The 120,080-nt window shown below is 50.9% G+C and overlaps 39 protein-coding genes across 42 annotated transcripts; 19 read left to right on the top strand and 20 right to left on the bottom strand.

Moving 5' to 3' along the window:
* Window positions 1-6,715: 6,715 nt before the first annotated feature.
* PV10_08332 (uncharacterized protein) lies at window positions 6,716-8,671 on the top strand (the record flags this gene model as incomplete). The annotated part of the gene is made up of 1 exon (XM_016373334.1): window positions 6,716-8,671. The coding sequence occupies one exon, from the start codon at window positions 6,716-6,718 to the stop codon at window positions 8,669-8,671; it is 1,956 nt and encodes a 651-aa protein (XP_016220245.1).
* Window positions 8,672-9,466: 795 nt separating this feature from the next.
* On the top strand, window positions 9,467-10,972 carry PV10_08333 (uncharacterized protein; the record flags this gene model as incomplete). Its single annotated transcript, XM_016373335.1, has 1 exon — window positions 9,467-10,972. One exon carries the CDS (start codon window positions 9,467-9,469, stop codon window positions 10,970-10,972), a length of 1,506 nt encoding a protein of 501 aa, XP_016220246.1.
* Window positions 10,973-11,413: 441 nt separating this feature from the next.
* PV10_08334 (uncharacterized protein) lies at window positions 11,414-14,875 on the bottom strand. Its single transcript, XM_016373336.1, has 2 exons — window positions 12,218-14,875; window positions 11,414-12,076 (listed from the first exon to the last, which is right to left on the bottom strand). The coding sequence occupies exon 1, from the start codon at window positions 14,656-14,658 to the stop codon at window positions 12,790-12,792; it is 1,869 nt and encodes a 622-aa protein (XP_016220247.1). The 5' UTR covers window positions 14,659-14,875; the 3' UTR covers window positions 11,414-12,076; window positions 12,218-12,789.
* A 225-nt stretch (window positions 14,876-15,100) lies between these two features.
* PV10_08335 (uncharacterized protein) lies at window positions 15,101-18,421 on the top strand. Its single transcript, XM_016373337.1, has 2 exons — window positions 15,101-15,369; window positions 15,427-18,421. The coding sequence occupies exon 2, from the start codon at window positions 16,135-16,137 to the stop codon at window positions 18,241-18,243; it is 2,109 nt and encodes a 702-aa protein (XP_016220248.1). The 5' UTR covers window positions 15,101-15,369; window positions 15,427-16,134; the 3' UTR covers window positions 18,244-18,421.
* A 137-nt stretch (window positions 18,422-18,558) lies between these two features.
* PV10_08336 (uncharacterized protein) lies at window positions 18,559-20,453 on the top strand. Its single transcript, XM_016373338.1, has 2 exons — window positions 18,559-19,607; window positions 19,692-20,453. Exons 1-2 carry the CDS (start codon window positions 18,752-18,754, stop codon window positions 19,907-19,909), a joined length of 1,074 nt encoding a protein of 357 aa, XP_016220249.1. The 5' UTR covers window positions 18,559-18,751; the 3' UTR covers window positions 19,910-20,453.
* A 990-nt stretch (window positions 20,454-21,443) lies between these two features.
* Window positions 21,444-23,145, top strand: PV10_08337 (uncharacterized protein). Its single transcript, XM_016373339.1, has one exon. The coding sequence runs from the start codon at window positions 21,969-21,971 to the stop codon at window positions 22,752-22,754; it is 786 nt and encodes a 261-aa protein (XP_016220250.1). The 5' UTR covers window positions 21,444-21,968; the 3' UTR covers window positions 22,755-23,145.
* A 387-nt stretch (window positions 23,146-23,532) lies between these two features.
* On the top strand, window positions 23,533-24,968 carry PV10_08338 (uncharacterized protein). The gene has a single exon (XM_016373340.1). The coding sequence runs from the start codon at window positions 23,743-23,745 to the stop codon at window positions 24,667-24,669; it is 927 nt and encodes a 308-aa protein (XP_016220251.1). The 5' UTR covers window positions 23,533-23,742; the 3' UTR covers window positions 24,670-24,968.
* Window positions 24,969-25,057: 89 nt separating this feature from the next.
* PV10_08339 (uncharacterized protein) lies at window positions 25,058-26,920 on the bottom strand. Its single transcript, XM_016373341.1, has 2 exons — window positions 26,526-26,920; window positions 25,058-26,465 (listed from the first exon to the last, which is right to left on the bottom strand). The coding sequence occupies exons 1-2, from the start codon at window positions 26,611-26,613 to the stop codon at window positions 25,279-25,281; spliced, it is 1,275 nt and encodes a 424-aa protein (XP_016220252.1). The 5' UTR covers window positions 26,614-26,920; the 3' UTR covers window positions 25,058-25,278.
* Window positions 26,921-27,161: 241 nt separating this feature from the next.
* Window positions 27,162-29,812, top strand: PV10_08340 (uncharacterized protein; the record flags this gene model as incomplete). Its single annotated transcript, XM_016373342.1, has 2 exons — window positions 27,162-27,197; window positions 27,249-29,812. 2 exons carry the CDS (start codon window positions 27,162-27,164, stop codon window positions 28,455-28,457), a joined length of 1,245 nt encoding a protein of 414 aa, XP_016220253.1. The 3' UTR covers window positions 28,458-29,812.
* On the bottom strand, window positions 28,073-29,870 carry PV10_08341. 2 transcript variants are annotated; one of them, XM_016373344.1, is made up of 9 exons: window positions 29,848-29,870; window positions 29,521-29,753; window positions 29,324-29,468; window positions 29,119-29,268; window positions 28,964-29,071; window positions 28,774-28,914; window positions 28,647-28,709; window positions 28,516-28,594; window positions 28,073-28,469 (listed from the first exon to the last, which is right to left on the bottom strand). In XM_016373344.1, exons 2-9 carry the CDS (start codon window positions 29,568-29,570, stop codon window positions 28,447-28,449), a joined length of 759 nt encoding a protein of 252 aa, XP_016220255.1. In that variant the 5' UTR covers window positions 29,571-29,753; window positions 29,848-29,870; the 3' UTR covers window positions 28,073-28,446. The 2 variants fall into 2 exon arrangements, with proteins under 2 accessions (XP_016220255.1, XP_016220254.1); XM_016373343.1 differs by having other exon boundaries at window positions 29,521-29,870.
* Window positions 29,871-30,702: 832 nt separating this feature from the next.
* Window positions 30,703-33,003, top strand: PV10_08342 (uncharacterized protein; the record flags this gene model as incomplete). Its single annotated transcript, XM_016373345.1, has 1 exon — window positions 30,703-33,003. The coding sequence occupies one exon, from the start codon at window positions 30,703-30,705 to the stop codon at window positions 33,001-33,003; it is 2,301 nt and encodes a 766-aa protein (XP_016220256.1).
* A 2,649-nt stretch (window positions 33,004-35,652) lies between these two features.
* Window positions 35,653-38,378, top strand: PV10_08343. Of its 2 annotated transcripts, XM_016373347.1 has the most exons (6): window positions 35,653-36,077; window positions 36,130-36,199; window positions 36,256-36,404; window positions 36,456-36,861; window positions 36,917-37,552; window positions 37,608-38,378. In XM_016373347.1, the coding sequence occupies exons 1-6, from the start codon at window positions 35,949-35,951 to the stop codon at window positions 37,610-37,612; spliced, it is 1,395 nt and encodes a 464-aa protein (XP_016220258.1). In that variant the 5' UTR covers window positions 35,653-35,948; the 3' UTR covers window positions 37,613-38,378. The 2 variants fall into 2 exon arrangements, with proteins under 2 accessions (XP_016220258.1, XP_016220257.1); XM_016373346.1 differs by having other exon boundaries at window positions 36,917-38,378.
* Window positions 38,379-40,038: 1,660 nt separating this feature from the next.
* On the top strand, window positions 40,039-43,701 carry PV10_08344 (uncharacterized protein). Its single transcript, XM_016373348.1, has 2 exons — window positions 40,039-42,165; window positions 42,223-43,701. The coding sequence occupies exons 1-2, from the start codon at window positions 41,040-41,042 to the stop codon at window positions 43,227-43,229; spliced, it is 2,133 nt and encodes a 710-aa protein (XP_016220259.1). The 5' UTR covers window positions 40,039-41,039; the 3' UTR covers window positions 43,230-43,701.
* A 403-nt stretch (window positions 43,702-44,104) lies between these two features.
* PV10_08345 (uncharacterized protein) lies at window positions 44,105-45,085 on the top strand (the record flags this gene model as incomplete). The annotated part of the gene is made up of 2 exons (XM_016373349.1): window positions 44,105-44,728; window positions 44,777-45,085. 2 exons carry the CDS (start codon window positions 44,105-44,107, stop codon window positions 45,083-45,085), a joined length of 933 nt encoding a protein of 310 aa, XP_016220260.1.
* Window positions 45,086-46,241: 1,156 nt separating this feature from the next.
* PV10_08346 (uncharacterized protein) lies at window positions 46,242-47,959 on the top strand. The gene has a single exon (XM_016373350.1). It carries the CDS (start codon window positions 46,256-46,258, stop codon window positions 47,840-47,842), a length of 1,587 nt encoding a protein of 528 aa, XP_016220261.1. The 5' UTR covers window positions 46,242-46,255; the 3' UTR covers window positions 47,843-47,959.
* A 2,743-nt stretch (window positions 47,960-50,702) lies between these two features.
* PV10_08347 (uncharacterized protein) lies at window positions 50,703-52,478 on the bottom strand. Its single transcript, XM_016373351.1, has one exon. The coding sequence runs from the start codon at window positions 52,241-52,243 to the stop codon at window positions 50,816-50,818; it is 1,428 nt and encodes a 475-aa protein (XP_016220262.1). The 5' UTR covers window positions 52,244-52,478; the 3' UTR covers window positions 50,703-50,815.
* Window positions 52,479-52,625: 147 nt separating this feature from the next.
* Window positions 52,626-55,406, bottom strand: PV10_08348. 2 transcript variants are annotated; one of them, XM_016373352.1, is made up of 3 exons: window positions 54,473-55,406; window positions 54,278-54,412; window positions 52,626-54,217 (listed from the first exon to the last, which is right to left on the bottom strand). In XM_016373352.1, exons 1-3 carry the CDS (start codon window positions 54,599-54,601, stop codon window positions 52,724-52,726), a joined length of 1,758 nt encoding a protein of 585 aa, XP_016220263.1. In that variant the 5' UTR covers window positions 54,602-55,406; the 3' UTR covers window positions 52,626-52,723. The 2 variants fall into 2 exon arrangements, with proteins under 2 accessions (XP_016220263.1, XP_016220264.1); XM_016373353.1 differs by having other exon boundaries at window positions 54,278-55,406.
* A 153-nt stretch (window positions 55,407-55,559) lies between these two features.
* Window positions 55,560-56,822, bottom strand: PV10_08349 (uncharacterized protein). Its single transcript, XM_016373354.1, has one exon. The coding sequence runs from the start codon at window positions 56,724-56,726 to the stop codon at window positions 55,674-55,676; it is 1,053 nt and encodes a 350-aa protein (XP_016220265.1). The 5' UTR covers window positions 56,727-56,822; the 3' UTR covers window positions 55,560-55,673.
* Window positions 56,823-57,633: 811 nt separating this feature from the next.
* On the bottom strand, window positions 57,634-59,705 carry PV10_08350 (uncharacterized protein). The gene is made up of 2 exons (XM_016373355.1): window positions 59,242-59,705; window positions 57,634-59,188 (listed from the first exon to the last, which is right to left on the bottom strand). The coding sequence occupies exons 1-2, from the start codon at window positions 59,526-59,528 to the stop codon at window positions 57,757-57,759; spliced, it is 1,719 nt and encodes a 572-aa protein (XP_016220266.1). The 5' UTR covers window positions 59,529-59,705; the 3' UTR covers window positions 57,634-57,756.
* Window positions 59,706-60,161: 456 nt separating this feature from the next.
* PV10_08351 (uncharacterized protein) lies at window positions 60,162-61,672 on the bottom strand. Its single transcript, XM_016373356.1, has one exon. The coding sequence runs from the start codon at window positions 61,173-61,175 to the stop codon at window positions 60,483-60,485; it is 693 nt and encodes a 230-aa protein (XP_016220267.1). The 5' UTR covers window positions 61,176-61,672; the 3' UTR covers window positions 60,162-60,482.
* Window positions 61,673-63,424: 1,752 nt separating this feature from the next.
* On the bottom strand, window positions 63,425-66,391 carry PV10_08352 (uncharacterized protein; the record flags this gene model as incomplete). Its single annotated transcript, XM_016373357.1, has 1 exon — window positions 63,425-66,391. One exon carries the CDS (start codon window positions 66,389-66,391, stop codon window positions 63,425-63,427), a length of 2,967 nt encoding a protein of 988 aa, XP_016220268.1.
* Window positions 66,392-67,328: 937 nt separating this feature from the next.
* PV10_08353 (uncharacterized protein) lies at window positions 67,329-68,129 on the top strand (the record flags this gene model as incomplete). The annotated part of the gene is made up of 2 exons (XM_016373358.1): window positions 67,329-67,396; window positions 67,838-68,129. The coding sequence occupies 2 exons, from the start codon at window positions 67,329-67,331 to the stop codon at window positions 68,127-68,129; spliced, it is 360 nt and encodes a 119-aa protein (XP_016220269.1).
* A 139-nt stretch (window positions 68,130-68,268) lies between these two features.
* On the bottom strand, window positions 68,269-68,746 carry PV10_08354 (uncharacterized protein; the record flags this gene model as incomplete). The annotated part of the gene is made up of 2 exons (XM_016373359.1): window positions 68,269-68,649; window positions 68,702-68,746. 2 exons carry the CDS (start codon window positions 68,744-68,746, stop codon window positions 68,269-68,271), a joined length of 426 nt encoding a protein of 141 aa, XP_016220270.1.
* Window positions 68,747-69,103: 357 nt separating this feature from the next.
* On the top strand, window positions 69,104-71,930 carry PV10_08355 (uncharacterized protein). The gene has a single exon (XM_016373360.1). The coding sequence runs from the start codon at window positions 70,496-70,498 to the stop codon at window positions 71,528-71,530; it is 1,035 nt and encodes a 344-aa protein (XP_016220271.1). The 5' UTR covers window positions 69,104-70,495; the 3' UTR covers window positions 71,531-71,930.
* Window positions 71,858-74,415, bottom strand: PV10_08356 (uncharacterized protein). The gene is made up of 5 exons (XM_016373361.1): window positions 73,747-74,415; window positions 73,061-73,689; window positions 72,733-72,996; window positions 72,570-72,682; window positions 71,858-72,509 (listed from the first exon to the last, which is right to left on the bottom strand). The coding sequence occupies exons 1-5, from the start codon at window positions 73,917-73,919 to the stop codon at window positions 72,474-72,476; spliced, it is 1,215 nt and encodes a 404-aa protein (XP_016220272.1). The 5' UTR covers window positions 73,920-74,415; the 3' UTR covers window positions 71,858-72,473.
* A 752-nt stretch (window positions 74,416-75,167) lies between these two features.
* Window positions 75,168-76,548, bottom strand: PV10_08357 (uncharacterized protein; the record flags this gene model as incomplete). Its single annotated transcript, XM_016373362.1, has 2 exons — window positions 75,168-75,477; window positions 75,524-76,548. 2 exons carry the CDS (start codon window positions 76,546-76,548, stop codon window positions 75,411-75,413), a joined length of 1,092 nt encoding a protein of 363 aa, XP_016220273.1. The 3' UTR covers window positions 75,168-75,410.
* A 1,936-nt stretch (window positions 76,549-78,484) lies between these two features.
* PV10_08358 (uncharacterized protein) lies at window positions 78,485-82,031 on the bottom strand. The gene has a single exon (XM_016373363.1). The coding sequence runs from the start codon at window positions 81,585-81,587 to the stop codon at window positions 78,738-78,740; it is 2,850 nt and encodes a 949-aa protein (XP_016220274.1). The 5' UTR covers window positions 81,588-82,031; the 3' UTR covers window positions 78,485-78,737.
* A 972-nt stretch (window positions 82,032-83,003) lies between these two features.
* Window positions 83,004-84,374, top strand: PV10_08359 (uncharacterized protein). Its single transcript, XM_016373364.1, has 2 exons — window positions 83,004-83,482; window positions 83,553-84,374. The coding sequence occupies exons 1-2, from the start codon at window positions 83,071-83,073 to the stop codon at window positions 83,795-83,797; spliced, it is 657 nt and encodes a 218-aa protein (XP_016220275.1). The 5' UTR covers window positions 83,004-83,070; the 3' UTR covers window positions 83,798-84,374.
* A 556-nt stretch (window positions 84,375-84,930) lies between these two features.
* PV10_08360 (uncharacterized protein) lies at window positions 84,931-85,491 on the top strand (the record flags this gene model as incomplete). Its single annotated transcript, XM_016373365.1, has 1 exon — window positions 84,931-85,491. The coding sequence occupies one exon, from the start codon at window positions 84,931-84,933 to the stop codon at window positions 85,489-85,491; it is 561 nt and encodes a 186-aa protein (XP_016220276.1).
* A 669-nt stretch (window positions 85,492-86,160) lies between these two features.
* PV10_08361 (uncharacterized protein) lies at window positions 86,161-87,662 on the top strand (the record flags this gene model as incomplete). Its single annotated transcript, XM_016373366.1, has 1 exon — window positions 86,161-87,662. One exon carries the CDS (start codon window positions 86,161-86,163, stop codon window positions 86,557-86,559), a length of 399 nt encoding a protein of 132 aa, XP_016220277.1. The 3' UTR covers window positions 86,560-87,662.
* On the bottom strand, window positions 86,554-88,163 carry PV10_08362 (uncharacterized protein). Its single transcript, XM_016373367.1, has 4 exons — window positions 87,660-88,163; window positions 87,219-87,550; window positions 86,876-87,097; window positions 86,554-86,795 (listed from the first exon to the last, which is right to left on the bottom strand). The coding sequence occupies exons 1-4, from the start codon at window positions 87,826-87,828 to the stop codon at window positions 86,643-86,645; spliced, it is 876 nt and encodes a 291-aa protein (XP_016220278.1). The 5' UTR covers window positions 87,829-88,163; the 3' UTR covers window positions 86,554-86,642.
* Window positions 88,164-88,647: 484 nt separating this feature from the next.
* PV10_08363 (E3 ubiquitin-protein ligase RSP5) lies at window positions 88,648-92,505 on the bottom strand. Its single transcript, XM_016373368.1, has 9 exons — window positions 92,069-92,505; window positions 91,986-92,008; window positions 91,885-91,923; window positions 91,727-91,832; window positions 91,540-91,673; window positions 90,319-91,492; window positions 89,839-90,270; window positions 89,395-89,790; window positions 88,648-89,340 (listed from the first exon to the last, which is right to left on the bottom strand). Exons 1-9 carry the CDS (start codon window positions 92,089-92,091, stop codon window positions 89,241-89,243), a joined length of 2,427 nt encoding a protein of 808 aa, XP_016220279.1. The 5' UTR covers window positions 92,092-92,505; the 3' UTR covers window positions 88,648-89,240.
* A 1,244-nt stretch (window positions 92,506-93,749) lies between these two features.
* On the bottom strand, window positions 93,750-95,482 carry PV10_08364 (uncharacterized protein). The gene is made up of 4 exons (XM_016373369.1): window positions 95,126-95,482; window positions 94,804-95,066; window positions 94,578-94,665; window positions 93,750-94,526 (listed from the first exon to the last, which is right to left on the bottom strand). The coding sequence occupies exons 1-4, from the start codon at window positions 95,189-95,191 to the stop codon at window positions 94,299-94,301; spliced, it is 645 nt and encodes a 214-aa protein (XP_016220280.1). The 5' UTR covers window positions 95,192-95,482; the 3' UTR covers window positions 93,750-94,298.
* A 623-nt stretch (window positions 95,483-96,105) lies between these two features.
* On the bottom strand, window positions 96,106-97,548 carry PV10_08365 (uncharacterized protein; the record flags this gene model as incomplete). The annotated part of the gene is made up of 1 exon (XM_016373370.1): window positions 96,106-97,548. The coding sequence occupies one exon, from the start codon at window positions 97,546-97,548 to the stop codon at window positions 96,106-96,108; it is 1,443 nt and encodes a 480-aa protein (XP_016220281.1).
* Window positions 97,549-98,189: 641 nt separating this feature from the next.
* On the bottom strand, window positions 98,190-99,902 carry PV10_08366 (uncharacterized protein; the record flags this gene model as incomplete). The annotated part of the gene is made up of 1 exon (XM_016373371.1): window positions 98,190-99,902. One exon carries the CDS (start codon window positions 99,900-99,902, stop codon window positions 98,190-98,192), a length of 1,713 nt encoding a protein of 570 aa, XP_016220282.1.
* A 375-nt stretch (window positions 99,903-100,277) lies between these two features.
* PV10_08367 (uncharacterized protein) lies at window positions 100,278-103,639 on the top strand. The gene is made up of 2 exons (XM_016373372.1): window positions 100,278-100,397; window positions 100,468-103,639. The coding sequence occupies exon 2, from the start codon at window positions 100,895-100,897 to the stop codon at window positions 103,118-103,120; it is 2,226 nt and encodes a 741-aa protein (XP_016220283.1). The 5' UTR covers window positions 100,278-100,397; window positions 100,468-100,894; the 3' UTR covers window positions 103,121-103,639.
* A 254-nt stretch (window positions 103,640-103,893) lies between these two features.
* PV10_08368 (uncharacterized protein) lies at window positions 103,894-110,684 on the top strand. The gene is made up of 2 exons (XM_016373373.1): window positions 103,894-104,859; window positions 104,907-110,684. Exons 1-2 carry the CDS (start codon window positions 104,496-104,498, stop codon window positions 107,963-107,965), a joined length of 3,423 nt encoding a protein of 1,140 aa, XP_016220284.1. The 5' UTR covers window positions 103,894-104,495; the 3' UTR covers window positions 107,966-110,684.
* On the bottom strand, window positions 108,005-110,291 carry PV10_08369 (uncharacterized protein). Its single transcript, XM_016373374.1, has 6 exons — window positions 110,048-110,291; window positions 109,760-109,956; window positions 109,335-109,693; window positions 109,138-109,263; window positions 108,576-109,056; window positions 108,005-108,482 (listed from the first exon to the last, which is right to left on the bottom strand). Exons 1-6 carry the CDS (start codon window positions 110,235-110,237, stop codon window positions 108,360-108,362), a joined length of 1,476 nt encoding a protein of 491 aa, XP_016220285.1. The 5' UTR covers window positions 110,238-110,291; the 3' UTR covers window positions 108,005-108,359.
* A 184-nt stretch (window positions 110,685-110,868) lies between the features above and the next one.
* Window positions 110,869-112,773, bottom strand: PV10_08370 (uncharacterized protein). Its single transcript, XM_016373375.1, has 12 exons — window positions 112,631-112,773; window positions 112,530-112,577; window positions 112,378-112,468; window positions 112,306-112,328; window positions 112,228-112,246; window positions 112,039-112,167; window positions 111,959-111,981; window positions 111,860-111,897; window positions 111,657-111,794; window positions 111,325-111,587; window positions 111,104-111,260; window positions 110,869-111,029 (listed from the first exon to the last, which is right to left on the bottom strand). Exons 1-12 carry the CDS (start codon window positions 112,679-112,681, stop codon window positions 110,996-110,998), a joined length of 1,014 nt encoding a protein of 337 aa, XP_016220286.1. The 5' UTR covers window positions 112,682-112,773; the 3' UTR covers window positions 110,869-110,995.
* Between the last annotated feature and the right edge of the window lie 7,307 nt (window positions 112,774-120,080).

The following is a 120,080-nucleotide window of genomic DNA, read 5'->3' on the forward strand; positions in this document are numbered from 1 at the left end:
ACTGGTGTCAGGATTGAAGCCAACCCTAGACGTAAGGCGAGTCAGTGGCCGAAGACAGATAACGCACTGCAAAATGGCTATCACGAGAGAACTTGACACAGAGTGTATTGGAGAGAACGTGGCCTCGCCAGGTCCGAATGTGGACGTGCGTTGTGCGTGGTCGGCGCTGGCGGCGATTACTACTAGTAGAGAGTTTGTGGCCTGTTGGGCGCTCTGGCTGGAAAAGAAAAGGATGAACACGATATGGCTGTTTTGGCTCCAATGACGATGCTTTGCTAGGCGGCCAACTTGCGATGGGGCAACAAAGAATGGTGTGCACAAGATGGACCATGCGCATCTGCCAGCTCACGCCGCCGACGCCCACAGCGTGTGAGCGTACAGTACGGAGTATGTTGAGCCCATTCTCAAAGGCCGCGGGGCTTGCACAAGAGGTGGCACAGGTGGAGATGCTAGGCTTAAACCAACTGGGAGTGCGGGCCGCCCTAGCCCAGCGAGTTGGGGTGAATTCTTATTTGCACCCTGGTCCGTGGTCACCAAAGATGGTATCCCTCACCCGATTCTGCCCTTGTCATGGCCAACGTCCAACACCGAGAAATGGCACAAAGCACAAAGCACAAAGCACAAAGCCTGGACTCAAATCGAATTGCTTGCGCCTTTCAAAGTTCTACGCTCGTTGGTGACGGCAACGGCAAGCCCTCGGGCTTCCAGCACCATCAAACTTGTAGAGGGTCGACATCCTGCGTGGCTCGACTAGTGGTTGAGCACACTTGACTTCGTTTGTATCTGACCGTTTACTCGTGCTACACTACGCATAAACCCCAACCCCTGGTGGGTTAAAAAGCAGGAAGGATGAGGGGAAATCAACGCTGGCGCCGCTTGATTGAGTTAGTAGTTGTCTGATCAGTGATCAGCCATGAAAAAAAAAGTGAACCCATTAACCCATCTTTATTGACTAGGTAGGCTCGACGAGCCACACGTTTTGAGCATTGGACCAGACCGCATGGGGCTGCATGAGGAGATGGTCTGAAGAAGCGCCCAATCTGTAAGTAAACAAATTAGGTCAGAGTCAGGGAGAAAGACAAAGATCCAAGGCTCCAGAGATATCGGATAATTCTATAGTCTAATAGGAACAATCACCATGTATCCAGGGTGCAGGTCAAGTTGTCTGATGATTGTACTGTTGGCTCCTGATAAGTCGAGATTGATGATACCTGGGACTTGGACTCCAAACTGGAAGGGGTCATGGTACGAATCATGTCTCGTTAAATTTCACGATCAACAGCCCTGGGGAAAGACATCCTACCCTGGTCCTGGTCAACATTGCGAATCTATGTGCATGCAGACTGTACGGAGTAGAATGACAGCTAGTGGCAAATCTTTACGCAGGAAATGCCCGACAACTTATTACTGTACGGAGTACACTTGGTGACCAGAGAATCAGTCCACTGGGAAAACGGTAAAATAATAGACCTTGGAGAAAGTGTGTCCTGTGCAGTAGTGGTAGAAGGTACATTGGAACTCTAAGTACAATAAAATGGTTGAGACTTGGTTGATAGAGTCCATTCGCTCATTGTTCTCCTACCTCAGGCGGTGCCTGCAGAATGTCATTTCAGCAGGGACTTGAGCAGGTGGGAATATGTAAGGAACGGTAGTTGCAGTCAAACACGAACCGCTCTTCTAGGCATTCATGCACACGAGCTCGTCGTGTTTCTACTTGTTGTCAGCGTTTGTTTTACACCTCTGTTTATCTGCAGTGATGCCCAAGTTTTATTGTTGAGGATTTTCACATGTCAACTGTGGCAACCAACAGAAATTGTTTGGTTGTGATCATCGTGATCGACCATTGATCAACTAGTCTCTCAGAAGGTGCCTGGGCTTCGGAGGACGGGGGACTGGGGCCACCAAGATTGACTCCCGTGATTTCTCAAGATGCTTGGTAGCCTGGCTCCGTGGGTTCCCATTTTCATCACATACTCGTAGATGATAGATGCATTTGCACATGAGTGATATTAATGGTATCTGCAGTCGACACAATCTCCGACGCACGGCCGCAGAATGCTGCCACTACCATTGATAATACTACGGAGTACTTTCACTATCATCAAGCTAAGTGGTCCACCAGCACGGAAAAATCATGAGAGCGCAAAGAAATCTCCTGTGTTGGCACTTCGAGACTACACCTATCAGACCTCTCCAGAAGCGATGGGGCGTGTCCACTCTCTACGCTACAACCTGCTGTCCGTCTCGCGAAACCATTTCAGAGGATGATCGGCATACCCATCCTCGTAGGTTCAGAGGCACGAGAGGCTAGAGCCTAAGGAGACCCACGAGACCTTAAATTTAGCATCTTGGGAGAGAATTTACAATGACGACAAGAAGCATGATCGGCTCCATGTGCGAATTTAGGCTCTTGGCCCCTAATGAGTCTCTTGCTAAAAGGCACGTTGAGGGGGCATCAGGGGTTGTCTAAGGCGCTGAGGAGCCCTAAACATCCAATGAGGGCCGCTGCGCATTTGACATTGGCCTGCCTCTGGGGCTCCAAGCCTTGGTTTGTAGGCATCGTGGGTACCTACTCCGTACCTAATACTTGTGTATTCGCAGCTAAGTGGGCCTCTTCAGTCGTTGGTCGACCCTCTTATCGTGGACCTCCGTGACTCTAGTGGAGAACCTTTTTTTGTCTTTCCATTGTTCTATTCAAATTGTCGAGTACTACAGTACGAGTAGGTATAATCACAGGTCTTGTGAACTGTTTGACGCCAGAGCTTCATGTAGGGGTGCCACGGCACCCTAACCAAGGCACTCCAATCACACCTGCTTAGCCATCTCCCATCTCTCATGTCTCTTGACCCAATTCGTTGTGGATTCTGATAGTTTACGAGGTTCAATCTTGGCACGGCCATGCGATGAAGCATGTACAGAACCTACAAGAATATGTCACGGCGAGTAGGCTTATTCGTGCAGTTGAGTATTCAACCCAGTCTGGCTCTCAACACGTCAAATTGGTGATGCAGGTTCATCAGGATGGAGAGCAGGCATGGCAGGGAACAGGCGGCGTTAACATTGCCACCAACCCGCCTGGACACGACAAGTCCAGGAGTCTACAGGGGTCCCCCGCAACAGTGGTGCGCCATAACCTGGAGCGACCTATAGCAGCTACAAGTAGGTCCTTGCCAGGTTCTCCTCAGTGCTCGCAAAGCCCACCACCAAGGAACCAGGGATTCTCAACACTCTCTGACTCGCGGACTTCGGCACGGTAATCTTTCCCGGATCGTTTTCACGGGCTGCTTGGAGGTGAAAATCCACCTGAGGTAGGAGACGTGTTTTCCCCATTTCTTTCATTGCAGCAGCGCAAAACTCGAGGTGTGGGAGAGCTCTCATGACCGAGGCACGCATGTCATCAACAAAGTGCTCAAGACCCAGGTGCATGGAATCGGCGAGTATGACTTGCATGACACACAACTCCTCTGAAAGTTCCTCTGACAGCTACATGAAACGAACACTGCCTGGCCAGGATCAGGGAACAGTAACAAGTCGAAAGTCACAAGCAAGAGCAACCAAATTGAGACAGGCATTACACACTCCGTCATCACGACCTCGAAAGGTCTTGGTTAACCAATAATTAATTCACTCGGAATCACCCACAGCATCGACGACATCCAGACCGGGCACGGGCTCCTGTAGAAAAGCGGTCACTGTCGCTTTGCCCTCCTCGCGACATCAATGCTGACTTCAGGTCTGCCAAGCTGAAAACTCAAAATCCTGACCTACGTGATTTATTCAGCCACTGCGGAAAGTGGTCCCGGGGTAACCGGCTGCTCAAGCTGTATTTCGCCTTGGATGATGTTGTGGGCCATCAAGGGTGTTTATGTAAACTTGTAAAGGAAACTGACTACGCGCATACGGATAGGCACGATCGTGATCGCATTGGGCAGGTAAGAATATAGATGATGACGAACTTGCATGTTGACTAAGGTCCCGGTTGTACGGTGGAGGGGACACGTGCCATGTCAATGCGCTGCACGTGTTTGTCGGGTCCAACTCGGAGCCCATTGAGGTTAGGACTTCTATGTAACCAAACATACGGACTTATGTAAGTACGGTACGCATGGTGGATTGTCTTCGCCTTGAGCCAGATGTCGCTTATCTCATACTGGTAGTCCTCGTCCCGCAACACCTTCCAAAAAGAGATAACTTTACAGACTCCTTATGTTACTGGCACAATACGCTCTGTCTCTATTGTTTCAGAACAGCACCGCCAGTTGAATGAGTCAGGTAGGTACCTAATGTATGTATTGTCGCATGGGTGGGTGCAGGTGCTTGTGGGAAACGACGGGGTTCACGTGATGCGTTTCAACAACCTTGAACATTCCTTGCATTTCGCACGAGTCATGTTTTAACCAGAGCACTCACTGCAGCAGTTTTTGCACGAGTCAAGACATATATCGCCCTACATGTACAAACAAAGTCCATTATACCAATATTTACATTGGACAAGACATCCAGAGTTGGCGATTGACATACAATTAGACCTAGTTATCGCAATGAAACTCTGTGAGATGTCCAACACGCTCTCAAAGCGTAGTCAAAATGCATAAGGCCAGTTTTGTCCCTTAAGTGTCTGCTTGGTCATGTGCATTATCTCCTCCTTCCACATCGTGACGCGACAAAACCATTGCGGATGATACTTCGTCAGCGTTGTACTGACGGTCGCAGGTTCCAATAATGATCTGCATTGCTCGAGTTCAAATGCACCATGGGGGCTAGAACTTCAGACGAGAAAACAACAGGCCAGAAGCTGGCATAGATGGACGGGCCAAGTCTGGCGACCATTTGAGAAAACGTTATCAAGTTGGGAAAAGTCATTGCCGTTTATTGCATTCAATCCTTGCGTGTGAGTTGGGGCTCAATCAAGCTTTACCTTACAGCACCAACGAGTCAAGTAAGCACCCAAAAAAGCTAGATTCTGGGGAGGGCGGAGGGCGATGCACAGATTCGCAACTTCATTACAGATTTAGTCAGGGATGACAAGCAGTTGGAAATCAAAATCCAGGATCCTTGGCAGTAATTAACTCACGTGCGAGTAATTACCGCCATTGACCGTTTGACCGCCGCGGGACCGTCCGCCGAGAGCAATGACATCACGCTTTTCAACGGATTTCAGACTTCCGCCCCGAGACTTCAAGTATGTATTTCCAATTGCTTAGAGATAAATGATCTTCGCAAAGAGAGTTTGACTTCGCCCAGAGATACTGTTGCACTCGCAAAAAGAGTTTGGTATACGATACATGACATTTGGATGGGACATGAGGTCCACCTCATATCCATAGACGAAAAATGCCCAGAAGACCTAGATGCTTGACCGTGGAAACCATGCACAGGAAGATACGGCAGATCACAAATTGGGCGTAGGGAAAATGAAGCCACCAGTGCTACCCTCGACTTTCTTCGACGGACAATCCCCCCCTCGCCACCACAAACCCCTACCTCGCTTCTGTCGACAGGAAACCGACGGAAAAGTGACGGAATTCATTTGCTGTGGTACTTATCACCACGCTTCACCCCTCTGATCTCTCGCTCTTCCGGTTCTCACATCTTGTCTGGGTCAAAAGAAAAGGACCGAACCTGTGCAATATCTCGTGTGATTACTTACGCAGGAAGGCAAGGCAAGGGTCTTGCTGTTGCGGAGCATGAGCATTCAAACTCTCCAACAAAGCAAACACAAGACGGAATTGCTGGCCCCAAAATGTTCCGTCGAGATGGAACCTAGGTCAAAGTTTACTGGTGATGTCCCAGGTTTCCAAAAGACTCGCTGACCTAAGCCTGCAAGTAAATACTGTAACCGCCAACACAAGAATGTCCATGACCTGTCAAGTTGTCATCAGCCTCGTCATGGTTAAGTCTACCATCGGGACGTCCAAGCCTGGGCATATCTAAGGTACTCATAACTTACGGAGTACTGGGTCGGGTGGGCTTGGGCGTCGCGCTAGTCACAAATCTCCTCTCCTCCTCCCGTCCCACGGCTTTCAAATCCCCTCGCCTGTGCCGTCACGGCCGCTTGGACGAACCGAGTCCTACTCAAGCACTACTGGAAGCCCGAGAGGCCCCCTCGGCCCCAGGCGCACCCAAACCATACCCTACGCAGTAATGACGGCTACTGTTCGCAGTAATTTCTACAACCCAAGCAACTCGACTTCCGCGCCGGGGTCCAAGAACGCTAAGCCCATATCGTGAGCCCTATGCGAAACATTCTACCCTTACGGCTAGGTGCACGGATGACGCTCCTGGTAGGCTCAATTCTCTTTTTTTCCCTTGTGCTTGTGCAAGCCCCCGCGCCATGTCTTTTTCGCACGAGACAATACCATTGTGTGTATTTCCAAGCTTAGTGTCAGCAAGCGATCTTGTTGTGAGGCCCATCTTTTACCCAACCTTGACCCATTCAAGTCCGCAAACAGCGGTACCGGTATTGACCGTTGGAAATCATGCCTTTGCATCCAATGATATTCGTCCAACGAATTTCAAAAACCGGTTAGACCACGGTCTTACCCTATAGTATTATCATGCATGGAACGCGATGGTTATGAAATCATTTCCATGGAAACTGTGGAAGCTGACCTAACCATATGGAAATCGATATAGAATCTGCCATCACCTTCTCGCCTTTGCAGCATGACTCAAATTCTCCATATAGTCACAGCTGTGGCGCCCCTTTGCCGACATGGTCACCCTCGAGCAGCATTGTCCTATTCCGGACTTGACAGAGATCCACCACTTTCAGCACTCAATGTCCAAAGACAAGAACGACACAGACCAGCCAGCACCCTTTCGCGGTGAGTTTTCATTCGTGAACAAGGACGCAGGCAACATCGACTCCAAAGAACACAATGCTGCCGTCTCATGGCATGTTATGAACCGTTATGAGAGGTGGAAGAAACAAGAGCTAGCCAAAAAGCTCCGCGCCTCTGCCAACGTCCCAATCGGAGCACTCTCTGAGCCCTCTCTAATCCCTCAGCAACAAGTCCAGTCCAAGCCTGGGTCATCACAGCCTCCGCCCACTAGTCGGCCACAGCAATCATCTGTACGTCGCTTTCCATCTAACGTTCGTCAAGCAGGATTGACCGACTATTCCCAGACCAGGACAATACCTACAACGCCTTCGTTTGGATTTGACCCATGGACCGCAGAACCAGTCCAATTGGGATATGCTGGCCTCAGCTCAGGGCAAGGTTCCAGCAGCGGAATCCAAACGTCTGCCGCTTCTACGCCGTCCACTCATTCCAGCTTGCTCAACGATGAGCCCTCGGCGGTCATTGCCCCGATGCCAGGCTTTCTAAATCTCACAGACACCAGCTTCGACGAATCAATCGGCTCCATCGGATCTTTAGTTAGCAACCTGATTTCCTTTGCCTATGAGGTTTTCATCCCACAACTGTGGCCCAAGGAGTCGGAGCGATCGAACCATACCTACGAGCTTGCCCGGAGTTGGGACGACGCTTCCTTTGTCAATCAGGATATGTGTTACTTCAATGCTTACCTCAGCCTACTCGCGGCTTCAATGGCTACAGCCAGTGACGATGAATCGCTTCTCTACCAAGTACGCTCTTTCCAGGGTCCGGCCATGACAGAGTTGCGCGCACGAGTAGCCCGTCAAGGAAGTCAAGATCTCATCACTCTAAAAGCAATCCTAAAGTTATTCTCTTCCGAGACCATTGTTGACAACACCTCGACCGCACGCATGCACCTCAAGATGCTTCGCAATCTAGTTAACGGAGCTGGGGGTATCATTTTACTTGACTCTTGGTTTCGAGAAGATCTTCTCTCTTGCGATGCATATTTTGCACTGAAATACGAGACGCGACCACTTTTCCCAGCGCAGGAATGGACTCCTGGACCACTCAGTCAGCCCTGGAAAGCTCGATTGATGTCGGCCGGAATCTTCGGCGATCATGCCGCTGGCATCGATCCATTGATCGACCATCCAGTATTGAAGGCCGTTATGACCGACCTGCGTGAACTTTTCAAAACCAACGAGTATACCCAATCACACGATGTCCCGGCTGACGATCAGCTCCTCCGATGGCAACGAATTCGCACTTTCGACTGCATCTCGAGGCTTGCTGATCACTATGTCAACTTGGCCATTTATCCCCATCTGTTTAGCCGGCCGCTCTGTCAAGCGTATGCATGCATTGCGACGGCCCTTGTTGCCAACATGGTCTTGGGATCGCCGGAACCCGTACGATTTGGATTGAAGCTGTTGAATGACCTCCGCAACAAATTGGTTCAGAGCGAGAGTGAGGAGGACCAAGGACAATTTCGACGACTTCGGTTGTGGGCCTTTTACGTAGGTTTCATGGCGGAAAAGGTGCACCCAGTTGATAAAAGTCAAGCTGGTTGGTTCGAGAGGAACTACCAAAGCCACGCCGCTGCCTTGGGCGCTTCAGCTTGGGAAGACACCAAACGTGTGGTGAGACAGTTCTTGTACTCGGACAACCTCCACCAGGAGATCACGGCGGGACGAAGTTATCGATCGGTGGACGCGAGGCAGGGATACTATGCTGCATCTGGCTGTAGCTGGCGAGAACCAATGCTTGATACTGGCCTCGTCGGTACAAATGAATCTGAGCTTGGAGGCAATGTGGGAAGTGGGAAGCAGCCAGCTGCGGGTATCTGAGGGCATTGAGAGCAGATGACTTCCAGCATACGAAGGCGTCGGACACACGTTTAGCCGTGCCAGCGTACCAGCGTACCAGACGCACGATGGGTCGGTTGCAGGCCTGGGGCATTTCGCTTTTAGGCACGGTACGCACCTATCAAAGACCCGAGGCCCCTCGGCCACATGTAAGTCAAAAAAGCCAACGGAGTTCGGGCATGATAGGTAGGCCAAGACCACCCTCTAGGATCGACATAACTATCACCCAGCCTTTATGTCGGGACGAACGACTGGCACTCGCAGAAAACTCCTCATGCATGCGTCATGAGGGTGCTGTATGAATTTTGAGGCATTTGTTGGAGTTCAATAGGAGATACCAGGCTGGGGAAAGTACCGCAATCAGGTGTGGACATTCAATTGACGGATCAAAACTCATAGATAACGTTCTCAAATTCCAACATGAACCTTACATCGAGCTACTGCCACTCCATCAAATCTGATCCATGCTTCATCTCCCTGTTTATCATGCTACGCCAACTGGCCAGCGACCAGATTCTGTGCTCCTTCCTCCTCCCCCTCCACCCTTTGAGAGGAGAGGCTAATCCTGAATAGGCAATATCAGGTCTCTCGGCAATGTTTCCTCAATGATACCTCACTTTTGTGTCATCAGCAACCACCATCGACATCAACAGATGTCTCACCAAAGTCTCTTTGGCTGAACGATATTTGACCCAAGTCATCCCTTGGGTGTGATCAGAGATTAGATCTCACGCTGTCCAGGTTAGCCGTTTCCGTTGCGGTCATTCTGCGCTTCAAATGCGAACGGCGCTTGGTCCACGACTGAGATCTCAAACTTGTCTGCGTCTCCGTCTCCCATCGCCCCGATCACCTCTCTTCCCACACCAATGTGTCACAGCTCAACAGGAGTCACTACCTAATGCTCCATCACTCCGCGCACACTGCTGCTACTCGACCAACACGTCAGCTGTGCAGAAATGGCCCCTCCGCGACCTTCGAGACATCTCTCGAAAGACTCCGCTAATCTTTCACCTGACCTCCGATAATCCCTACTATAACCTTTCAATTGAGCACTACATCCTCGTCAATTCCGATCCTGCATCGCAAATCCTGTTATTCTACACCAACCGACCATGCGTGGTTATCGGGCGCAATCAGAACCCGTGGTTGGAGACAGACTTGGGTAGGTTGAAGGCAGGCCGCAGGATATCCAAGACCGACAATGTAAACAAGGACAGTCTAGATGGCCCTCTCGATCTGGTGCGGCGACGCAGCGGTGGAGGAACTGTGTTTCACGACGACGGCAACCTGAACTATAGCGTCACCGTCCCCAACACGGCCAAATCCTTTACACGGTCGCTTCATGCCGAAATGGTCGTCCGGGCTTTATCACCTCTGGCGGCGCGTCTTGGATTCACCGATCTCAAGGTCAATGACCGCAACGACATTGTCATGCGCTCTAAAGAATCTTCCCCACAAACTTCGGCCTCGCCAACGTGGCTCAAGGTCAGTGGCAGCGCATACAAGCTCACCAAAGGCCGTGCTCTCCACCATGGCACGCTCCTGTTCTCAAGCCCAAACCTGTCCAAAATATCATCTCTCCTACGAGGTCCCGGCCACGATTATATTCAAGCCAAAGGCGTGGAGAGCGTGCGCAGCAAAGTCGGCAACCTTGCATGGACCGACAATCTCGATCAACGAGCTCAGACCAAACAAGTCATTACTGAAGCCATCTGCACCGAATTCTGGGACATGTACGGACTGGACTCCGACCAGACACGGATTCCACGCCAAGTAGGGTACAACGAAATCTATCTCGATGGAACTGAAGCCGACGAGCGACAGAATCCAGATATCGCAGCTGGAGTTGCCGAATTATCCACGCGGGAATGGACCTTTGACCAGACTCCAAAATTCGACTTCACCAGTCCTGTGGTCGACGGAGTCCAGATCATGTTCCACGCTGATCGAGGTGGACTGTTACATCGTATCTCGCTCCATCGCACCAATGGCGATGCTGACGTAATCGTGCGTGCTCTCGATAAGGATGAGTTGAAGCGACGTCTGACTGAACACCCTGGCCCTAGCCATGGCAATGGCAATAGTGACGCCACACTCGGTCATGTATCGCAATTCGTCCAAGAAGCTGGCCGTATTCGTACCGTCACTAATTGGAAGGGACTTCTCAATGCGTTGTTTGTCGACCCTGCTGTCGATAACGTCGACATCTATATTCCAGAGGCTTTGATACAACGTATCGAAGAGATCTTCCCATATATATCCGTCGGCTCTGAGATGAAATAGGGTAAAGAAGCATCATGAGAAAAGTATTGGCCCTCTTCAAGATCGTTGAGGGGGGGGGATTGGTTGCAAATTACAAGACTTAAAAAACAGGAAATCAGAAAACAGTACTGGCAAATAGATACAAACAATATGTAGATATGTAAATGTAAATGTATATATGTATACCCTTATGGTGTCCATGATGCCCTGGTGGTCCAGAATGTATAACAACTACTCATTGACTCACTTCATAGATCGGTGACTTGTGTCTAGTGTACACAGTGCTAGGGAACTTTTTCTATTTTATTCCCTCTATCATATCTCCGTCGAATGTGTCTCCTGCGTAATCGAGAATGATTTTGGTATTTAGGGAACCTAACAGTATGCCATTAAGATAGTGTGCGATTGAAATAGCCCGGATCGGTTCAAATTCATCAGAGAATTGTGCGATTCACGTCTCCTGGGACAAGGCCATTCGTATCGCCGTCGTTGTACTATATGTAATATGTTTTATGCTTTATTTCTCATGTCCTGACCTCTCTTGGGGCACAGGCAATGCGCCGCAGCACAGATAAGCTATACAGTATGTTTATAGCCGCCGTTAATGTCAGTCGTCGTCCACATCCGTAGTCATTCTCACTGGGATCTCAAATTGTTCCTTGTCGACTGCCTAGTTGCATGACCGGAGTGTCAATTCAGCAACATCGAATGTCCAGTTGCATGACCCGGAGTGTCAAATCAGCAACAGATCAAATGCTTCTTTCCAACCCAGCGTCTCTGACATGAATCATTTCCGAAGTGCATTTCACCTGGTGTTCGCACAATCAACATGGACAATTCCAAGGTATTTGTACAGCTTTCACTCGCGAATTAGACCCTGTTAGTGGGCGAATCACCATATCCTCCAGAGGTTCAGCTGATGACCTCGATCTTGACAAGCTTCTTGTTCCTGAGGATAAACCTCCACCTGATCCCACTTCTGGTATCGCGGTCAGGACGGCGCACAATGAGCCTGATTTTGAGTGGGCCCATTCGAAGGGCCCACCTTCTTTGAATCCTTTCCGAGCGACGAAGGACTGGACTCATGGTCAAAGTCGCTGGATATGCGATGCTCGCGAAGTCTTTCTGTTCCTTATCAGCGCTCATCCAGGACAAAAGTACACAAGAGCGATTCTTCAGCGCCTGACAGGGTTGGCCAGGGCGGGAGTCAGAGGGATGAGACCTAGGAACAGAAAGAACGAGGTAGCCGGGAATAAGTCTGCTTACCGAAAACGAGCCACGCACGCTTCTCTGTGAGAACAGGTTAAAATCCTAGGAGGTCGCGCAAGCAATGATTTAAATGAAGGATGGAGAAGGGGCGGTCGAAAATGTGGTCGGTATGTGCTGAACGAGATTGTGGAGGAGGAAACTTGCGTTGGAATGATGAAGTCTCGATGCGGCGGGATATATAAAAAGCGGAAAGACGCCAAACTCAGTTCTGAGTCAAGAATCCGATGATTCTGATCTTTGTTTGCGAGCCAGAAAAAAGAAGACAACATCACGCCGGTTCGTTTGTCGTTTCCTCGTCGGTCCCTTGCTAATCCCAAGTTGTCCGTGGGGTTTGACCTCCCGAAGGTGCTTTGTTTGGCGAAACAGTGGTTATACAACCGCGATGAACATTGTTCCAGCGGGTCATAGCAGATGGGCACAAAAGTACATTCAACAGCGTGCGCCACAAAGGGGATAACCTATCGGGAGCCAGTGTGCCCACTGGTGGTCATTCTGGTAAGTTCCGAACTATTCAGTCTAGGGCCTCGTTCCAGAAATTCCTTAGTGGTCAACCAAGAAGAAGAGGGTGGCTAGGCGATCCCGGTCCTCATCATAATCGGCAGAACCTTGTCCTGTAAGTTTTTGTAAATGTCCAAAGTGCCAACCATGCCGGGCCACTTCTTTGCCAGCGTGTTAAGAAGAATGAGGCAGGTGCCTGAAACATCGTGGATCCCTGAGAAATCTACCGAACCATCGTGAGAGTCTGCACTTAGCTCCCGCGAGAAGCTGACCACCGGCAGGCGAGCATCGATGGCAAGGAGGCAGTGTGCCATGATGGCCATCGACGCGGAAAAAATATAGTGGGCCGAGATCAGCGTGACCGGATACATACCCCACGTAGTGCCTTCGGTGCCCCGGAAAACCTTTTTATAAAATTCCACCACATTGACGGCGGAGCGATAGCTTTCGAGGGGTATAACATCATGAGAATCGGGAGGAAGAACAGGGTCCTTTGTGGCTGCCAAAGCACGTAATAGCAAAGGTTGGAAGAGAAAACAAATCGATGAATCAAAGCTAATGTCGCAAGTCATGCTACCCATGCCCAGGCCGGTGTCGAGGAACTGTAGTTCTCTGCGCCAAGCGAGAATATGTTCTAGGCTTTGCTCGTACCAAAGGCGGGGCAGATTAGGAGCAATGGCTGGAAGATAGAGCTCACGAAAGATCTCAGAGCGAAGATATGCAAGGCGATAGGAGTGGGAGGTTAGGATGAACTGAAGAGTATCGGGATCTGCGAGAGCTGATTCGTTTAGAGAGGCAGGATATTCTGCTGTGATGATCTCTTCGGTAAGATCCGAAGGACGGCCTAGATGTTGGCCGACGGTGCGCTCGACTGAATAGAGGCCCCAAAAGGTTGATCGTCGTCTCCTTCTTGCCTTTTCGTCTTCGTACTCGTCATTAGGCTCTGTGTGGTAGCCAAGTTCTACGCTCAGGCGGCAGGCAAAGTCCAACAGCTTCCAGATATCACCTCTTCGAGGGTAGAAGAGGGCAAAGAGAATGAGCAGAAGTAATGCTTCAAGAGCGTCGGCGGAAATGTCAGAAGTGACCTCTTCGACATATTGAACTGCTTCGGTGTAGTAAGCGGTAGCTTCAGCCTCGTACAGGGATTGATGTCGAGACTTGTTGGCGGAGGCGATGGCGCAGATCATGGAGATACGGAAAAACTGATGAGCTTCCTTGCCCGTGAGGTATTTGACACCCATTCCAGCGTGGCTTAGGTAGAGGTCAAGGTCGGTGGAGACGTCCTGGCGGTCAAAACAAACGACAAGTCCATTTGTGGTGGACATATAATAGTCGACCAACATGTCGACTTCAGTGCGAGATGGGGGAGATGTCCGTTGAGTAGATTCTAAGAGTTCGGTCGACTGAGCATTCAGCCAGAATTCAGGACCGGCATAGTCAGGGTGCTGGACCATAGAGCCCAGCTTGGCCTGGGCGTGAACCAAGACTTCAACGGCAAGGGCATAAGGAGAGGAACTGCCCAGGAACTGCCAACAGGTGGGATTTGCATGATTGACAATGAAGTGTTTGTCAAAGGAAAGGTCGGAGGTGTAGGTACCCCATTCGTTGGGAGGGGGCTGGAGAAGCTGGCTCGAAGTAGTAGAGATATTGCGGTGGTGCTGGGGGATGGGAAAAGGGTCGAGGGGTTCCGCTGAACCATTGACAGTGGCCTGGACAGAACGTAATCGTCCAAGGCGAGTGAGCAGTGAATGGACGTAGCTCCGAGGGAGAGTCTGCTGCAGAGCATGATCAAAGAAAGTACACTCTGCCTTTCCTTTTTCACACAGTCGACAGGCAGGCAGGTTGGTGTCGCATTTTCTACGAAGTCGACGACATCGTTGACAGGTAGGTAAGAGGCGGGTTAAGTCAGCTTCGGAGATGGTCGTGGTGTCGGGGTCCATGGTCAATGACTGGGTGATCAAGTCCGCGGTGGCTTGAGAGAGGCGTTGGAGGTTGAATTAGGACTTGTGCGCTGTTGTCATCTCACAGCCTTGCAGAAAGCCGAGACATTGAGATCGGACGACTGAAAGACAGGTAGGTGGGCTGATTCTGGATGTCATGTCCGTAGACTTGAGACAACAATAATAGTGATGATGGAATCTGAACAAGAGAGACACGAAGGCTGAGTTGAGATTGAGAGCGAAAGGCCAATGAGGGGGATTCACGCACTGCGCTCCTGCGTTGTTGGAGGCCGGGTGCCTGCCGGTACGATAGCCGGTCAAGCCTCAAGGAAGGAGCGACTGGCTATCAACACCAACACCAAATGGCAGGAACCAGCACAACTAACAAAGGGAAGCTACGACCCCCTCTCCATTTCCATATCCAATGCACCTGCTATATTAGGTCAAATCTGAACTGGAAGGACCAAGTGCTGCTGCCCTGTCGTGACTGCCCAGTTTGCCGGTGCCTGCGACATCTCCAAAATGCCAACTCAGTATCGTATCTGCACCTTGTCCTTCGAAGCTATCTTATGTGTCTTAGACACTTACAGAATGTTTACGAGAAGTTTACTCGAGGGCATGAGCGGCCTTACTCCGTAGAGGTGAGTACGGACTTCGGACGTCCTATTCTTGGCCAGACGTGGACCAGATTGTTCAGAAGCGCATATGCAGGTAGCCCTCGGCCAATCCATGCTCCCTGTTCAATCTCAGCTGCCTAACTAGGACAAGCAGAACCATGTTACGGGCTTCTAATGGGGGCATCGAGTCCCCCATCCCCTAATTTCCAACCAAACTTGTCCTTGAAAAGGCGTTGCCGAGGGCCAGTCGGGCTCCATCTGGCTACAATTGCCCCCTTGCCATAGGCTGGATGTTGGCCACTGGCTACTGCGTCACCACCCATGGCCCAACATGCGACATAGGCGGGGAATGTCATCTTCGCCCTTGTTTTTTCATTATCGATCTATCATCAAAAAACACCTCAATGAGATAAGAGACGACTGAGCTCTTATCAAGGCTCGTACAACCTCATCTTATGAACTGATGATTACTGACTTGCTAGTCTCAGCACCCGCTACAGGCTCGCTCACACCTTGTGTACTCGTATCACAGGTCCTCTGTTATCGAAACAAGAATACCCATACGCTCCCGTATCTATCCTACCTACCTGGTCAGGTGTTTCATGATAACCGACCCTCCTCGCTGACGCCTTCTTCGCTTCCCCCCATCCTCGAAACGGACACATACATACTTGGCTAGTCATATCCTCGGTGATTTGACCACCGAACCCCCCACCAAATCTCTCCAAGAAATACATCTTTCGACTACCATTACCTCGTCGTCGCTGTCCAGGTCAGACGCCCATCCACCTGATCTCGGTTGGGAACAACCTTCGTCTCCTCGGCATCGTGCCATGGTCTGACTCCACTTCCCAACATCATGGCCGAGTGTCGCCGCTCTGTTCTGTCATGCGCTCGGTGTCGGCGGCGCAAGATCAAGTGCGACCGAGCCATTCCTTGCGGCCAATGTATTTCTGCAAAGTCTGATTGCACTGGGTTCAGCTCCAAGGATCAAGATCCAAACATTCCTCGCAGCATAGTCCAGCACTTAGAGGCAGAGATTGCAAAGATTGAAGGCGAACTCGCCCGCAATGGCCATCTTGAGGAACTCAATGCCTCCGACATCCTCGCTGGAATGCCCACAAATGACGGCATTCCCCTCGAAGAACACGGCGCCGTACTTCCCATCCTGGATCTGCCCCAACTTGACGCAGAGTCGCCTAGATTGTCTCTCGCTGTCGACATTCCGCCTGCAGTACCTGACTCGCAGCGGGACACCTCTAGGGACGAAATCATGTCATGCGGAGAAATTCAAGCCATGATCTTCGCCATCTTACCAACTGGACCCGGAGTCACTGATCTTATCGCTCGAGTCCGCATGAGCCTGACTCCGTCGACCGCTGTTGCATCCGGCTCACCACGCGATGCCCGCAGGAAATCAATATCACGGGCTAGCAACGAAGTCAGCTGTAACATGCTCAAGTCGATTCCTGTCGCCATCCTACGATCTCTTATCAAGAAATACATGACTCGAGTATATCCCATCTACCCAATCCTCCATGCGCCGACTCTATGGAAGCAACTTGACAATGTTGTAACCAAACTTCAAGAACTCCCCGAGCGCCATCGCACCGTGCCACCCTCATATGATTTTCTTATTGTCTACCTAATGTTGTCAATCTCTGCTACTTTGGGCTCCTCCCGCACCGGTCACGAAGCCAAACACATGGTCTTCTCGGGTAGTCTGTTTGAAGAAGGCATCCAGCACCTTTCTGACAAAGCAAAGATCCCCTCGGATCTGGCGGGCATTCAAGTCACGTTGATGGTGCTTCAATATGCATCCATCAATCCGCGCCTCGCCAATGTTTGGATGCTGACTGGCGCCGCAATGCGGGCTTGTCTTGAGCTGGGCCTCCACCGGGAGGCCCCAGAGGCCCTCGCCTTTGACCAACTCACCCTAGACCTGCGACGCCGGGTGTTCTGGTCAGCATATAATTTCGACCGCGCCATCTGTTCAGCTTTGCAACGCCCTCTCAGCATTCCTGATCAGACTATTGATGCTCGATTCCCTTCTATCCTAGATGATCGACACATTCATCCCACGGGCATTGATCCCACTGGAACCGAGACGAAAATTCACATGCTTCGCTGGATTCATTTCCGAAGATTACAGTCCACCATGACAGAGGTCCATTTCCAGGGCAAACCCCTGGAACAAGGCCAAACTTGGGAAGACTGGCTGACGGCCATGGAACGGCGTCTCCAGGCCTGGTATGAGGATTACAACGACGGCCACGAACTCACCGAGTTTACATTGGCACATGGACTGACTAACCTTCATCGTCCCTCCCCACGTGTCCCCATGCCCGAGCCAAGGTCGTTGATGGTGGCCTTCGAGGCCGCCTGCTCATCAGCCAAATTTCTGCGGGATCACATCCTCACGGGATTCTACCGGCGTTCGTGGCTGATTGCCCACCACGTATTGGAGAATAGCATGGTTGTTCTCTTTTGTCTGCGTCACGGATATGACACTATCAGTGGCCGGTTTAGTGCTCAGCAGATTTTCGAAATGACAAAGGTCTTTACCGCCAACTTTTTGGCCCTCGCCGCACAAGGGTGGAACGAGGTGAGCAATTATGCGGGGATATACGAGAGGCTGCTTGGGCCTTTACTGGAGTCGGTCTTCAGCAACCGCCCACCCTCTCTGGCGTCGTTCGGTCCAGCACAAGATGCTGAACTGACGCGCCTTTTGTACCCCGGGCCTGCACAGCTTGACAAACTCCGGTTCGGTAGTCGGCCTGGTCACGGAGATGGTGGGGTCAACATGTTCGATGTTGCAACCTTGAATTGGGACGACTTCTCCATGAGTGATGGCAGAAGCGGGAGTGTTGACGGCTTTGTGGCGGGATGGGACCTATTTGATCCGTCGAGCACAATGAATGGAGGCCGCAACTCCGCTGCTCATGATACTGTCTTTGGCATGGCTTAGGTTGTGTGACGGAAATACATAACCTTTTATCGATCGTAAAAAGTTTGGCGCCCCTGAAGATATAGCATGGATAGCTGGTGCAATTGAAATTCTCTAGGTCATTGTTATATGAATACCTAAACACGTGTTCCAAGTTGGTAGTTTGTCTTCAGGCAAAGCCGTTGTCTGACCATCAATTAATTCATTCCACCACAAATGCTTCCCTCTATCATGCCTAATCCGGGTAAATATTGCAGTCTGACTAAAGCGCACTGTTGCTTCCCGGCTATCGCAAAAAACAAGAGATTCAGACGCCGATCCATCTCCACCTCCGCACTCATTGAAACCTCGAGAAGCTGTTGGGATCCAGTTCGAGCTTTTCCTTCTTCCTTGTAACCAACACTTCTTGCAGTCCTTCCACACACCCAAAACAAAATCTCTTTGGCCCAGCATGTGTTAGTTGCTGTGTGTACTTGATTGCGACTCCCTCTACCGACGAACCCCCGTCACCTGAGCCTCCAACCTCAGCATGGCAGCGATAACAAGACTATTGGCGACGATGCTGACCTCGACTGAGGTGGCTGCGGCGTCAGAAATCCCACTCACCACCCGCGAGGCGCTCTCAGGTATCTTTGGGTCCATCTCGCTCTCCTGCTGGCTGTTCCTGCTCCTCCCCCAACTCCTGGAAAACTACCGCAACTCCTCCGCCGAAGCTATCAGTCTCGCCTTTATATTTGTCTGGTTCATCGGCGACGTGGCCAACTTCGCGGGTGCCATCTGGGCAGGCCTAGTCCCCGTCATCACCGCCATTGCCGTCTACTTCTGTATTGCCGACGGAGTCCTCATTGGACAGTGCTTATACTACGGGATCAAGAATAAGAGAAAACAAGGCAAAGCCCTCCTAAGTGCTCGTCCATCTTCTGCTGGGGCGTCATCGTCCAGTGCAGCACCGGACGGACGAGTAGGTCAGCAAAGTTCTCGCGTGCCAGATGAGGAAGAGCCACTCTTGAAACGGGCCAACAGTATTACGATCCCTGGTTCGGCCGACACTCGTCGGCGGAGCAGTGCCAGTGCTCGTCGGCGCAGGAGCAGCGTAGCCAGACAGGATGACCAGCTAGCCAAGATCCTGGAGGAGAGTGACGAGAACGGTGCTCAGCTATGGTTCAAGAATGCGATGAGTATCATGGCCATTGCCGTGGTGGGTGCGGCTGGCTGGGCGGTCGCTTACGAGTCGGGGGCTTGGAAACCCTCGCCGACGTCTGCGGATGATCATGGAGAAGAGATGGCCCTCGGTGCAGAGATTTTGGGATATCTGAGTGCGGTTGCGTATCTCGGTGCTAGGATCCCGCAGATTGTCAAGAATGCGCGGGATCGCAGTTGTGAAGGTATGCTACTCTCCCCGGACTTTGAGTTATTTTTAAGGCCAATGGCTTGCCCCGTCCTGCGATACTGACTAGGATCTTGCACAGGTCTATCACTCTTGTTCTTCATTCTGTCCCTAATGGGCAATCTCACCTACGGCGCGGGGATTCTGTTCCATTCGACCGAGTCGACATATGTAATGAAGAACCTGCCATGGCTGATTGGAAGCCTGGGAACCATGGCGGAAGACGTTGTTATTTTTGCACAGTTCCACATGTATAGGGTGCAGGACACACAGAATGCTGCGGACGAAGCCATCATCTAATTGTCTGGGGGGATCGTCTGTACTTGTAACCAGCAAACTTGGAATGGGATTGGACTTGCAGGCGTTGGCTATAGCAGGACAAACATTATGAGGTCTGTCATGGGACTACAGACCCGCTGTCCTTGTGAGTTTGGTTTGGAATAATGCATCTTCGGTCAGTCGAACCTAGGGTATGAAGTTGAGCGCGTGTGCCATGGATCTCCTGGCATTATTTCAGTGGCTGAGATTCATGAAGCGATTGGCCAGGCACTGCCAGTCGTGTTCATCAATTAATTAGGATCAGTTCTCATGGTGTACAACGTACAGGATGATTGATAATGGTTTGCATGAACTGTGCATAGCCGAGAATTGCCATGGCAGAGAACAGTTCTCTCTCGGCCTAGATGTCGTCAACAGATTTCCGTCCAGTTGGACTTGAGACTGTTCCACAAGTGTTCGCCAGGCCAATAGAGGAAGAAAGAGGAGGCAATCATGTATGTATGTACGTTACAGTAGAGGATGACATCGGCAGTTGTTGAAGATCTACATCAAATGCACATCCATGTTTGACTATGAAGCCTTCAGACGTCATACTACAGTTTCTAGCACGCCTGGTCACCTTGGAAGCCATCAAAGCCAGGTATCCTGGCATATCAGGACAATTTTACAACCCAGTCAGCAATCAGCACCAGTTGCCGGGACATTAACAGTACTCCGGTATGACGAGCAACCACCATGACATCCCCACGTGATTGCTAGGATGAAACTTGATTTGCAACACCAGTTGCAACGGGGCCCGGGGCTTACGCAGTCTCATTCGTCTGCCAGATTTGATGGTCATTTTAGCTGAGGGCGAACCTCGAAACCTGGCCCATCAGTCGAGTTGATCCAGGTTCGCTTGCAGCGGTGAGCCACCAAGTCCCCATCGTGTCTCCTGTTCTCCTCATCTCCTTACAGTGCAGACGGTAGATCGCCCGAGGCTGGCTGCATCGTTGTTGTTGTCATTTGGGAAACCAGGAGCATCTCTCTTGTGTACTGAAAGCCGCTTGCTCGGTTTCATGTTTTGGGAGTTTCTACGAATCACTTCTTACCATGATTATTGTCATGATGTCTAGACTGCTCTGAAGTTGATGTGTAACTTGTCATAAGCAATGTGGCTGGCTGGCAGCCGAGTGTACCAACTCTTGTTAAGCGTAGGCGGGCACTAATCACTAGCATTGCCCTTAAAGAGCCATGATTAGGCGGTGGCCGTCATGCTAACATGACTGGGTCCCGGGGAGGGCTAGGCGGGAGGCTCCGGTTGACCAGTAGACTGCAATAACCGCCTGGGGGCAGTGGGTTTCTACGCAGAGTCACGACCCTCAAACAAACGCCCCTCGGGTGCCACCCTCAATGCCCGCACGGCCAGTCAGAGACCTAATAATACCTAATTAGTGACAGTCACAATGTGCACCCATCACTCTCCCAAAGGACGCCCCCAAGGCCAGGGTCACGCTGGGTAAGAGTAACAATGCCCGCTGCCAGAAACCAAGCTCGGACCTCTTTTTTTTGTTCCCTTTTTCCCTCACTGGCTTCTTTTTCTTCCAAACCATGTGCCTTGAGCCGGCAAACTAAACTGCAACCTGCACAAGAAAGTCAACAATCTTGCGTGTCCGTCGATCCACTTGCACTGCCTGCTACACTCCCACACTTCCTCACTCTCCCCTACTACCTACTTACTGTTCACTACTATTCCATCCTATTCCTTCTTTCTTCTAATTCCATCTCCTCTTTGTCTCATCAATCCCTTTTCTGAATCACTAACAACAAAATAACCTCTTCTTTTCAAAACACCTTTATTCAGCGTGTCCCTATTGCCTCGCCCCACCCGCAGTTGGACACTCAGCACGCTCGCTTGCTCGCTCGCGCTCTTCTTCGGCCAGACAACACTCGTTAGTCAGAGAGTTTCACACCACTCGTCACCACAACCGGTTCTTCCTTTGCCGCTCCCTCTCCATCCTTGGTCCCTTGACCATTATCTTCCTCGCTCCTCCACCAGAGTTCGATCTCAAGTTGGACCTCAACACATTAACACATCAACATGCACAAACCATCGTTTTACATCGCCGCCTTACTGCTGGCTTCTGCATCCGTGGCTTCCGCTGATCCCTTAGACGATGCTATTGCCCTCTTCAGACGTCAGACTGCGAGTGCGTCCACGGGCGTCAGCAGCGAGAGTGACACTATTACCTCCAGCGATCCTACCTCCACTCCTACTAGTACACCTTCTACCACCAGCTCCGTTGTGACTGAGTCAACCACCTCAACCATCACTCTATCCACCGCTTCTACCACAGTCATCACTGAAACTTCCACTTCCACTTCGACAGATCCCACAGGCAGCGAGACCATCACCACCACTGAGACATCTACCATCAGCACCCCCACCCCAGAGTCGACCTCCAGCCAGACCGTGATCACCACTACCTCGTTCCAGGATGTCATAACCACCATCACCACTGTCACCGATGGTTCTACTCGACAAATCACTAGTACAGGCAGCACTGCCATACCAGTGACAACTACTGCTGGTTTGTCAGGCGGCGATGGCAACAATGGCGGTTCGGGCGGTCTTAGTGACACAGCGAAAAAGACCATTGGAGGCGTCGTTGGAGGTGTGGGTGGTGCCTTGTTGCTGGCTGGTCTAGGATACACTGCATGGCGCATTTGGGGCAAGAAGAAGACTCTACACGACGATGACTTGTATGACCCCAACCTCAACCAGGATAAACTCAGTGCCACCACCGGCTCTGACAGCACTCCTTTCCGATCCAATTTGGAGCAGTATCATCAACCGGGTCCTGTCAACACCGCGTCCAATTTTTAGCTGAACTACTTCAGCTCCGTGTGGTTTCTCAGACTGTTACCAGCACCATCAGCAGAAGTAGCATCACGATCATAATGAACCCTCTGTCCACATTTAGCGAACAGGAATCTCTCCAAGCTACGGAGTGGATTCATTTCACATTTTCCAGGCGTCATACCAATCTCGGGGCGGATTGTGCGGTGCGCGATACCGCCGTTGTTTTTGTCAAGATATTCATGGGCATAATTGAGGGTCTATGGCACCAAGTATTACGGGATCCGGGATCCGCTGGAATTATCACGCGGCCATCTTGCTTCTCACTGAAGTGTACATACAACCCACGGTCGATATGGTGTGGAGGGCGGACTCGTGGCTAAAGTATGTAACAATAAAAAGCCATTCTATGTGAACAGTAGTCTTTCATCCGGCTCCAGAAGCATTCTTGAAAGCCACGTGAGATTCAACAGTGTGAGTGTACTGTACGACTCGTATGCATACGCATGCCCCAACGAAAATCCCTCTCGGAAAATTCCAATATGCTTTCTCATTCTCTGTTATTGGATCCACCGTCAGACCTGCTTCCAAGCCTGATGACATGTGCTTCAGTGTGGCTGAGTCTGCACAAAGAGACTCTTTTTACTGGTCCATATTCTGTAGTCAGACCCAACCAGGCAGATTCTTTTCCCCGGTCTTCGCGGTACTCAAACTCTGCACAATATGTCAGACGACGGCTTTATCCTTCCAAAATCTAACCTAAAAAGCACTAGTGTATCACGCCCACTCTCTCTCCGCGCCTCTTCTCTGAGCGCGACTCGCGTCACTCATTTAATCACTACGAGGACAGACCATTCCAACTATCAGGCGGGCATTGATCACTCAACCTACCTACCTGTACTCTGCCTCTGGACTCACCATATACACTCACCATTCTTTGATCATTACAGCGACGACGACGACGAGGTGACAGCAACGAGTGTACAAAGAATCCCACCATCTTCTCTCTCACACCATGTTCACCTTCTCTTCCCCAATCCACTCGACTGAGAACTTCTATCCATTCAACACGTCCAACACTCGGCAGATATCACATCCAACAACCCCTTCACCATTAAGAACATCCAAATATGCCAACCTCATGACTCCTCCACCATCAAACCATAAGAAACTCTCACCAAACCCCCTCTCCGCCACCACGCCTCGATCCTCCTCCACATCATCTTCCTCCTCCTCCACCAACAATAGATTCATGCATTTCTCCACTCGGGCAGTCAACTCAACTCCCGCAAATACACTCGCGCGACATGCGATACAAGGTCGCGAGCAGAAAAGAACCGAATTCCTCGACCGGATCAAGCGACGGAGAGACGATACCCGCACAGACGGGACAAATGATCAAGTGTTAAGAATGGATTTTGTGCGAGAGCGCAGAGGCTGGGAGGAACAGATGAGGAAGGTGGCTATTCTTGAGCAAGGTGCTTTGACGGAGCAAGAGGAGGAGGAAATGGACGACCAGTCTTATCAGGAAGAGCAACAACCAGCCACCATGGATATGGAGGCTGAAACCGACATGGATGCTGAATTGTCTCCCACCGAGGAATTTGACATCGAAAACCATGTTGACTGGCCAGGGTATCTCGATGACCGTCAGAACCAGCGGGAATTTCAGGACGATGATGAGGATAATGACAGTTTTGATCTGGACCCGGATGAGTTTGATAGGTTCTTCGTCGAGGCTTTGTCGCAACAACATCAACATCAACATCAGACCAGTGATTCGGGTGGATGGTCGACGTCTCAAGAACAACAGCCTCCATCGCTCACAGGACAAAACCACCTGCAGCCGGACCTGCTCGCCCAAGCTCAGGCTCACGCTCAGACTCAGGCACATCAACAGACACAAGCACAGGATCTTGAGTCTAGCATGGACTTGTCATGATGATCATAATGTTGGTATTACGACGCTTCTGACACCTCTGTCTAACACGACCCTGTGGGAAGTATACCTACTTATAATCCGTGTTTTTCTGTTTGTTTCAGGCCCACGTATAGAGGCAATGGAAGATTACAGTTGCATAGGGTTGACTAGCTGATTAGATCTGGGACACTGGAAGAATTTCCTCGGGCTAGGTATAGAAGGTCGTGCCGGGGAGGCCTACAGGCAGACAGGAAAACAGGCAAATAGACATTAGGTCGATCGATTTTTTAGACCTATAATAAATAAATCTCAGAATCAGCAACACTTTCTCTCTCTTTTTTTTTCCATGTGTCCCGTGTCTTCTCTGGTTGACGAGATAATGCGAGGGACGGTTGAGCAGTAGATGGCGCCTTTTGAACCAAATGGATAGATATATCTTAGGATATCAACTGCATGCTACATGCATATATATATCTCTGTCTATTTTGACTGATTACCACTCACTTCGCAGTCCTTCCTTTTAGAACGTGACAGGCTCACACGCACAAGCACAGGTGTCCCAATCACCAATGCCCAATGCCCAATGTACTTCATATCTCCCAGTACATGCTCATACTAGTACTTTTGAAATCATTGAGTCGGGCACCCCTCCTCTGGCCCTTGACCATCTTCACCCAACCCACCTAGTCCCGGCGGCATACCCATTCCAGGGAATGGATTTGCCACCAAATCTTCAGGCGGTGCGCCCAAATCCTGCATCTTCTGCATTTTCTCCCAGATGAATTCTCGATCGGCGCCATTGTCGTCACTATACGAGGCCTTTTCGAATCGAGCGACGATCTCGTCCACAATGATCCGTTGTTTGGAGAAGCGTTCGTGCTCTGACGCGGACAATTTGGGTGGTTGGTTGTTCGTCAGCCATGATGGGTATTTCTCGCTGAGTTCCTTCATCGGTTCATATAGTAGAGATTTGTGGGTTAGTTGTTCCATCATTTGCAAGAACATCTTGGATACGTCATTGTCGCCATCACCAGAAGATGGGTCGCCTCCTGCGCCAGAGGCTTCCAGTGCGCGTAACATCTCGGCGAGAAGGTCTTCTTCTGATTTCTGGCTCGATTTCTGTGTTGCGCTTGTAGCTGCGGCGGACGAATTTTCCATCCGCGACAGGGTTTGGAGGATGGTTGATTCGAACGAAGTGTCTGCTTTGGGGGAGGCCTTGGCCTTGGATTTCGACTTCGACTTTGACTTTGTTTTTGTTTTCGAGGCTGATTCAATTGACTCGGCTGTTGGTGCCGATTGAGATGGTTCGGCTTCTGAGGGAGGTAGGGGTTGCGAGGAAGAGGGTTGCGACGGTGGGGCGGCCGCGGCGGCTGCTGCTGCTGAGGTCGGTGGTGTCTTTGTCCGCTCCTTCTCACTTTCGACTGCGTCGACCATCTTGTCACCTACATCCTCACCCATAATAGCTCGCAGCATGTCTTCCGGTTTGATCCCTTGGGCCTCCATCCTTCGAGTAAATTCCTCCAGCTCCTGGCCCAACTTGGCAATATCTTCAGGTGTCGCCGCTGATGCAGCAGGGTCTTGGCTGAACTGGGACATGACACTCGACATCTCAGCGGTTAGACGGGACATGAACTCTTCTTCGTCTTCTCCTTTTGACGGCCCAGAAGGGATATTGATGTTGGAAGGTAGTGCCGTGCTTGGTGGTGCCTGTGAGGCCTTGGCGGATGAGGAAGGGGACTGTTGCACTTGCGAGTGTGCTTCATCGTGGCGTGCTTGGGTGTTGGATGCGGTTGCTGCGGAGAACTGGTCGAGTACATCTATAGCATGAGAATGTCAGTTTCGTGGCTAAATGGCATCTCCGAGGCTCTGCCACATACCATCGAGGTCATCAAAGTCTGGATCTGAGTCGTCTTCCACGGTAGCGTCAGGTGGTTTCGTTGTTTTTGGTTCAGTCGCCTCTGCCATTGTGAGGCTGGCGACAGGAGTTTGGACAATAAATAGCAAAGAAAGGGTACGTAGATGTCGTAGTTCTCTAGCCAAAGGCTGCCTGCCTGAGTAAAGGGAGTGTTGAATGTGTAGGCGGGGTATTTGATTGCCCAAGGCAGGTTCAGTTGTAATCCAGGACAGTGATCAAGTAGACCAGTGGTGGGGTATATGAAGGAGGGAATTAAGACGCTCCAATCGCTGAATTATCTTGGAGAAATCTATTTCAGACCCGCGATCGTCACGGCGTCGAGCAACTTGGATGGTGGTGGTGGGAGGACGAGCCAGAGCCACAGCCAAAAGCCCAATTCATTCCCGCAGGCCGAGGCTTTTCAGTGTTCAATAGACATTTTTGGCGTATTTATTAGGCATGTTTTGTATTTCTCCCGATTCGGTTTAGAACCCCTATCAAGCTAAGCTAAACTAGGAAGTATATCATTCGGGCATCTTTTTTGTCGTCAACTTCCAATCCATCAACAGGATTGTGAGACCTGGACATCGGTATTTAAGACTTCTGTCGGCCCGCTTCGATGAGCCGTAGATTTGTCTGTCGGCTGCTGTCCCAGGTACAGAGACAAAGTCGCCTTTGTCATGGGTTCTTAAAGTTACCCCCTCAGCATCAATATATTCGCCAGATCTCTGATTTTCGAGCCACCAAGCAAAGCTCCCCACTAAGAATACTGTTCTGTGGCTCAGACACGTTCAGTATACATTCACTGAGGGCATTGTACGAAGCACAGAAATCAGAAACCGCCAATATCATCTCAATAGATGTTGTCACCAAGCCAGACCGAAGCTATGGACGGGACAACAAAAATGTCTATGTCTCTCCTATCAAGCAAGAGGCACTCTCACTTGGACTTCCCATACACCAGATAGCCACCTTCACTGGCTGGCAACCCCCTGTGTACGACTCAACATTCAATCCTGATATAAATCTGATCGTCGCCGTGTCCTTTGGTTTGCTAATCCCCAGGAGGATTATCAATGGTGCTGAGTACGGTGGATTGAACGTCCACCCTTCAATGTTGCCCGATCTTCGAGGTGCAGCTCCTCTCCAGTGGACGATTATACACGGCTTGACCACCATGGGAGTGTCGGTGCAAACTCTGCACCCAACCAAATTCGACGCCGGTGTAGTGCTTGACCAGACCCCTCAACCAGGAATCAAAGTGCCCCGCCTCGACACCGTCACTCCTGACGACCTCATCCCCATCCTAGCTCCACTAGGAGCATCCATGCTGGTCGACGCCATCAAAAATCAACTCTACGTTCCGCCATATTCTCCAGTCAAGTCACCGCTGCGCAAAGACGAAGCAAAGTTGGCACCCAAGATCACCACTGAAACATGTCAGGTCGATTTCCAAACCATGACGGGAGAGTATTTATTACGCTTGACCCGGGGGGTGGGAGCTACCCGGCAACTTTGGATTCAAGCACAGTCGATTGATGGCCAACAGCATACGCTGAAATTGTTCGATTTAAGAGATGCCACGGAGCATGAGATTCCCCTAGATATACGGAAGTTGGTATCGTCCATCCCTATCGGGCTTCCCTACTCAATTGTCCACCGAAACCACAATGTCTTGAATTGCCAGAACCCCCTTTTCGTCAATGTCATGTCAGAGAAACCGACCCGCATCCGTACATTATGCATCCCTAACCTGACTGTCGCGGGCAAGTCAAAAGCTCCAGCGGCCCGTGCAGCAGCTGGATCGAATTTCTTTGTCATGGCCGCCAAAGTCGATGCTCACATCTTGTACACATTTGCGGATCCGGCAAGCACTCAGGTGGACGCGAACGTGGAAGCGACATCTATCGGATAGCCACACCAGCATCTTCTTGGTCAGCAGGTACCTTTGTTTCTATCATCGTATTCCTTACCGACAACAGTCGACACTCCGGTCTGAGATGAGTTCTTGGCTAGAGAAATAAAAGCATCTGCACAATCGTCGAGAAATGTCTGATGTGGCGATCAGTAAACGGCCTCACCACTGGCGGCAGGATCAGTATACCTCGTGTTTCAACGCTGCCATGTTTTTAATGGCCTCAATCCTCTCTTCAGAGTATTTCAAGCCCTTATCGACAATTAGTCACATTTAATCCACCGGAGGATCGGGGTTGACGGCATCGCAGGCTTACCCATTCGGTCAAGAGCAAGCCAGGCAGCACAGCATTGACGCGGACTTTAGGGCCCTGTGTAGCAGCAAGACATTTCATGAGGTGGAGTCCAGCAGCTTTGGTGACGCTGTAGCCCATGCTACTTCCGCCGAGACTGATTCCCTGGAGGTGATTTCAGCTCAGAAGTCCATGATCTCAGAGGGGGACATACTGCAATAGACGAGGAGATAAGAAACACCCCACCGTCAGGATTGGCATTGAATGTTGGGAGAGCAGACTGCATCAAGACGAGTTGTGACATAACATTGGTTGACCAACACTGGCAGTGTCAATAGAGTGGCATCGCCTTACTAGACAAGTACCCACCTTTTGCCATTCATCGTGCGACAAGTCATTGAGGTCGCCAAAATTGGAAAAGCGAGTCCAGCCAGCATTGTTGACGATGATATCGATCCCCCCCAGCTGTTCGATGGTTTCCTTGACGACCTGTTGGCAATCTGCAATGACACCAATATCCTAGGAGCTGGATTAGTCGGAGGCCATATCTGGATGGACTCAAGGGAGACCCAACAGCTTGAAGGACAATAGCCTTGACGCCATAGTCTTTTGCGACTTTCTCGGCGACCTCGACGGCTTTGTCTTTGCTCGCGACATAATTGACAGCCACATTGGCTCCTTCGGCTGCGAACTTGTCGACGATGACTGCGCCCAAGCCCCTACTCAGAAGGTCAAGATCTTGTGATGGCAAATTTGAAGGGTGAAATTTACCTTCCGCCGCCGGTCACTAGAACATTACGACCTTTCAGAGAATAAGGCATGGCTGAAGCCAAATATCGCCAGTTGATTAGCTTACTAGAGGGGAATTGAAGGGGATGACAAAAATTTGGAAGTCGACTATAAGACGGAACTGGGTTGACAGGACTGTGTTGGACTCCGGATGGGATAAGAGAGATTGGTTCTTTCCACTGTACGATGTTTACTTGGAGAGGCTAATAAGGTATCTATTTTGATGTTGGTCAGATTGGAAAATGGTCTCACGAGAATCAATCACTCATAGAAGATTAGAAGATTAGTGAACCGATCCGATCTACTTACTTAGGATACACGGCTGTTTGAACGGGACATCAAAGCTGGATGCGGGGTTCCCCAGAGCTCTTGTACCGACCTCGATGGAGAGAACCGCGGCAACAAGGTACATACCTATTGTAAAATGTGGACATGTACTCTTATGCCGTCCCCTCCCTCCCTTGGGGATGCATACCTATTTCTCCCCTCAGTGCCGTGAAAGACCGACATACCCACACCATGCGGCCGAGGCGTCGTTTGTTATCCCATCCGCACCTGCGACGCGGAATAATTCTGACTCTACATGTTCCAATAATTAACAGTGCTTTTGTACCGACTTTCTGTCAATTCCGCGTCTGTAGCCATGCTTAATAAGCTAATTACTGGCTATCACAGCATCTAACATGAGCACGCATGAGGTAGGTACTGAGTTGCGAATTGTTTCGAGTATGACTGGTTCATTCGTCACCATCCACTCATGCTCCGAGACAGTGTTACAGATTCAAGTTGGCTTCTCAACCAACGTCACCTGTCCGGATAGCAATGGCGACGGCGATGGCGTTCCTGGTTCATGTCACGCAAAACACACTGGCTCAGATTATCCAGACAAAAGAGTTGAATCCTGAGACGTGTGGTCGTGTGTGTTCGTCTATTCGGGTGTCACTGCCATTTGGTGTCGCCTCAGCAGCGCCTTCCACGAGTGAATATACGCAATACAACACGCAACTTCCTCACTTCCCAAACCCCGTCGCCTTCCTCTTTCGAGTCCAAGTCCGTGTCGTGTCCGCGTGAACATGAGTCGTGGCTTCCCAGTGTCTACCTCTGCTCCTTCTCCTGTGAAGATGCGGTCTCCTACCAAGAAAGAACTCGCTGCCACTGCAAGTCATGGCTCGCCACAAGCTTGTCCAAGTCTTTTACAGCCATCAGCAAAACCTCAACGACGGGTCCCCATCTCAGGCGGTGTCGCTGTTGCAAACCCATCACTCTCGTGACCCTAAAGTGTCTAACTCGATGCCCTTGGACATGGCTCACAAACGCAATACCAGCAGAGGCTCATTCTCCTTCTTCAGCCTCGATACAATCCGCTCTCTCAGTCGAGCGGGAACACGACAAGGCATGTCTCAATTGCATCAAAACGGCCAGGAACTAACAGAAATTCCTACAGCAGCTCGAGTGCCCTCTGAGGCCAGCCTCGTCCCGCGCCCTACCTCGGTCTTGTCCTTCCAGTGTGATCCCAACAGTCAACCACCCCCATCCCCAACGCCCAACCGCAACCTCTATTCCTCTAACGAGTCTTTGACCCAAATTGAGCCTGTGCAGACACCAATTCCTGTCCCAAAGCCCAAAACAATTATCGCTACTGGCACTCCAAGACCTCGTGACAATGACCCGGACGCCGAAGGCGAGGTTGACGGTGACCGAAGCCGTCGTCCCAGAACCCATCGACTCCGTCCCTTGTCTTGGTTCTCTCTCTCAGGGTCCTCTTCGAGAGCCCAGTATCCCCGAAGTCTCTCCGTCCACCTGACCAAGACCGCCAGCTCGTCAACCGTTGCGAGGAGTGTCATCTCTGCACCAATACTTACAAGCACTACAAATCAAGCAGTTGCACAGAGGGAAAACGTTCCTCATAGCGAATTGTCCGAAGCTTCCTTTACGCAGACCCCTTGGAATCCCCAGACAGGAAAGACTGCACAAGCCATCCCTGATCGACTCACCGACAGCATATCAGCCTCGGCGACAAACTCTAGTGCCACTCCCAGTGGTCCAAGAACGACTTCCAGAAGAAGACGTATTCTCCGATTAGGCGATGCATTCCGTGTCAAATTGAGAGGTTCTCCATTGGTCGATTCTGGGGAGAAAGTCCCTAGTACCTCACAAGACAATGGATATGGAAAACTCATACCCACAGATGGACTTTCTGTTACGTCTCCAACACATCCGCTTGAGCATAATTTCGATCTTTATAGGGCAAAAATGAAAAAGCTCACCAGTCGCGGTTGCGCTCGCCGCAAGCCTTCAGGCAACGATTATCCGCCCACAACAAAAGACCCACCGCTTCTGGCTGAGCTCACTCAGGATTCAAACCTCGATCACTATGAGAATGACTCTGCCTTTGGGTCTCTGACTCGATCCTTTGCCAGTGCTGTCGACAAACTCGACTTTCAAGCGTCCCTGCCACGCAGCGTGTCGAACATGTCTTTCCTAAAATCCAAGTCATCTTACTTTAGCCTGAAAAAGGGGGTAGGTCAAGACGAGAAACACGGTGCAATTGTCGAATCCCAACCTGATATGTCGGCCACCATTGAATCCACCATCTTACCAGAGCGCAAGAACGCTCCAAAGGCAAAGATGAAAGATGGCTCTGCCACAGCTTTGACAACCGTCGAAGTTCTTGCTGCGCGTCAAAATGTGCCCCGACCTCAGATATTTTCTGTCGATCACAATGCATACATCTCTTCAGATCCAATCCAGCATTATCCCCGGGGGGTCAATCCGTTGAGAATGCACCCCCCAGAGTCAGGCCAACCCGCTGCCAGCCCGCTGCCGCAGAGAGCCGACACCCCAAGTCAATTGAGCGAAGACGGTGCTGACTCAATCACTCTGGAGGATGCACCAATCTATTCGCCATCCCTTGGCGACTTGAGCCAATATTCTCGAGACACACCACGCTCGCACAAGAAACCCGCTTCGCTGACGAAGAAAAGACGTGAAGTGACAGGTGGTGACACTCCAACCAGACAAGTTCACGCCAGAAGCAAGCCACCCTCGCGGGGAGAGTTAAAGAAGAGCGGGAGCGGGTTTGGCCTTTTCAATAAAGCCAAGGAAGCCAAACAGATGCATGGGAGAATTGACCAGAGCGCTGCATCTAGCGGCTCCTTCAAAGGGAGAGCTACCCCATTGAAAGAACGTGATGCAAATCAAAGCATGGCCTCTCAAGATGGGCAAGGAATCAGGAAGAGTCGGAGTCTTGTGTTTGGAGGACTATTGAAAACGAAAACGGAACCGGCCTCGAGGTCTTCAACACCTGTACCTTTTCAACCTGCCACTCCGTCTCCTCTTCGAAATGTGACACGTATACGACGGAGTCAGTCCAGGTCTACGGTCCAGGATGTTCCCACCCGACCTCGAAGCCGCAAACTCTCAAAAGGTCGGGCGGTGAGTGAACTGGTGGAGCTGAGCAAGTAGGTTTGGCACTGATGGTACCAGACGGTCGAGGAATGAGAATAGAAGACGCCAAAGTCAGGGGAGACATGGAAAGCATGGGCAATCAAGGGCATCAAGATATCCTGGGTGTTCGGGAGGAGCATCACTGTATATTTGTCGTACGGATTTTGGTGTCAATGGTCTCAAGGTACAGCGAGTTAAGCACTTGTCAAGCTGTGGGAGGGCCGGGCGGTGTAGGAGAGTTTGCGGGTGGCGTTGACTATGGCGGTTAGCACTTTGGGCTGGCGCATTGTGCCTGCATAAGTACGGAGGTAAATGTGTTTATTGACTGTGGGGTGCAGGCTGCAGATTGCAGGTTGTTGTTACTGTAAAAGCAAATTTGAGTGAAGGCATACAGTAGTACGAGTAATAGTCGCTTCGCCAGTCTCGACTCGGTAGGAGCAGTGAACATTTGGTTAGCAGCTCTCATATACTGTTGTAGTACTACTCCGTATTTGTTGTAAGTAGAAGAATTGATAAGTGACTATGGAGTAGATCCTGCAGGTTGCGTAGCTTCCCTGACGCGCTTGGGCCCTCGGGCCTAGTGTTCACCAAGACTGGCTTTGTTTGTTTATGTCGAACATGGGTCAAGAATGCACAAACATAGTCGCTCAATAACCAGGTTAGATGAATGGACAGCTCACAAGTGGATAGAAATCATAGCGGTTGATTGCATGATCCAGGAATCGGATTATTTGTCCTTACAGCACAGTCACCCGTGTCGGCACTTGATGAACTCGATGTCCCTGCGTCCATGAGCACGGTTGTGGCTAGATGCCCAAGGATGAGCATCCCTGTCAAAGCGTGACAATATGGACTGCATCTACAGATGTTACACAACGGTCCCGGACAATTACAATAAATCTCAAAGGTTAGGGCCCAAAACGCGGTGTTTTTAAACCGTATAAGGGTCGCTGAAGGGTTGCGAAGACACGCCAAAAGCCTCAAGTGGTGAGCGGGAGCACCCAAGGTGGGTGGTATACATTGCGTTATGCATCTTTTAGGGAACGATGAGGATCACGGCCATATGTTCTTCAGGGATAGATACTATTCTGATTGATGATCCTCGCGTTCCCCAAGTACCATGGAAAGCGAACCCGTTTTGGTGACGGAGATCAGTGGTAGAGCATTCTCGAGCAACGATACTGAATGGATCATGATAAAAATGTTTCTCGGTTGGTTGTACGCCACAATGCTCCTGGCCGTTGGCTCTGCGGTGGACTTTCCTTGGGGGGGATTCCCGAGGTTCCTTTGGCCTAGCACTCACAATCTACGGAGTACTTCGTTACGGAGAAGACGCACAAAGACCGTGCAAGGATTATCAAGGTGGATGCAGACGACTTTGGATCCCTCTGGTCCGAAGTCGACCCAAGATTGGATCAGAGCGCAAGCCGTCGAAATGTCAACATGTCTTCTTGTCAAGTTGTCCTGGCACGACCTGCACGGCCAGACACTGACAGGTGGATTTCATGACTGGGCAAGCTCATTGACTGACTGATATGGCGTGACTGGATAATAAACATCATAGGGTCTGGCCCCAGGACCTTGAGCCTCTCCCAGGCTTCATAAACATACGGAGTAGAGCCACCGCCTACAGGCTGCAGCTTCCAGGCGGATCCGAGGCCCCGAGGCCCTCGGCCGCAATCTGGCTAGCTTGTTGTTCCTCTATCCTGCAAGACATGACTACAGCCTAACCAAAGGTTCAAAGCCTATCATCTTCCTCATTCCGCTCAGTTGCATGCAAGGGGGTTTTCAACATATCACTGGTGAGTGTTAACCACCCTTCGAAATAGCCCTAGAAAGCTGGCATCCAGGCATCGTACTGTAAGTTCTAGCCTGTCACATCTATGGGCTAGCTAAAGTTCAAGGGAAGTACTAGGCACTAGATAGTAGGAAAATTTATTTGCGACGGCTGCTCGCTTGATCATCCCCCGGTCCATCGTCAATCCACCATAAGTCTGTAACTGCAGGTGGCTACCTACCTAGGTAGGTAGGTACCTTAGGTAGATGGAACCCGATCCGTCACCTCCTCCCGCCCTTTGCTACTAGGGTTATGTTAAGCAGCAACTCTTACCCTCGTCCCTAGCAGATGCCTAATGCAGGCCACTGAGCTTCATCAACAACACCTTTTTCGAAGAACCAATATGCCTAGATATCTCTCTGCATTCGTTGACCAATTCATAATCAGATAAATTCTGCTATTTAAGAGTGTCATTTTTTGTGCACTGCTAGCCTTACGGCATCCGTTGGCTTTGAATTGTCCTCTTGAATCCCTTCCTCAGCTCTTGTGCTTCTGGCCTCTAGGTCTTTGAAGTAGCCTAGGCTTTGAGCCCCTCGGCCTATCGCCTATCACCTATCAACAGGCAGTCGCCGGGTCGAGAAGAATCTCCGCTGGCGCCTGTGCCCCCAAGGCCCACTCTTTGCCTGTTTCTGCAAGACTGCAACCTCGTCTCCAGAGATTGACCGACCACCGACCAGTGCTGGATGCACCAGTGCCTTCCCACCTTCCTCCTAACATTGACCTTGGCTGCGCCGACCGCAACTTTCCTCAACTCCAGTGCTTGGCAGGAGCTGTCAACTCACTCCCCCAGCATAGCAACTCAACCATCACCTCTCGTTTCTCTCCGACATTTCACACACCACCGTTATCCCGTAAGTTACATGCCTGCATCAGTTGCTTGACCTCCCACCCACTGCATGTTGATCAACTTCTTCCTTCTTCACTCAGAGATGCCCCCATCATTCCATTGACACCACTTGTTTGAGTAGCGCGGAGGTTAGCCGCCGACAGCCTCGATCCGGATTCGGCCTCGTTCCCTCACGTCGCTCACCCCCCTCTTTGTACGCCCATCCTCCGAGCTTCTCTTATCATCGAAAACGACTCCTTGACTGTCATTGCATTACCCTGACCTGCATCAGTGTTGGTCATGGCCTCCTCGTCTTCCAACGTGGTTGGCGTCCACTACCGAGTGGGAAAGAAAATAGGAGAGGGCTCATTTGGCGTCATCTTCGAGGGTACAAATCTACTCAACAACCAGCAAGTCGCCATCAAATTTGTAAAACCATCCATCTGGACATGCATGGCAACATCGGCTCATAATATTCTAGGAACCACGGAAAAGTGATGCACCACAACTACGCGATGAGTACAGGACATACAAGATTCTGGTCGGTTGTCGTAAGTTGGCCTTGCCATATACTGACCAGCTCGAAAGTCCACTAACATTTTCGTAGCTGGAATCCCCAACGTCTATTACTTTGGACAGGAAGGCCTCCACAACATTCTGGTCATCGATCTGCTAGGGCCCAGTTTGGAGGATCTCTTTGATCATTGTAACCGCCGATTCACCATCAAAACCGTTGTCATGGTTGCCAAACAGATGGTAAGCCTCAGCCATCACTCCTCGCTTTGCTCTTACTCACCTCCTTTGCAGCTATCTAGAGTGCAAACCATCCACGAAAAGAACCTCATTTATCGTGATATCAAGCCCGATAACTTCCTGATCGGACGTCCAAACACAAAAGCAGCCAACGTTATCCACGTGGTTGACTTTGGTATGGCCAAGCAATACAGAGACCCAAAAACCAAACAACACATTCCCTACCGAGAACGAAAGTCCTTGTCCGGCACTGCACGATACATGAGCATCAACACACATCTTGGAAGAGAACAATCGAGACGAGACGATCTGGAAGCACTGGGTCATGTTTTCATGTACTTCTTGCGAGGCGGACTACCTTGGCAGGGCCTGAAGGCAGCTACCAACAAGCAGAAGTACGAAAAGATTGGAGAGAAGAAGCAGACCACGGCGATTAAGGATCTCTGTGAAGGTTACCCTGGTATGTCAAAGTCCAGCGACAGTGCCAGACGTGCATCGACTAATCAGCCTCACAGAGGAGTTTAACAAGTATCTCAGCTACGTTCGAAACCTAGGCTTCGAAGACACTCCGGATTACGATTTTCTTCGAGACTTGTTTACACAGGCGCTGAAGAACACGGGCGAAGTCGAAGATGGGGAATATGACTGGATGAAACTCAACGGAGGACGAGGATGGGAAGCAGTCAAGTCACATCCTTCAGCACACCATTTGCACAACGTCAATCCTCCGGCAGACGCGTCGGCACGAGCACTCCATGGAAATTCAGCTATTCGAGGACAAGAAGGACGGCCATCGCGAGATCGAGGAGCAATATCGGCGGATCGTTTAAACGCCGCGCAGCCCCCGCCCCCAGGGTCACCCGCAAAGCCGGGAGTGGCAGCTCTGGGGAAAAGCGCTCGAGATCGGACAAGCGGCGCCGCCGGGGGCAACGTACCGAAACGCGGTAGCGGACTGGCTGGACAACTCGACGTCAACACGCCGCCCGCCAGTACTCAAGCACAATTCCAGAACAGCAATGCCAACCTGGCGGGTCAGCAAGCCAGGGCCAGCCCGGCCAGTGGAGCGTTACAGAACTCTCAAGGACGACAACCTCCACAGCAAGAACAGCAACCAGGGTTCTTCCAGAAGATGATGAAGGCACTTTGTTGTGGTAGGTAGTCACAGGGTGCAACTATGACCCTGAGCGTACTGACTGTCTGTTTCAGGATGAGGACCACCAAAGCAGTGAACTGCGGGCCATGTCCGAGACGAATTTCGAGTTATTTGTGGAGATGCATGAACCAGTGGTGGTCAAGTTCTGATCATTTATTGATTGTCTCGGACGGGACGGTGCGTCCGACCACGAGGCAAACTCGGATTCACACGGACATGGATTACGGACATGGATTTCGAATGGCATGCGATTTCGTTTTGTGCGGGGTTTCCCGGATGGGACGAAGAAGTCGAGTGGCCTTTTTGACTGGCATCGTGACGAGTATGAGATGACAACAGTCAGGGTGACTTGGGGTGCAGAAATGCCATGCTATGGAGCTTCGGGCTCGACGGGCCTTGGTCATCATCATATCTCCATTGTGCGAATGGACAGCGGGAGTTGTTTTTCCGGGGGTGGGCATTTTCGGTTGGTGAGCACGGCGCTATGGGAAAAGGGACACACACGAACCACGGAGTAGCACAAACAGTCAGAGCTCGAGTGCACATGTCGAGGGGTAGAAAGACAAAATGAGTGGCAGAAGGAAAAGGGTCATAGGCGAAGAGTGGAACGTCTCGGGACGTTCCACAAGACAGCAAACCAAAACTAGCCAGGCACGCAGGACAGGTCGAGGCTACTGAAACAACATTCGTGGCTTTGTAGCATGAGGACAAAGATGACGACAAGGGTGGTTAGACCCGGTTAGATTGTGATGGGGAAAGGCTAGAAAGAGCTGAGAGAGGTTTAGAGGCAGTGGTAATAATGAAGATACTATGCATTGATTCGATGGATGAAGTGTTATACATGCACAACGCATACGTTCACTATCAGCATTGGCAGTGATTTTGTCTCCTGGAGAGCCTCAACAGCGCACTGAGCGGTCATTGTAGTCAAGGCCGGGGCCAAGAAGGGGGAGACGTGGCAAGGCTCACAAGGCAGACTTTGGAAGGCATTCATAGACTGAAAGGTCCAACCAAGGACGAGTTGGACGTCTACGGGAGGACCGCACAGCCACAATGTTAGTGGGTAAATGGGTCCAAAATACTCCGTACAGTACCGCATACGTATGCATCGATCCGTACCTGGTAAGCGAAACGCTTTTGGTTCCGCCTAGTAATATCAGAGGCTTCTGTGGGTATAGCCTTACCCGATGTGCCATGGATACTGGAGAGAGTTCAGCACGTAATACGGAGTAAGTTAAAGGAGAGGAAGGTTATGTGGATGATGGTGGAGATGGAAGTGTGGTGGAAGGACTAAGCATCAGGAACCAGGGAAGTGAATTGATACCTTAGGTACCCTTTCGAGTACTTTCCAGGGGTACGATACCTAGTAACATCTGTGAACGTATTCACGCAGGATATGTATCTCCTCGGACAGCTACTGGATAGCTATGCAGATTCTCCTTTACAACAGAGGTGGTCGCCTAACAATTTAACTTTGTGGGAGAATTGAAGTTGCATTAACGCCTCGATTCCAGCAGTTATGAAACCCATTGAGACTGATCGACGTAGATAGATGCTCACAAGTTACATCAACTCGGAAAACGTTACATAGGTGCCTGTGTACTTGTATGGCATGCGACTCCCTACTACTTAGAGGCAAGTACCTGGCACATTTACAGGTCTACCTAAACAGAAATTGTGATGCGCACCCCCCAAAAAAAGATACAAAAAAGTCGATACCTTTCTAGGGGTGCCAATGCCCCACCATGATTCACCCCCAGACCCTTTGGTACCTCGAATCTGCAGGTGCCTAAGGATACCTACTGTGCTACCAGGCGTCCTGGACACGCCAGGCTACCACAGCCACTGCAAGGACCTCCAGGATTGCCTAGGATAGCCTAGGGCCAGTCCTTATGACATAACTGACAGCATGGAAAACATGTAGCTAAGACTTTAGGCGCGTGTGCTTGAGATTCCGAGGACCCAGACGCCTCCTTCCCGAGGCCCCACAGAATGACCACAGCAGCACAGTGATGATACTGATGGGAGTAGAAACATATCCATTTCGAGTCAATCAATAGGGATTTTTATCAAAGGCAACTGTGTAAAAGAGCCCATCGGCATCTCATGAATAGACAAGTCATCCGTTTTGAATGACAGGACCGGTAGATGCCAACCATTTCAGGGCGTCTAGTCTGCGTCAGTCGTTTTCACCAAATTCTCCCTCCATAACTGGACCAAGCGTCCCAAATCCACGCCCCAGGGCCAAGGATACGACATGGAGCATGTTTTAGTGTCGTGCTTAAGCGATGGTTATTCGTCAGGGCCTGTCAATGCTAGTCAGTCCCATCGACAGCTTCGCGGAGAATGAGAGGAGTGGATGAGTTGAGTGGGTGAGTGAGTGGGTGAGAAGTTTACCCCCAGCAAGTCCAGGGCTCAACTCTCGACTCTTCCGTAACTTGACGGCTCCAGCTCCTCGTCCAGCTCCAACTCCAACTGTTCGCCTGCTTTTCATCACCTGTACGAGTAGACCTGGCCATGCTGGCTTACAATCGTCACCACTCATAATCGCACTACTAACACTCACCACTCACCTCTCCCCATTCACATCTTGGGTACCTCGCACTAACCTGGCATTCCTGGTTAAACCCACCGGGTGAGATTTGACCTTGTTGCCTTTCAGATGTCAAGCCCATACCCATCATCATAACCACCGACCACCAACGCCCCCACTAGGGCCACCTTGACTCGATTGGAATCTATTCTCGGTCCGTCGTCGCAGACTCACACTCGCAGCCTTTCTCACTTTGCCGCCTGCACCCCGACAAACCCGCTCACAAACACAAAACCAACACCTTCTACCCAACTCACCGTTGCCCTCACCTGTTACATGTCACTCGCCTCCTTCTCACACACACTCAAACATCACTCTCCATCACCCACTTTGACTCTTTCTTCCCGCTGTGGGATTTTACTCTTCAATTTGCCAATATTCTGACGCCATTTCCACCTCACCGTCTCCGCTCCATCGTCATCGTCCCCTCTCTCCCCTCTCATCGCCTTGCCTGACCTCGCTTCGTCACACACAGCGGTCGTCGCACCGGTCATCTTTGGCGCTGCACGTCTTGACCACCTAACAAATTTGCATCAGGAGCAAATTCAGACCCCATCACGACCACGGCGCAAGCACTTTGTCTTATACTCTATCAAGCTGAGGCATAGCCTCACTGCGCGGCTGAGCTGCTTGCGAGACTCCATCTACCGTCTCCCTCACCACGCTCTCACCCAACCACTTGACCTGCGGCTCTGCCTTGCCGCGGCCATCTCCCGTCGTCTTCTACGTCCAGCAAACGTCGGCCAATCGATACATTCAATCCGCTGACCCTGCCACCTGACCAGCGAGACATCCGACCAGAGTCGCATCGCCTCTCCACATTCTTCCTTCGATCCGCTTCTTGTCATTTTCCTCTTTGGGGCGCCTCCACCGCTTGGGCTGTATAAAAGTCATGGACAACGGTCGGGGAAGATCCCCTTCAAGGGGAAGTATAGGTCAACACATCAGTCCTCAGCCATCTCCAGGCAATTTCCAGGGAATTGGTGTTGCTGGAGTAGACCCTTCGATGCAACAAGCCTTCACCACTGGCAAATTCAACAATTCAGTCTTCAACGACTCGTTTCTTCAACAGCAGCAACAACACAGTGGGCTCCAGCCCAGCTCGAACAATCCAAATTTCTACGATCCCAACTTCCAACAGAACAACTTTCTAGATCCTCAATTCGCAGGTCAGTCGATTTCTAATAATTTCGACAACAGCTTCATGTATCAAACCGATAACATGACCAACGAGTTCAAGTACCAGTCCGACAGCCTAAACAATGATTTCAACCAGGCCTACTTCTCCAACAATTCTTTTGACCAGGCGCCTCCGACCAATATCAATCCGGCCGACTTGAGCAAGGTTTCTTCACCCCAAGATCATCAGTCGCCCAATTTGCTTCCGCCCGAAGCCATCAACCCTCATTCTTCCCAGCCCAACTCTCCCGCATCTACCAACGGACAATACTTCACCCCTCAACACTCCCGACACGCCTCCTTGGACCCCTCCAGTGCATACGGCGATTCATTTTCCGGAGTTAGTTTTCAGCAGCATCGTCGCGCACCCTCAGATCATTCTGATGTTCCCTCGGCCCAACACTCCCCTTTTCTTGGGCATACTGAATTGCACAATAACAGCAGCTCGCCATTTCTTCAACCCCAGACAGATACGAGTAATGCCTTTGGTCTCGATAGCTTCACCATTGGCGACCAAGTCGCGGCGTCCTATCACTCTCCCAGACTGTTGCCTCATATGGTGGACAATCAGCAGTCAGGCCTCGGCCTGAATCAACCAGAGATCGCTCTAAATCAGTCAATGGTCATGGCAAACGACTACTCAAACCAGCAGAATTTCGTTCAGACCAACGTCTTGCCGAGTAACCACCTACGCAACACCTCGGTGGTGTCCGACATTGGACAGGCAGATCAGTTTGAACCCCCCACAATCAACATTGAACCCGCCCCGGTGTCGAGACAGCAGAGTTTCGGCCTGCAGGAAGGCACCGAAGGCACCCTGAGTCCACCGTCGCAAAACCGTGAGTTTCCCAAGATGGTAGAGTGCATCTGATTTATGCTAACCTCGACCTTGACAGGCGGCCGCCATCGAAGCAAGTCCGATGTCACATTCACCCGTCCTTTTTCGCGCTCCGTATCACCTGGCCTTCACCCCACCAATGCGTCATCGAATCTATCTGTCCACTCGCGCTCACCGGATCGCGACCGAGGATCGGCCTCAAGAGAGTCGTCCCCAGGACCTGTGCAATCTGGACGTATCGATAAGAACCGCCGTGCATCTACCTCGTCTGTTGGCCAATCTCGTGATTACATTCTCGATCTTGCGGATCCCAACCGGCCATCGGCGTCTCCGTCCGGCAGTAGCACTCGAGTTCAAAAACACCCGGCCACCTTCCAGTGTTCTCTCTGTCCCAAACGCTTCACGAGAGCGTACAACCTACGATCCCACCTGCGAACACATACCGACGAGCGGCCGTTTGTTTGTACCGTGTGTGGCAAGGCATTTGCGCGACAACACGATCGAAAACGCCACGAAGGCCTTCATTCTGGGGAGAAGAAATTTGTGTGCAAAGGAGAGCTTCACTCGGCGCCAAATCAGCAGTGGGGCTGTGGACGACGATTTGCAAGGGCAGATGCTCTTGGTCGGCATTTCCGATCTGAGGCGGGACGAATTTGCATCAAGCCTCTGCTAGAAGAAGAGCGGATGGATCGGCAAAACCGAGAGTTGATGGAACAACAGCAACAACAGCAAGCGCAGTATGTACAGGGTGCCTTGCAACCCGTCCCTCCGCCGATGATGATGGGAATGGACCCCAATAGTGGTGCTGGAGGATTCAGTCTACCCCGGGCATTGCTGGCGCAATATCCAGCGCTGCAGAACATCGATTGGTCCCAAGTGCCGACAACAGAGGACCCGGGTGAGCTGAGTGACGTGGGACTGGGGCGGAATAGTTTCGATGCCAGTTCGGGGGGTGATTTTTACGATGACGAGGTGGAGCAGGGCTACGTGAGCGCTAGTGGCATCGACTTCAAGTACCATGATGGCTCTCTGGCGCCCGGAGATGGCTACTTTCAAGGCGCTTGATTGACATGGTATGTCTGCGTGCGTTGAGGACAGCAACAAGGCTCACGTGGACGAGGTCTGATTTTGATACATCTTGAAACAGCGTTCTGCTAGCTTCATGGCTGGTGGAGTTTTGGGCGTTGGTCCTATCTCCCTATTTGTATGTGGATCAACAGGATCGATTGGATGGGTCGGGCGCGGTGTATAGATTTGGTTGACTGTCGGTCTTTTGGGTTTTTTTCGTGCTATGATTCCCCATCAGTCATGACTATGATTTCAATTGAATAGGGAAGTCGGCCTAAGACATGGCCAGATATTATGTCATCTGAGTTTCGAATATCGTCCATATGTCTGCCAATGAGGCTGAAGAATGAACGTCGTTGGAACTGCTTTGTCTATGATTTTTCTGCCTCTGATTGATGGAAACAAGGCCGTGTCTGTTGTGCAAGGTTGTTCAATGTTGCTCACTATGGATGATAGCCGATATACCAGCCAGTCTCTGTCTGCATCAGAACAGAAATCATGTAATGATGATGGTCAGTCAGTATTCATTATCATCTCTGTGCATCCACCCTCGTTCTTTTGCCTCATTAACTGTGCTATGACGACCGTTATCCCTGTTTACCCGGCTTTGACTTGACTTCACAGACTTTACCCGCGGCCTCTTTTCATCGCAGCTCCTTTCGTGATGGTGATGTTGCCACAAGAGGACGCAACTCGCTCAACAAAATGGGCAATCGCACTTTCCTTCACCCAACAAGTCCCTCATCCCTCAAAATCATAATCAGCTGTTAAACTTGTCCATCCTGGTTATTCAACCCTTGTCCCCTCTAGACCTATATCTCTGCCAAAACCTCAACCAGATCAATTATCGAGTGCTCATCTCATCAGACAGGATGCCCAAGATAGGACCACCAAACCCTGCGAGGCAGCGAGATTCTGAGCGTCAAATGCCTGCAGCATCTCAATCCTCATCGTCCTCCTCTTCATCTCCCGCTACCACCACCACGACTCCCACCACCTCCATAACTTCCAAGTGCCTCTTCGACAACACTGCTGCCTTACCCAAAACAAACACCACCTACAGCTTTGTCGATACTGACTCTAGGCTCAGAAATAACACCAAGACCATTCCTTCAGTTAGTCCTAGCACACGATCTCAAACATGTATACCTACTGAACTCTCACCTTCCTCTCAGCTAGAAATCCACGCCCGGTCCCTCCAATGGCGTATTCGCACTGAGACCCTCGACCATGAAAATCATTGTCAACCCATCCGCTTAACCACTTCTGTGGCCAGGGAACGTGCCACCTGGGCGGACATGGCCGAATGCAGGAGGAAGTTGAGACCCAAATGGCTTTGCGCCGAGTGGGTGTCGACAGTCACACGAGAGTGCCTGAGTGCATCCGACGATCTGAGCACAGAGACAAAGGAGACAGAGCGAACAGGGAGGGGCCATAACACAAGGTTTGCGGGCCAATATGCAGTCAGACAAGGCGAGAATACAAGTATCGAGAAGGTATGATCGAATTCTTCTGAAGTCTCGACAAGTCTCTGATCGGTTCAGGAAGTCAACAAATCCAAAAAAGATGTCCATCTTCGCAAAGATACTCACCATGTCGAGTGGCTAGGAGGACCCGTTCCATCATTGCGTCCTCGACCCCCAACTTATGACAGTACTTCCATCCCGAGACCTAACCCTAATAAACTAGCAGTACCGGCCCCTAGTGCTGATAGCTCGCCTTTTCGGCCCTCTTTTATCACCCACCTGCCCGACTTGAGCCCAGTCGAACCGTTCGGTGTCACCATGACCAAGACGCAGAGGCGCGCAAAAGAACGCAAAGAAAAGAAGAGGAGGGAGGAGGGTCAAGCATGAGGCTCTTGGGTCACGAGGCGATATTGGCATGAGAACCTGTCCTTTTGGCCAATCTCTGAATCTGCCTGACGCGTGTTTGTGGGTGCTCGTGCGGTCTAAGTGTCCTTGCGGCAGCACGCTAATTGTGGTCAAGCCGACGGTCCACAAAGGGCCAATGAACATCCTTGCCAACGCGTCTCGCAGCATTTCTGCCGACGAACAATGTGGCTCATCAGGTCGATAGAGTAGACACCCAACTATCATGGACCGACCGGCCTTGATACTCCCCTTTGGGACCTGTGGTGGCTCAACAACCCATCTAGTCAGTACAGCAATCTAATTTATGGCAGTCAACAATCTCGTCCTTGATTGTTCAGCAAAGTATGATCTTCAGGGGGCGCGTCGGGTATTGGACGTTGGACGTTGACTTGACGTCTGTCACCTGCGAGAGGGAAATTCCATCTCAGATTCGGCCGCCACAGATGACGCTTATGAGGGGACATCAGCCTATCAGTACCGCTCGTGTTTGACGTGGTCCATTTGGGCGACTATCATGATTGGATGCTTTCCAACCTCGTTATACCCCTCCTCGGTGTCATCGCCTAGACATGCACACCAGTGCTCAACGACAGCTTGCAATGGTAAATGCGTCCCCTTAATTACCGTCTACCCTGACATCGCGATTCCAACGCGATAACCGTCACGGAAACAGAATTGAAGTCCGTACAGTTCTATCCGACAAGCCTTCAAGGTTGTTGATCTACAATCGACTCTCTGCACAAGCGTTTCCCAAGAATGAGGATCACCACTCAAGCAACATGCTATCAACCACCTTGGGCTGCCCAGTCCATAAGAAATGTTTGTCTACATCTCACACTGCAACAAGCCGAGGCTCCCGCGACACGACACGATACACAGTGCTTACGTGGACCTCGCCACTGCTCCAGCTGTCACACTTATGTCAAGAGAACAGACCAATTTCGCTATGCCAAGTTGGCCATGCATCTTGCTTGCACAGCTTGACATCGTCTGGGTCTTGTCGGCTGTACCCGTCAAAAGTCGATAGGGGGAAGTGGAGTGAACATGCCATTGTTGAAATTGTGATACCAGCACGTTTGCACTTAAGACTACCATGGCGCCTTCGGTTGGATTCTTCTTCGACTGCTTCCCACTGTCAGCATCAAATCACCCATGCCTCAATCAACCGAGGCTTATCAGCCACTTGCAGTTGAGGTCGATGACAATGAAATTCATGAGAAAACCATCATATACGAGGAGACCAGGGAACTCGGCGAGGACAGTGACGATAACGATGACGATCTCGACTTGAAAGAGTTTGACTTGTCACAACTACCCCAGGAATGCCGACCTAAGTGGTACCAGCCTGCTCGATGGCGAGTCGCGCCAAACTGGGGTATCCGACCCAAGTGGAACTTCTCATTCAACGTGGAAGACATCCCTGATGCCAAAACCCTCGCCTGGCTCTTACTTTCCTACTTCCTCGCCATTCTACCACGATATCTACAACCTGGCGGCCTAAGAGTGAAAAAAGAGCTGCATCCCACATCATATCTCGATGCCCTTCGCGGCTGGGCAGCGCTAGCCGTGTTTCGATATCATGGCCTTAGCAACAAGACGTGGCTCCTGGAGCAACCCGTCATTCGTACGGTGTTGAACGGACGGGCCATGGTCGACATATTCTTCGTCATTTCTGGATATGCTCTCAGCTACCGCATGCTCAAGATGATGAGAAAACGACAACCCATACTCCTCCGAGCACTTGCCTCCTCCTCATTCCGGAGATGGTGGCGTCTCTATGCGTCCACCGGTGTCGCATCGGGCGTCACCGCCATCATGACCTACTGGGGCTGGTGCCAGCCAAAATTCCGAAAATCCACTATCTGGCTTCAATTCTGCGATTGGGCTTGGGACTGGCTTGCCTCGAGCAACCCTTTCGCCGACATTCGGGGATGGTGGTACGGCGCCGTCTTCCGAACCAAGTATCTCGACCAGATGTGGACAATTCCTGTCGAATTTCGGGGCAGCTTGGTCTTGTTCTGGTTCTGCGCATCATCCGCGTACCTGACGACCAGAGGACGACGTCTCTTCTGCCTAATTGTCATTTCCCTATGTTACTACTGGGGAGCCATCTATGCTGCCCTGTTCCTGTGGGGCATGATGATTGCTGACCTGTCTTTTGACCGCCATCCAGAACGGCTCCAGAAGATCCAACTGCCTCAACAACAGCAAGATGGGGAAGCAGTCGTCACTGAACCTCGAAGGCAATCCGTCTACGCGAAAGTCTTCTGGACTATGATACTGTTAGTCGCCATGTTTCTGTGCGGTCAACCCCCCGATGGCCAATGGCTGGTTGGACCGTGGCCATGGCCTCTACTCAGCAAACTCATCCCATGGTATTACGATGTTCCTCTGGCGGAGCATTTCTGGTTGAGCTGGGGTGCGACCCTGCTGGTTTTTGCTATTGACAACTGCCGCATGCTGCAAATTCCGCTCGAGCTAGGATTTTCCCAGTACCTTGGAGACTTGTCCTTTGGAATCTACGCCATGCACAACACTATTCTGTGGACGCTGTACTTTCAGGTGGTCGAGCCATGGCGTGCCGCTAATCTGGGTGATGGATACTGGTCTGGCCTTCCCGGCATTCTTTTCACCACCTTGGTTTTGCTCTGGTGTGCAGATTATTTCACCCGCCTTGACAACAAAGTCGTTGCGGCAGGAAAATGGTTAGAGTCCTTCTTTTTTGTGGATTGGAATTGATGGGATAGAAATCTAAGGAAGTTGCGTTGGTAGGTAGGTAGTAGTACTATCTACTAGTACTACCCTACCTAGTACTGACTAGGGTAGTACTTATTAGCATCGGCGCATAAAGCGGAGTTTGAAACTTTCTACTTTTAGAAAACTACTACTTAAGTACTTACTTTACTATAATACTATAGTAGTACTAAGTTAGTGAAATCTATGGATAGGTACAATTATACTAGTAACTGAAGTCTAAGTACTAAGCACTTAGTACTTACTTTTAGACTTTAGTACCTAATACTACTACTACTAAGTACCTAAGTAGGTACCTAAGTACTTAGTTTATTTAGTATACGAAGTACTCCTCCAGTTCAGACCTACTTGAGTACTAGTACCTTAGTAATTCTAACCTGATGTTCTATAGGGGGAGGTCGGTTCTAATAAACCTAGTACTCGGTTCTATAGAATGAATCAGGCTACCTTATCTCAAACCGATTCTAAATCGAGTCTTAACCGGGCTGACCTAGGCTAAACCGACTTGAATCTTATTAACGATTTAAGCACCAAAAATCAGGGCTGAACCGGTTCTGAAGCGGTTCCAAAACGATTCCAGACCAAGTTTAGACCACTAGAGTTCAAGTTACGGGGTTTCTCAGATTCTACTACCTCAATGCTGGCTCAATACTGCAGTGGCTTAATGCTGGCTCAATGCTGGCTCAATGCTGGCTCAATGCTGGCTCAATGCTGGCTCAATGCTGGCTCGATGCTGGCTCGATACTGGCTCGATACTGGCTCGATGCTGGCACAAAAGTACTTAGTACTAAGTTACTGAGCTCGATACTGGCTCGATGCTAGCTCATTCTGGCTCACTCTGGCTCACTCTGGCTCACTCTGGCTCACTCTGGCTCACTCTGGCCCACTTAAAGATGAAGGTGTCACGATCTCGGCCTGTTCAGGGTTAGTGCCATTAATCTTGCCGCTCTACTGAGGAGATACCCTGCATCCCTGACACCATCAAGTCCTAGCACCTAGTATAAGCTTAGGTTAGATACTAACTTACTATAGTACGTACCGTCAGGATGGGCTGACTCGGCTTAACCTCGAGTCAGACTCGAGTCAGCCTGGTTTTGAACCGTTTCCAATGTGGGTTGACTCGAGTTACTTAACTCAGGTTAATTCAGGTTGGACTTCAAGTTCGTCTGACCTGCTCCAGCCTAGTCTGACTCCGGTTGATCCGGATTGATCTACATTACCTCGATTTTAATCACTATAAGTACTAAGTAAGTACTTAGTAAGTAGGTACCCTTTCAGGCCTCTGGGAGTATCTTGATATAGTACTTATATACTACTTACTTATAAGTTAAGTAAGTACTAAGTACAGTATAGATACTAAGTATAGGTACTTACTTAGCTTTAACACGGTATTAGATGCCGCATCTGAGTCAGTGTCGATACTGTCCTTAAACCGCTGAAATTGTAAGGCATTAATACTAAATCGATGCGGTGTCGATGTAGTCTTAGAGACAGTATTCACACTAGGTAGATTAATCGCGCATCGATGCGGTGTTGATACGGTGTTGAAGCTGTGTCGATATAGGTTTGATGCTAATTTAGATACTGTGTCTATACTAAATTGATGTAACATTAATGTAGCATCGAAGCCATACCTATTACTACTAGGTAAGCAACAAGGTACTTAGTAAGCAAGTCCTTATACCTAAGTACTAACCTATACCTGGATAAGTACTAGTATTTTAAATATACTTATAGTATCTAAGTACTAGGGACCTACCTAGACTATAAGTAAGTCCCTAAGTAAGTACTTACTTCCTTCAAGTTCGTACTAGACTTTACTTAAAGTACGAAGCAATGGATATGTCAATATCGACATGGCAAATATCACAGCGAGGACGGTTTACTTTTTATTGTCTAGGCATCTCTATAGAGGGGACAGCCTAGGTCTGAACCAGTTCCAACTCGATTTAAGTACTGGAGGACCTTGGAGTTAGATCTAGTAGGTGAGCCTAGGCGAGGCCTAGGTAGATCAAACTGAGATTAAAATCTAAAGCGAGTCGAACCTTGGTAATCTACTGAGTACAAGTTAAGTAGTACCTACTTACCTAGGTACCTACCTAAGTCAGTCCGAGTTGAGCGCCATTGACTCGGGTTGGAATCGGTTCTAGCCTTGAACCCAGTCAACTTCTTCTCTACGCTGGGTATGATGTACAAACTGGACTTACCAAGGTGAGAAAAAGAACTTCCATATCAGGAAATTTTCATATAATTCTCTCTCTTGCGGAAAGCTCGTGCCAGGATGCCCTGGCATAAAAGCATTTTGATGGTAATATTGCTTTCCAAGGGCGAAAAATCGTGATCACAAAGCCAGTACTACCTTGGTAAGTATAAGTACTTTACTAAGTATAGTACCTCCCTTTTCCCATGCACAACACGCCATGCATCCCTGGGAGGCACCTCAGCCTGATCAAGGTGCTCTGCCTCGCTTGCCGATGAATTGAAGAAACTTCTGCTGATGATGGATGGCCAGCCGACATTATCAGAGTTTCTAGGAGTAATGAAATGCTCGCTCGTTGTCGCTTGAGACTTGCATGATGTGCGGCTCTGACTTGACCTGACACGGTAGGACAGACGGCCAGGGAACCTGGGAGTCAGCAGATCGCAGTGACACTGTCACACGCACGAATCATGATAGTTCTTTGCGCCTCACAACTTGGCGGTCCAAGCGAGGTCCAATCAACAATAGTAGACAAGTAGAACATCATCACACCGGACCTGTGATGAAATCCCCAAGTTGAGTGGTAGTGAATGAGGCTAGGCGGGAGTTGCAACTCCTCTGTAACTGAGTTCTACTTAAAATCACCCGCAACAGACTCACTATAATGTACTGTGTGCCCAAGTAACGCTATTCTTTGTCATCTGATACATGAACGCCACATGCTAGACTACAGTAATGATCGTGTCCAGGAGACCCGTCTAGTCTTCAGTGTCATCAAGCGCCCGCATGACGTCGCCCACCAGATATAAGCTTCCAGCGATACAGATGGGGATCCGATCAGGTCTAATTCCTCCATCATCAAGACTGCTGCCAGTGTCTGGCGAGGCAGACATTGAAATAGAAAGGGCACGACGAATGGCAGCGGCCACTGTTGGATGACCCCTTTTTGGGTCAAGTCCAACCTCGACATGATGCTCCTGACCACCCATGATTCGGGTCACTTCCTTGGCCAACTCATATGGATCCATGCTCGACACCCACGGCATGCTCTCGACCGGTGCAAAGGCACAGGTGACGACGTGATCACCAGGTGCGACTACCGTTTTGATAAAGGTAGAGATGTCCTTGTCGCGTTTCAGAGACATGACCCAAATGATCGGCAGGTTAGATGGTCCGCGAATATGGTCTCGAATGTGTTTGGCGAGTGCGACTGCAGCCTGTGGATTGTGTGCGCCGTCCACTAGGACTTGGAAAGGTGTATTTGTCTTCTTCTGCTCGTTGGGGATTGATGACGGTAGTAGATGGGGAGGTAAGGTTAGGGTTTCGAGACGGCCTCGTATCGAAGCGTGGGATTGCTGGATCAGGTCTGGGAGGTCCCGAATCGTGGACTGCATATGTTGTTCAGCGACGGCTGAAGATTGTCGATGTTCCATCAGGTAGTAGAATGCTCCCAAGGCAGTCGTCAAGTTCTGTTTCTGATGGTCCGCGAGATTCATGGCCTTGACTCCTGGCTCATTGAGAGCATCGATCTCTAGTTCAGATGGCAGCTGAACCAGAAATCGACTGGAATCGTCATCGCCTGCATTAACATCCTTAACCTTCTCTCTCACCACATCCAAGACACACGGCTCATTACTCTGATCAACCACAACAGCCACCCCCGTCTTAAAAATCCCCGCCTTCTCCTCCGCAATTTTCTTGACCGTATCACCTAGAAAATCCTGATGATCAAGCCCCACCTTCGTCAACACCGCAACTTCCACATCCTGCTCGCGCAACACATTGGTCGCATCCAATCGTCCACCTAACCCACACTCGACAACCCCAAATTCCATTCCATGTCGAGTGAAAAGCTCAAATGCCACGGCAGTCAGGACTTCGAATTCAGTCGCATTGATGCCTTGTTCGCGACTGCGTTTCTGGACTTCACTTTCAATGGCGAGAAAGACATCTTTATCAACGATGCGTTGGTTGAGTGAAATACAATCCCAGCGGTGGACGAGGTGGGGGGATGTGAAGCGGCCGACTTTGTAGCCCTGGTGGGATAACAGCGTCGAGATGTATGTTGCGGTTGAGCCTTTGCCGTTGGTGCCGGCAATGTGGATGGTTCGCCATGGTAATGAAGGGTGGCTGAAAAATAGGGGTTGGAGAAGGGATGTTATTCGTGAGAGTCCGAGATTGATCATCTTGTGTTGTAAATAGACAATTAATAGTGACTTGGTAGCCTTCAAATTTGGTGGATGCTAAGAAGTTCTTCACATGTCGTGGAGATCAGCTTGACCGGTCAGGATGAGTCCATTGTCAACCACATGATTAATCCACGACAGCTTCAGTTCTCCAGACGTGTGAATGATCAATGCACTCCCCTGTTGTTGTTGATGTGGTGAAGGACCTCGATCATGTCCGTGGGTTGGATTCTCACGGGTATCGGTTGACGTGGGAGATACTTTGACTTGTTGCGGTAAAATTAAAAGGCGTGATGTTGATATCGACCAATCAAATCCCACCACTCAAGAAGAGTTCCACGACATTCACTCTCGTACAATCCTACGATATACAATGTGACCAATGACACAGCCCCCAGAGATAACTCGAGGATTTGGTTCTGGGAGGGATTTATTCTACTACGTCTATGTATGCTAGCTTGTCAAACCGGTATCATCTCTTTAAAACATCACTGCATCACGTTTGTCGGGTAGGACCGTCGGCACTGGAGGTCGAGTAGTTGTCCTTGGAAGTTCAGGGACGGGAATAGTTGGGACACAGGCACAAGCACTGCTGACATGAGCAATGAGACCTTCGTCGGAGCCTCCACAAGCCTCACTAGCATACTCTGGAATCTCCTGTTCCTCGTCAATCTGTCTGGTAAGGAACGCATGGCAGAATTCCTGGCCCTCTTCGAGTCGACCTTCGATGCTGCTGGCACGCAGGGATGTCAAACAGCTACTGGCCTCGCAGACAGGCGGCTTGGGGCATTCCTTGCTCGTCATCTTGACCACAAACGAACCCCGCTCAATGGTGTGGACAAAGATAAAGCCAGACTTGAAGTTGGCGTAAGATGACCACGATCCCAGAAATGCCACAGTGCCGCCGCCTTCATTCTCGTCATTTTCTGGGTAGATGTCAAAGAAGCCGGCCTCGCAGATGCTAGCTCCACTAGGGTCCTCGGTGACAGAGCTCACATCGAGAACGTTGAGTCCGTTACCATAGTTGGATTGGTAGAGGTAGCCATCGACCATATATTGGTTGTGGTCAATAGATCTAGTTTTGCCTTTGTAGTTACCGGTGTAATGGGGGTTCTCAAGGTCGCGGATGTCGAAGATGTGGGTGGTTGGTAGACCTTGGGTCATTGGGCCAACGTCAGCATCACGCTCATCAAACTCATCATCGAGGAAAAGATATTCTTGGTTCTGTTCATCGTTGACTACACCTTGGTGAATATATTCGGCACCCGGAAAGCTGGTGATGGAGATGATGTTGGTGACATTTCCCTCTTTGTCTGTCACATCATAGATGGTAAGGGTGTCCTCATTGTAGCCGTAGCAGATATCACGACCCTGATATCTCTCATCGGGACCTCGGTAGACCAAGCACTCGGCATCATGGACGTAACCGTCGCCCGCAGCACAGCCTGGGCTCGTTGGGTTCGAAGGATCCGACATGTCGATGAAGATGAGACCGCCACGGCAAGGCAACTCGTCTCTAACTCTGATAGTCTCGTTGCCACCGACAGAGCCGCAAGCAATTGCGTAGTTCAGCTCCTGGTTGACGACAATGTTGTGGGTTCGTCCTACGGGAAGATCATTCCAATGTCCAGTGAGATCGTCCTGAGTGAAGTTGGTAGGGTTCTCCGGGTCGAGATCGAGCAACTTCTTCATGTCAAAGATCTGAACACCATGGTTGATGGCTTCAGAGCCGATGACAGCATAGTCTCGAAGGACTCGGATTTCTCTCCAATTAGATCCAATAGGATCATACTGAGGCAGTCGCCCGAGGTAGACCAACTTGCCCTCGGGGGAGATCTCAGCAAACGCCGTACCATCATATTGGCCGATGGCAACGAACTCTCTTCCGGATTCTGAAGTCCAGCCCCACGAAGAAGAGCCCCGGCCATATGAGCTACCCAGATCTGCATGGGACAGGAAGTGATACAGGTCGATCTAAACGGACGGATTAGCTCAATCCGGTTGGTTTCCAAGGCGCTGTTGTTGAAAACTTACGTTATTGCATCTGAATGTGTTGTTGACGTCTCCAGGAATGCCAGCAGCAAACCCATTCTCACATGGTGTATAGCCAAGCTCGGGGTACTGAGCACTATCCATTTGACCTTCAGCGAGCTCGGCCTCCCATTGAGCCTGGAGGGATTTTAGCTAGTATGCACAAAGTGACGAGCGGTAGTCGATAAGAATGCATACCATCTTGATACCCATGATACGGGCATGGACAGCTCCAGAAGCATACTCCTCAGCCGTGCCAAGTGCAGCTCCTCTGCTCATGCCAACCAAGGCAGAGCAGACTGCGACCAGGGAAGTAGTTCGAACCATTATGTCGCGGATCAACTATGTCAAGCAAAAAGAAGAGTGACCCAGCAATGTAGAGTATCGTCTAGGCAGACGAAGCTGTGACGGACCCAGAAGCATCGCTTGACAGAACATTAAGGGCCCATATATACTTCTACTGAGATCGAGAAAATAAACGTTGATCCCAGCAACCCACGTCCCGTCAATAGTAACGATGCTTGTCATTCATTGCCACTATCTGCATGATGCACGCGTGGGTCATGAGGAGATGCTGGCAGTGATTGGAGAAGCATTGGTAGATCCGGCTGTGTCGCCAACTTGGATATGCTCGTGACGGTCGGCGAATCGACTGAAGTGGAAGGCAGCAAGATGTAGGATCTGGGCTGATGACACCCAAGAAACGCTGCGGATCTTGATGAGAGCAAGTCGGGGCTTGGGTCGCATCTCAGAGCCTTGTCTATCGGGGATGACCTTGGCGACACGTGACTTTTCATGGAGAAATGGCGGCCATGACACTGATGTCAAGCGTCGGTCGAGCTTGGGATGGCCCACCTCCCGCGACTAACCTTTGGGCCTTTGGCATTGATCCATGGTTATCTTGCAGATCCTATGTCTTGGATTCTTGGCTTTTGACAGAAGAGTATCATTTTGTATCTGCCGTTCTAGGATTCGGAGCAGACGGACGAGAAGGCGGTGGACTGGGTGAGAAGAACGAGAGGAGGGCGTGTCAGCAGCTGACAAACTTCAAGGGCGGCGGTGCAGTTCTTGAGCACCGAGGACGCTCGAGTTGGCTGTGGTGACTGATTGATTCATCGCAGGTGAAGGGACTGAGAAAAAAAAGAGTGAGAAATGAGAAATGCATCAACAGTATAAAGTGGAAGGCGTGGGGATGGGGCATATCCGAGGAAGGCACTACTCAGGCTCGCTGGGGGATCTTTTTATCTCACGTGATATGTGCAATCACCAAACGCTCATTCTCAATATTGTACCTTGCCAACAACTCTAATTATTAAAAGTAATATGTAAAAGGGTATGTATGTACAGATGAAGAATACCCTCCCCCCAACACCTAAAGTACTCATCAATAAAACGCCCTTTACTCAACCTCCAAGAACGGGAATGCTGGCGTGTCGACAAAGCTATTATCCATGTTCCCAACCCGGGTGGTAGCATCGACATTCTGTAGTTCCAACATCTTGGAGGGAGCACCGGCGGCGAGGTCGATGCTGGGCAGATCAATCCAGAGGAACATCGGTGCCAAGGCACTCTCCCAGTAGTATCGCAATGCTACGGTGTCGGCATATGTGCGCCACAAGGTCGATGCGACGTTTGGTTCGCCTGGAACCGAAGGGGAGAATGGGACACTGACGGCTCGGATCATGGAAGCTGCAATGGCGATGGATTCTTCAGCGGTTTCGGCCAATGCTGTCACGTTGTTGTAATATGACAACCGTGCGAAGCGATCGGCTGCGCGTCGTGTTCCTGGCAACGACTGGTTTCCGATTGGTAGCCAGTATTTCTCCACTGCTAATTGCTGTTCGAAGGGAGGCGAGTTGGTCATGACCGGGTATTCCTTGCCACGATGGATGGTGAGCACTCCGTCGAGGTATTCCATGATGAGATTGTCACCGCTGGGATCCGTCAAGCTTATATGGCCCACCGATGGTGTGCCTGGGATGATCTCGGCCGTGGCGACTTGGAACTTGACCTCGCCATCCTCGTCGTACAGGTCTTTGAAGGCTTCGTCCACGGTGGCGTAGTTGTCGAGAAAGTATTGGAGCCAGCCACCGACCGAGAGGCCTGGCCGAGATGGATCCCGGTTGCCGTAATTACTGTCTGACAGGTAGAGGAAGTTGCCTGACAGGCCTTCTGTATTAATGCCGTCGACTGTAGCAACATAGTACATGGCCGTGATCACTGATCCGTACTTTGATGTCCATGTCAGCGAGTTGGAGCCCGCGTTGCCATTTCGCTCAATGCCTGGCGGGAATGACCAGATGCTTGCATTTGTGGCAACGAACCAGTCCATAGATCGTCCGACCACGATCCGATCTTGAACTGCCGGCCCGCTGTTGAATGCCACACGAGAACATGCCTGTGCTTGCAAGGCAAGGCTAAACAGCGCAAAAGCGACGCCTGATAAATGCATGATAGGCCAAGTATAAAGATAAAATAAGACAAGGTCAGCAATGAGAAACAGACCCGGGTACCGTTGAACTGGGATAGCTGGTTGATGAGACTTCCTTCGCAAGTTTCGGTCGAGACCCAGAGGTGACCTACCTCTCTATATAGAGCCGATGGCAGAGTTGACGGGACAACGGTTCTTTGCCATCTGCTCGCATCAGAAAGCACAGGTCTCGAGAACATCTTAGAAAGAGCCGCGCCACTGCGTGGCATTACACATACCTAGGCTTAGTGCCATCTTGGATGGAATTCTAGAGTCCAAATTTGGTCGTAGTCCTGATCTATGGCAAGCCCTTCCTAAACTAGCGCTCGGTTGAACAGGGAGATGGATACTGCCAAGTTAGTATCGTGGTTGAGCAGCGAGACTGTATGATCAATGTCACTCGGGTGACCAAAAGACCAGTTGGCGACGAAAAAGTATGTTTGATAGAAACTTTCGACCACGCTGGCAGGTCACGCAGGCGCAAAAAAAGACAGTAGATGTCGTGAACTTTCTGAGCGTGGTCAACGAACAAGAAGTGTGGCACGGCCACCGGGTATACCGTGCGAGGCGAGAGACTGAGTATAGGAGGTCGAGACAACCGCACGGTCCGGGTCGAGTTCGGAGGCGTTACTCTGCAGCCAATGACGATTGCGGTAGCCTCGTATTTGTAAGTGACAATGACCAGAGGGTAAAGGCTGTCTATTATTGTTGTCGATGGTCGCTATAGTGGAGTCGTCGGCGACCTGGAATGGGATGAATACCAAGTACACTACTAAATACCGATAGTTCGACGGAGACACAATAGCTCGGATGGCTTTTTCTTGTTTCTGCAGCTCTCGTGACTACAACAGCACGGATGGAAAGCCTTTGGGCATCCAAAAGATGAAAGTTGATGAACCAAGGAATATGATATAGATATTTACTTGTTCGACGTCTATCAAACGTGTCGACATTTTCAACGCCGTCGCTAAAGGTCAAAGGCCGTTTCAGTCATGCCTCCCCCAACAAAGTATCAATTGTCCAGGTGAAGATGTCTGCGAATGGACAAATACCGCTCAAAGCCAAATAATTTCAACTCGACGCGCACAAAGTCCAACCAGGCTTTGAACAGGTCGAAAATATTCCGGGGGTTAAAAATGCTGCCGCGTGCCATGATGGAGTCCCGATGGCCCTCCCACACGGTCAAGCTTGCATAGCGGGCCAGAATCATCATCGGACGCATAGGCTGCTTGGAGCCTAGCGATTCGTCCAGACTGCGGGTAAGATCGTTGGTCTTGAGGATGAGTAGGATGATGCGTGGCACATCACCCAAAAGCTGGACCAGCTGTCGCACGAGATCTTCACCAAAGACCTCATTGATGTCCTCTTTCTCCTTAGAGTCGCGGAGTGACGTTGTCACTTCCTTTCTGGTTAAGACGCGATAGTCCCGGCCGGTGATGGCCGAGGCAAAGAGTGGGAACTGGTCATCTGTGATCCCAGCAACTTCGTACGAGTACTTGCGCATTCCCTTCTCATCAGCATCTATGACCGCCAGCCACAAGTTGGCATAGTCTTGACGCAACTTGTCATCAATCATGCGATACAGGCCGTGATCGTAGAGGATGATGTCAAAATTGTAGGGGTAGCGTCGATTAGGGTTATGACGGACAGCAATGTTGCCTCCGTGAGGGTCGCAGTGGAGAGGAGCGCCTCTGCGGAAAATCATGGTGTTGAAAATGCGGGCCAAGGTGGCCGAAACCTCGTCGCGCGATATACAGTGCTTATCAAAATATTCGAGGCTGTCAATACGAGAGCCCGTGATGTAGTCCATGACCAAGATCCTTCGGCTGGCCGAGATGACCTTTGGGATTATGAGGGGAAAGGAGGTGTTTTTTTGAAAGTACTCTCGAGCCCGGTCGGCGTTGTGGCCCTCGAGGGCAAAATCCAGCTCTTGTGGTAAGGAGAAATCCATCTCACTACTGAGCCATTCCATATCATAGTCAGGGAATGCTTTCTTGAGGGTCTTGAATGTGAATCTCGTCAGGGCCAGGTCGAGGGGCACCCACTCCTCGAGACTGGGATGTTGAACTTTGACAGCGACTTTTTGATCGGTGCCTCTCAAGTAGGCAGTATGTACCTGAGCCAGACTGGCAGCTCCGATGGGTTCACGAGAGAAGTTGTCAAAAGAGTCCTCTATCCGATGTCCGGTATCTTTTAAGAACATGTCTTCGATGGAATCGTAGGAGGAGACAGGGCATTTGTCCTGGAGAGGTATAAAGGTCTCGGTCCATTCGGTGGGAAGGAGATAGCCCATTGAAGAGAGATGCTGACCGAGCTTGATGAAGATGGAACCGTTCTTCTCCAAGACTTTCAAGGTCCGATCTGCACATCTCTGATGGCAGTCTTTGAGGAGTCGGGCTTCCTCGTCCGGGTCGTCGAGTTGCTGTTTTAGGGTAACTCGATAACTAGATGCGAGGTCAGGACCGGAGGTAAATAGGCTGGACAGATGAGAGCATACTCATTAATGTTGACGGCGAGCGCAGTGACGACTCTACCCGTTCTCTCGGCAGCTCGCCATCCATGTTTGATATCGTCTCCAAAGAACAAGACAGACGCACCCAAACCAGAGCCAGCGGCGGCCCAATAGACTGCCTTCCTCGGGCGGACAATGCGAACTGCACGACCGTGCGAAGACAAAGGCCGACGAGGAGGATCAAAGGGAGTCGATCGACCTGGTTTACAGCGAGAACAGGTCCATGTGGCCCGACCTCGGAAGAGGGATGCTGGGCCGGGGTTTGGTCGCATGAGCGAGGGAGTGCGAGGATATTACGAGGGCATGGATGAAAGAGAGGGTGGAGGTGGAGGTTCAATAGGAGAGGGACCGGTGTGATGATTATAGAAGGGGCTTGAAGCAGCTCAGTTTCTCGGTGATGGGGAGAATGAGGTGGGATGATGATGATGGGATCTTGGGTTGGGACTTTCGGTGCATGGAATTTTTCTGCCGACGAGGATCCAATGCGAAGGCGCGACGCGGGTTGAAACTCCGATTTCTTGCGACAGGGAGGAATCGGCGCTGGGCAACGGATTGCCCAGAGCTTCTCAGAGCTCCTAGGCTCCTGTTCCAGGCTCCTCGGCGTCAAGTTTGGTGGTGGTGAGGGTGCTTGCAAGCCTATAAGACGCCCGAGGCGGCCAGGACAGGCATCGCTCAGGCCAACAATGACGTCGACAGTCAATTTCAGTCTCTTTGACCCTTTCCAATCAAGGACTCGTGATTCAACATGGTGCTTCTGACCGCTCACGCTCCTCGCACACACATATATTGTCTTGTTCCTACATGTTGGATTATTTCAATTCATCGTATTCTGTCACGTTGTCGATCCAAGCACTTGAGGCCTATCGCTACATTTAATCAACATTCATTGTATCCGTGTCGAACAGTCTTGCAGGAAAAACGCTTTGATTGATTTTCTGTTGGGTCTATCACGTGTGTCTGTTATGTGTTCTCTCTATGCCAGCCAACCTCTGCCATGTCGTCTAATCGTCGTCAATCGTATGTCATAAACGTTGGCCGAGCTACCTGGGGCAGGTACTCGACTCAGATGGCACAGTTATATCATTTCATTTCCATGTCGTGTGCAAACACCTGGAATGCAGATCTATCCATCATATCATCCATCCAGGGTGGCATTGAGAAGGAGGAAGCTTCACAGAAGCTCGTTTGAGTCTCTAAGGACTTTCCAAAGTAGGTAATGAGTGGGTTTAAGAAAAGTACCACTGGATTCCAGCCATGCGGCCATCGCCCTTGCCGTCGGTGATGGCGTTGAAAAGAGCATTGGTGCAGTCAATTGCACGACCCTCGCAACCCATGCACTTGTCGCCAACCGTCGCAGTCACAGTGGTGCCAGAGACGGGGTTGACCAGAGTGACCGTACGTCCACAGTAGGGGTTGCCGTTGGACTGAGTGCCCATCAATCCATGGGGAAGGGCGATGGCATATTCGGAGTCGGTGTTGACGTTCCAGCCACAGGCTCCAAGTCCTCCATCCCAGTGAGTGACGTCCCCAGCACAAAGGTTACCAGTACCTTCACAGCTCGCAGAGGAGGATCCTGGGGTGTCTTTGGGCTGGACACTGACCGTTTTGGGGACAGCTGGAGGTGGCTCGACTGCGTCAGTGGGCGCAGGAGGCGCAGGAGGTGCTTCTGACGCATCCGAAGATACCACAGATGATTCCTCGTGGAAGGCAGCTGCGCCGGATGCAAAAGACGTGGCAGGATCCGGAGGAGGTGTGACCAGAGCTGCGCCGGCGCCGACGGTGACTGTCTCGGTGACAGTAACGGTAATATATTCAGTCTCATAAAAAGTCTTGACATCTCGCTTTACAGCCAGAGGGCCGGCCATGACATGGCAGGTAAGCAGCGATGCTGCGAGAAGAATGTTGTTGAAGGCAATCATTTTGATGGGAGAAGCTTGGTCAACAAGATGGATAGTATGGAGTCCAATTGGTTTAGATGGGTGAGTGAGTGAGTGAGTATTTTATTCTTGAATCAGTTGCAATGAGCGTTCAAGGAGTCGCGATGACAAGCCTGTGTCGATAGAGCACTCTCAAGGAATGAGTATGTAGGTATAGAAGACGTCGAGTCTAGTGAAATCGAAATGAATCGATGGGCAAGGAAAGGAATGATCACGAGGATATGTGAAGTGTGCAAGAGAAAGAGTGAAAGGAAGAAAGCGTTTGCGGTAGTAGTGGGATAAAGAGAGAGGAGAAAGACTTGAAACCAAGAATGAAAGAAGAGCTGGTTGGTCACGATGTATGGCCTGCCATTCACGTTTGTATCGAACCACACTCTCTGCTGTATCCTCTATCCTGCATTCACTTTCTGTTGTCCTCATGGATCAGTGATGGAAAATGCACTCGAATTGCAATTCTCAGAGAGAGCGCCATGGGTGCGGGTGGCACTGGTGGATAGCAAAGACGCTCCATCCATCAGGGTCAAAGTGCTGTAAAGTGTGAATATTGTGGAACTCGGGAGTGCGGACTGAGACGGGAGTGGCCTTGGGGCTTGGACCAGTTGGGAATTCGAAGGGAATGATTTCTCGGAGTCTGTGAAGTTTTCTTTGAAAGATGGAGTTCAGAGTGGAACATGGCTAATGCTTCATGGGGCCGTGGCACTGATTGATCGGATGAGTGACAGTGACTGATATGACCTAGTTACCGACCTCCTACGACAAGTGACTCCCACAGAAACATTGTAAGAGCCCCTCCATAGAGCACACATAAACTCGCAGTAGATGGCAGTAAAATCAAATCCTCCGCTCCCAACATGACAACTCAAGGTGCCATACAATGCAATGCAATGCATGTTTGCAAGCTTCGATAAAATTTTCAAGCAGGTACTCCGTACTCCGTATCCATTATGCACACCCGACGGGGGATCCCCTCTGCCACCCCCGGTACACCCCCGAATTCCACCCTGATTCGTCCCAAGCGCAACGTGTTTTCAGGTACAGCCGAGCCCACGCCTAAATTGGATAAGTGGTGATGAGGCTTGCGCCCAAGGGCGATGAACTGGCGTGACTGGCCGAGGCTAGGGGCCAATAAGTACTTTTAGGCGAGTCCTTACCGGGGCCAGATACGCTTATTTCATGTTCTGGTGGCCCTGCACGCCCTGTTATCGATAATGGATTCGGTGTACCTTGCATGATATTTTGCCATGACCTTTGAACTTGGACTGCATTCTACTCGTGCTCAACAAATAACACAACACAACACATGGTATGGCATGGTCCTGGTCTTATCCTATTTGGCCACCCACCAGCGATTCGTTCATGGTGTTTTTACCTACAGACTTACGGAGTAGAGTACCTAGGTAGGTACGTACGGTGCTCGTAGGTTCCATCGCCAACACATTCAATAATGTGGACATGATCCGGCCCCAGTCGTCCATGACCAAACACACTCCCTGTCCTTTTCATTGTCCGACACCGGCTGTGATTACATTTTCGTCTCATCTGGTCTGGTGTTGTCTGTTCTGGTCCGGGCCGTATTGGGACCTTTAGAATGATTGATTGATTCTTTGGCACGGAATTCCTCACGCATGACCCTTTCACGGAAATCACACCACTCATCTCATCCATTTGCCAAGTCTTATTCTTTCTCTTCAGTACAGTTCGATGGCCCATCTGCTCGACTCTTGGTCATCTACCCATGCTGACATGCTCCTCCATACGTACTTTGCTCTACTGACATCTCGGCCACTTCCGGCAACCTCGTTCTAGAATCCTACCTTCCATGTGTGGTATACATATGTAATGATTCCTGCGAAAAACCTAGATGCCATGCATATCTACGCATATGCACACGTCAGGTGTGCAGATCCCATCCTTAGCATGGCTGGATCCACTTTCCAACAACACTTGAACTGTCGAGATTTCAAAAACATTACAATGTGGCAATGTGGCATAGATACATTGGCACAGTGGCTGATGATGGCTTTGGTCGCGATGCAAATACTGTTTTACTCTTTAATTTAGGATCGTTATATATTTTATTTACACCATTGACAGTCGGTGTAGTATACCAGGGGTCCCCAACCTCAGGGACCCCATCGGACTTGCCTCCCTCGCTAAAACGCAGCAGTGATACTTGATTGACAAAAACCCGCCTAGATCTCAATGCCTTCAAATTTCCCCCATTCTTTTGCCTACCCTTTGGACATTCTCCTCATCATGGCGTGATAATCGTCGATCCCTTCATCTCCGCTATCATCCTCGTTGTCCCGATCCCATACCGGCCGATGTTTGGTCACACGCAGCTCTGTACCCATTCCATGTGATTTGTCCCGTCCGCTGACTCCGGAAACATTATATTCATGCTTTTCCCCATCCAGATGCTGACTGCGACTGCCGCTGCCGCTGCCGCTTGCTTCGGAGCTTTCATCACCGGGCCACAATGCAAGCTCGGCCACTAGACCTTTGGTTTGTTTCAACTGCACCGGTGGAGGCTCGTCCAAGCCTTTGTCTTTAAAAACATCCAATATTCCCCCCGCCGTCGATGACGGTGATGCCAAGCTTTGTCGTTCCACATGCTCCACAGAGGGTTTCTGTTCGCCCTGCTTTTTCTTGCGACGCCGTGCCATGATCCCCCCCAATCCAAACTGTCGTGTGCTGGCATCTTGCATCGATTGCGCGCTCTCCTGCCGCATCATCCTCCGCTCCCGTCGATCGATTCTTCGCTCGTGGATAGGGTCCACCTGAACCCGTGCTGCGGGCACCACGTTCAGGTATAATGCAAATACTAATCCGCACGCCGCACCGACCAAGGGGATACAGTATGAATATTGCAGTCCCCGATGATTTGCCACGCCCCATTGCAATGGTGGAAAAGCCGCACCCCCACAAATGGCCGCCGTCATGAAAGCTGATCCCGTCTTGGTGTGGGCCCCGAGTCCACGCATGCAGATGGCGAAGATGATAGAAAATATACCCGCTTCAAACGCAAAGGTTAGGACTGCAATAGCCGCTGCCGCCGTCCCTCCCAGATGCAAAGTCAGCGCCAAACATGTGATCAACCCGACATAAAGGACAACGAGAATGTATCGTGGCTTGATGACATAATTGAGAAAGGCCGCCAGAAATCTTCCTGCGGCGAAGACCGTATGTGCAATCGTCTGGAAATCAAAAGGACGCAGATTCGAAGTTGGGTGAACCAGTTGAACGAGGGGCTGGAGGTTGTTGCCGACCGACTCTTGGAGTGCCACATAAAACCATTGGGCGCCCACCCCAAGTGCCAAAGTTACGTAGACCACTTTCCATGGTCCAACTTTGGCATTATATGCCGCTGTCCGACGATTTGCCAGTTCCTCGAGCTGTTCATCTGTGGCTTCCGGCAATGGGATATAGTAGAACACCACCGCCAGGAGGAAGACGAAGATGGCAATTCCCAGGTACGTCCACTGCACATCCACCAAGGACGCTGCACTGGCAACACTTTTGAAAAGGACTTTGGCTGCGAGCAGTGGCGAACAAATCGTACCCACTGCCTGAAACGCTTGGGACAGATTCAAGCGCACCTCAGCATATTCGAGAGGACCGCACAAGGCAGTGTAGGGATTTGCCGCAATCTCCAGGCACGACAAACCCGACGCCACGATGAAATTGGAAACGATAAAGGCTCCGTACGAGGTTAAGACGGCCGATGGCCAGAAAACCAAGGTCCCACACCCATACACACTCAGACCCACAATCATGGTGGCTTTGAATCCATAACGCTTCATGATAAAGCGACCAAGCGTCAAGGGTCCTACCAGATATCCCGAAAAGTATGCAGCATGAAGGCCAAGAACCTCTTGTGTCGATAGGTGAGCAACCTGCTGAAACCTACTATTTAGTGTGTCAAGTAGACCGTACGCGAATCCCCACAAGAAAAAAATCACCGTCACCACGGCAATAGGCCAAAGACTTTCCCGATTGCTCAGTTTCAACATGTTTCTGCGTCCTGACATCTTGACAAAGCCAAAATCTGAGGCGGTGCTCTTGTTGGTGGCTCGACGAGATAGTGTCGTTGTTGTTCTGGATAGCTGCAGGTGATCGTCTTCCACCGGACCCGAGAGCATGTTGAGGAAGCCCATCTGGTCGCCGTCGTCATCGCCCACGTATTCCTTGACGCTTGGTTTCCTGAACGCAGCCGGATTGTTGAGCATCGATGCATTGCCGGAGAAATTGTTGTTAGAAGGGACACTTGCTGGTGCTGGAGGTGAGTCTTCGAAGCTGTCATTTGAGGTCATACCATCGTCCTTGATGAAGCGCGGCATGAACCTCAAGAACAGGGCTTTGAGGCTGGGCACACAGGCACAGATTATGCCTAGGCTGACTTCGACCGCGGACCACATGAAGCTGAGGCTGGCATACCAAGAGAAGTCATTGTCTTCCACAATGCGGTGACGGGACGACTCGGCATCGGGGGATGACAGTCGATTAAGAGTGGCATTCTGAAGGTAGGCAATGCGAATAACATCAACGATGGCGACAAAGATGCCAACACTGAAAGTCACGACCAAGATGATTTTCTGTTTGCGTGGAAGTCGCATTTTGGTGAGAATTGGCATGGGCAAAAAGATCAAGGCAATGTCGGTGATGATGTTGACGGGCGCGGAGGATAGGTACAGGGTGACAATGTCAGTACACTTGGCGTCGGCGGGGGTGGGATACTGAAAGCCAGCGGCAATAGGTCGACACTGAAAGATGTTGAGAAAGGTCAAGGCCAAGCCGACGACGTTGACGACGGCAAGGGTCAACCAATTACACCATTTGAAGACGGGATCAACATCCTTGCTCATGACAGAGAGGAAGAAAGCAATGATCGAGGTTTTGGTGAGCATGAGGGCCGGATTGTAGAGGATGGAGAAGGTGTACTCGGCCTTTCGCAACGACGGGAAGGAGGACTCGGGGATGTCGACCTTGTGGCGGCCCAGACCATACTTGACAGCGACACATATCGAGGCTGAGAAGCCCACGGCGAAGACCCAAGCAGCTAGAATCCACCAGTCGTCTTGTTTGACGGATCTTACCAACCATATCCTGGTGAAGAATCTTGCGGCGACAAAGACGGTGGCAATCACGATCATGACCAAGGTCACGGCGGAGGTGACTGGCCCCCTGTCTGGTACCATGCCTGCCAACGAGAGCGAGGTTGGAGATTTAGAAGGCTGCCGATGGCAATGCTATACGTTGGCCAAGAGGCGAGATCTGCCAAGGTGCGTCACCATATCGGGCTCGAGGAAGGAGGATGGAGGGGATTTCAGCAGACGAGAGGCATTAGTGATTTGTCTGTGAAAGGCATTCTGACGACGGTATAAAGAATGACAGTTGTAATGGGTCGTTGTCGGCGTAGAGGCGCAGACAAATGAGCAAGAAAAAAATTGGGAGTAGAAGGAGAACGGTCGCTTGTCGCCCATGTAGTCGTGCGGAGTTGAAGAGGTTCAGCGCGTCAGGTGACTGGGGATAACCAGTAGTTTCATACTTTTTGGACAAGTTTGGACGGATTCCTGGCTGGAGAAGACAACATGAGGAAGTGTTGAAGTTGGGCTGGAGCTTGTAGCGCGGTGGGAGGGGAAGGGAGAAGAAAGTTTGAGGCCCTCTGGTTGGGGACTTGTGAGTCGGCGACTGAGGAAGGGTCTGCAAAGTGGTGAGTAAGTACAACCGAGATGGGGCGTGGAAAATATCAGCGAGCGAGCGAACGTGCGAGGCGAGAAGGCAAGCGCAGGTAAGCTTCCTGGGCAGAGGGGCTCTACTCGAAGAGACTCGACAGGATGCGTCATAACTGGAGTTGTGGATCCTGGGGATTAAAGACAACTGACAGGGACCTGAGGCAATTAGTTGCTGCAGTGGGCACAATGTTCTCCAGGGATTAGGTTATTTTCAGCGTGGTCATTGTATATGTATGAATGCTCAAATACAACAGGGGACGAGGATAATGGAAAGGAGACCTTGGTACAAGAGAAATTAACAGAAAACGGGGAATGGGGAACGTGCAGCGTAACTTCGTAGACACGTGTGATCCCATTCTCTGGGCTGCCTTCCTGTTTAGTTCATCTGCACGTGCCTAACATGCCTTGCTTGCATCACGATTGGCGAGTCGAGGGATTTCCCCGTGCCTTCCCCCAGATTATCAGTGGGTGGGTGTGTGTGTGTGTACTACCTACACCATGATCCTGCGCTATAGAGACACGTGAGATATTAGGCGACACCCAACAACCTAACTCGAGAATATTTGCCTCTTACTAGGGGCTACCTTAGGCCCTTGCTGTTACGAATAGGCAGCTGGCGCATGACAGTATCGATACACATGTAGATGGTTGGTACTTTTGGTGTCAAGGCCATGGCCTCTATAACATAACTGCTCCAGTGATCCAAGATAGAACCGTCACTCTCGCAGAATCAAGGGCTATCGTCGAATATATTTTGACCAAGGATGGCCGGGGAAACTTATTGACCTCTCCAACAGCTGCCAACTATCCAGACTATCTGTATTTCTTGCATTTTGGCGATGGCTACGTGCAACCCGCAACCCGCAACCCGCCTCCACAGCTAAATCTCGCGGTCTAACCCCCGCCAAGCGATGTGGGAGCAAGATTTGCCCTACGCGGATTTGAAAAATCGTTGCAGATCCTCCAGGACCGACTCCGCACCAACACGTGGCTTGGGGGCGACGAATTCACCGCTGCAGACATCATGAACGTCTGTGCATTGACAACAATGAAGATGTTTCTTCCATTTAGCCTCGCCGGCTACGACTCCGTCCTGGCCTACCTGAAGCGCGTGACCGAACGGACTGCTTATCAACGAGCAGTGGCTAAAGGCGATCCTGGGATTCAACCACCTATCGGTCCCGAGAAGCCTCTTCGCTGAGGCGGAGTAGAGAGGGGCAGGCGAATGCTTGAAGAGAGAGGTGATAGGACTATTCCACTCGATCAGAATCGGTGTTGTGATCACTCAACTCAATCAACCCAAAAACTCTGTATCGATTGAAGGATCCAAGGTGCACACATCAGGACTTGGACTGCTCTTGCTTCCACTTCTCCAATGCACCCAGGTCTCGCATCCCTTCGAGCTTGCTTTCGTTCTCAGTACGAGGGTGACCGACTTCTTCGTGTTGATTTGCTCCTAATGGTTTGGCCTTCTTTTCAGTCAGGTATTTTGACTCTGATTTGACATCCGAGCGGGCCTGGGTAAAGAGTTCCAGGCCAGAGGTCCCCTCGACCGGTTTCAAAGCCCCGTGCCTGCGAAGGCTCTCTTTGCGCATGTCGAGTTGACCGCCGTCAGCCTCTCGGTGGAGCCTAGCATTGCGCTTGGCAGCTCGGATAGAGGTCACTGAGTATGTGTAGAGGAGGCCAGCCATTACCAGGGCAGCAATGGGAGCTGTGACGGTCTGTTGTCTAAGTGTCAGAGCAGGGTCTTTCCCCAAGGGCTAGAGGGCTCACACGAGGGTTCCAGTTTGATGCTTTTGGCGTGTTGACTCGAGCCATGTTGCTTGTGGTATCGACAATGTATCAAGCAAGGGACAATTGGGGCAAACTTTCCATGGAGGAGGTGGAATCAAATGTCTGGAGTGGTGTGTAATGATGAATTCGTCGATTCATCTTTTGAATAGCGTCCAATCGAGTTACCATGCGGAGTAACCCGTTATTCTGGCCGATAACACGTGATGTTGTTTGTATTTCTCCACCTGGCCGCGGGACCGCCCATGAAATCACTCATGATTTCATCATCGTTCAGGCTGCGGGATAAATCGAATCCAAAGGTTAAGGGACATGATCAGGGACATGTAGGATCTGTGTTTATTAATTGATGCCTCGAGTTCTCTCTTTAGAGTGGCACGTGTTTTTACAACAATGCAGAAACCCAGCGAGAGGCAATGGTCCAAATCATGTGTGGAAGGAAAGAGCCGACTTGTCCCACCTGCACCTGCCTGCTTTCTCGTGCCAACAGGACTGGAGGCAAAAGGAAAGAGGGACCTGGGTTAGATCTTGTAGTGGGCTGGACTGCGACTGCCTCCAACCACGACTCCCAGGTCGTCATCTTAGGCTTCCATGCTCCATTTCTCTCTCAACACCAACTTACCTTCTCAGTGTACGGAACAGGAACCCAAAGCCCAATTGGCAGAAATCAAGGAAGTTGACCAAGGATATATATCTGCATATTCTTGACTTCAAAATTGGCACGACGATCTTGTCGATTAGCTTCTCTTCCTCCACCGGGTCGACCCTCGAACTCGCCTTGACCAGCACATCAACCACCCACCCAGTTAGGAGTTTATGCGCCTAATTACCTCAGGCCTGAGTCCAAATTCCAGACCCTTCCCAGAAGGGCAAACTCTCCGTTCCAACCCAATGACGTCGAAGGCTTGCTGACCTCATCGTTGCGCATCTTTTCCCTCTGACCTCTCTTTTACTCTTCTTTTCCTTGTCTTCCGGGGCCCACTTCGGCCGTTTCTTATGCATTTCTGGCATCGGCATCGATTGCGGTTCGCCTGGAAGAATGAGATAGGCTGAGGAAGAATTCTCAAAACCACCGTACAAAGTCACAATGGTCTTTCGCAGAAGAATCCGGATGCTTTTGGAATCTCCCCGCCAGAGACCATCGTTCGCCACTTGATTCGTCGCGTGACGATCGCAAAAACGTGCCTTTCCATTCTCCCGCTGGCCAGGTATGCTACTTTGTCCCAGCTACCGACTCAGCCAGATAGTCATTTATCTGTCATTATGATGACCCGTTGCTGCCCGGGGACATCTGGCCCTATCGGTCTAGCCCACCGCAGTTCTGCGCCGGTCTTCTCCAATCTGCCCTTTATTGTCATCATCTCGTGGCGACACCCTAACCTTCTTCCCCCTTCCCTCTAAAGAGTCTATAATATATACAACACCCTAGTATTTGCTTTTTCTCAGTCTCCTCGTCTCTCCCATGCACATATATCCTACGAACTAGCCCATCAATTCTCATTTCCAATCGACTGCCCACAGGCTCCTCCACTACTGTCCCTTTGATCCGCGTTTCTCCATTTCTCTACAGGTCCGCGGGGAAACCCATCGAGTATCCTCAACATCAGGGAGTCCAGCTCAAAGGACAAAAGGAGTATTTTCTTGTCGCCAATCCACTTGAACACTCATAGAAAAGCTCCCAGCATAGGAATTCAAATCAATTCACCTCTATCGTTGACTGAGACGGTCATAGAAAGCGATCCGATCTGAGCCGGAATTGGCTGCCCAGTCAAGACCATGACTTCTCTCATCTTCGGCTCCATCTATCTCGGCCACAAAGGCATTGTACAGCATAAGCGCGAAAAACAGCGCGTGAAGAACTATCAGAGGTGGGAAGGACTCCGAGACGAGTACGATGAACAACGACGAATCGGGCGAGAGACTCGCTCGTTGGATATTCAGCGCACCGGCACCGACATTGACCAAGGCTCCATCGAAGACCGACCCATCCTGACCTTACGCGACCAGCAGGAAGCCAATGATGCCCGAACAGGTTGGCGGCCACAAGAGTCATGGAATGATCCTCCATCTGACAATCGACGTGCGAGCGTCGAAGTCACTGCAGGCTCGAATCTGAGACCTGTTCTCAAGCATAAAACCGGTTCCACTTGGGACGAGGGCATTCCAGATCGCCTTCCCGTCAGTCGACGCAACTGGGACGAGTACAAGCCTTCCAACTTGAGCGGCAACGTCAGTCGCAGCGGTAGTGTCAGTAATAGAGCCGCATCCGGCACACCCGTACGGACGCAAAGTGTCAGCCAGTCACCACCGCCTGAGTCAAAGAGCGCGTCTCCGCTTCCTGTACAAGATTCTAACCGCCCATTGAATACTTCTACGCCCTCTCGCCAGGATGAAGCAGACGTGATTGAAAATGAGACTCCGGGAGGTCGCATGGCAGAATTGATTGAACTTGGCAATGCTATCAACAATAGTGGTTCCAACTCGCCACTACCAAACTCCAATCCGATCTCATCACCCGTCCGCCCACACGCCCACATGTACTACTCTTCCCCAGCAACCATGTACTCTCCGCCTTCGCAGACTCCGTATAGTCAAGCGTCAACGACTCCATTTGGTGTCCCCTCACAAACTCCATTTGGTCAACCGACACCTCAATCCCCCTTCTCACCAATCCAGCAGACGAACTTCCCTCAACATCAGCTATCTTTCCAAGGGTACCAGCAGGGCTCTTATGGGGTTGGACCATCCGCAACCCCACCAGTAATGCCACAGCCTGACGGCAGCATGCGCGAGTGGTGGAATAGAGGATGAGATCACGATTGGTCCAATGACCGGGGAGGAGAAGAGCACCATCTTTTCTTGACCACGCTTTGAACGGAGCCATGTGGTTGGATTGTTAGGCTTTCTCGTTTTGATCTTCGACATTTTCATAATTTTAGGGTTCATTGCAGCGAAGCGACATTTACCGAAGCGAGCGGTGTCTGGGCGTTACTGGGGAATATGAATGAATGAATGAATGACGGATTTGGGGTATGATAAGATGAGCAAGCTTTTTGTTGTATGATCGCTCTTGATCGTAAATTCGAGGTTGTTAGAGATGCGAATCATTGTCTCCATCTCACAAGATAAGCGTGTATATTTCGAAACAAGTCTTATTAGATGAGTGGAAATAGACGCGAATACGAATATGAACAAAGAACTTCAACCTAGACGTGTCTACATGTAAACCTCCCACCTCACCATCATGTACATCTCCCGCATTTCCAACGACTTTCATTGACAGGGCAAGTCTCTCCCCCTTAGCTTAGACCCAGGAGGGCATGTTGTTGTCGATGCATGCAGTTGCAGCCTTGAACCAACATTTGGTCCACACAGACTCGAGTTGCTTACTAAATTCATAGTGATCAAGTTCATGATATTGTGCATCGTTTTAATCCCCGAGTACGCCGAAACATCGCTCTCCCCGTCCTCCTAATAACCGACCCCACGTCTCCGGAAGACGAAGGCAGCTTGGGGCAGGATATACACGTCTAGAGCGCCGGGTGGTGCCCATACCCAATCGGCGCCCTTCCAAAGATTAACCTGTGCATCCGTCGTAAACTTGGGCATCGACCTTGACACCAGGTCTGCCGCCGTAGAGATAACCATGAATATGTTATCGTTCTACGGCCACCCCAATCAGCGGTTGGACCTTTCGCGTGTGCGACAGAGATCCCCGACCATTTTGCAAAAGAGGAAATCATTTCCTCGACGTCTATGCATTTCCAGGCTTTTCTCTTGTATCAATGTGCTGTATGGCAGGTTGATCAGCCCGTGTCCACGATTAAGAACGATTCACATATTAACTTACCCAAACAACATAATTAGGCAAACCGTAGACTTGGTAACCGGCTCTCTTGGCCATTTTGGCAAAGCCTTCCGTCTCAGCTTGATTCTCAAAAGCATACGAGGGAAAATTGATTCCTGAGTCTATCAGTCATGCCCAAGATTCGGTGATTGATGTTTTCACTTACCAGATCGATGGACGTCGGCCTTGACCAAGATATTGACACCACCGATGCCGTCGAGTTCGATCTCCTCATCTTTATTGTTTCTCCAATCACCCATGCGGGCCATGTATGTCCGGCCGGTGTCATATTCTTTGTATCCCTCGGCAAGAACGACATCTCTGTCCAGGGAAGCGGACAATTTGCGACCCTTGTCGGATTCAACCCAAGAGTTGTAGTCAAAGCGACCTTCAATGTCGCGGCCTTGGTCGTAGCGATGGAACCAGACATCTGAAAGGTTATGTGTCAGCTATATAGGAGTTCCGGTACAACCGGGGGTCGTTCAGTCACTCACTGGGAACTAAGATGTCGCGATCGTGCGCGACAAAATCTTCGATGATCTTCTTAGGGCTGTCAACGATGTCGACGTCACGCCAGTAGATCCAAGAATGTTCTGGCTTCATGGTTGCCGAGAGCAAGTAATTTCGAGCCTTGCCCATCTGCTTTCTTCGCGGGCCCTGGGCGGCGAACCCATGTCTTGACTCAACGTCCATTTTCAAATCCGTGCCAAAGTCCTTTTCCACAATGGTAACGCTGCGAAATGGGATTGCATCAGTCCTTTGTTGAATTCTGTCGAGTTCTGCAGCGAGGACGGCTAGGGTGTCGTCGGAAGAATCACCAACCAAGAAACCCAGGTCGATAAGTTCATGCGGATAGGTCAGCTCGGTCAGGAGGTCGAAATATTTGATGAGGTAGGGGGAGGCATCGCGCAAAGGAGTGAGGATGAGGACGCGCTCTTTGTTGCTAAGAGCTCTGGGGGTAGAGGCGATGGGGTTGAGGTCAATACGTTGGATGGTGGTAGAGTTGACCTCGTAGGGTTGATGATGGTTGAAAAGGATCGGGGTCTGGAGGTGTTGGTTCCAGGCGACCATTTCGTTATTGCTCATTTCGATGGGAGGTTTGGCAGGGCCAAAACAGTAAAAACTGTGGGCGAGGGTTAACACGGACATTGCAACGGTGTATCAGGCAGAAGCAGCATACTTTGACATTTGTTGTGTCGAGACGGTGATCCCTCTCCATAGTAGAATGATGAGCCCCGTCAGCAAGACGGCGACGAGGAATCGTGTCCGAGTGAGGAACATCAAGACGGCTTTCCATGGTGGTAACCTGCTCTTGGCCGACTTCCATGTGACGTTGCCTTTTCCGAGCAGCATGTTTGAGGTGGTCCAGGGGATGGACAGGTGTCGGAGTTTGGATGGGTCAATCAGACGAAGGGAGGACCACAAAGAGCCTCGCTAGGAGGATGTGATCCAAGGTTGAAGTCGAGGATCGAATCGAGATTGGAAAGGGACGGAGTCGACGCAAGTGCAAGTGCGACTGCGATAGGGACAAGAAGGTGCGAATGAGGTCGTATGAGATTCGAGGCAGGCGCGGTCGGACAGTTGCAGCTGCGCTGGTGGATTGAGCACGAGCTAGCAGCCCTAGAATTCGACGGTATTTAGGAAGAGTAATGTACAAATGGCCCAAGTGGGTGGACGTCGGGGTCAGAATGAGATGAAAAAGATGCAATGATGTTATTACACTCTTTTGTCGGAGGAGGAGTTGGTGGTGGTGGTGTGGATCAGAAGCGTTGGGATGCCTCCAAGTTTGCGGATAAGACAGACTTCAGGTTCCTTGGTGACAGGAGACCAAAAGGCGGTCCAGTCAACGCTGAGGGAGCAAGTCTTTCAGATGCGAACACTTTTCAGGGCCACCTCTCAACTTTTAGGTGACTGTGCATCCTGAGTCGGGCTCTAAGTCGCCTCCCGAGAGTCTTGGACTCTGAGTCTTTGGGGGGCGGGGGGCCACTGGGAGAAGTTCAATTACTTAGGTAATTATTAGAGCCCTGGAACCCTGTAGCCCTGTAAACCAGCAAGCACACCATAGGTGGCAATTGGAATTGTTCAAGTCAGCATCCAATGATAATCCTCCAAACCTCTCGATCCTTGGTGGGAAAAGCCGTAGGAGCTCAATCCCTGAATTGCTCAAAGTCGGATTACTGGGGCAGGGCGCCCAGGGCGCGGGAGGTCCAATTTGGACAACTCCATACTACTGTAATATCATTTGATTTAGGCACTACTGGTTAAAATAAGGATGCCTAGAGGGACCTAGAGTGCTAGAGTGCAGGAGGCAATCACGGAGTACTCGTATTCCAGTTCCCACTACTGCACATTCGCGAGTATCCTCCTCCGTAGACCTCGACTTTTAATACGGCAGATCATTAACACGCTTGTGCAACCATCCTCGCCAACATGCCCCCTTTTTCATACATTCACGCCTCTCTGTGGAGGGATAAGCCCAGATACCTCGATGGACTTTTTCTGATTCTCAAACAGCAAATGTGAATTGTCAAATCATGACCAGCAGTATCCAATGCTCGTCTCTTGTGCTTTTAGCTCCCATAGTACCGCTTTTAGGGTCTTCTCGACATTTGATCTGAAAGCAAACCTGCCTCGTCCAAAAATGGCCAAAGTAATAGTACAGTTGCAAGAATGTCGTCAAATATAATCTGGTTCTGCTTGATTTTACACCCGGGATCCCGAAATATGTCGAATGTTGGTCGTCGTTAGCTGGCCATGTGTGTTGTACAGTTATTGCCGTTTTGGTTGGGCGTGTTCACGGGAGTCATCAGGGATGCAGAAGCCGGTGCCTATCGTGACTTGACATCAATCCACCAAGAAAAATCCGCGGTTGCATCGACTCTGAACTTGTTGCTGGCGACGGGGGAAGGCTCTGTAAGAGGGGTGGCGTAGGATGCGGATGATGCAAGCTTCTGTACCGTTTCCGCGACCCAGTCGAGCTGTCACTGTCGCTCTCCAGATGCACATCTCGCCAATTGTATACCTTCTCTTCCTCGAGCTCATCAGGTCCTCGTTTACGGGCAGGTTGATCGATGTTCCTTTCGGTCGGCTGGTGCTCACGCAGACGGGCAAATGGCCCGCAATGGTTGCCCCCTGGCCTGGACAATGTCTGGCGAAGCATCCAGTCGAGCAGCATCCACACAATCCGCTCGGCCCTAAGTCGCCCGTCATGCTCTGACTGTACCACTCGACCGCCGAGTTCTTGAGAGAGAATGGCCATACAGAGTTGCTCGTATTTCCCGGGACCCTTTGCTCGTTGCGTGTTGGTCTCCTTCATTTTATCTGCATGTTCGATGCCACACACCACAACAATATCAGGAGATCTAAAATCCCCTTCCTTTTGGAGTTCCCGATGATGGGTTCGTCTTTCCTGCTCCTTCTCTGCATGAGTCTTTTCTCTCCTGACCCCGGGCACGGGTACAGGCTTGACCAGGTCCTTTTTCAGTTCCTCCTCAGACATGCCAATGCTCATCTCCGGACTTTGAGACTTGTCCTTGGTCCCGATGCGACGCGGAATTGTCACCCGCTCACCATAAGTCGCTCGGTTGGGGTCTCGTTTGTAATATGTTTCAACTAGTTCATTCATGCTTTGACCTCGGATCCATGGTTCTAATTCGGCAGCAAATTGGTTATCAGGGCTGCAAGGGCGGTACCATCCCTGATTATGGGCTGGTCTGACGTTGTCGTCCAGGATGTCGGAGATGCATTGCCTAACGGCGTCCATGTCGGGACGATCCTCTCGGAGAAGAATTTTAAGTAATGCAAAGCCGTCTGAGTCTTCCTCACCTGCACTAGAAGATATCGAGGCGGGGGCGGTGATGGAATAGGCCACTGAAGAGAGGCTCCCGGTGAAGGAGTGGTCGCTTCTTCCATCTGGCAGATCCATGTCCCGCCAAGGGGATCTTCTTCCAGCATAATGTGGAACGCTGTCATGTTGGGGCATGGTCATGAGAATGAGTGAATTAGGTAAGGTGGACTGTGTTCTTTCTGAGTCCCGTGGGTAGAGAAAAGCCGGCCTAGAAGGCACGGTCCTCAGGAGGTCTGATATCGGGGGAAGTATGTTGCCTTGAGGGTATATCTTGTGTTTCTCCATCGTTCCCCTGATTGAGAAGCCTCGCCTCTCTTGGTCGGTCAATCGTCTGGCTCTGCTTTGAGGGCCGAGAATCTGACCACGTGTGTTTTGCTGAAGATGCTGCAAAACAAGGTGCCGCCGTTGGATGTGAACAATCAATGCAAGATGTGATAACTGTCCAAGCACGTGTGGTAGCAATTTAAAACCAGTATTCCACCTACAGTTGACAGAACGGTGACGAGAGAGAGAAGTATCTAACAAGGAGGATGAGAGTATTTAAGGAATCAAACCATACGCGCACAACCCTGGGCCAGCCAGCCAGAAGTAGATGCAGACCTAGCTTGTACCAACATGTTCCACTGTGGACTTGCCACTTCGAGATTTGATATTCCGTCTGCTCACAAAACAGACAGCATCTCGATCTTGTTCCAGAAGCGATTGGCCAAATAAGACGCCTCCTTCCAGCATGACAACCGAACACTCAGCAGAATGGAGCTTTCCTCACGCCAAATGGCCATGTATGGGTAGATCTGAGGTGGTGGAGCGAGGAGGGGAAGCGAGATGTTGGGTGATCGGTTGGTCAAGAATCGAAGGTTAGACCAACCTGGGGTTGGAGCAAGCAATGGTGAGCAGGGGTCTATTTAGTCATGACCAATGTGGACATGAGGCGGATTTGAATAGCCCAATATGTTGGCCTGAGCAGCTAATGGCTTCCTGGCTGGTTCGAGAGAGAGAGCGCGCCAGGATCGATCATATGCACGTCACCACAGGGGCGGTCATCTGGTCTCCTGATTCTGCTTAGGGGCACGCCACTGTCAAACCTCAGTGCCAGGCGTTGGGGTGGCCTATATTCTGGAGGTACAGTGGGTTAGTGGATGGGCAGCATTGATGAGTGAGGTGAACTCAAAATTGATGGCTTGCTAGCGCCAGTTCACCATGCCTTTCGACGATGGGAGAAGTGTTGTTATGACCATCCGGGTCATATTGGTAGGCTGCTCTCTCTCGTTGTAGGCTTGAATCATCGTTGACGGCCGTCTGAACATACAACTGCAGTGCGGACTTCAGGTTGCATGACCGAAGCAGCTTCCAGTAGTGGCACGCGCGGGAGCCCAAGTGTCAAGCCACTAGGCAGCAAGAGTGACTGGCTTTGCGAATTTCCACACAGGTTCATGGGCAAAAGAAGAGCCAGTTGGACGTTGGTGGTGACAGAGGTTCAAGAGGCTGGCTACAAGTTGCAGTTGATGATCGATGGTCGTTGGTCGTTGGTCGTTGGTCGGCTGGTTGAGCCTGAGGAAGGTCCGCCCCTGGTGGGCCTGGTGGGCGCGGTTGCCATCCGTGTTGTTATCAGTTGTCGTTGTCGTGATGGGTAGTTCCTTCCCCCAAGTTGACTGGCACCTGCCTTCCCCCAGAGACTGACCCTGGTCGTGATTGCCAAGAAATCTGATCTCAGATTTGAGAAACTTGACCCAGGACCTTAATGGCCAGGATCAGCCTCGTATCTCGCACCAACGTCGACTCGCCATTCACCTCCCGCGTCCTCGGTGGCCAGACTTTATTGGTCAATTGTGCAGTTTGCAAGGATGAGTCGCATAGCACGATGACCGATATGTGGACCCATCTCTGCTCCCTCCGCCGATGGCGGCTGCTTCCTACATGACCCACCATCAGTCCATCTTTCACGCCCTCCAACTCAGCCTCAGCGCGCCCAGGGATCTCGCCCCTCTGTCCGCCGCTCCGCGTCAGAGGCCGGATAAGCGCGTTGTTACACACTGGCGACTTGGCCGCCTGTCAAATGGATCGAGAAAGAAGCATAATCAAACCGTATCATGAGTTGGCCACAAAAGACACACCGTTGGGTATATACCTCAATATCAACATTCAAATCCAAGACATGTCTTCTCACCTGGTCCACATCAACATCTCACTGTCTTCTGGGGCTCAAGCCCGAGTTCAAGCCGTAGCCTTCCCATCCCGGAAATATCGCACTCGATGATGGGCGCCTCTCGTAAACATCACGTCAATCCGACCCGACAGTCTGGATTCGCCCCCATCCTCCTCCATTAGTCTTCCCCTGGCCCCTCTAGCAGCTTCCTCGATTCGTCCAGTCGTCGTCTCAATACCTTGACGGTCCGAACCTCCTGTTTGCGTTCCGCCTTCAATATATTATTACAGACCCCTCCAACCGCACGGAGAAGATCCAGAACGAGGTCTTTATCGACCTCAGAGAAGCGCATCGGTCCTTGCATGTCCCTGGTACCGAAATCGGGGTCGGCCAGTTTGATCAGACTCTCCATCAAGATCTCGGTGTTGGCAGGATGATCCACAGGCGGTTCGCTCGTCAACCCTCCTGGCGGGTGGTGCTGCTGCGTCTCTGGCGGTCCGTGGTCAGCCGGAAAGCTGGCTTGTGGCGACAACCATGGTGGAGTGGGATTCCCATTGGCCAAGACCGACCGCGTTGTGGCCGCTTTCTGCGGAGAGTCGTCTTGATCTGGTTGACTTCGCTCAGCAAGAGTGGGTATGGGCCAGTTTGACGTCGCCCGATCCCGACGTGGACTGACAGGCGGTTGCGGAAACCCTGTCCCGGCCCCATTGCCCCATTGCAGAATCTCGTCAGGAGTCTCGTCGTCGCTATCCTCGCCCTCACCTGCGCCGGCACGGGCATCCACTGCATCGTCCTCCGCGGCCGTGGCAAATGTCGCCTGTGTGGATAGCGAGTCCATACTGTTGCTTCGTAGGCTCTTCATCCACGGTTTGGGAGGGGCAGTAAGATGCAGTGGCGACTGACCCACCACTACCGACTGAGGGAACAACTCCTGAACAGGTGTAGATGCCTGATCATCCCTGATATCTACCGCAGTCTCGTCACCGTCATCCTCGCCATCATCTGAGGGCGTGTTTTGATACATTCGTGTCGTGACAACGCTGCTCCCGTCACTTTCGCTGGGGGTCAGGCTTCGCGTCCCCGTTCCACTGTAATTGCCCATGGCGCTGTGGAGAAACATGTTTTCATAATCAAAAGCATCCAATCTATCCTCGTGTCGCTCAGCGGCGCCATCGTTGAGCAAGTGATCCGGCACTTCGGGCACTTCGGGCTCGATTTCTTCAAGGCTTTCCTGAAGCACCTCATTCAGGTAGATCTGTTCCTCCTCCGAAGCGGCAATGGCATCATCGTCGTCCAATTGCTGCGCGGCATCCTCGTAATGCGACTCTTGGATCACCGAGTGTGGGTTGACCGCAGTGAGGTCGGCCAAGGGGATAGACTTGTGGAAGCTAGGGGTATTCTTATCGGTCCTGGCCTCACTGAGCAGCCGAGAGTTGTTGGTTGTCGGCTGCTCAACATTAAGATACGTCTGCGCCTGTGGAGTCAACGGAGGGACTTTGGAATCTGAATTGTCTCTCTGATGTCGAGTCGGACTCCACCCCACACCGGCATCTGTATTTATGGGGCTCTTTGCCGCCTTGTACTCTGGAGAGCCGGTGTACCATTGTTCGGGGCTCTGAGAATTGGTGAATGGACTTGGAGTCCGGGCACTCTGGATACTACGTCTCCATGCACCATCAGCTTGAGCCTTCTCCTTGAGATCACTAATTCTTGCTCGAAGACCTGTCATTTGCTCACGAATCTCCTTGGTCGATCGACTCGAGGTAGCTGACGGAGAGCGGGCAATAGCGGTCGTCGGGCTGCTGGTCACCATGGATATGTTCTCTTTGGAGCCGGCTGCGAGGGTGTTGATACCAAGACCGCGTGGATGGAAGTTTTCTGGCGAAGTGTTGGAGCTGCTCGGTGTATCTGGGGTGGCGTCGGCTTCCTTCAGCGTCCGGAGTGGAGAGTTGAAAGTCCGACTGCTGCTTGCTGGAGAATTGCCGACCAAGCGGGATGATGGAGAATGCTCCTGATACAACCGCTGCTGCGGGTTATGCTGGTACTGGTGTGGTGGTTCTTGCCGTCGTCCATATTCCAAGGCGCTTGCCGATCTCTCTGGAATAATGGACAAACGTTTCAGCGCAGTGTTGGGAGTGGAGTCGCTGCCACCTCTCGAGTGGGTTACCGAATTGATCCTGACCAAGGGATACAGAGATCGAGACTTTCGGTTGTTGATCCCCGCCAGTGAGATGGAGCGATATAGCCCTCCAGCAGGTTGGTGAACGTCGTTCATGTTGGGGGATGATCGGGGTGACATGAGAATGCTATGGCGCGCCTTGGTCAAATTGTCCTCCATGCTCACCAGTCTCTCCCTCGCATGCTCGAGAATCCTCTCTGCACGTTCGTTGAGCAACACCATGTCGTCTTCGGCAGTCGTGGTGATGGCGCTATTCCGTTTACTGGGATTCGCGTCGGCATCCTCCTCTTCTGCTTTGGCGACATCGGCGGCCAACCGTCCATTCATGATCCTGGAGGTGTCGAAGTCTTCCCAGTCGCCAACATCGGACCCGCTGCTCGACGAGGAGAGTGTTCTCGGTCGATCCGTCAGGACAGGGGTGCGGGCGGCGGGGGTGGGAGACGGGGGGTCTGGCACGGTGGAGGTGTAGCTGATCATACTCTTCGTTGAGACTGGAGTCGCCTCTTCTCCAATGTCGCTCAGAGGGGCTCCGTGTTCGTAGTTATTGAAATCTGTGTTGAGGGGCGGGACGGATCGAAGGGGCAGGCGAACTGGCGTAGCGACTCCAAACTCGAGAGGAAGTTCTGGGTCGCCTTGAGCGGAGCTCAGCGACACGGCCGAGTCTGGCCGCGGGGGAGGAGATGATATAACATGCAGGGTGGGAGAGGATGGGAGAGGCACCGGACTGGTAGAAAGAAAGGGATTGTATGGCAGGATCATGTCCGGGTTTGTGAGAGTTGGAGATGGAGGGGCATCGTAGCCGTAGGGAGGAGGGTGGGTGTGTTGGTGGGCATGCGCAAACCCAGCCATGGGAATAGATGGTCAAAGCCCGATCGGGCGATGGAGTTGTAGAATCTCCAAGATTGATTGACGTGTGGACTTTTTCAATATGGTGTCACAGGCGTTAGCCAATGGCCCCGTGCACAGAGCCAACGGATGTCATGCCAGGACGAAAGGTCGCACGGACCTGAGATTGTGTGTGTCAATCGGACGGGTCTTTGCGCAGGATATAATGGATTGTTCTTGGGTCAGATCTGGATCGAGGCGTCGTAAGAAGCGGGTATGAATCGTGGTTGCGGTCGTGAGGTGGGTGGAGGAGACGGGGACAAATTCGAGACGTGCAGACGGTGGGAGAATTGAGAGAATCGAGTCAAAACAGGCGATGGTGCTTTGGTGCTGGGAGCCGCAATGGCAGGGCAGGGAGGACACCCTCCAGACTCCAGAGCCTGGCACTGGAGAAGCGAGCTGGCAGAGATGACGGGCAGTGGTGGGCCAAAGAGATCAAGTGGGTGATCCAAGACCTCGAGGCGTGGGATTTCCTGGATTGAAGCCAGGATGTGCTGGGCCCGTAAGCTCAAGTTGGTCTGGTCTGGCGGTCGGTTCCTTGCAGTTTTGCAAGGGATCGCCGTTTTGATTTCGGTGGAGAAAGTATGCCAAAAAATTAACCACCAGTACCAGGGCCAAATGTCTGCCGATCAGCGCCTTGTCAGAGATGAACTGACATGTCAATGCAGGTTCAACCTTGACTTCATGCGTTCGTGGTACCTTGAATGGTCCTAGACATGGTGGTGTCCTCTGATAAGAATGTCGAAATAAGTCTGTACAGTAGGCAATGTTTGCTACAAAAAGTCCTCAACAGAGGGCCCCATGGCCTGTATTGATCAGGAGGAGGGCACGAGAGGGACCGATAGGCACGACCTTGCCTAAAAATTCAGCCTCCATAGTCTTTCCTGCATGCCTATAGGGGTCTCGCTGAGGGCTGAATCCCTCAAATGGGAAAGCCTGTGCGGAGAGATAATTAGGCTTTAAGGCCCTGGACCATGGATTTTGCGGGCGCCATCTCGGGTTCGTCATGGCCCGGTAGCCCCGTCCCTGGGCCGAGGGCCTTCCCTCCCCTGGCCTTTTGGACCACATAACAGCCCGAATATACCTAGCGGACACATTATTGTTTTATAAAACCGCCCGCCAGCACTGGAATCAAGTGCTTGTCACTCAAGCGATTGAATCATGTACTTAGATTGCCCCCTTCGCAGTGTAATATCATCACGTGTGGCCAGGGTGATCCACTGATATGCAATCTGGAAAGAACACTTGCATGAGGGCTGTCACACGAGGCAGGCATCACCGAACACAGTCCAAGTTTCATGCCATGTCACATGATTTGAATCCACGTGAGCTCGTCGTTCACTTCACGTGTCTGTCCTTCCATATCTCAACTTCTTTCATCTCATCCTCGCCACCACTACAACGACGTCTTCGGCACCAGAAACTTGCGCCCATTCCAGACCCATAGATGCCTGCTCTTGTCCTTCTACCTGCTTCTCCATCCGATCTAGAAGCCGTCGCTCGAGTTCAGTTCGCTGCGTGTGCTTCAGACCCAGGGTTTTCCACCGTCTTTCCAAATGGCCCAACTCTTTCCTGCCTCACTCACCTGGTCCGGTCATACGAGAACGAGATGGACAATGACCTCACAGCCCATCTCATGATCGTCAAAGAAGCCATGGAGGGCGAGGTAATCAGCTTCGCCGTCTGGCACTTTTGCCCACCCATCACCCCGAACCAGGAGGATTCTGACCTCCAGCATGGCGACTTTCTATTTCCCAATGACGCCAACAAAGACGCCGGCTCTAAGATTATGCAAAATAGCCAAAAGAAACGGCAAGAAGTTGTGGCCAATCATATCGGTCATGGTCGTCCGTATGCTTGTAGGTTCACCCCTCCCAAATCAGTGCCTCTTGCAACCCTTTCCTCACCAACTCCCCCGCACGCATACAGATCTTGCCGCTCTTGGTACCACACAGAAATACCAAAACCACGGCGCCGCCAAAAAGCTCCTCGACTGGGGCTTAGAGCGAGCCGACGATAGGGCAATGCCTGTCTACGTCGAGGCAACTCCTGTTGCTCAGAAACTCTACCAGAAATATGGATTTCAGGAAGTAGATACCTTGCCCTTGGAGCTTGCGCCCTGGGGCAAAGGTAATCAGTCCAATCTGTGCATGATACGAGAATCTAAGTATTGAGCCTCTTCTCATGCAGCTGCGCCAGATCTCAACATTTCCGGTCTTCTTCCCTGACCAAGACTCTTAGCATCCACCCCAATGTGGCCCTCGATGGTGAGAGAGAGGGATTTAAGACCATTGGTCTGGAGCTAGGCTTCAGGCTGAGATGGTTCGACACCGATGACAGGCCCTACGAGTACACTGGCCGCATCATCCAAACTCCTAATCCTGGCTCCTTTTACGCCAGAGTTACCTCTGACCCACGTGGAGCCGTGATCCGCCAGGCAAGCAGGAACAGCGTAGAAGAGGAGACTGACAAGCGAAAGGAAGGAAGGATATCGTTCTCAGCCTTCTGCTTGCTCCTCTGTCCGGACCAGATGAGGCTTTGACCCGATTTCGACCTGACAATGGTAGTCCCTTTCTTTATAGGCTGCCCTTTACGAGGACCAGTGTCAGTGGTGATGCTGTGAATGTGGAAATAGGATCCAGATTATGTTGGACTTGTCCTAGGATTGCTGATCATATAGCTAGCCGATACTTGCAACAGAGAAACGTCTCATCCTCTGAGAACCTCCCATCTATGTTCATGATGATAGCTCATATATGGCAGTATGTATTACCAACATATCAAGCAACATATCATGTGTCCATCGACTTCTTCATTATTCAATGAGGCCGCCACGGAGGTTCCGACCCTGGACCAGTCATCCACTGATCTGTTTGTGAACATAAGAGTGACATGGACTAATGTGATGTCTGGAAAAGTGAATACTGATCTTGAGGCCCCACGAGGACAGCTGTGAATGCTTCACTTTCCTATCGTGTTTCATTCAACCAGTCACACATTCATTTCTGACCAGCCTCCATCAAGCTATATATATCTCCCATTTCTTTCCTTTCGCTGTGTCCCCCAAGAGCTCACTATCCACTCACAAGACTGACAGCCGTGATGCTCTCCACGATCCAATCGACAACCGACAACCAAGCTTGTGTCTGGGCCTTGTTGTGATATCTCCCACCGTTTTCCTCACTCCTTCCTCCTCACCAGATACACATCGGTGTCAGGGTTCGGTGCAACAGTGCGCACCCAAACCATATCGAAGCCCGATCCCTACTCACAAGAGTCAAACAAAGGTCCTCGATACCTTCCAACGATGGCACCTCCTCAACAGAACACCGATACCAATATCAATAGCAATACCAACATGAATATGAACACCAACCCAAACAACCCCCCCTCCAACCTCACTCAGCCCGAAACCCCCGAAGATGCTAGGTTCCGGCGATTTTGCACCCACTACATGGACAACTACACAGCGACATCAGACCAGTGGATTGTGCGTGGAACTATCCTGAGAGTGGCACAATCATATCAAAACACCAGTCAAAACACGGAGATACTGAACCTGTTTGCCCGACTAGTTGCTCAATTCATCTCATGCGACCCAATTGCCGTTTTGAGAGATCCACAGGGGGCGATGGTCTTTCTGGAACGGTGGAAGAACTTTGAAGATGTACATGGTCCAGATCGAATGGATATGAGCACGTCCGTAGACGGACCAGATCGGATGGATATTGATATCCCCACGAGCACACCGTTGCCGTTACCGTTACCGTTGCCATTGACTTCAATCTCGGCTTCGGCTTCAGCTTCCTGGAACGATAGACCGGTGCCTGTCAAGAATAAGAAACGGAAATGTCCTTTCAGTCGCTAACTCTGACACTGACACTGACGGTAATGGGCTGAATCGCTCTTGGATATCCATCAGTCGCACCGGAAATGGTCATGTTGGACCTGTCGGCCGCCAGACTTCCATCGTTCAACAGAGGGTCAGTGACAAACTCAACCGTGGCTGGGATTGGGATTGAGTTTGATGACGTCGATGACGGTGCGATCCCACTTTTGAGAGGCAATGGCCAATAATTGTAGGGAGAGACTTGGTCGCAGAGAAGATGAGAGGCGAGAGGGTGAGAGAGAGATGAAGAAAGGGAGAGATTGTTTGAATTATGGCTGTTTAGAGAGATGTTGAGGAGAGGTCACGTGTGAGAACATCACTCAGAGCTTCTTACCGACATAAAATAAGGTACCAGTATTCGTACAATAATAATAGGAACCTCCTTATTTCGACAACCTTGCCTCACCCTTACCAAGTATCATTAAACTTCAAAATCCTATACAACGTACCTAGGTATACATTGTCCGGTCAACAAGATCCAGGTGACAAGCTACCTACCTACCTACCTACCTACCTACCTACCTACCTACCTACCTACCTACCTACTAGCTCAACCTTCAAAGGTCATCACTAGGAGCTTTTTGCGTACTCTTTGACCAGGATCTCTTTTCTTTATTTGACATCCGTACAAAAAGCACACCTTCCACCATGCACGCCACACTTAGACTTTTCCGACCTATGGTTCGATTGACATTGTTCACTCGTTCGAATTGCGGATTATGTGATACGGCCAAGGCAAATGTCGGCGAATATCTCAAACTCCAACAACAGCAACAAAAGCAGCAGCAGCAGCAGCAGCAGCAGCATAAAGGGACAGAATACTCCGAAGTCGACATCATGACCCCAGAGAATCAGAATTGGCGACAGATCTACGATTTCGATGTTCCGGTCCTACATATCGATCGAGATCTGAAGCCAAATGAGATAACTACCATTTACTCGGCGAAGAAGAAGTTATTTCATCGGTTCACGGCGGAGGAAGTACGTGATGCGGTGGATGTGGTGGGAATGGATGAGGGAGAGGAGGTGGTGGAGGGGAAGTCGTGAAGATGGATGGACGACACCCAAGAATGAATGGATTCTATGTTGAAGGTTGTACCCGACTAAAAAAAAGAGGAACCTTCTATCTACTACACCTTCGACTGTCCCGAGATGATATTTGCTGCACCGTATGCTGCACCCTTGACAGCCTGTGCAGCAGCATGGCCGAAAGTGCCTTTTGCCTTGGACAGTGACTCGGCCATGAAGACAGGTACGGCAGTCATGTCATTGACGACGGAGATCTGAAAATTGGGGGTTTGGGTTAGAACAAGATGACATGACGACCAACGTGGCAGGCGACACAGCTAGAGCATCAACTCACCATTTGGAAACCCTCATCGGCATATCTCCTGGCAAAGTCGCCATTAGGGCAATAAATGCCCGACTTCTTACCCGCAGCAGCGGCAGCCTTTCGCACTCGACTAATTGCTTCTTTCAATTCTGGATCGAAATCGCCTCTGACGGGATGACCGATATTGTTACCAAGATCCCAGGGTCCGACAAATAGGACATCGATGCCGTCGACTCTTGCGATTTCTTCGACCTAGACAACAAAAAAACAAGAAACGATTTCATCAGCCAAAGCCCTTTGTGCAGTGCATTGTAGCTGGCGAAGCCATGACACGCCACATCCACAGACACTGATCAGATACTTAGGCACTCACCACGTTCAAAGCCTCCTTGGTCTCAATCTGGACAATCGTGAGGAGATGTTCATTAGCATTATTCATATACTCCAGACCGGACAAATTTCCCTTGACGTCGAAAGCCCCCATTGAAAACGGACTACCAAACCCTCTTTTTCCCACAGGAGGGAATTTCGCAGATTGAACCAGTTTCTTGGCGTCTTCGACCGAGTAAAGCAAGGGAACGATGATTCCATGAGCGCCGGCGTCCAGGGCGCGTTTGACCATCCAGCCTTCATTGGCGGCGATGCGAACGATAGGTGAAACTCCAACGGAGGATACGGCGTGCACGGATTCATGCATTTCGGCATCTATTTGCGAGGAGGGGAGATGGGTGAGTGAAGGGATTTGATTTTGGATGGGTTTTAGGGGAGACAAGATAAATGGATGGATAGATAGATAGATATCAAAAACACTTACCTGCAATATTTCCATGCTCTGTATCGATACACACCCAATCAAAGCCAGATCGAGCAATCGTTCTAGAGAGGTATGTGCCTGGTAACATCTGCCATGCTCCAAAGGATAGGCCGGAGCCGGTGTTGAGGGCCTTGAGGAGGGAGTTTGCTGTTTTCATGGTAGAGGCCATGTTGAATTGAGGTTGTTGAATGAGATTTTGTGTCTTGCGCTACGCTGGTGTGGATTGTGTGTGAGTGATTGTGTGTGTGATTGAGTGAGTGGAATGATCCCTTCTTTCCTTTCTCCGGCGTACAGTATAATCAGTCGTCCCTTCCCCGCACGAATCTATGTATATCGGTAGATCCCGTAGGTATTTGAAATATAGATTTCAGAGTGTCTGGTACCTCAGGTATCTGACAGTGGAATGAAATGATAGAGAGGAATACAAAAAGACAAAGAAAAGAGGAATGAAGATCTGAAGATGAGATGTGTACACAAGTAAGAGAAGCAAATTGTATCGTGTCAAGCTCAAGGAAGCACTAAGTAGTACCGACCAGATGTTGTAAAATTACCCCTCCGCCTTAATGTCATTCAATAATGATCAACTCACTCCGCATCTTTCTCTACTGATTTGTTCCGAGGAGCCTGGAGGACAGACACAAATTCTTTCGTCATTCGTAACGGCGCGGGGTATTCATTCTTCTCATCGGACGTCACGCCGATGACGCCGAGGTCTTTTCCCGTCGAAACCATCTACTATGGAGTACCACTTACTCTCGCCGGGTCAATGTCCGCCGAATCTCGAAATCTCGAATCTCGAATCTCGTATCTTACTCGACTGGTGGGCAATGAGTGCCGTGTTACACCAAAGACACTCGCCAACACTCCAACGAACGCTCCTCTCCACGTGGTCGTGTACCGGTTCGTGCTTTGTCCTCGGCCAGCAATAGAATTGGCCCAATATCCGTCAATCTATCATTCAACAACCCACTCCTTCAAGAATAAACGCTCTATTGGGTTCAAAAAGTCCATTGGTGGTTACTCTGTCTCAAGGTAGGTACTAAACAAGACCTACCTAGCAATATCCCTCAACGCCCGCCACTTCATTTCATGTCCCAAACCAACTTCATATCGTGTCTAACCAGGCTTCATCCTCGAGGGCACCGCTCGACCCTCTTCGTCCTTGACTCGGCTGCATCGACCCCCATCACCAGTCTCCAACAGGATCCTGTCATCTCGACCTTTTCTCTTTTCTCCCTATGCTCGTCCCCCGGCTGTACACCGACACACAGGCTTGCTCCCGTATGGCAACGGGACGGGACGTCCATTGGACTTGCCACCGTCCAATCATCCACTCAACCCACTCTATGGTACCAACATCTTCCACCATGCCAGTGTTGCTGAGCTTTGATCATTGCCACAATGTGGTCTCCACGACCTAACAATACCGAGACTAGCAACCGTGACTCGTGACATCGAGTGGCAGCCTCCCCATGATGCTGTGCAAAGGTACCATATACCGCCATCGTCCCTGTGGCATAAATAGTCACGTGCCAAAATCGCACTAAACACTTTCGAATATGTGAGTCTGTATCAACATCTTTACTCCTGCCCAAACCCGAGTGTTTCTTCAACCGCCGTTGAAAGCTTCGAGTTGAGCACATCATAGCTCTTGTATGGTGGTAGATCAAGTCGATTGAAACTGAAACCTCTGTTAGTATAACCGTCCTCCATCTCATCTTCAACAAAAACGTACCATGTGTGACTCTTAGGCAGAGCATTAATCTCCCCTGCCTTCTCAATCGTGAATCGCCGAGGGCCATCGCTGCCCTGCAGATCCTTGAATCCGTTGACTGGAATTCGCGATGTACCTGTCGCGAACTGGAGTAGACGACTCTTTTGTTCCGCGTCCCAGGACCGAATCACCTTCCAGAAGTGCTGAATCACCTCGTCCTGTTCCTGGTAACCACGGTAATCCGTGTGTTTCTTCCAGTCTTCCACGTCAATGTCGGCGATACCGCCGATCAGGAGCTCAAGTTCTCGCTCGTCAAACACGTTGACCAGATCCGCCGGAATCAGCTCATTGAACCCCGTGATGAATGCATTGAATTGCTCTTCAACACGCTTCTGGATCTTCCACTCCGTCACCAACCTGCACATTTGTTAGTACGTGAACATATTATCGAAAGTCTTGACATACTCGACGTATTCTCTCTTGTTTTCGTTCGTCACCGGAATGTCTCGACCACCTGGTTTCAAGTCGATGGTCTTGGTCTCACCAAATTGTTCGTCCTCAATGGAAAAGGTCTGGTCTAGGATATCGGTGATGTCATTATCCAAGGTCCACGTCAGATTCTTGTGGTACTCCTCGTCCACGCCTTCCATGTCGTTGATGGCAACCTTCTTGCGCAGCATCATCTTGTAGAATGCTCCAATAAAGAACGAATCAAGGAAGCGACGGTGGAAGATAGCCAAGCCCACCACTCGCCCGATAAACTTGAAGTAGTTGAGATGTTCTGGGTTGATGCCCGAGTGAGGGTTGATCTGGAGAGTGTAGTTGTCGTGGGCCGAATATTCGAACAAACAGTAAAAGGGATTGAACATTTCGTGCGAAAGCAAAAAGAAGAATTCACTACCACCTGTTAGTCCGCCATACTCATCGACGGTGTGCTTCACTTACCGAGATAGACCGCCATAGTCAAGGCCGTCTTCGCCATCAAACTTGATCATCAACCTCTTCTTGAGATCGGTAGCGCTCTGTCGCATGATCTCCGCATACGAATCTTCGAAAATGGCTCCACGGCGCACCTTGATGTGACACTGGCCCGAGAGAATGCGTAAAGCGGGTTGGGATCGGAAGTAGATGAGCTTCCTCCTGAAATCACGTTTGTACTGAGGCACGCCTTGATCAAGCGAGGACGGCAGCCTGGGGTCGTCCCATGTCGTGGTCTTCGTGTTGTGATCGACAAAATAGACCCGTGCAGTGTTGGTAAGTCGCATTTCCCACCCGCTCGGCAGAGGACCCAACTGTGAAACGGGTTGCTGTTGAATCGTGGTGTTGTTGCCGGCCGGATTGTTTCCGTACATCCGGATGTATTGCTGGCGCCGGGGATCGACCCAAGTGGTGGTTCGAGTGTTGTGATCGACAAAGTAAGCTCGTCCCTCCGGAGTGTGTCTTTGCTCCCAGCCAGCTGGTAGCTCGCCAGTGCCCGCGGTGGTGGCTCCCGTTGCCATCATGGAAACGGCGTTTGGCTGCGAAGGAGATGTTCCACGAGAATCCTGGAGGTTGGGCGAGTTGGATCCTGTGCGATCTTCTGGAAGCATGCGGTTCTGGTGTCGTTGTCGTTCGATTTGCATGTTTGCCTCAACACGGGTCCTCTGTTCGGATTCGCTCAGGTGGTTGGATGGTCGAGTCCAGGTGGTGGTTCGAGTATTGTGGTCCACGTAGTATGTTCGGCCGAGATTATCCTCCCTGCGTTCCCAGCCTGCGGGTAGTCGACCTTGACTATCTTCGAACGAGCTGAAGCCGCCAGATCTTGCAGCACCTGTGCCGTTGGCTGAAGGCAAGGTCGAGCTCGAACCATTTGCGGTGAGGGGAGCTGCTCTGGCTTCCCCGGAACCCGACGTGGTCGTACGTGGTGGGACAGGGCTTCTGCTACGAACTGGCATATTTGCGTTGACGTTGGTGTTGCTGGGGTATGAGCTCGATCCATTGACACTGGGGGCGGTGCTTGGGGCGGGGCGGTTCTGTTGGGTGGGAGGAGGTGCGGTGAGGTTAGTGGAAAGATTGACAATCAGTTTTCCGTGGACCACGAGGTTGTCGGTGGACTTCTTCAGGTCGCGGGTCAGCATTTCTGCATCAAGTTAGTGTGTGAGTTGTTTGGTTGAGGCTCATTCCTACCGTCTCCGCCCATGTCTAGGTCCAAAACGTCGCCAATTCTGATGTTGATGACACCGAGGAAACCCTGGTCCTTCTTCTTGAATTTCTTCTGGTCGAAGATTTGTATGGCTAATATGCTGTCCTCGGTCACTTTCCTAGGGTGGAGGTTAGGCTGAAGTGTGCAGGTGGGAAGGATCGGATGGCTAACATGTCAAAGACCTCGTTCCAATAAGGGTTCAAGGTCTTTCGTATGACCGAGGTGGTCCGCGTTTGTTCACCACCAATGGTCGCAACGGCAAAAGGGTCGGGGAAACCTGACAGATATGAGTCAAGAGGCCTTGGAATGTGATGATTGATGATACTCACGAAAGACATCTCTTTTGTACAGCCCGTCGGCAGCGATGACTGTTCTTGGTCAGCACAAGGTGAACAACAGACTCGAGTGAAGACTGAAGGTATTTACGTACTCGTGACTCGGAGATTGGGGTCCCTGTGACAGAAATAGTCAGTAACGTTGGAACATGAAGCGATCATGGCAAAGAAGACATACGCAGGCAGATTTCCCTCGGGCATGCTGAACAGGTAGCCGCGTAAGAGCGGCGGGTGAGGTCAGGCTTGCGCAGCTCTGATGTGGGCGGGGTAGACTGCAGACGGGATGAAGAATTGGAAATAACTTCAGAGGGACAAACTGTCGGCAGGAAGAGTGATGAAGAAGGCCCTGCCTGTTGGAAAGTCGATGTGGTTGAGTGTTATGAGAGAGATGGTAGAGTAACGAACGGGTTAACTTGGAAATCTAAGGTGGATGTTGGCGATGGCGAGCGATGGATGGCGATGCAGTCAGTCGGTCTTTCTCTCTGCACTGTGAGTCTGGAGGTGGCTTGTCTCGTCGTATTCGCCATTTTACAGCTGCGGTAACACTTGGACTGGCACCTGCAGGCATGGTTTGAGAGCCCAAGGACGAGGGCGAGGGCCGAGGGGCGACAGAGGGGCGTTTGCATGGGGGATGGATGCCTAGAGTGCCGTTGTGGTCCTCGGGGTCCGCCTACGAATACCTAGGGCTATGGTCGGGGGGGTCTCGAGGCAGCTCCAGCTCCCCCCGGATGTGGCTGTATGGGTACCGGCAGAAGGCGAAAGGGGTTCTTTCGGCCCTTGTGGAGTCAATGCATGGTTACCCTGACTCACGGTGGCTATCCGCAGTCTTAGCTGCTGGTTCAGCATCAAAGTTGGTTGACTTAGGCACCTATCCAGGTGGAGGGGGTCCTAACCTCATGGTTCCAGTTAATGGCTCATGTTCTATTCTGCTTCTGCAACTAAGCAGACTATGTGGGAAACTCTTTGGTTTCTCTACGCCCAGCATCTGTCTGCATACCAGGCCCTCATGTTCCACAAACGAGAGAAATATTGTCCTGGCAGGTGTCTAATTCATACTTGTACAATGATTTTCGGAGCAATCTAAACACCAACTCCATGACCTGGGGAGAGGGGGGCAAGACAAACGAGGCGCAGTCCACTTGCCTTGAAGCCGAGAGTCGGGCTCTTACAAGTTGGCGAGTCGAGTGAACCAACGACCAACCAACCCAATTTACTCGTACGCTTATCGTAGTCGTTTCCTTGTTTAGCACGGGCAGCCAATCTTGATGGACTGGCTACACATTGCTCTCGGAAATGGGATACGTGGCGTGGCATGCAAACATACCTGAGTGTATTTTGCACCACGCAAGAAGATATCCACATATCAAAACCCAGATCTATTTCAGTACCTATCCATGCTTGCAAGCGGAACGAACACGCAGTATGGCGGTTGTGGTTGTATGAGGGACCAATGGGTGTGAAGTCATGATCGGTCATGATTGCATAAGACTACCAATCGCAATAGGTACGGAATGCAACAGGGTGGCGAGGAATCGATGATTGAGGAACCTTTTTTGCTTGGTAGTTTGGTGTCAGTGAAAAGAACAGTGGGCCCTAGAGACCCTAGAGATTCTTATCGAGCTGTAATAGTCCTCAAAAAGTAACACAAAAGGCCTACGAGTGATAAGTTGCCCCTTTGATGGTGGGTGGCTGTGAGGTTCAGATAATACCATCCATCTTACTGTGTTCTACACTAATCTATAAGTCGTTGGTACAGGGTTATATGGTTGGTAGATCATACCCAGACTAATGCCTAATTGACCCCAGAATCTCATCAAAATCTCTCAAGTTTGCCTTTGAGGACACACGATCTGATATAGGGTAGTACTTAAGTCGACTATGATAACGAATATCCATGGAGTTCGGTAGCCGCTCTGCCTGATTACTTATGTGTCGCCACTCTGTATCCCATACACAACCCATGTGTCGGATATTGAATTCCTTTCGGCTGATCCAAATCGAGAAGTGCGTCTTGAAAGTCTGTCGCTATATTAATCACATCTCATTGCGGTCAACAAGACTATATTTTCCATGGCCTCTTGGATGCATGCTACTAGTCACATATAAACTCGTGAGGTCGCGTGAGGAGAGATGCCCGTTGGCAAATTCTTAAACCCATGCCTACTCCTGGTGTCTGCCAACATCCATCTCCTAGTCACTCTGGCCGCTCCGGCGAGATGTCCTTATGCAAACGATCATTCCCTTGATCCCGTCAATGGGTGGTTGTCATCGACACGTCGTGTCCCAGTAGCACAGCACATGGGTCATGGTAGCGCTAACCTGTAGGTCTTATACCCCTTGATAGAGGCCGCCATCACAGTCGCTTGCAATTGTGTCGCAGGCTGAATAGACATCAGCTTCACCGTCCCTTAGTAAGGTGCATAACCGCGACCTCGACCTCGAAAGCTACTACCTCCTCTTGGCGCTCCTCGAGGACTTCCGAATCCGCTACCGCCATATGAGCTGCCACCGCCGTAGCCACCACCTCCATAACCTCCTCGACCACCTCCAGGATATCCGCCTCGGCCTGCGCCACGGGGACCACCTCTTCCGCGACCTCTAGTCATTCCAGGAAGATTGGTTCGCTTGGGGACGACCTGATGTATCATGTTAGCAGAGCTCTTGGGTCAGCGAGTATGGTCTCCTACCTTGAGGTTGCGGCCATGGAAAACACTCTCATTAAGAATGAGTGCCGGAGCCACCAACCCAGCGTCTGAAAACTCCACATAAGCATACCTGCGCGAAATGCCAATTAGCCATCCATCTCTTGCCAGGTAGCATGAAAAGATGTGATTTTTAAAATTCAATGAATCCGGCTCTTGAGGTGGGAAAATAATGTGTAATGCATGTACGCAGGAATTTTTTCAAACCCACCCCTTTGGATGACCAGTAAACTTGTCCAGTAAGATTGTGACTCGGTTGATGCTGCCTGGGCCACTGGCAAAATGTGCCTGGATCTCTTCGGGAGTAGCAGCGTAGTCGACATTGCCCACGAAAATGCTGCGCGCGTCGACATCTTCTCGGTCTTCGCGTTGCACTCCTTCGGCGTGCGGATCGAGCGAACTCTGCATCTCCCGTAACTTGGCAGCTTCAGATTCCATCTCGGCTACACGACGCTTCATGGCTGCGATCTCTTCCTGTACAGCAACTTTGTCAGAATCAAGGGTGAACCCAATCAGATATTGATGTTGCTCACCTCTTCATCAGCGACTTCCTCCTTGTCATCGCGACGGTCGTCCTTGACTTCAGCATCTTCAGGCATCTCGATCGTGTGGACTCGAATTGGACGACTCGGTAGATTAGGTTCGAGGGGTTGTGAAAGATTAGATGGTAGTTGTGTGTACCAGGGATTTGCTCGAGGCTACAAGTCGAAACTTAGGAAATGCGGGCTCAGGCCGACGTTGAGAAGATTGAATGTAAGCGGTGCTGGGGTGATGTGGGAAATTGGCAATGAAGACAGAAGGTAGAAATGGGAAACGTTGGTTGAGGTGAGAGAGAGTGAAATATTTTGAAACTCAAGTCGCTGGTTGGTGATGACGATGGCCCTTGTTGGAATTGCAGCCAAAAGCTGATGTTGACATGGACTGATGGGATGGCCTGGCTCTTAGTGGATGACTAAGACGGACTGCGTGATGTTCGGCCCTGCGGACAGGTACTACAGAATTAGGACGCTAATTAGGGCCAAATATTTTAATTAAGCCAGTTATTAGGCCAGTTCCCGCTACGATGTGTGCTTAGAACAGACTCAAAGTTCCCTGAAAGACCGCCAAAGTCGCCTGGTGTCTCCTAAGAACACACCACTTGCCAGGTACTTTACTTAATCTAGGAACCTACTGTGGTTAGAGCCCCATGAGGAGCTGTTGCCTGCTCTGCCTGGCGTGCCCTCGTGCCTCGTGCCTGCGGTGCCTGCCAAGATGTTCCCCAGACTGCCGAGAATTTTCAAGTGACTGGGCTACCGCATGCAATGCTGACCTAAGCTGTATTGATTCCAACCACACAGTCCAGATATTCAATGACGATGATTATTGGAAGCGCCAACCGCCAACAAATGCTAACCATCTCTCCTGTCTTCTCATGACCATGCTAACTCCGATTATGCCGCTAACAGAAAAGATACAGAATCTTCAAGTTCACACCAGCTCCCCATTGCCCTCACCTCAGCACCTCCTGTCTCAGCTAAACCTTGGACCGCCAGTCCCATTTCCAACCCAGACAAGCCCATCGACTCAAGACGAATGTCACCATGGACAAGCCAAGCACGGCACACATGAATGCCACCAGCATCTGTGGACTAACAGCCTGTACAAGCTCACCACTGATGGGGACACCAATCAAAGTCGCTAGACTGGCGATGAAATATAGAGTTCCATAATAGCGGCCAAATTGGTCAGCCTGGCAAAGTTGACCGATGCAAGCAGGTGTTAGTGCCATCCAGCTTCCCGTACCGAACCCGAACAAGGCTGTGAAGACGTAGAGAGCCGCCAGACTGGTGTGACCAAATGGGAGCCACAGGACCAGCATGACGATAAGGGTGAAAACAATCATGATGAGAAGAGTATTGAATCGCCCAATCTTGTCCGAGATATACCCTGGGAGAATCCGGCCAAAGCAAGATACCGCATTCATGACCGCTATCACATAGAAGCCAGTCGCCTCTGGGTAGTTGTCACCATAGTTGGCGTAGGTTGGAAGTATACCTAGTGCTCCGAACAAGACGATTTCAAAGCCAAACACGGAAATGGTCAGAAAGGTGAACCTCAAATCACCGAACAGACCCAGAGAGATGAGTCTTCGTGTCTTTGCCTCTTGTGAAGGAGGAAGCCTTGGTTTCATCAAGACATTGGCCGTGGCTAGACATGCCAGGAACACAAATCCTAAGATGCGGATGGACCAAGCGTAGCCATAGCGAGGTAACGTCGACCGAAGGACAAGAGGGATAGTGGTGCCACCAAAAGAAGATCCAACCATGGCCAGTCCGTGTGCCATTCCACGACGCCGTTTGAACCAGTGGCTGACCACTGCCAATCCTGTTGTGCACAACGTGGCTCCTCCAATACCCCCCAAGAAACCCAGGCATAGGAGAAAGTGCCAGTAAAGCCGACATTCCGCCAGAAGGAACATCATGATGATATAACTGATGCTACCGAGCAAGGCAATCCATCGTGGTCCGTACCGATCAAAGAGAGGACCGACCCAAATGCCCAGGCCGAGTGAGAGGTAGACAAAGACCGAGGGGATCCAACCGACGTCTCGAGCTGTGTAGTGGGAAAGCTGATTCGAGTGCAGGTATTCTTGGATCGTGCCTATCGAAACCATGAAGCCAAAGGAGGCGTAGAGGCATAGAAATGACCCGAGCAGAACGAGCCATGCCTGCAGGCCTCCTTCGGGGAAGTCATCGGATGCCACTTGGTCCAACGGGTCCTCAACGTCGATGGAACGGCGGTCAATGTTTAACCGGGATTCGAGATCACCATTGTGCGTGGCTGACGGTGGTTTTGGTTCATCGACTGGCGGGATTTTACTCGTTTGTTCTTCGACTAACAGTCCTACCTCACCATGTGTTTCATTGTCGGTGTTGGAAGCAACAAGTTGAACAGCAGGCGAAGAGACAATATCCATCGTTTTCAGGTGTATTGACTATCGAGCAGCAGAATACAATTCAATGAGAATTCATGCATAGCTGCCATGTCGACATGAAAGTAGAGGCTGGCGATTTCCTGCACGCCCTTTGATCATTAGCGTCAAACGATCAACAGATCCCCACGTTTTCGAAATTCTAGATGGAAGAATAGTAATAATAATTATGACTCTGAAGCGTCCCGTTATGGGTGTGAGGAGGGGAATTCGGGTCCGTGGGCCGATAGTCGCACTTCTCCGATCGGAGTCTGGGCAGATGATACCCAGTAACAAGAGCTCTCCGGGCGGCGCCCGGGGGAAGAAGCGTCGGCTTGCTTGAAGTTTAAGTATAGTCAAGCAATCCATAGCGAGTGGTAGGCCAGTGGCACAAAGATCGGTCCTCCCTCCAGGCCATTTGTTTATAATAGTAGCAGCTCAGACTTGCCTTTGCACTTCACTGGCAGGTTCGGCGGTTGTAGTTACATCTTTGGAAAGATGCCACATCCAGCACGTCAACCATGTGCCTCAGAAGTATCTGTAGATATCCCAGGATCGTCAAAGACAGACCGCTGAAACATCCGTCATCATCGCTGCATCAATGATCCAGAGTTAAATACTCGACAGTGGCTCCCATTCCAACCATCTCACTGTATTGGGGCCAAAGGATCCAAGAGATCAGTCCCTTTCGCTCGACCCATTCCAATCTTCATTTTAGCCGTTTTGGCTCCAAATTGTATGGCTCTTTTCCTCTCCGATGCGGTAAGCTTCATACCTTGATCCCACATGACAAGTCTGAGGAGAAGCTTTCCAGGCTCAAGATCTGCAGCTACACTCGCTCTCCTTGATTCGTCATAGTGTTTTGGAATCGGCCTCCCAGTCCGAAACCCTGACTTTTCCCACACGGGAAGTCCGAGACTGTGACGGACAAAGTCCTCATCCAGAAATGGGTAGCGTACTTCCTTACCCCAATGACTCATGACCCTGTCATCACGTCCTAGATTGCGGGAACCAATGCGAACAAAGTCAAGTTCTAATTCATCCGCCAAAGCCTCAAATCCGCCACGCGTGAATGCGGCAGCGTGCCTAGCGTATCCAGCAAACAATTCATCTGCACCAAGGCCTGATAACAGGACTCTGGCGGTGGATGTGTAGGGTATTTTCTGGGTATCAGAACCAACAGAGGTAGCGACCGCCTCACCTTGCCCCCTTGCAGCAAAGTACAAGGCCATTGCGATCGAGAGGTCCATCTCTGTGTGGTGGGGATACATCAGATCAATGATCGTGGGCTGATGAGCCAGGCTCTCCGCATATGGGATATCGATGGCAACAAACCTCCATAACCGCCCAGGGCAAATTTCTTGAAGCTCCTGGAACGTTGATCGTCCCGTGAGGCGGTCAGGGCATGACTCATAAGGCGAGGAAAGGTGATCTTTCCTGGCGGCCAAGGAACGGGGATTTTCAAAGGCTACGTTCAACAGATCAATTGGCTCTCCCGGGGGCAGTACATCGTGCGCAAGCCGGGCGAGCAGGGTACAATCTAGGCCACCTGAGAAAAGGACAGCGACCTTCGCAGACATCGAGTCCAGATGGGCATGTGAGTGGTCGGGGATGTCATTGACTCGTAAACGGATGGCCTGTTTTAGGTGCAGTTCGGTTTGCTCCACACTCCTTCGGATGGGCAATGCCGCAAGAGGCTCGACTGGATGTGTGTCTTTGTTGATCTGAGGCAAGGGGGCTTGCCACCCGGATGTGGCTTGGACTATTCTGCCGGACGAGAGTGACAAACAGCGGATTGAAGTGGTGGAGACCTCGCTGGATGACAAGGTGATTGGGGAGAAGGCAGTGCTAGAAATTATTAGTTGATCTGGTGTAGATGTAGATTGGTGAAGGAGAAGGGAACGACGACCGAGCCTGTCTCGGCCATAGTAGATTGTTGAAGTGCGGGCCTCCCAGAAGACAAACGCAAAAGGTCCATCGATCTTGTTGAGAGCTTCCGCAATGGCCTTGGCGCCTTGAATCTGCGGAGACTGGGAGTTTGAGGCTTTGACAAGAAGTTGCAGCACCTGAGTAGAGTCGTTGCCTTGGACCGTCTGACCATCAATCTTCCACGCCTCGCCGTTCCAACACAGGACAGACCCTGAAGCTGGATCTACCAGCGGTTGTTCTTGGACATGCCCCCCTCGAAGTGCGAGCACCGAGGAAGCAAAAGTGAGATGGAAATCCTGGGATTCTGACACCGGGACAATGAGCTCCAGAGACTGTAAACTGTCAGGTCCACGAGACTTGAGAGCATCAAGAGCTTGGTCGGTAGGTTTGAGTGGACTGCCTCGATTCAGAGAAAAGAAGATACCACACATGAGCTAGCGTGGTCTTGACGATAACACGTCAGGACACTTGGTGGATCTGCTCGCTCTATGGGTATTGAGTCCTGTATGAGGTGTTGAAGTGATGATTGAAATCAGAATGAGATGTGCAAGTTCCATGCCAAGGAAAGTCACGCTGTAGCAGATGATTGGCCCCATACAAATGGCCATGCCTGCTAACTTATTATTGGACTGATAGTGCCGAGAACATCCTGCGAGGCTGCAACTAAGCAGCCGTAAGGCGTTCGGAGTTTAGGTGGTGGTAAGCCTGAAACGTGGACCAGTGCCAGTTGCCCAGTAACAAAACCAAGGCTGATCGATGCCTAAGATCCTCTTCTGCTTTCGCTTGCCGCGCCTATAGGGAGACAGGCTCTAAGTAGCCTCAACCCCACCGAGCAATTACTCACCTACGGAGTATTGTTAAAGAGCTCTACCCTGTCCTTAGGTCCCGCCGCATACCCCGGGCATCGTGGCATCCTAACCAAAAAGGTGATTCAAGAGCCCAGCCATTATTGAGACGCAGAACGTGCAGACCAAGATATCTGACCTGTTTGTCTAGGGCCCTTCGATCTTCCTTTTCCTCAGTCACTACAGTTCCCAACACGATAACCAACTTCAGTTTGATGGTTGTGGGCCAGGCAACAGATCGTTCCATCCCTGCGTTGTCACCAAATCCCACATAGCGGAGCCGCGAAAGTGTCAACACAAAGGTATTGCCAAAGATTCTAGAACACGTCATATCAGCCCCCAGATAAGGCCGATCGCGTTTCAGCCTCGCACCCAATATTACGCAGTCGTGGCAGTTTCTTGTGTCTCTGAGACGTCCCACTGATCATCTGCCCCTGACCTCAACTGGATAAACCATGGCCTGATGGGATGGTCCATAGCCTTGAACTCGCCATCGGCCTCCACTTCACTGTCCATCGATCGTGGCACCCGACCAGGGATCAGAGCAGATCACAAATCTGGTAGCCATCACGCCTCTCATGTCGACCTCGGACCAACATGCCAGTGAGGCAGCAAGCAGTCAAGCCTTGCCCTCAGAGGATGGTCCCGATCTAATTGATTTGGAGTCGCAAGAGCAAGGACACACGGTACCGCAGGACGCCCAGGGGCCGCCGTCCGCCGATACCACGTCCACCCCAACACATCATGTTTATCGTGACCCAGAACCCACACAGCAGCTTCAAGACCTTCGGCTCGCCGACGCTGATTCCCGCCAAGCGGCGCCCGACACTTCTACCAAGACTCTTCCTTCTACACCCCCTCCACCTGAACCACCCTCCCAACGAGAAAAGCCGTACCGAGACCCTACTCCCAAGACGCCCACCATCTCACGCCATCCTTCGGTCCGACAGTCACCAGTGGAGGAAGAATATGACGAGAAAGATGGCCCCGATCATCAAGATACGAATGACCGCGTGTCGGATCGAAGAAGCAAAAGCGAAAATGAGGCCGAGTCAGAGTCAGAGATACAGAGCATTATGGATCAATTCGACGATGCGTCAGCAGCTCCCACTAAAGAAGATATAATGTCCCCCAGACATGAGTTTACAGGACCGATCTTGGGGACGGGGACTGGATTTCCACCGCGAAGATCCAGCCTCGATCACATTAGGTCAAGAGATATGGATGCGATTGCTTCGTCCCCGGTGGCATCGACATCGGAAAACCCATTGGCATCCCCGTCGCCCGCCCCGCCTAGCGAGCAAGCTTCCTTGAAAAGCCCAGGGGCCGGGTCGACGACATCACTCTCCACCTTGAGGCTTCCACCAGAGCCTGAGCCAGAACTTCCCTTTGACTTTCACCGCTTTCTCGAACAGCTGCGACACAAGTCTGCCGACCCAGTGGCGAAGTTCCTGCGATCATTCCTGACTGAATTTGGGAAGAAGCAGTGGATGGTGCACGAGCAAGTCAAGATCATTGGGGATTTCCTGGCGTTCATTACCAACAAAATGGCCGTATGTGATGTGTGGCGGGAGGTTTCCGACAATGAGTTTGATAATGCCAAGGAGGGCATGGAGAAGCTGGTCATGAATCGATTGTACTCACAAACATTCTCTCCAGCTATCTCACCACCAGCGCAACCAGCACGATCACGGTCACGAGGGAGGAGGAAGGACGCGGAAAAAGCGCTTCTCCCTGGTCGACGTGGTCAACACCAAGAAGATGTCGAACGAGACGAGATCTTGAGCCAGAAAATCCGCATCTACAGCTGGATCCGAGAAGAACATTTGGACCTGGTTCCAGTGGGCTCCAATGGTGAAAGGTTTCTGCGACTGGCTCAGCAGGAGCTCCTCAAGATCAAAGGCTACCGGGCTCCGCGAGACAAGGTGATTTGCGTGTTGAATTGCTGCAAGGTGATCTTTGGGCTGCTGAAGAATGCCAAAAGCTCCGACACATCAGCGGACTCTTTCGTGCCCCTTTTAATTTACGTGGTCCTCCAGGCGAATCCTGAACATCTCGTGTCCAACATTCAATATATTCTCCGCTTCCGAAACCAGGACAAACTGGGCGGGGAAGCAGGATACTATCTATCGTCACTATCTGGAGCTATCCAATTCATTGAAAGCCTGGATCGGACAACGCTCACTGTTTCAGACGACGAATTTGAGCGTAATGTGGAACAGGCAGTATCAGAGATTGCTGCGCAGAACCGCTCTGCCGAAGAGGCGGCGAGTCCCCGTGTGGGGGCAAGCGAAAAGTCACTCATGGGCGGCACAGACCTCACTCCCCGGAATTCGATCGAGGCATCGTCGAGTAGCCCAACTCGCCGAGATGTGCGAGGGGGACCAAGCAACTCAGATATGACAGGTGATGATAGTGTGGCAGGTCTGCTGCGCAGCATTCAACGTCCACTTACATCAATTGGTCGCATCTTCTCGGACCAGGACAGCTCACAAGAGCGACGGGCGAGCCCAGCGCCGACCCAACAGGCCCCAAGGCTGAGCCCTGCGGTTTTTCAACCACCACGCCAGGGAAACACCTCGCCGGCTTCGTATGACGCACAAGAGGCAGCCGCACGACAGGCCAGCGCCGAGGCAGCCGAGGCACGACGCATTCAGCAAGCAGAGCATCGGACGGTAGTTGAGACGCTGTGTGGCATGTTCCCGAATCTGGACCAAGAGGTTATTGACGATGTTGTCCGGCAGAAACAGGGACGGGTGGGCCTTGCGGTGGATGCATGTTTGGCGTTGACCGCTGGAAGTTAGCGAAGGGTGGGTAAAATAGATAGACATGGAGATCATATAGGAGAATGCTTGACACATCGGTACCAGGAGATGAGCCCCCAGCACAAATCTACGGAGTACATGACAGCAGCTTGAAAAGATCGACCTCCCAATCGCGGTTGAGGAGATTTTTGAGTTTCTTGAAGACATTGAAAATCTTGAAGCTTTTATGCACCTGTGCAGGAGTTGCTTCATCTTTATCGAGGTTTCTTTCCACTCATGTTCGCACACAATGCAACGGATGGGCTGTATTTGCAGTCAGCTGGAATCCCTACCAACTGACTGATATCTGGACTGGGCCTGGCTGTGGTTGAGGACGAGCGAACAGAGCATGATGGATCGTGAGCAACCCCCTTGGGCAAACATGACTTTGGGACTTTGGGCCATTTCAAGCTTTAGGGTTCCCCCTAGACACCAAAATCACACCAAAGTCGCCCTTTAGCGGCACTTGCTCCAGGCTTCTCCAAGGTTGATGCGACGCGTCTTGGGGGAGAAGGGGGGCACTCCAACTGAGGAAGGTGGTATCTGGGTAATTTAGGTGAGGGACTTTTCATTCCAGGTCGCGCCTGCCCTAATTACCTCCAATAAACAATAATAGGCACATGTGGCAGGCACGCGCATGCACACAGTGGTACCTTCCCGTGCTCCATTTCCCACCAACTCTCCTCTTCCTCCTCGTCCTCCAGATTTCTCTCTCCTCTCCCTTCTCTCTTCTCCTCTCCCTTCTCTCTTCTCCTCTCCCAATCCACTCAGTCTGTCAATCACCACCTCTTCAAGAAACTTCAGCTACTCCATGTACACTGCCACAATTTCCACCAGTCTCATACTTCCCAGTCTACAACTTACCTCTATCCTGCAACCATCCAAATTCGTCTCTACGACTCGTCTCCCTCCTGCCCCAATTCGTTAATCACTGAGGCATTTTCTCTGATTGCGCACAGTCCCCCACCAACCCATCTCCCTCCTCCCTGCTCCCTGCCCCTTTGCTTCTAGCTGCTCCATCAACCGAGCTTGTACCAGAGCTTATTGTGTTTATTTGCACGCATACACCATGCATCACACTCGTCCTCGACTTGGGTCGATGCTCAGCCCTGAGGACATGCCTTTGACTTTTCTTCACCACGTGCTGGATCTCGACCAGCGCAACTATAGACTCACAGGCGCACATTATAGAACTGTGGTTGCAACATGGCCAAAGCTGGGAGAACCATGCGAACCTCAGCATTGAGATAAATTCATGTAGGTCGCTCATGCCTTCTTCTGCAACTTCAAGCTTGCATTTTCTTGGTTGGTCCTGTCGTTTGCGCCCTCACTCCCCTGCCTTTCACTCCTCTGCTCGTTGCTTTCCCGCACAAAAATGGTCGCAATCGACGATTTCGACAGTGTTCTTGAAAAAGATGCTGCTATGGTCGACCAAGGTGTTGGAGAGGATGATGATCTCCCACCTGCTGTTGCTGCAAAACGTCGCATCCGCTACTTTGACGACGAAGAGGACAATGACGCCACCGCTGGTCCTTCTACCCATGGAATGGGCTATCCTCTACAACGAGTGAACTCGACTTTTTCCATCCACTCCTTATCAAGCGTACGAAGCGGTCAGCGTGTCATTGACCCTGCCCTTGCTCTTCCCGTTCAATACCGAACCTTGAGCTACAACATCTCGTCACAACAAGAGCAGGCTATCGCCCAGGCCAAGGACGCTCGAGAAAAGGCTGCTATCGGTGAGTTCTCTCAGTCTGTGTCCTAAGCATCAGCTCAACCTGTACAGATGTTGGAAATCTCGACTGGCACTTGATTTCAATCAATCAAATCTGTGAAAGACTGAAAACCTCGGTCGATACCGGCCTCACCCCTTCTGAAGTAAAAGAAAAACTCGCGCAATATGGACGTAACGTCCCCTCCCCTCCTCCATCACAACTGGGAAGGAAACTATTTGGTTATTTCTTTGGGGGCTTCGGTTCAATCCTCCTCTTGGGCGCCATATTGGTTTTCATTTCTTGGAAACCACTTGGGAGTCCCCCAGCTCCTGCAAATCTGGCCCTGGCCATCGTTCTCCTTGCAGTCTTCTTCATCCAGGCTGCTTTTAATGCCTGGCAGGATTTCTCATCCTCAAGAGTCATGAACAGTATTACCGGAATGCTTCCCGAGGCTTGCCACATCCTCCGAGAAGGTGCCAAACAGACTCTTCAAGCTTCCGAAGTCGTTCCTGGAGATGTCTTGTTTTTCAAATCCGGCGATAAGCTCCCCGCCGATGTTCGTTTCATTGATGTCTCCTCGGATGCAAAGTTTGACCGAAGTATTCTCACGGGAGAATCCCAACCCTTGGCTGCTGTCACCGAGTCGACCGATTCCAACTACCTCGAAACTCGCTGCATTGGTATGCAAGGTACACATTGCACATCGGGTAGTGGCATTGGAGTCGTCGTTTCCACCGGTGACAAGACCGTCTTTGGCCACATTGCGAAACTGACAAGTCAGCCCTCGGTGGGACGCACCCCTCTTCAAAGGGAGATCATTCGATTCGTCACCATCATTGTCTCCTTGATGATCTTCATGAACATCATTGTCGTGGCCGTGTGGGCAGGCTACATTCGCCACGAGCACCCTGGATATATGCCCGTCGCCACCCTCATCGTCAACATTGTCAGCGTCGCCATTGCCTTTGTTCCTGAAGGTCTTCCTATTGCCTTGACCGCATCTCTGACCATCACTGCCAACATAATGAAACGAAATGACATCCTTTGCAAGTCACTCAAAACGGTCGAAACCCTGGGTTCTGTCTCCGTCCTCCTCTCAGACAAAACAGGAACATTGACCAAAAATCAAATGGTTGTGACGGAATGCCTCCTAGGTTTCACAACGATCACGGCCGTGGAAGCCGTTCAGGACGTCTCTGTGGAGAAGCCCGATTCCAAGTCATGCAAACAGGCCCTCCAGCAGCTCCAGATGGTAGGCGCCGTCTGCAACGCTGGCGAATTTGACCCAACAACAACTCATCTTCCATTGAATCAACGCAAAATCATGGCAGATGCCACTGACCAAGCCATTCTACGGCTCTCAGAAAGTCTCGGCTCGGTATCCTCCGTCCGTCAGCAGTGGCGAAAGCGATTCGACCTGGCCTTCAACTCGAAGAACAAGTATGCTTTGCGTGTTGTTTCTACCGAGGATCAAACCGCACTTCAGACAAGTCTCAGTGAATCCGAGGCTCAGCAGTACAACATGGACCACGACATGTTGTTGTTGATCAAAGGAGCGCCCGACATCCTCCTAGCTCGATGTTCAAAGTATGTGGGAGAGGACGGCAATCTCCACGACCTCGATGACGGCATTCGCGCCTCTATCGAAAATACCAAAGATGTATGGTCAAGCCAGGGAAAAAGAGTTCTTCTTCTCGCTCGCAAACATGCACCAGCCGGATCCTTGCCTTTGCATCCCAATGACAACTCCTGGGAAACCGAGGCAGTTCGCTTTGCGCAGACTGAACTTAGCCTCGTGTCGCTCGTCGGTATTGTCGATCCTCCACGAGACGAAGTACCTAGCGTCATTCAAATACTTCGTCGAGCAGGAATTCGCACCATGATGGTCACCGGCGACTTCAAGCTCACAGCTCAGGCAATTGCTCGCATGTGTGGTATCATCACTGTCGACGAGCACCAAATACATTCAATCAACAATCTCCCAAGATATCCACCCCAAGAGGCGCCCAAACTGTCAAAGAAAGCCAAGAAGCAATCCAATGCCTTACCTTTGACAAACAAAGCGATTGTGCTGACTGGATCAGAACTCATGACCCTTTCGGAACATCAGTGGAAAACTTTGACCATGGAATATTCGGAAATTGTCTTTTCAAGGACTACACCAGATCAAAAGCTTCGCATCGTCAAAGAGTTTCAGTCTAATGCCTATGTTGTGGCGATGACTGGCGATGGCGTCAATGATGCTCCAAGCCTTAAGCAGGCCGATATTGGCATTTCCCCAGTCTCTGCCTCCGACATTGCGATTGAGGCATCCGACATGGTTTTGCTTGAGTCATTCTCGGCAATCCCGGAGGCAGTCCTCTATGGTCGTGTCGTCTTTGACAATTTGAAAAAGACCATTGCCTATCTTCTCCCCGCCGGATCTTTCGCCGAATTCTGGCCTGTTATGACGAGCGTTGTTTTCGGTCTTCCCCAAGTGCTATCCTCATTTCTCATGATTGTCATCTGTTGCTTCACCGATTGTCTGGCCGCAACAGCACTGGCGTATGAAGCCCCCGAGGCGGATGTCATGCGTCGGCCCCCGCGAGACGTCAACCATGACCGTCTGGTGGACTGGAAACTCCTGGCCCAATCGTACGGGCTCATTGGCTTGCTCGAGACGACATGTTCTTTTGCCATGAGCTACTGGTACCTCTACCGCAACGGCCTGCATTTTGCAGATCTGTGGTTCGCGTTCGGCAATATTACTCCACCAGCTGGCCAGACGTCAGACGATGTCACCTACCACTTCAATGTCGCTAGCAGCATCTACTTTGTCACTCTAGTGGTGATGCAGTGGTTCAACTTGATGGCTCTTCGCACGCGGCACTTGAGCATATTTTCTCACCCACCTCTATTCAACGCGAAGACCCGGAACGTGTATCTGTTCCCCGCCATCCTATTTGCACTGGTCGTGGCGCTCATATTCACCCTCGTCCCAGGCATGGAGAGTTTGGGTTGCGAAAATGTCCCTGTGGAGTTCTGGTTCTTGCCCTTCACCTTTGGCTTGGGACTGTTGTCCCTTGATGAGTTGAGGAAAGCTGCGGTGAGAAGGTGGCCCAGTGGACTCGTGGCCAAGATTGCCTGGTGATGAGCAGTGGCTATGTGCCACGGGCGTAGCTACAACTGACTTTATTGTGCTTTGTATCTGTGCTAGCATAAGATAGACTAGGAAAGTCTTGGGCTGAAAGACCATGCTATCAACTTGAACGACCCCATGTTAACGATCAATTGCCCTGCGAAGGTCGGACTTTGTGCCACCCTATTGTTATGGGTCTGCATGTGCGATGTCATATTCATCTCATCAATCTAGGTGCATGTGCCCATTCACCCCCAATGAAACAGGGATAACTGATGCCAGCGCATATCAGGCCCTCCATTTAGTTGTTCGTTCAATCATTGAAGCATCAAGAGACCGCAGAGCATATCATTGTCCACGTTCGTGGCACTCCCGATTCTCCTGGTCCATGGGGAAGCGAGTGCCCCTAGATTTGGGGCTCTCTCTTTGTGACGCGGAGCCACATGTCGGTGACAAAGAATACTCCTGCACTGAACGAGGTCCACGGCTTCTGAGGATCGGCGACGGTGAAGTCAAAATTTCGCAGTAACTACACAGAGACCCGACGGGTCGAATTAGCTGCAGTTCGAAAGAAACCAATGGCCAATCCATGGAAGGCCGGTCTCCATATTGCATCGCATACCTCGAGAATAACCTTATTCAGTTCAATCGCCGCGACGGCTTTTCCGAGACACTGGGACCTCCCTCCACCGAAAACCAGCTCCAGATTGTTTTCCTTACGGCGCCTCTCCTCCGCCGTCCCTTCTAGCCAGCGCTCTGGGCGGTAGATTTTCGCGTCGTTGCCCCAAATCTTGGGATTGAGGAAGAGGCCAAAGGCAGAATATCCAATCTTGGTCCCTGGTGGCAAATAGTATCCCAGTACATTGTCGCCTTGAGGGGGAACCACTTTCAGCATGAGGCCCGTCACTGGTGGGTGGATACGCAAGCCTTCTTTGATAACCGCTTGCAAGTATGGCAGTGCCTTTGCTTCGGCGTCGGTAACGGGTTTGCTGACCTTGGCGGCCGCGATCTCATTGAGCAACTTGGTCTGGACTCGTGGGTTGGTAATGACATGTAAAATAATGGCACGGATGGCCGATGCGGTCGTGTCACTTCCAGCGAGACTTGACTAAAGTGTTAGTGGGAAAAGGAAGACGATAGATAGTACAGGTGGGTGACTAGTGGTGTTGAATAGGAACACGTACATCTGTACCAGAGTTTCAGACTCGGCTTCCTCCTGAGATAGGCCATGAGCGACGAATGAGCCGAGCATGTCCCATTTGCGTTTGGCGTCGGGCACAAAACGTTCCTGCACGACCTCTTTTGCTAGGCTGAACCAACGATTTTCAATTTTTCATCGAAAGAACCAAAGGGCGGGTTGAAAACGATATATGACACTTACCCCATGATTCTGCCCAAGCCATAGGCATCCGTGTTCTTAGGCAAAACACTCTTCAAGAGCGGTGACTGGAAGATCTGAGCTAGCAATGGAAACACGCTCACTAACATCATGACTGGAATGGTGTTCTCGGTGGTCTGGAGGTACGAGAACATATCGGTGTCATTTTGAATGAATTCAAAGGGTCTGCCAAAGGCAATTTTGCCGATGAGATCGAGAGTCAAGTATTGTGCCTTTTTGCAGAAATCCAATGGACGGTACTCGGAATCCGTGGACAAGTATTTGGTCTCAATCAGCTGGATGAAGCTAGCGACGACCTCGTCGATGGACTTCTCCAGGTCCAGATTTTCCTTTCCGGCATACTAAGTAAATAGATTAGGTTAGAAAGGGGACACCTACCCAATGGGAAGGTTGCAACTGCAACGTACGCCGGGTGCCATTCTCGCGCGGAGAGACTGATGGCGTTCCACATTACGTTCAGAGAGAATATTGGCACGATCAGGGTCGATTTTGATGGCGTCGTACCAATCTGATCGAAGGTATGGGGTTCGAACGGCGGTGATTTTTCGAAGAGTTTCCGGGTCGCAGGTCACAAGTTCATTTGGACCGATTCGAACGAGAGGGCCTGTCAAAGAAAGCGTAGAGGGTTTGTTAGTATGCTATTTTTCGACAGAGTTCTGGCGTTGTCTGCAGTTCATGATGACCTGGGATGTTACCATGTTTGAATATCTGTTCTGCAGTTTCCATGTGGATCGTGCCATTCCATGTACGTTTGAGGAGCCACCATTTCGACCATCCTGCGGATCGGGGGCCAGGAATATGCCGTAAGCGACTCCAGTTATAGACGACGCGGGTTGATACAGTGACCAGGACTAGGAGGACGACGACGGTGAGAAGGAGAGACATGTCAATGGTGGGAAATTTTTTCTCAATAAGGATCTGGGTTTGGGGCCCGTTTTCCTGTCTAAAGTCAGTTCGGTGACACGAAACAGTCCCGACAACTTGGAAATCAATAGGAGGAGGAGAAAGTCTGGTGATAGAAACGAACATACATTTGTCGAGGGGGTGAGTTGACAGGGAATGAATGCATCGGTTGTGACTGTGTGAGTGAGTGAGTTGGCTGGTCAGGTGGGTCGAGTCACAATCACCATTTCAGTTACGGAATTCCATGGTTTGGATGGATGTACATTCAGTACTCGTAGGTACATACGATGCGAAAGTACGAGTAGGGATTGCCCCTCTTGGTAACTACCCTTCACCCTCTATGCCTTCTCTCTTGTTCGTGACTTCTGCTCTGGCTACCGTGGGGGTCACCTCAAGCAGGGATCGGGAGTTGTGACCGCGTGCCTTAGTGAATGTTACTACTGGCACCTGAGCCCAATTAACGAACCTGATCAATGCCATGCACGGGCCGGATGCAACGGGCCTTGCGGGCCTCGCCGTAATAGATGTCTACCCCGAGACACTAACCATGGAGGGGAGCTTGTCACTGCGGATCCTGTTGATAGATCTACGGAAAGAAACACCAACCAACGAGCTAGAGAGGTCCAGATTGGGATTTGTTTCAGTGATCATTGAGTAGGTAGTTTGTGCATGACATTGCTCTGAGTTGCCCCTCCAAACCTACAAAAGCATTACCCCCACTCCTAAGGCAAAAGTCGTTACTAGGCTTTGGGTTTCCTTCCACTGACAGCATATCTATGATAGTTGAAAGTATGGTGGTTAGATGCATGGTCCCACAAAATGAAATGCGCCAAGTTGAAGAAACTCACATGGGCCAAACTGCGTGAAACTGAGTGTTCTTCATATCGGTTCTGACCTTAGCAAGGAAGACTTCGAGTTCCTCCACCGTCCACCCGAGGCCTCGCGTAAAGAACGCCACGCTGATTCCAAGAAGATTGCCCGACATGTTGTGATAAGTCCACAGGCCTGCAGAGTGGCGTCAGTGGGGGAAGAGGGGAAACCAGAAGGAGGGCCAACAGGGCAAACCTACCGATCTTCTTGTGCCGGGGATCTTTGGGCCACCATGTCATCGGCCAGAGCTGGACTGTTTGTTGGACATCTTCGAATCCGGCTTCAATGAGCTGTGCTTTAACGCTGAGCACGCTGTCAAGAGGTACTCCAAGGGTTCGACTTGCTTCGAGCATATATTTGGACCACATTCTTAGAGCTGAATCCTCAGGAAGACTGCCGTCACTGGACCCGACATCAAAATGGACATCCTGGATTTCGATCACTCCACCGGGGTTAAGATTGCTGGACATTGTCAGAGGATTTTGAGCATTCACCGCTGTGCCAGTTTTCTTGTGTCGGGTTTCTGCTTACTCGTAAGTTTCTTGAATGAAGGCTTTCCAATCGCCAAAAGCGCCAGTCATCATGCGCGCAAAAATAAAGTCAAACGTGTATGAGAAAGACCACGGCTTCGTAATATCGACAATCTCGAAACTGACGTTGGGTGGGACACTAAGTTAGAGACTAGGATCAGTACTGGGCGATACAATTTCTCGGTCACGATGGGGGTTCCCTACAAAGGAGGCTGCGTAGGGCTCAGGTCGACCCCTGTAATCTGGGCCAAGTCAATCTCATCGAATCCTCTGTTTTCACTGTGTCATCAATTCGAGACGTACTAGAGCTTCGGGATGGAGGTCGGCTGCGGTGTGATCAGCTTTGGGGCCCCAGTGTCACAAATACCACGTGGCTCACTCACCAAATTCAATGGCCCAGATGCCAGTGCCCGTTCCCACATCCAAGACTCGTTGGAGTTCTTTACCTTCCTCGAAATTTACCGTGGTTAATCGGTCTCCGAACGTCAACTTCATCAGGTGGTGTTGGAGGTCTGGGCAGGGAATATAAGTACATTGCCACTGAAGTAATTATGTCAATCACAAAATCTCACCTAGACGGTCGAGTTCTGCCTATGGTTGCCATTTAGTCAGTCTGAAGAGGCCACGGGGTAAGGCGCAAATGGGTATACCTCGTCATTCGGTAAAATGTAAGCTGCAACAGGTAAGCAACAGCAGGGGTTGGTCAGACGAACATCTCATACCATCACCAAAACTGTTGTAGGTTCGTCCATTTTCTTGCCTGTAGTGATAAATACTCGAAGTTAGCGACGCTGTCGACGTCAAATCCCCTTCCTACCAGTGTGTTAGCAATGGCAGGGTCCCCATAAGAAGGCCAGGGTCTGGTTCGTCTTACATCCCCCAAGGCTGAATCGTTGTCGTTTACATCCGCTTCGAGCGCCGGCTGGTTTAGAATGAGACCTTGATGTACATGAGAGCGATGAGTGCAACAAATACCGGTTGAGGCTGCTCCTCCGGGACAATCTCTTTCTCTGGGGAATCTGCCATGAGATCTGAATTGCGGTATCCTTCTGACTGGTGAGCCACAGAGCGGAAGGAGAAGTCGTTCCAAAATTAAAGCTGGCTGTCATATGAATATGTATGTCACAACCCTAGACTAGAACCTTGTGGACAAATGTACAGGAGGTGTCACAGCCGTGAGCCCCATGTCGAATGACGGTTGCGCAACATGCACAGGACCCCGGAACCAACCATGCTGTACAGAGCCCCGCTGGCAACCTTCGGTACATACGTTACATATGTACCGTAGTTAGAGTAACTTGGCCTGACACTTACAGGCTTATACCCAGCCCGTGGGATGAATAATGGTTGGAGGTACAGTAATGAGACCTAGGACTAGCATGCTCATTCAATGCAACGCAGGCAAGGTTTTATTGCAGGATATGTTCCTTTGGCCTTGAGTTCGCTGTTGCATGTGATCGCCCAGTGCAATCACAATCACGTTAGAGGTGCAAAACTGAGCAATTGGGCCATGCAGATGTACAAGTGTTGTGCTGACTTGGTCTCAGCTGGTTGGTTTGCGCTACAAGAGACATCGACATTCGACCTCTCCAGGTGGCCTAGCGGGGCAGAAGGGCATATATCCCTTGTAAGCGCTCTACCGGCTAAACAGGCCCGGTGAACCAAGCCAATCCAGGACAGACTTCTAAGGATCATTTGAACCCGGTCGGTTTCGGGTTTCGGAAATCCAAAGCTGGCGGATACGACTGGTGAGGTTGCGAGAAACGTGCATGGTCACTTCGGGGCGAACCGACCAAGTAGTTGACACTTGAAGTGGAGAGAGGATTTCTAACAATACCATGAGGCTGGAGAGGCAGAATTCGAAGTCTTCAATTGTGAATTGGGCCGAGGGGGGCCGAGGGCTATCTGGATCTTTGGAACTCCCTGTTTACTTGGATTTACTTAGATGAACGGAACCTCCATTTTACTTCTGAATACGGCGCTTAAACATCACCGCTCCATGAGCCAGAAGCAGATACCGAGGCAGGCCCTTAGAGTGCAAAGGAACCAAGTTACTACTTAGGCCGGTTTGGGCACAAACACATGCATACATACATATGTACATGCCGAGGGACGCGCGTTTAAGCGGTGGTCTTGTTCAAACCCCCACACTTTTACTCATTCTGTTGATTCGATCCTCGACGCGACGAGGTTGAAAACAACAAAGGTGCAGTGGTCTGACGCCTACTGAATCTTGACCTGTCAGTCTCCTACCTAGCTCTTCATAACCGACCCAGGTCTACCCTAGATCCGCGTATTGAATGAGGTGTAAACAATCCTCGACACTTCATCCAGCACGACCCCCACCTAGATCGACTCTATCGCTTCCTACTAGAGTGCATATCTCGGAGGAAGTCTTCAACTTGTCGTCGCTCTGGCTCTCCCATGTCTGCAGTCTCACTCTCACTGTGAGAGGTTAGCTGGCTCTTGGTGTTGTCATCTCCAGCATCCTCATCAGGATGATTAAAAACAACATGTTGAGATTCCACTCGAATTCCAGATATGTTTCCATTCGAAGGGGCAGCGCCGCTCTCGCTGACGTCCGGCTGTGATATATCAGGACTTCTTGCAGGATGACTGTTATCTGGCCTCAAGGTCCCTCGATACGGCTTTTCAAACACACCTTGGTCCCAATCTTCCGAACGAAACTTCCAGACAGCTACCGTCTCGCTTGGGTCGAGGGCCTGACCAATCTGGTGGCGGAGCGACTGCGCAATCGGATCTTCTGAGCATGCATCGTAGAAAAGGCGTTTCCAGTCTTTACCATCCCCGTCTCCCTTTCTCATTTCTCTTTGTCCATTCTCCAGTTTCGACTTAGCATCTGCGACGCCTTGCATGTTACCCGACTCCAATGCCTCTGACACAGCACGCCACGCCACTCGAGACTCCCAGGCATCTTGTTCAGAAATCGGATCAGTTGTGAGAGGTGTCGTCTTGGCCGTCGTTATGTCGAATGTTTCAATGTCTGCATCTTTGGCGACGTCGTGAATGACGAAGATATTGTCCCAATGTCCTGAGATCGTATAAATCGGATGCGCTTCCTCGCCTTGACGATAGACCTTGGCCTTGAAACTGTGCTTCTGGGACGAACTGCCAAATATACCTTTGCCATCAAATTCAATCTTGGACATGTATCCGTTGGTAGACGGGATATGATACGTTCCCTCCAGCTCTGGATATGGCGAACCAGTCAAGATACCTTTGATCTTGACATTGGGGAGTGGAATCAGGTATGTCTCGTGATGTTTGCGCAGATGAAGCGTCGCATGCCCAATTTGTCGAATATTCACATTGCCCGTGAAGGTGATCTCTTGACGTGTGTATCCTTCAGCCTGCATCAGTCAGCATTGAGCCAGCGCTAATGAAGCTTCGACATACGGAAACCCCATGTTCGTCGTTCCATACTCGACACGCTGTAACCGGTGGATGATGACTATATTGACAAGTAAGTCATTGAGGAAAGCACAAGGCCAGAGCCACGGGTGGATATGTCGCATACCTGACTTGCTCGCTTACGAGCCTGGTGATTCCCGACTCATCCTCCCAGCGGGCAATGAACAACTCACCCAGAAAGGCGTTCAAGGGCTTCTTGACCCCTTCCTCGGCAGACCGCCCTGCATACTGTTGATCACGCAGCGCTGATATAAACCATCTGAGAACCAACAACGCTCGCTCTGCGGGATTGTTCGATGCAGCAGCAGCCACGAACACAGAAGGTCTCTCAGCCCAGAATGCTGGAAGCTCAACTGCTGATTTGGTATCGAGGACGAATGGTGGAGCGGTGATATTGGACAAGTCCCCACGTATTGTCGCAATAGACTAGGCCCCAACCAAGATGGCATATATGTTAGAAGAAATTTCTTACGAGGTGGTCATTAGATGGATCATGTTGCTGACGTACGGCAATGAACTCTTTGAGCTTGGAATGATTGTCTGCCAGCGTCGAGTTCGACATCTGCTCAGATTGGCTACGGAGAGCCGTCAATGTAAGAAAAGGTCCCCAGTCAAACACCAGTCAAAGACGAAATTGAAAAATGGTACGATCAACCGATACGTAGACCTCAGATAATCCATTTCATGCAGTGCATGATTTTGGTGCCCCGTCCCTGTCATTGTGGTCCTGATGTCATGACTTGCTTTTGCCCAGAGTAGAGCGTCTACATCCGAAATCTTAATACGCGTGGCTATTCGGGATCCTCCATGCGGGTGGCCCTTAGTGACTAAAGGGGACGTGAACAAATATCCACTGCCTTGCATGTTGGGGCTATAACTTTTGATGCATTCCTACCAATGTCTGTGTCTCTCAGGCGCTTTTACATATCAGTCGTCTCATGGCGGACTGTTGGCTTCTATTCTTGAAAATGCATCTTGACTCGACAGCATGAGTTTCATTCCAACCCTCTATCGTCTTAGTTCGTGGCATTGCAAGCCCTCAGATCTTCGAAGGCTTCACGAGGCCCAGCTCCTTCTTGGCTCGATCTCGCAACTCTCGCCTAAGATACTTGCCAATTGCGTTCTTGGGCAGCTCGTTCACGAAAACAACACCGCCACGTAGCTGTTTATACGGGGCCAATTTCTGCTTCACAAAGTCCTTGATCTCATCCTCGGTGACTTGAGATGGGTCAGCAACAACATAGGCTCTTGGGAGGTCTGTGCCTGGGTCATCGGGCATATTAACTCCCACCACCGCGGCCTCTTGTATCTTGGGATGCGTAAAGAGAAGATTCTCAATCTCCGCGGGAGCAACTTGCAATCCCTTGTATTTGAGCAATTCCTGGATTCTCCATTAGCACATCTGAAGCTCATACTTCCCTTCGGTCCAACTCACCTTCTTTCGATCTACAATGTAGAATTTACCGTTGCGCATGATTCCAATGTCACCAGAGCAGAACCAGTCGCCGTGGAACGCGTCCTTTGTTGCTTGGGGGTTATTGAAGTACCCTTGGGTGACGAGCGGGCTTCGGATCAGCATTTCGCCTTCCTGGCCTGGCTCGACGTCTTCGTAGTTTTCATCCACCATTCTACCACCGATGTTTAGTCCTGGTCTCCAACTTTACTAGTGTTATCAGACTTACCTTATTTCAACGGTCGGCAGGATCGGGCTAACACTTCCGGTCACATCACTCTCACCTCGAGGCATCATCGTCACTGCGCCGGTGGTCTCGCTCAATCCCCATGTCTGCCCGATAAAAGTCTCGCCCAGTCCCAATTTGGAGTTTGCGGCTGTCTGGAGATCACCGTCCATAGGTGCTGCTCCCGTCGATGCCGCGTCCACATGTTTGAATTGATCTGTCACGTCAGGCGACTTGGAGATACGAAGATATATGGACGGAACGGTATAGAATGCAGTGATCTCGTACTTCTTGGCGTACTCGAGTAACTTGGACCATTCGTACTTTCTCAACCAGTAAACGTGCCCGCCAGAGTAGAGTGGTGCAATCAGATAGCCAAACAAGCCAGCAATATGACTGATTGGGAGATGTGCCAGTGTTCGATAGGGTTTGAGTTCCTTGCCGGCTTCGATTTGTTTCGCTGCCCATGCTCGACCTGATAGAGATATAACATAGCATTCTGTCACCAAATTCTCGTGCGAGAGCATCACACCTATAGATGTCAATCCACGTGATGGTAGTGCGTTGTCTGTGCTTACCTTTGGGAAGGCCTGTCGTCCCTGATGACCATAGGATGGTGATGATGCTCTTTTTCAACGCCACTGGGTCGGTGATTCTCTCCCAAGGCAACCGCTGATCAGCGATAACGTCTATGCCACCGTACAGGCTTGCCAGACTCCAGGGGCACGATTCCAAAACCAGGATTCGATCCAGAGGCAGTTTACATTGCTGAGCTGCTCGAGTGGCCAACTCCTTGAACTCGGCGCCACAGATGATCAGTCGGCTTGTGCCGATCGTGATTTGTCGAACGAGATCTGCAAGAGTGGACGACGGGCTTGCCGCCGAGTAGACTCCTCCGGCACCAACGACGCCAAAGAAGGCCGCCGCAACTAAAGGCTGGCCATAGCTGATGACAGTGACGACGTCCTTGCTCGGACCATTGGCGCCGACACCGTACTCGTGGCGCAAGCCATAAGCGATTCGCTGGGTGAGATCGATCAGATCATTCTTTCTAACTGAGTTGGCAGGGTTGGCAGCATCAGTATGTAGAGGAATGTTCTCTTCGGACAACGCGGTAACACTGTGCTCGGAGTCTTCACAATTTGTCAGTCACGGCCCAAAGTTCTACCTGCAGATATCTGTACCGAGTAAGAATGTCAGCAGGTCCAGCTTCGGGACATTGGGAAATGGTTCAGGGCCAGTGTTGGTGTAGATTCTTTGCGGCATGGCTCTGAACGTGTATGAGAAGACTTGATATCATGGACATATATCGGACCTAGATTACATTGAACAAACAGAACAGAGATGTTGAATCCTCATCCGGAAAATGCATTGACTAGAAAGGCCTTCGGCCGGGTTACACGACCCCAACACGATACTTGACATACGAGATATTGTACCTCGTACCTTCGTGAGCCGAAGTGTGGGGTTGAGGGCAACCAAAGCCGGTTTACCGAGGTGGTATGGTCATAGCCTCCGTCACAGAAACTCGCCCTCACGAGACTGACTCGTCGATCCTGCTTAGCCTGCCGAAAAGTCACTGAGCTGCACCATGAGGCAAAGTCTCGTCGACAACTCGTTGCTCAAGATATGTAAGTCGACGGAGTGAACATATGCCAAGAAGCAACCAATGGGACGCTCCTTCCCCCGTTAACCTCCAGTGACTCTTTCCTTGAACCATCAACAAAATGACGTCACATCCATCAGGCTGACATTCCCCCAAAGGCGCAAAGGGAAGGAGTGTAGCAATCAATAATGGTAACTGTATGCTTCGTGTCATTTTCAACCTTCTCATTCTACGTACAATGATACCTCATTCTCGAGGCATGCTAGTAGATACGCAAACTTGCTGATATCTTGTCGAACTAGTTATGGACCGCCGGAACAAGCAAGTAGCGCGCTCCATAATCGCCGCCATTCAATCAAACAGCAACAATGAGAGTGATCCAAGCCTTCTCAATCGGATCTTATATATTCTACGGGCCTCCTTCTACATCTACCGACTAGTCCTGATCAAACATGCGCCCGAGTCATTTGAGAATCTCCGTCGCAACATCTGGCACATCTCAGAACAAAGCTACCGCTCTAGCTTTGACCACGAAGATGTGCTCAAAACAAAAGAAGACATGGGATATTCAGGCTCAACCTTTTTCACCACGAGGGACGACAAGTACCTAATAAAGTCCATTCCACGGCGGTTTGAACACTCTTTTTTCCGTGACGACCTTCTGAAGCCTTACGTCAGCCACATGGAAGCCGATCCCGACTCGCTTCTGGTAAGGATCATGGACTTTCTTGGGTGGCAGGTCAGCAGTCTTGGGGGTCTTTTAGGATTCGCTCCCACCTACCATCTGGTCATGGAGAATCTCTTGCATGGGCAGAATCTTCCGTCCAATTGGGAAACATTTGACCTGAAACCAAACTCTTATTTCTTCCCTGAGCGCGATATTGCTGGAGGGCGACTCGCTTCTAATGCTACCAAATCAAAACTCGCCGATTATTTTCCTGACAAGATCCTCCTCACTCGGGAGCAAGCTGAGGATTTTAAGCATCAGCTGGAGAGGGACACCCAACTTCTCGAGCATTTTAACGCGGTTGATTATAGCCTGATGCTTGTTCGAATCCCAACAGAAAACGAGGCACCAACAAGAGATCCCTTTCTGGATCCGCCAAACTGGCGATCTGGCATTCCATCACGGGATGGCAAGTACCTTTTCAGAGCAGTCATTCTTGACTTCTTCTGGGCCAAGCACAAGGTTCATGCAAAGTTCATGACGGCGTTGATCAATGTTTGGGATTTTTTCACTGGTCACGGTCCAATGAGCATAACGACAGCGGCGCCCGAATACCGAACTCGATTTCTCGACATGTGTGAGAGTATTGTAGAAGTAGACAGCGATCATGGAAGCATTGGGGCCGACTAGCGCACCTTATACGAGTATGTCACTTATGTACACGACAACATGGGCCGATTGATCGGCTGATCTGCAGCCGAGATCTTACCGGATTGAATCCATCTGCATTGCAATCCTTTTCATCCTCAAGAGTTTCAGGCCGGTCGCTAGTATGTTACCTCTCGGGCAATTATCACCTTGGTGCACCTCAAACTACCTTTCAGGCACTGCTGGGGGCCGAGGGGCTTCCAAAGGATGAAACTCGGCAACAATTCAGGGCGAGAGGCTGAGCAGATTAGCGCTTAGCGGATCAGGGGGCCATTCCCCATTGAAGGAACGTGTTCACCTTGAAGGATCTGGAGAAGGATCTGGACAGCCACC

This window comes from Exophiala mesophila, assembly GCF_000836275.1.
Source record: "Exophiala mesophila strain CBS 40295 unplaced genomic scaffold supercont1.6, whole genome shotgun sequence".
Lineage (NCBI taxonomy): Eukaryota > Fungi > Ascomycota > Eurotiomycetes > Chaetothyriales > Herpotrichiellaceae > Exophiala > Exophiala mesophila.

Bases quoted from the DNA above. Each gene is read 5' to 3' on its own strand.
- PV10_08334 (XM_016373336.1), bottom strand. From the start codon at position 14,658: ATGGACCCCGACACCACGACCATCTCCGAAGCTGACTTAACCCGCCTC.
- PV10_08335 (XM_016373337.1), top strand. From the start codon at position 16,135: ATGGCCGAGTGTCGCCGCTCTGTTCTGTCATGCGCTCGGTGTCGGCGG.
- PV10_08336 (XM_016373338.1), top strand. From the start codon at position 18,752: ATGGCAGCGATAACAAGACTATTGGCGACGATGCTGACCTCGACTGAG. The intron at 19,608-19,691 runs GTATGCTACTCT...GATCTTGCACAG, and splicing joins GCGGGATCGCAGTTGTGAAG to GTCTATCACTCTTGTTCTTC.
- PV10_08337 (XM_016373339.1), top strand. From the start codon at position 21,969: ATGCACAAACCATCGTTTTACATCGCCGCCTTACTGCTGGCTTCTGCA.
- PV10_08338 (XM_016373340.1), top strand. From the start codon at position 23,743: ATGTTCACCTTCTCTTCCCCAATCCACTCGACTGAGAACTTCTATCCA.
- PV10_08339 (XM_016373341.1), bottom strand. From the start codon at position 26,613: ATGGCAGAGGCGACTGAACCAAAAACAACGAAACCACCTGACGCTACC. The intron at 26,466-26,525 runs GTATGTGGCAGA...CTCATGCTATAG, and splicing joins AGACTTTGATGACCTCGATG to ATGTACTCGACCAGTTCTCC.
- PV10_08341 (XM_016373344.1), bottom strand. From the start codon at position 29,570: ATGCCTTATTCTCTGAAAGGTCGTAATGTTCTAGTGACCGGCGGCGGA. The intron at 28,915-28,963 runs GTATGTCCCCCT...AATCACCTCCAG, and splicing joins TTATCTCCTCGTCTATTGCA to GGAATCAGTCTCGGCGGAAG. The intron at 28,595-28,646 runs GTATACTGATCC...TCGCCACATCAG, and splicing joins TGGCAGCGTTGAAACACGAG to ACATTTCTCGACGATTGTGC.
- PV10_08343 (XM_016373346.1), top strand. From the start codon at position 35,949: ATGGCCTCCTCGTCTTCCAACGTGGTTGGCGTCCACTACCGAGTGGGA. The intron at 36,078-36,129 runs GTAAAACCATCC...ATAATATTCTAG, and splicing joins AGCAAGTCGCCATCAAATTT to GAACCACGGAAAAGTGATGC. The intron at 36,405-36,455 runs GTAAGCCTCAGC...CCTCCTTTGCAG, and splicing joins TCATGGTTGCCAAACAGATG to CTATCTAGAGTGCAAACCAT.
- PV10_08344 (XM_016373348.1), top strand. From the start codon at position 41,040: ATGGACAACGGTCGGGGAAGATCCCCTTCAAGGGGAAGTATAGGTCAA. The intron at 42,166-42,222 runs GTGAGTTTCCCA...CGACCTTGACAG, and splicing joins GAGTCCACCGTCGCAAAACC to GCGGCCGCCATCGAAGCAAG.
- PV10_08346 (XM_016373350.1), top strand. From the start codon at position 46,256: ATGCCTCAATCAACCGAGGCTTATCAGCCACTTGCAGTTGAGGTCGAT.
- PV10_08347 (XM_016373351.1), bottom strand. From the start codon at position 52,243: ATGATCAATCTCGGACTCTCACGAATAACATCCCTTCTCCAACCCCTA.
- PV10_08348 (XM_016373352.1), bottom strand. From the start codon at position 54,601: ATGGTTCGAACTACTTCCCTGGTCGCAGTCTGCTCTGCCTTGGTTGGC. The intron at 54,413-54,472 runs GTATGCATTCTT...AAATCCCTCCAG, and splicing joins GTATCATGGGTATCAAGATG to GCTCAATGGGAGGCCGAGCT. The intron at 54,218-54,277 runs GTAAGTTTTCAA...CCGTCCGTTTAG, and splicing joins ACACATTCAGATGCAATAAC to ATCGACCTGTATCACTTCCT.
- PV10_08349 (XM_016373354.1), bottom strand. From the start codon at position 56,726: ATGCATTTATCAGGCGTCGCTTTTGCGCTGTTTAGCCTTGCCTTGCAA.
- PV10_08350 (XM_016373355.1), bottom strand. From the start codon at position 59,528: ATGCGACCAAACCCCGGCCCAGCATCCCTCTTCCGAGGTCGGGCCACA. The intron at 59,189-59,241 runs GTATGCTCTCAT...CCTCGCATCTAG, and splicing joins CTCGCCGTCAACATTAATGA to TTATCGAGTTACCCTAAAAC.
- PV10_08351 (XM_016373356.1), bottom strand. From the start codon at position 61,175: ATGATTGCCTTCAACAACATTCTTCTCGCAGCATCGCTGCTTACCTGC.
- PV10_08355 (XM_016373360.1), top strand. From the start codon at position 70,496: ATGACTTCTCTCATCTTCGGCTCCATCTATCTCGGCCACAAAGGCATT.
- PV10_08356 (XM_016373361.1), bottom strand. From the start codon at position 73,919: ATGCTGCTCGGAAAAGGCAACGTCACATGGAAGTCGGCCAAGAGCAGG. The intron at 73,690-73,746 runs GTATGCTGCTTC...CCTCGCCCACAG, and splicing joins TCGACACAACAAATGTCAAA to TTTTTACTGTTTTGGCCCTG. The intron at 72,683-72,732 runs GTAAGTGAAAAC...TGATAGACTCAG, and splicing joins GGCCGACGTCCATCGATCTG to GAATCAATTTTCCCTCGTAT.
- PV10_08358 (XM_016373363.1), bottom strand. From the start codon at position 81,587: ATGGCTGGGTTTGCGCATGCCCACCAACACACCCACCCTCCTCCCTAC.
- PV10_08359 (XM_016373364.1), top strand. From the start codon at position 83,071: ATGCCTGCTCTTGTCCTTCTACCTGCTTCTCCATCCGATCTAGAAGCC. The intron at 83,483-83,552 runs GTAGGTTCACCC...GCACGCATACAG, and splicing joins TCATGGTCGTCCGTATGCTT to ATCTTGCCGCTCTTGGTACC.
- PV10_08362 (XM_016373367.1), bottom strand. From the start codon at position 87,828: ATGGCCTCTACCATGAAAACAGCAAACTCCCTCCTCAAGGCCCTCAAC. The intron at 87,551-87,659 runs GTAAGTGTTTTT...CCTCGCAAATAG, and splicing joins AGAGCATGGAAATATTGCAG to ATGCCGAAATGCATGAATCC. The intron at 86,796-86,875 runs GTGAGTTGATGC...CCCAATTTTCAG, and splicing joins CCGATGAGGGTTTCCAAATG to ATCTCCGTCGTCAATGACAT.
- PV10_08363 (XM_016373368.1), bottom strand. From the start codon at position 92,091: ATGCCCGAGGGAAATCTGCCTGC. The intron at 91,833-91,884 runs GTGAGTATCATC...CATATCTGTCAG, and splicing joins GTACAAAAGAGATGTCTTTC to GTTTCCCCGACCCTTTTGCC. The intron at 89,791-89,838 runs GTATGTCAAGAC...ACAAATGTGCAG, and splicing joins AACAAGAGAGAATACGTCGA to GTTGGTGACGGAGTGGAAGA.
- PV10_08364 (XM_016373369.1), bottom strand. From the start codon at position 95,191: ATGCCTGAAGATGCTGAAGTCAAGGACGACCGTCGCGATGACAAGGAG. The intron at 94,666-94,803 runs GTGGGTTTGAAA...CATTTCGCGCAG, and splicing joins TTTACTGGTCATCCAAAGGG to GTATGCTTATGTGGAGTTTT. The intron at 94,527-94,577 runs GTAGGAGACCAT...ATGATACATCAG, and splicing joins TCCATGGCCGCAACCTCAAG to GTCGTCCCCAAGCGAACCAA.
- PV10_08367 (XM_016373372.1), top strand. From the start codon at position 100,895: ATGTCGACCTCGGACCAACATGCCAGTGAGGCAGCAAGCAGTCAAGCC.
- PV10_08368 (XM_016373373.1), top strand. From the start codon at position 104,496: ATGGTCGCAATCGACGATTTCGACAGTGTTCTTGAAAAAGATGCTGCT. The intron at 104,860-104,906 runs GTGAGTTCTCTC...CAACCTGTACAG, and splicing joins TCGAGAAAAGGCTGCTATCG to ATGTTGGAAATCTCGACTGG.
- PV10_08369 (XM_016373374.1), bottom strand. From the start codon at position 110,237: ATGTCTCTCCTTCTCACCGTCGTCGTCCTCCTAGTCCTGGTCACTGTA. The intron at 109,957-110,047 runs GTAACATCCCAG...TTTCTTTGACAG, and splicing joins AGAACAGATATTCAAACATG to GCCCTCTCGTTCGAATCGGT. The intron at 108,483-108,575 runs GTATGCGATGCA...GTCTCTGTGTAG, and splicing joins TGAATAAGGTTATTCTCGAG to TTACTGCGAAATTTTGACTT.
- PV10_08370 (XM_016373375.1), bottom strand. From the start codon at position 112,681: ATGGCAGATTCCCCAGAGAAAGAGATTGTCCCGGAGGAGCAGCCTCAA. The intron at 112,578-112,630 runs GTATTTGTTGCA...ATTCTAAACCAG, and splicing joins CGGAGGAGCAGCCTCAACCG to CCGGCGCTCGAAGCGGATGT. The intron at 111,588-111,656 runs GTAAGCAGAAAC...GACAATGTCCAG, and splicing joins TTCATTCAAGAAACTTACGA to CAATCTTAACCCCGGTGGAG.